The 144,179-nt window shown below is 44.1% G+C and overlaps 1 protein-coding gene across 1 annotated transcript; it reads right to left on the bottom strand.

The window, feature by feature from the left end:
* Positions 1 to 64,271: 64,271 nt before the first annotated feature.
* On the bottom strand, positions 64,272 to 101,093 carry MACC1 (MET transcriptional regulator MACC1). Its single transcript, XM_035129674.2, has 5 exons — positions 100,949 to 101,093; positions 87,163 to 87,270; positions 84,281 to 86,331; positions 76,889 to 77,077; positions 64,272 to 69,643 (listed from the first exon to the last, which is right to left on the bottom strand). Exons 2-5 carry the CDS (start codon positions 87,260 to 87,262, stop codon positions 69,431 to 69,433), a joined length of 2,553 nt encoding a protein of 850 aa, XP_034985565.2. The 5' UTR covers positions 87,263 to 87,270; positions 100,949 to 101,093; the 3' UTR covers positions 64,272 to 69,430.
* Positions 101,094 to 144,179: the final 43,086 nt, after the last annotated feature.

Here is a 144,179-nt window from a genome sequence, read left to right as displayed (position 1 = left end):
AGAATTAGTCTTTGAGCTCCTCTCAGAGGTACTGGAGGCTATCCTATCAATATAATGGTTCAAAAGTCTGCACGGTGGATGTTGCTTAAAAGTCTGTATCCTGCAGCAAGAAGTACCATGTACAGACTGAGATGGAGAGAATGAAACTGGAAGAGGGAAGGATGGTGGATCGAAGCAAAACACACCCACACCCACACACCTCTAACAGGTTCATCCATCCCTATCTGGATGTTAGAGATTCCATTTAGAAAACTGAAATATTTGCAGGGGGAAAAAAGAACATTTGGTAACAATTATAGCTCCGCCTAAAACAAGATTGACATCAGGAACTGGCCCCAAGTACCTACGTCCTAGGTCTTTGAACCAGACCCTGGGTTTTGCCCCTGAGCCCAGCGCCACATTTGTTGTGCAGCAAGCAGGAGAGGCAAACAATGGCATAGGCATGGGGCGTAGGAAGGGGTGTGTGGAAGGTGCGACACGCCCTGGGTGTCATCCCCGAGGGGGTGACAAAATGACCCCCACATGAGGATCATGGCGGCGGCCCCCGTGGGCTGGTTGCCCCGCCCCGCCGCCCCGGGTACCGGAGGAGCTAGGTACGCCCCTGGGCATAGGCTGCCGCACCATAATTTAACAACTCCAATGCTGCTCTGGCTCTAGGAAATTCCTCACTTCCGTTTCCAGGAAGTGAACATTGATTGCACAGGGGGGTGGAGGGAACGTCATCCTCAATTGGGCTTGCTTGCGTTGTACTTCAGCTTGCTGTCTGGTCTTAGCTTCCGCCTTACCTTATTTGCTGGCATCATGGCCCTATTTCAGTGTTTTAGGAGATGAATAATTAATATTTATATATTTGTCGGCCACGACCTTGAGATGTGTTGGATAAGGGAGGAGGATGTCAATGTTTTCAATAAATAAATCATTCGTTTCTCCCACCCCTTCTCGTGCTATTCTGCTCCTCTTGTGAAATCTCAATCTGTGCCCATGACTCCTTTATCTTTCCCATACTCCAGTACTATTGACTACTGCTGCCTACTTGGCTCTGAGTGATCCAGAGAAGCTACTGCTTTAGCAAAAAGCCAGTAGTTTCCTCCAAGGGCCAATGAGCAGAGAAGTGTAACGTGGATTAAACAAGGAAGGAGCCACCATGCCAGTAGGCTGGATGTTTCTATAAATGAGATCAGGAACATTTGTCCCTTTCAACACCCATGTCTGAGGTGTGCTAGGAGGGTTCTAAATCTGCCGTATTTATAGGAAGCAGAATTTAGCAGAAAGACATCTGAAGGCAGCCCTGTATCGGGAAGTTTTTTCACGTTTGACATTTTATTATGTTTTTATATTCTGCTGGAGACCACTCAGAGTGACTGGGGAAACCCGCCAGATGGGCGGGGTATAACAGGTTTTCCCCTGTTTCTCTCATTTTCTTCCAGTCTTAGGCTCAGTTTACTCCGTTTTAACATCAGTTTGCAAACCTTTTAAAAAAGTCTTCGTGAAATTTCATATGGACTATTGTGTGCGTTTCTCCTGACAGACACATTTTTCGAAAGCGATTCCCCCACAATACAATGTATTGTTTTATATCATTTTCACTAATATATGCATTTTTATGCACACTTCCCATATATATATATATATATATATATATATATATATATATAGGTGCACAGATTTTACTTGGAGGATTACTTCACAACATATGAAGAAGTATGAAAACCAAAGGCAGCTGAGTGTCCTGATTTTCTAGGGACAGTTGTGGAATTACGAAATCCATCCCGGCTTCTGATTTGATCCCGGAATGTCCCTATTTCCCCTGCCAGTGCCACCGTTGCCAGCTCAGGGAGGAAGGAGAGCCAGCACTTGTCCCAAGCGATGGCAGGGGTGGTGGCTGCTGCTGTGAGGGAGCATCTCATGGCCTCTCTGTGGCCGCTGCTGCCAGCCTCCTCCCTAGGGCAGCTCATAGCAGCTGCTGGAGAATGGGCAAGGAAGGGGAGAAGTTGAGGGCAGCAAGGCCCAGCCCTGTGTGATGTACCAGCTTCAAGGGACAGGCAGAGGGCAGGGCCACCCTGGGCAGGAAGAAAGGGGGAGCACAATAAGTGATTCTTTTAAATACAGTGGTACCTTGCAAGACGAATGCCCTGCAAGATGAATTTTTCGCAAGACAAATGCGTCTTGCGATCTGATGGTGACTCACAAGACGAATTCGTTTTGCGAAAACTTTGTCTGGCGAATCGCTGTTTCCCGTAGGAATGCATTGAAATTTAATTAATGAGTTCCTATGGGCAAAAAAAGGAATTTCAATGCATTCCTATGGGAAACCGCAATTTGCAAGACGAATTTTTCGCAAAACGAATTGACTCGCAGAACGAATTAAATTCGTCTTGCGAGGCACCACTGTATATATATTGTGTGCATCCGGGTCTAATCTTGCCAGTGGCATAGCTAGCCGCTCAGGTGCCTGGTTGGTGCGGGTGCGTGTTCTGCAGCCGGGGGTGGGGCGATCCACCCACTGGGGCGGGGCAATCCATCCGTGGGGATGGGGCGAGCTGTCTCTCTGCCGCCTCCCCCTCAGCTATAGGGCAGCTGAGGGAGAGGCAGTAGGCAGACACAAGACCCACGCTGCTGTTTCAGGCAGCGCGGAACCTGCAGGGGCCTAAGCCACCATGTCACCTCAAAAAATAATAATAGTGAGCCCAATTTTTAATTTTAAACTCAATTTGTCACCCTCTCCCCTCAGTGATGACACCGAGAAACCCCCCAGCACCCCCTCCCTCCACCACTGAATCTTGCCACTTTCTAAAATTTATTCAGTGGTGTGTGTTTTTCTTTTTTGTAATTGCCCAAAGAAATAAAATAAAATAAAATAAAATAAAATTGGGGTTTGGGGGTTACCTCAGGATGATGGAAGGTGTGTGTGCTGTGTCCCATTGGTGTAATTGTCATAGCACCCATCTTCTTTATAGGAAATGCTTTGCGGGGTGGGGGTAACAAAAAAAGGGGGGAAGTCAAGGAGGATCAGTTGGTGGGATGAGTGATAAATATCCCTATTTTCATTTGAGGGATGTTGGAGGGTTTTGCTGAAGTTTGGGTTTGCATATTGGCTTGGGAAGTGCAGTTTTGGTAAATTCACATTATAATTCAAACTGAACCGATTTCTCCCCATCGTGTGTGTGTGTTGTCATTGTCTTTGTTTCTTCCAAAGAACATGATGCATTTTTAACAGTAGCCATTAGGTACATTAGAGTTTGGAAATATGGAATACCTATTGCGTCTAAATGAGACAGAGAGGCAGAAGATTAAGAAGCGGTGAGTCTTTCATCATTCTTCTCGCTCCTATGCATGCCTGCACACATTACGCTGGTGAAGGCCTCCCAAAGAAAACCATCTGGGCCCAGATGGCACCCGATAACTATATATATTAATTTCTTATTCTTGTAAAGATGCCAAACTGAGAAAATGAGATGCAAACAACAAACAAAACAGCCAGCGAAAAGAGAAAAGCAAAGAGTGGATGGTGTTTTCATTTCTGTGTCTTTTCAGGGACATTAAATCGGGATTGTGGGTGAAATTTTAATGTGGGATAAAACTATTCTAATATAAATGCACACAGTGAAATGGAAGAAAAAATATTTTTCTTCTGCTTTATTTATATAAGTGGGGCAGTGTACTAGTTACTTGTAACAAAGGCACAAATCCCTTTGCTTCACCAAAAAAGTCAGATTTTTTTGTCCCGTGTTGATAAGAATGTTATAGTTTTCAAAACTATAACTTAAAAGGCACTGGAGCAGTTTATGCATTGTTAGATTCTGGACTTAATTGGTTTCTGGAGACCCCCTTTGTAACTTGTATTATACATGTAATATATGCATGTAATATATAGTAAGTCAGCCCCCCCCCCCGCATTTGGGGGAAGCAGGAGGGTATGTGAGGCTTCCTGATCATTTTGTTGAGGATCCCTGGACTTTAAAACCTGCCCTGACAGTGCAATAGTTTGCTTTTTAAAAACAGTTTATTCTTGAAGATATATATTTGGACATTGTTAAATCCTTCATTTCAATAGCACCTGGATTTTTGTAATTACTGAATACATTATTAGTTTTAGTTTTAAGCTCTACAGTGAACAGAGAGTCATTGTTACTGAGGGGAAATAGCATGCAAGAAGCCACTTGGTTCTGCCAAAAGCACAGTAAAAAAAAAAATCAGGTTTTTTGTGGGAGTTAACTTTCTGTTAGAGCAATTGCAGGAGGACGGTTATCTTCTCCATTCAATTTGTGACGGTCAGGAGCCTCTCTCAGAAAAACACTGTTGTTAGAGAGCATGTAAACTATATAAACCTATTGAACGCAGCTGGGCTGTAATAGACGTTTGAAATCAGGTGGTAAGTAAAATATAGGCTTGCTCCCCAGTGCATATGTTCCTTAGCAAACATCCCCATGAAATCCAAATGCGAGGTGGGGAAAACATTTGAGCTTCAACAGATTGTTTTTTTTTTAATCCTTTGCGTATGAATTAAAACAGAAAGAGAGAGAGAGAGCTGTTTTGTGTCAGGCTTCTCCCTTCCAGAGAGCCAAGCTGATATTCTAAGCTCATGCATAAATAAAATGGTTTGTCCTTTCCAGGTCTCCATTTGTGCCCCTCAAAGCCCACCAGAAAATGCAACCCCATTTTGTGGCTTCCAATCATTAGAGGCACAGGAGGGGCAAGGAAGAAGGAGCTAGCAATCTACTGCTTCCGCACCGATGCCTTCCCTCCGGGCACAGCTCCAATTCGTGGCATCCTTCACTTGCTTTTGTGAGTGCTTTAATTTGCTCACAATGCCCGGCGGCCATTTTGCAGCCCTACGTCGAAACATTTTGCCTTGAAAGCGAGGCTCTGAAGGGAGCGTGAGAAACAGCACAGGTTTCTTCTGCTCCTTCCGCAGAGATGTTCCTCTTCGCAAGCAGATGTGACCTGCAAAGATGCTGCACTGTGCATAGGAAGCCACCTATTATATGGGGGTCAGACAATTGGTCGACGCAGCTCAGTATCACTCTGACTGGCAGTGGTTCCCCAGGATTTCAGGCTGGAGTCCTTCCAAGCCTGACTCGGAGATGCGAGGGATCTTTCGGATGCAAAGCAGGGGCTCTGCCACTGAGCTACATCCCTTCCCATGACTAGGACAATCAACACGGGCTTTTAATGCTTGCCACCTATCTGTATCAACCCATTACAAAACCCTAGTGATGGCAGCAATGGCATGTATGCAGCAGAGGCTGGACTGGAGGAACCTCGGCTGCTTGGCTGCTTCTGCTAGCCAGCTAGCAACTTTGACAACGCAAAGCAGCTAAATAGTCCTTACTCCCACTGACACTTCTGTGAGGGTGGATGACTCATTGCGGATTCAAATCATTATTATTTTTTCCCCTTCCCCGGAACTCAACATTGCCCTCAGAACTCAACATTGAGTCATCCACACCACGGATATATGCATGCAGATATGTGGTGTGAGGTGGCAGAGGGGCAGGGGTGGAAGTTACCTCACGGTGGCAGAAAAGGTGATTGGATTTGGTTGTGGTGTAGCCCTTCATAAGAAGGCCCTTAGCTTTTCTAGGAAGTCCCCTAACGATGTCCATTTTAGAAAGAGCAGAAAAGCAAGATACTGACAGGACTTAATGTACGTTCAAATAGAGTAGGAACATAAGGAGCCAACTTATTCTAAGGGTACATTCAGACACCGGGGATTTTGCTATGGTTTTCCTGACTATAATGCCTGGGCTTTTATCCCATTTCTGTCACTTTTTGACCAATAGACTGGCAATGCCTCAATACCTCAAGGACCGTCTCTCCCCATATAAACTGACCTGGACCCTGCAATCATAATCTGAGGCCCTTTTTGGTGTGCCTCCTCCACAAGATGTCTGGAGGGTGGCAACACAAGAACAGGCCCGTTGGTAGAATGCAGTCCCCAGAGAGGTTTGTCTGGTGCCTTCATTACATATCTTTAGGCACCAGACGAAAATGTTCCTCTTCCACCAGGCCTTTGGCTGATTAATATTCTAAGGCCTTTTGAATGTTTTTGTGGGAGTGGGAGGTTATAGTCTTGTTTTGGTATGGCTATAGCTATTTATTTTGTGCTTCTATCCTGTATTTTTATTTTGTGAACCACCCTGAGATCTTCAGATGAAAGACAGTATATAAATTTAACAAATAATAATAAATAATGTCATCCACACCTGTGGGTGTGGTGTGACACAACAACAAAGGTCATCGGATGACACCACTGTTCTCCACCCTTTCCAAACATGCTTGCTTCTTTTCCCTCATGAAAGCTGCACAAAAGAGCTGTTTGTTGATGTGCTGTTCCCAATTCAATCACTTTACTCTTGCCACTTTCCAGGTTAAGGAGGCTGCAAACAGATTCTTTCCCGGAATCCAGTAACATGGGAATGAGCACTCAAATGCGCTATATTCCATTAGTGCCTTTTACATCATGCAGAAATTAACAGTTAGGGACATGTCAGGGAAATGGAATAAGCTGCTGTGTGAAAGCTGCCAGAGCCTGACCATTGGTTCATCTAGCTCAGTATTGTCTACACTGACTGGTAGCAAGGTTTCATGAAGGGGGACCTCTGCATGCAAAGCAGATGTTGCCCACTGGGCTACAGCCCAAGATGCAAGACAACACAAAACAAAACATACTTTCACTTTTAGAAATTTAACCTAACAGAACGGCTACGAGTATCTTCCCTTTCATTCCAGACATGTTCCACATGCAAAAAAAGGGGGGGGTTGTTATTAATATGGATGATGTTCTACAGCAAGGATGTTGAAATGCTACAACTACTTTGGGCAACTGGAATGGACTATTTACAACCCAGTAGAAATGTTATTTACTTATAAGAGGAAGAAGAGGTCTTCAGATGAACTGGTCTACCACCGATTCCACAATAATCATTTTTCATTCCCTCCTCTATTTTTAACTGAAAGATATATACTTTGCTGAAATACGTCTATAATGACCTTCTCTAATGTACTTTAAGTTCCATAATTGAAACATCCTAAAGCTTTAAAAAATCAATGAAAAGGGTCTAAAATCAATGAAAGAAAAGATTCGTAATTCCCGCAAGGAGTCTCTTTTTAAAACACTAGATTTAATTTTTCTCAGACAAGCATGCACATGTACACAGAGAGCGATGTGAAATAGTAGTCCATCTATCTGATCTGATGCTCCCTTGCACAGTGCTGAGGTAAGGGAATTATGGTCTGTTGTCCACCCCCTGCTCCCTTTGGAAAAGCAGAAGTACCACCCACCATTTCAGAAGGCATTAGCAGCTGTGACATGCAAGAGGTATTTGGGGTTTCAAGGAAGAGGGTGAAGGGAGACCACTGGTGAAGTCTACCAACTTAGGTGGTTTCAGAGGAGTTGAGATGGCTTCACAGAGGGTATGACTATCAATGACTACTAGCCATGATGCCTATGTTAAATCTCCACTGTCAGAGGCAGTGAGCTTATTTGGAGAGTGCTGTTGTGTTCATGTGCTTTTTGCGGGCTTCCCACAGGCCACCGTGAGAACAGGATGCTGGACTAGATAGGCCATTGGCCTGATCCAGCAGGCTCTTATGTTCTTATGAGAGAGGTTCAGCTCCATCCTTTGGCTAGGCTGCTGTAGTTTGGTGGTTTTGAAGCTGTATGGCTGCTAACCCCAGTCGTATCCATTACAGATTATTTGTATCTATTATTTTCAGGGGGGACAGAAAATGGCTGCTCTGGTGTGCATAGGACGAGCCATTCCACTGGATGAATCCAAAGTCTCACAGTGATGGATCATAGGTTTCTCTTGATCCTGAGGAACAGTCATTTGCAATTCAGTAGCTAAGCGCTGCAGAATATTGCGAGGGCCTCAAGTACGCAGCCTAGGTGAACATTCCCCATCTGCTCCAGAACAATAGGCTAAGGCTGAATTTGAGGTAGATAACCGGCTTACATAATTTTTCTCAAGGAGAAGAGAATCCCATGGCTGCTAACTGTCAAACCTGCTTACTTTTCAACCTATTTAAATGCAGAGTCAGCTCCTGTCATCCGACAATGAGCCCCTGTCCAGCTACTTTGGCAAGTTAGATTAGTTGCATAAAGGATCTTTGAATTGATAAAATTTACCTCTCTCTCTCTCTTTTAGCTTGTTCATAACACAAAAAAAATTCCTGGAATGTAGTTCTGTTCCAAAATTAGCATCACACAAACCTACTGGCAGCAGAGAGCAGCTGTAGAATGTCAACATGCTCTGAGCTGCTTCTTGGATCCCAGTTAACACAGAGAGCAGATGCTGAGGAATTAGGCAGTGCTGTGGGAAGAACCAAAATGGCCACCGTCCTCAGTTGCAAAATTACATTGTCTCAGGTTAGGAAGTTAGGAGCACCAGTTCCTGTGTTGTCTTTTTATTTTCCCCGGTGTGTGCTGTAAATAGCTCTGAGCAAAATGATTATAGGGACATAGTCCTTGTACTGAGCCGGACCATTGACCCATCAAGCTCAGTACTGTCTACACCAGGGTTTCCCAAACCTGGGTCTTCTGCTGTGGTTGGACTACAACTCCCATCATCCCTAGCTAGTAGAACCAGTGTTCAGGGATGATGGGAACTGTAGTCCAAAAACAGCCAGACACCCAAGTTTGGGAAAGCCTGGTCTACACTGAGGTCACATTCATACCATACATTTAAAGCACTGTGGTACCACTTTAAACAATCATGGCTTCCACCAAAGAATTCTGGGAGCTGTAGTTTAGGGGTGCTGAGAGTTACTAGGAGCCCCTGTTCCCCTCACAGAGCTACAATTATCAGTGTGGTTTAACAGTCAAGCCCTGTTCCCAAGGAACTCTGGGAACTGTGAGGGGAATAGGTGCCTCCTAACAACTCTCAGCACCCTTAACAAACCACAGCTCCCAGAATTCTATGGGGGAAACTGTGACTGTTAAAGTGGTATCATAGTACTTCAAATTTATGGTGTGAATGTGGCCTAACTAGTTAGCAGCTCTCCAGGGCTTCGGGTTGGGTTATCGTCCAGTTTTAATTGGAGATGCCAGGGATTTAATTTATGATCTTCTGCATGCAAAACGTCTACTCTACTGCAAAATTATAGCTCTTCCTGATTATGGGCCAACACTAGAAAGAAGACCACCTTACAATAGTACGACCAGGAAGAGGGCAGTCCAATGAATGACCTCATAGCCAGTCTTGATATATCACCATCTTTGTTATAGACTCTTATCCCTGGGGTTACTGGGGTAACAATGACTGCATGACCCATCCCTGCTAAAAATGCTCTGAATCAATTTTTCCTTTCAGCTATGTTTGTACAAAACACAAATCAATAGTACCTTCTAAGTTATTTTCTGTAACTTGATTCTCCCATCCCCATCCGGTGAAATACTGCTGGTGAGTCACAAGTTCAAAATGACCTGTCAGGTAGGATGCAGTTTATGGTTCTGAAAACCAAGTTAGGCTGCAATTCTGTACCTGTTTGCCTTGAAGCAAGCCTCATTGAAATCAGTGGGGCTTCTTTCTGAGCAGATATGTATAGGGTGGTGCTGTTGGTGTTCACCCTGGTTAGAGCATGGTGTTGATAATGCCAGAGTCACAGGTTTGATCCCCATAAGGGACAGCTACATATACCTGCATTGCAGGGGATTGGAATAGATGATCCTCAAGGTCCCTTCCAACTCTACAATTCTATGATTTTATGGTGCTGGAGGAGACTCTTGAGAGTCCCATGGACTGCAAGAAGATCAAACCTATCCATTCTTAAGGAAATCAGCCCTGAGTGCTCCCTGGAAGGACAGATCGTGAAGCTGAGGCTCCAATACTTTGGCCACCTCATGAGAAGAGAAGAATCCTTGGAAAAGACCCTGATGTTGGGAAAGATTGAGGGCACTAGGAGAAGGGGACGACAGAGGACAAGATGGTTGGACAGTGTTCTCGAAGCTACGAACATGAGTTTGACCAAATTGCGGGAGGCAGTGCAAGACAGGAGTGCCTGGCGTGCTATGGTCCATGGGGTCACGAAGAGTCGGACACGACTAAACGACTAAACAACAACAACAACAACAAATGTATAGATAAGACCTGAAACACCTTTTAAAATTTGGTCTTTAGGAGAAATGAGTTATTGACCCCACCAGAAAGGCACAACCAATCACTGTAGACAATACTGCTTCAGATGAACCAAAGTCAGACTCAATATAAGGCACCTTTCTAGGTTCCTAATGTTCTAGGACACCGCGACTGACTGCACCATGTTGCTTGCTTTACTTTGGGAGCCAGAGTTTTGCTGGAGGGAGAGGAACTGAGCTGAGACCTAATAGGAGGATAGAGAGAGAAAGAAAAAGAGAGTTGAGGGTGAAAAGTGAGAGTCTGCGCTCTGAAGAGCAGGCTTCTACTACCCTTTTATAATGTTCATGAGCTGTACCTTTTCAGCAGAAGCATTGCTAGGTAAAGCCATACCTCATGTTGCGTCCGCTTCAGGTTGCATCTTTTCAGCTTGCAAACACGGCAAACCCAGAAGTGTTTACTTCCGGGTTTTGCCCCGCGTACACATGCAGAAGTGCTCTATTGCGCTTTGTGCGTGTGCAGAAGCGCCGCTCTGGTTGCGGACTTTTCGGGGTGCGAACAGCACCCCGGAATGGATCGTGTCCGCAACCAGAGGTACCACTGTACAGTGGTGCCTCGCTTAATGAATGCCCTGCTTAACGAAATTTCCGCTTAACGAAAGGTTTTTTCTAGCGGAGGTTGCCTCGCTAGACGAATGCGTTTTACGAAAAATTCGTCTAGCGAATCACGGTTTCCCATAGGAATGCATTGAAATTCAATTAATGCGTTCCTATGGGCAAAAAAAAGTAAAAAAAAATTCAGTGCATTCCTATGGGATTCGCTAGACCAATTTTTCGCTATAAGAAAAGACCCGTGGAATGAATTAATTTCATCTAGCGAGGCACCACTGTACTTAAAAGGCCCAGGCCCATGACACAACTTTGCATAAAATTTGCATGTACTGATTTTTAAGTACAGTACTAGATATCTTCAGATGGCTGGGGTCTCACTACATACCCTCCAACATTTCTCTGATGAAAATAGGAACACTCTATTCCATACTAGTACTACTACTTAGTAATAAAAATATTAATATGTGGGGTATAAATAATGAAATTACTACTACTACTACTACTACTACTACTACTATTAATACCCCACCCACCTGACTGAGTTGCCCCAGCCACTCTGAATGGCTTCTAACATATATAAAAACATGATAAAATATTAAACATTCAAAAAACTTCCCTATGTAGAACTGCGTTCAGATGTGTTCTAAAGGTTCTATAGTTACATAACTCCTTGGCTCAGGGGGTGATGTAACTGACCATACCCTCCAACATTTCTCCAATGAAAATAGGGACGTCTTAAGGAAAAGCGGGACATTCCATGATCAAATCAGAAACCGGGACAACTTCTGTACACCCCTGGAAAATAGGGACACTATTTGTCGCTACACTGTGCTTTCCACATCCAGCCACCCTATAAGCACAGCATTGAAAAGTGGGGGAAAGAGACAGGAAAACTAGAGCTCACCGCCACAAAAGTCCTAGAAGGTCTACCCCCTAACAAAGATCCTACTTTTCAGTACAGTTAGCATTCATTTTGGACTCAATTTTTAGTTTAAAAGGGAACCATTTTGAACTTCCTTGCCCTTAAAAAAAGCTTCCAGACTCCCTCTCTATTAACTTCTATAATTGATGAAGCTCTGGGGCAATTTTTTTCCAACCATTTCTCTGACAATGGGGGAACATTGTGTTGATTTTCTTGATTTAAACACAAACACCCTTTTTGCTACATTAAAAAAAAATGTTAGAGAGCTGAGTCAAATGTTAATCTTGATTGAATGCCGGTGAATTGATGGTGCGTTAGCACAAATAAGACCTCATCCTTCTTTATTTGGTTGATGAATGGTCAATGATGGACCAATGATGGACCAATGATGGTCTTTATCATTTCAAGCAGAATTCACTCAAGGATGCATTACCTACGGGAACAAGTCTTTCCAGAGAAGCTTTCTTAGTTAATCTTAGTTATGGTGCAGTTGAAATTAGAATTTATTTTCATACTCAACATCTGTGAGGCCATGTTCCTGTGGGGAGTCCTCAGATCCAAGAACTCTTCCAAGCTTGTTTTTTTAAAAAATTAAAAATTTGGAAATCAAATCCTGTTACATAGCACTGTAGCTAAGATGGAAAATGAAACTGGCGATAACATTATTATGGTGTCTCACCTTTTGGTTTTTCATTAGCGAAAAAGAAATGATAAACAGGAATTTTGGAAACAATTGGTTGAGGGCCATGTTATGTATTCCAAATATTCCAGCTGATCACCAAGCCAAGGGAGATGAGATCCAGATTTAGACATGTATGGGAAGAAAATGGAGCAAAACCCTACTGCTATGTGACAAGAGCACTCTGCATTATATTTGGGGTGAATAGTATCTGTAAAATACTATTTTACTATTACTACTACTATTTTACTATCTAAGGTTACTATCACTACTACTATTTTACTATTTAAGGTCCATAAACAGTAATACCTTAGAGGTCTCGGGCCCGAAGGAAATCAGATTAGCCTCTACTAGAACCAGGGCCTTCTCAACACTGGCCCCGACCTGGTGGAACGCTCTGTCTCTTGAGACCAGGGCCCTGCGGGACCTGATTTCATTCCACAGGGCTTGTAAGACAGAGTTGTTCCGCCTGGCATTTGGCCGGGAGCCAACCTGATTCCCTCCCCCATTTTCCCTTCTTTTTCCCTTTTGTATGGGGCTGCATTTTTAATTTTTAATTTAATTTTGATGTATTTAGTCTTGTTGTTGAGTTGTATTTTAACCAGTTGTTTTATATTTGGTGTTAGCCGCTCTGAGCCTGGCTTTGGCTGGGGAGGGCGGGCTATAAATAAATTATTATTATTATTATTATTATTATTATTATTATTATTATTATTATATTAAAAACCTCTGTTCTGCCTCAAAGAAACACGGCTGCCTCCCAGCACTCGCTCACAGGCTCCCCAGCTCTTCTCCCTCTCCTGCCCGCTGCCGCTCTGGTGCCAGGCTTGGGGGGCAGAGAGTGATGCCTACAGAGGCAAATGGACTGTGCATGTGCAAAGGATCAGGGGCAGGGTTTACCTGCCTCCCCCAAAAACATTGTATTCAAGTTGGTACCTCAGTCCCCTCTTACGGCTCCTACATACCATCTCTGAACATGTATAAACCCCCTTTAACCGTTTCTAAACTAGTGATTATTAGCATTTCTTGTGGCAGTAAGTTCCACAAAATCAGTTATGTCAGAAGAGGCCAGCAGGGCAGAACTGGCTTCCTGATAGTGGCGTCACTGCAACTTCCTGCACTTCTGGTCTCTAGAACCATTTTCATTGAGCTGTCCACTGCAACCCCAAGCTCTTTTTCCTGGTTGGTCATTTCAGGTGGGGTGAATTAGACTGACAGAGATGTGCTTGTGCAAAATGAAAACTTCAGAATGAGCGGTGTTTAGTTCTTTTTTTCTTTCTTTTTTAGGTTCCTCACCCCACCCGCATAGCGGAGAAGTCATTTTGTTGTACATGACACTCTCTGAAAGATATGATATCTTGTAGGTGGCCGCTGAAGAGGGTCTTTAAATGTAATCATAAAGGCAGTTCACATTTTATCCCCCACACCATCTGCACGGGGAGATGATGACAGGCAGAGAAACCTACATGCTGCTCTGCTAAAATGTGCTTTAGAACTTTTCTAAAAAGTTCCCAAGACGCCCCTTTTTGGGGGGGGGGACCGGAACCATATCTATACAATAACTACAAAGGGAGCCCTTTATGAAAGAGAAGGCTATTTCAAACCTGAACTTCTTTATATATGTTAGTATCTTTCTTCTGAAAGACATTTCCCCCCACCAACCCCTTGACAATTGCTGAGGGTCTTGGCGGACCACTTAAGGGTTTTTCTGTCTGTTGTTGTAGCAATCGCAATGTGCTGGGCTAGATGATGCATGCTTTTCATTTTTACGTACACACCACAGACCACCTGAAGTTCACAAACAATTGGTCACCTAAGAACTCCTGCTCTAGTACAAGTTACCAGAGAACGGATGTGGTTCCTAATATTTGCCATGAACTATCTGGGAACATTGAACATATATTTCACTCCAGCATCTGAGCTATTAAGAAGACCTGCCCACCATCTGGCACCCTGAGGCCAATTCTGAGTGTCTTCTTATAGTGTTCTGAGATGATGAGACTGACATTTCATTAAGCCATGGCCTTTAGCTACAAGAGCTCAGTCTTTGGGTATCTTTCCTGAGTCACATTAATAACTCAATAGCTGCAATCCATGCTCAAGACTTCTTCTTCTTATTATTATTATTATTATTATCATCATCAATTTTTTGTCACTTACTGCGAAAATATCAGAAGGTGAATTACAATTTTAAAGCATACATCCCCCAGCTACTCAAAATATTTAATGCAAAAGTACTACTTATTCATTTCCCTCCACTACCACCTTTAAAAAAAATATGTCAAACTTTTCACATATCAATAGCCAATCAAATGCATTTCTACCATATTTTCCAAGTCCAAACTCCTCCAGTTTCCAGAGAATACCAAAATTAGTGCTAGCATGAAAAATAGAGATTATGCTTCAATAAAGCTGTGCAATGACTGTGTTAGTCATTTCTCCTCCTAAAGAGGAATCTGGCACAGCTCTAGCAAGAATTCACTCTGAGCAAATCCTGGGTGATTAATTTTTCTATCTACTAAGACTCAAAAGTGTTACTCATGACTGAGGTTTTCTAATTCTAGTGAAATCTACACCCATGAGAATTATTATGGACACAATTATATTATTGCGCACAAGATTTACTTATTTGCCTGCAAAGTTGCAAAGACGAGAACACCAGCAATTTTGAAAGCAATAAGTAGCTAAGTTATACTCAGAGCAGAACCATTAGCGGAGCTTCATGCTTCGGCACCGGGGGGGCGGAGAGCAGGCGGGGGCGGGGCTGGCACGCATCCTGGGGGTGTGGCGCACCGGCTGCAGGGTCGTGGCACCCAGCACAGAGGGGGGCAGTCGCGATGGCACCCCACCGGGATCGCGCTGCTGGGGGCAGTGTGCTCCCCCCGCACTCCTCTTCCTCCGCCAGTGAGTAGAACCACAGAAATCAATGGACAAAAGACAAATGATGTTAATTGAATGTTGTCATTAACATTAGATATTACATATGACATTGATACCATCCACATACCTGCCAAGTCTCCCGCTGAAAAATGCGGGATCAGCAGCGGCGCGGCACCGGAGGTTGATTAGAAGCAACTTCCGGAGCCGCTCAGCCCATGTGTGGGCACTGGAAATCGGACAGAGCGACACCGGAATGCGCTTGTATGCATGGATATTAAAAACTTCCCTAAACAGGGCTGCCTTCAGATGCCTTCTCAACGTCAGATAGTTTGTTTATTTCTTTGACATCTGATGGGAGGGTGTTCCACAGGGCGGGTGCCACTACCGAGAAGGCCCTCTGCCTGGTTCCCTGTAACCTCAAATCTCGTAGTGAGGGAACCGCCAGAAGGCCCTCAGCGCTGGACCTCAGTGTCTGGGCTGAAAGATGGGGGTGGAGACGCTCCTTCAGGTATACTGGGCCGGGGTCGTTTAGGGCTTTAAAGGTCAGCACCAACACTTTGAATTGTGCTCGGAAACATACTGGAAGCCAATGTAGGTCTTTCAAGACCGGTGTTATGTGGTCTTAGCGGCCGCTCCCAGTCACCAGTCTAGCTGCTGCACTCTGAAACCTAGAGCTGAAACAGATGACGAGAAACCCCTCACAATATATTTGTTACTGGACTGTACTATTTCAGGCTCCCTGTGGGGAGCCAAATGTTTGCATTCTCTCCCCATATAAAATACTTTCTACAGCTATTGAAAGAGTACGGAGGAGAGTCTAGTGTAACCTTTTTCTTGGGAGAACGTGACTGGCCCAAGATTGCCCAATGCACTTTGTGTGGAACTATGAATCTGGATCTCCCTGACCCAAGACCCTAGTGTTGAGAATCCTTGCCCCCCACCCCAGCACCAGATGTTGTTGGAGTCCAATAGGCCCACACATTCCCCACCCCCTTCTCTGTCCATTATACCACCTGCTGTCTGACACTGTGCAACTGAAAAACAGCCACAGCACATGGGGCTTCCACTTTTGACTTCCACAGAGATGAAATGACTTGCCAATTGGTTATCATTGGGAACGATAGGAAGCTGCCCCCATTGTTTCCGATAAACCCAAATTCGGATAGACATGGGGCAATTATTTGAAGCGGTGGTGGCTCCAACACATCTTTAACTTCTGGGCTGCACACAGAACAGTCAGTCATAGCTGCTGGAGAGTGTGCTGCTGGCAAGCTCGTGGTCTCTGGCTGCAAATGTTTATGAGTCCAGGCGAGCTCAAAAGGGGCTTGTGTCTCCCTCAGATTGGTGCCATTTGAGCAAGCAGAGCTTCCTATGAGGTGGTGAGATTTTCCTCAGGGAAATGGGGGATTGGAACAGGTGGGAAAGATTTGGACTGTTCAAGTGTTCAACTTGAACCCTTTAAAAAAACACCGAGGTTCTTTTTTTTAATGTTTGAAACATTCAAAAGAAAGTCAACTTAATTGTGGAGTTGGCAAAGAGAGGCTCACCCGTCCCATACCAAATTATTCATTCCAAGCACACATTTCCTTTCTATTCGAATGCCTTTTTAAAAAATCCAAGATGTTCTGGCATCTCTCTAATTATAACTTTTTCGAGATGCTGAGGGATAATTATGGGTTTTTTCTTCATTCTGTTTCGTCAATATGCTTCTGAGATGAATTATTAATATTAATAGTCCAATACTGATGGGATCCTTTCTTTTGTTTTTGTACACAAAGCTTAACATAGCTGCTCAGCTAAGCTGAACAATGCCTGGAGGCTTCTCTCAAAAGTGAAAAATAGCATTAACAAAAAGTAGCATGAAAGTTGTTGTTGCTGCTCTTCATCAATATGATGAGCTGTATTAATTCTCTCCCATTAAAATAGCAGCATTGTGTTTTCTGATCATTTGAAGACTCCATGTTGTGTCTGAAAATTCATTCTTAGACAATACATTCTCCTGTGTGCATAGGCACCCAAAATATACGCGTTTAAGATGAAATAATGCATATTACACATGCAATTATTTATTTATCTTATTTTGGACTATAGACATACAAAGCCTAATAATGTATCCCTGTGGTTAAACCACTGAGCCTAGGGCTTGCTGATCAGAAGGTCGGCGGTTCGAATCCCTGTGACGGGGTGAGCTCCAGTTGCTTGGTCCCAGCTCCTGCCAACCTAGCAGTTCGAAAGCACGTCAAAATGCAAGTAGATAAATAGGAACCGCTACAGCGGGAAGGTAAACGGCGTTTCCATGTGCTGCTCTGGTTTGCCAGAAGCGGCTTTGTCATGCTGGCCACATGACCTGGAAGCTATACGCCGGCTCCCTCGGCCAATAATGCGAGATGAGCGCGCAACCCCAGAGTCGGTCACGACTGGACCTAATGGTCAGGGGTCCCTTTACCTTTACCTTTAAGAAGGCCTAAGAATTAATTTTCAGAGTATGAAAATGGCAGGGCAATGCAATGCGACTAAAACACACACACACACACACACACACACACTTATGAATGTCCCAACATAAATTGAGATTGCAAGCCAGCCTGCCATTTTGAGAAGGGATAATAGCTCAATGGCAGAGCACATGTACATACAGGAAGTTCCTGGTCCAATCCCTGGCATTTCCAGTTAAAAGATAAATGATGGGAATCACCTCTGCCTGAGATTCTAGAGATCCATTGCCAAAGCAGACAATACTGAGCTAGTTGGACAGTCTTGCATAGTAAAAGCCAGCATTCGAATCATCACAGAACCACATAACATCAATTTCCAACCTTTGCTAAAGAGACCATATTATATCTTCTTCTTCTTCTTCTTCTTCTTCTTCTTCTTCTTCTTCTTCTTCTTCTTCTTCTTCTTCTTCTTCTTCTTCTTCTTCTTCTTCTCCCACTCTTCAAAGGTACAAATACCAGAGATAAAATAAACAGAAGGTACAATAATCCCTATATATTTCAAAAAAGTTGTTGGTTTCTCATGCATTGAGCGGATCTTAATATATTACAACCAAATTTTGCACACTGGCTCCAGAGGTCAGGAAGCACATTTTGGCTATGTCAGATGCCATTTTGAATCAAGGTGGTGGGCCAAACCTTCAAAACTGCACAAATTTTAAACACTGTTTTCAAAACTGCGGGAAAAAGATTTCTTAGGATTCCTGCTAGATACAGGGCTCCCTGTTCCCTATAAAGCAATAAAGTATATCATCAAAGCCAGGCATAGGCAAACTCGGCCCTCGAGATGTTTTGGGACTACAACTCCCATCATCCCTAGCTAACAGGAACAGCGGTCAGGGATGATGGGAGTTGTAGTTCCAAAACATCTCGAGGGCCGAGTTTGCCTATGCCTGATCAAAGCCAATAAAGGCATTTAAAGCAGCAGCAGCAATAGAACAGGTTAAACAATTGCTCACTTAAAACTCTGTCGTCACTGGTACATTCATTGGGAAGCGGGTGTCACTGTGGTCTAAACCACTGAGTCTCTTGGGCTTGCTGATTGGAGGGTCAGTGGTTCGAATCACCATGACGGGGCGAGCTCCCGTTTGCTGTGTCCCAGCTCCTGCCAAGCTACCGGTAGCAGTTCAAAAGCACGCCAGTGCAAATAGATAAATAGGTACCACTGTGGTGGGAAGGTAAACAGTGTTTCCATTCACTCTGCCACTCATCACAGTGTTCTGTTCTGTGAGAAGCAGTTAAGTCATGCTGGTCACATGACCCGGAAAGCTGTCTGTGGACAAACACCGGCTCCCTCGGCCTGAAAACAAAAGGAGCGCCATAACCCCATAGTCGCCTTTGACTGGACTTACCTTTACCTTTACCTTACATTTATTTGAGCCAAGGTAATAATCTACTGGGATACTTCCCAAGGTCTGTAGTTTTTCAGGAGCTTGTGTCCATTTCCGTGGGACTTGCACAGAAAACTTTTCAGCGGTCTCAGTCCTGCTGCTCAAGATGCGTAGAAGCAGCATTATCCTGCTGGCCAGTAAATGGGCTGATGGATGGGAGTGTGAGTAGCAGTTATTCTTAGGAGCACTCTCCAGCCCAATTATCCACACTGCAATTCACAGTCAGCCCCTTGGTTCATGCTTCAGTTTCACAAGTTTTTTTTTTATTTCTCTCCGAAATAGCATGTGCTTAGCTTTCCTATGCCAAATGCACGTCCCCCGTGCTTTCCCCATAATCATCCATTAGTGCGGTGTGTGGAGGAGATACAAATCAGGAGAAGAGGATGGTGAGAGTCACAGCAGCATGATACAAAATTGAATGAACAGGCCACCTGGGTCCTGGGGTTTCTTGTTAATTTGAATTGGTTACTTGTGCTGTAATTGGGGTGTTGTAGAATTGTAGAATTGGAAGGGAACACAAGGGTCATCTAGCCCAACCCCCTGCGATGCAGGAATCTCTAGCCCAACGTGGGGCTCGAACCCACAACCCTGCGATCCAGAGTCTCCTGCTCTACCAACTGAGCTATCCCAGCACTTTCTACAAACAGTTCTAAAGGTGGGAAGACCGTGCGTGAGAGGGAGATCTTTCATAAGGCACAGCTGTTTCCCCCTTTTATATGAAACTGCCGGCTGACAGATGCCTCATAATCTTTAAATATGGCAAACATAAAGAAAGCTGCCTTTTTCAAAGCCATTGTTTCGAAAGCTCTCATGGGCCCATTGCTGAGCCCTTTGGGGGTGACTTATTTCTTTCATGAAAAAGTATGTATCACTTTTCATTTGTGGGAAACCAAACGAGTGTGTTTTCTTTCCAAAATCTTTATTGGCACAAATAAGTCACGCCTGACATTAATTTGTTGCTGAACTGCTCTAACATTGCTTAGTAGAGTTTGTTCCTCCTCCTCCTCCTCTGCCTCCTCCTCCTCCTTCCACAACCTCTGGCATTAGGGGTGTTGAAGGCAATGCATACAATGTAGAATAAAATAACCCCAGAAGTGGGGGCGATGGAAATACTGGTGTTCTGCATGCCAGTAATAGTTAACAGCAAATGACCACACAGGCATTGAAAGAGCAGTGATTTTGGGGGGGCCATGCAATCCACATGTTGCATTGTTGTCACACTTCCCTAAGGAGCATTCCCAAAAAGTAACATCACAGAGGATGCTGTTGTTCCACGAAAGAAAACTTTGTGCTAGTCTCCCCATTTGGCTACTTAAGATTTGATGGTGGCAGAAGCAAGTTTGTTAACTCTGCTGGCCCCGCAGGAGAACAACGTCTCCCGCAGAGTTAATTTTATGACATTTTTGTTTTGCCTCGGATGTTCTCCAGCTTTATAAAAATGGAAAGTAGCTGAACAGTCATGTTCACCGGCCTGGGTAAATTGCAACGATCAATTTGCGATCGAATGCGGCCAGGAAGCCTAATACATTAGACTGCAAAGATGATAGAAATCACTCTGTGAGAGTGTTTCCGGTACACCAGAAATTAAGGATGGTTCAGAAATGTATCATCCGGAGTGTGATTGATGACAGAGATGAGGTAACCAAGTTGTGGGTGGATTTGAAAGGGCTGAGCAAGGTTGTCTTTTCAGAATCAGAGAAAAGGAAAAAAATTGGCCAGCTCAGGCTCTGGAAGGAAAGCTTGACAAGATTAGACTCAGAACAGTATCAAGAGGAGGCTGCCTCAAGGAGCTTGTGTACATAGTTGCTGATGTGGTGAGACAATGTGCAGAGCCACAATTCTGACACCAGTGTGACTTATGGATGAGGAAGGGTGGGAGCAGAGGCTGGGAGCCCACACAGTTTGAGACTGTGTGGGGGAAACCCTGGAGATTGGTGGGAAAGCAGGGACTTTCAGTCCTCACAACTGCTTCATCAGGGCAAGGCCTCCTAGGAAGAGTTACTGAGACCACTAAGCCTGAGCTTAGTTTCCTTGAATGAAGATTTAACTTCACGGGCCTTGGGTGATTTATTGCTTTTGTCGGTGACCTATTGCAGACTCAGGACCTGACACGGACACAGAAAAATTGTTCAGAAGCTGGGTTCCTACTGGAAATGTTCTGCTGTGCTATATATCTTTCTCTTGCATGGTTTGTATGAAGATGGACTATAGACTTCCTAGGCTTGAAACTCATGGCATTTCCAGAGCAAGAGTAAACATTTTCAGTCCTAAATAATGACAACATTTGTTTCAGCTCTCAGACATGAAGAGACTGAAAGTAATCTTAGTTTAATGCAGACACCCCCAACCTCGGCCCTCCGGATGTTTTGGGACTACAACTCCTATCATCCCTGACCACTGGTCCTGTTAGCTAGGGATGATGGGTGTTGTAGTCCCATCTGGAGGGCCAAGGTTGGGGGTGCCTAGTTTAATGAAATGATTTGTATTGCAGAATGCCTTTCACCAGCTGATGTGCTGCCCAAATTTGCAGGCAGACATTCAATAGGTGCAGCTGACCCCATCAGTGCATCTCCATGTTAGGAAAAAAACACTGTCTTAACATGCTGTTTTACCATGAACCCAGATTTTGTTAACCCTAGATGCTCAGCATCATGCGCCAGCAGTTCACCAATAACAAAAGTTTCAATAGCAGCAGATACGAAGACTTTGCATGCTAAACTAAACCAACATCTTATTTTCAGGGTTCTTTCTGGAATCATGGGGGATAGCCATTTAATTGTGTGCATGTTTTAAGCAAAGAATTTCAACAACCTAACTAGACCTTGAAAGCAAGGGAAGGGATGAGTTATTGCAAAAATTACATAATTGCCAATCTCTAAGGTTTAATAATAGCTGCACCTAAAGCCTTGCTAATTAAGCACGTGTTTAAATTATAGCGAACAAGAATGGGGAGGTCAATGTATAGTTCAGCTCCTTGACATTAGCTGGAGCTTTTGTGTTTCTGCTAGGAGAACACTTTGGTCCATGGAACACATATAAAACGTGCTGGTCCTGCTTTTCTCAGAATTGTTTATATAAAAAGATTAATCCGGTTGATTTACTGTTCAGTCAACTTTTATAAATCCAGTGACCATAAAATGCTAAATAAAATCCTCTCTCTTTCTCAGCAACCACAAACCTTTAAAGGCTAATGTCAGGGATTATTGCGACTACTCCTGAGTCACATGCTTGTCTTTCAAAAGTCTTTATTAGTGCACATTATTTACAGGGACCCAGGTGGCGCTGTGGTTAAACCACTGAGCCTAGGGCTTGCCGATCAGAAGGTCGGCGGTTCGAATCCCTGTGATGGGGTGAGCTCCCGTTGCTTGGTCCCAGCTCCTGCCAACCTAGCAGTTCGAAAGCACGTCAAAGTGCAAGCAGATAAATAGGAACCGCTACAGCGGGAAGGTAAACGGCGTTTCCATGTGCTGCTCTGGTTTGCCAGAAGCGGCTTTGTCATGCTGGCCACATGACCTGGAAGCTGTACGCCGGCTCCCTCGGCCAATAATGCGAGATGAGCGCGCAACCCCAGAGTCGGTCACGACTGGACCTAATGGTCAGGGGTCCCTTTACCTTTACCTATTTACAGTGTAGTGAGCGGTCGGTTTCATGTTTCCTCATTCCGAATCAGAATCCGGCACTGCCCCCTTCCGCAATTTGGACCAACATAAAAGCCTCGGGGCAGTGAATCTCCTCCCCTTTCTCCTCCTCCTCAATTCCGGTGTCGGGGGGGGGGGAAGGGTCTGCGGTCTGTCTAATTCCTCTCCCCTCTTTCCCTCTCCCTCTCTTCCTGCCTGTGGAGCAGGGGCTCCTGGATGTTGCCAGAGGTCTGGCACTCCCTTTCCGTCTCCTGACTTTCCTCATCCGTCCCTTCGCTTTCATGACTGCTTGGAGATGGGCTGCTTCGGATGAAAGGGGAGGGGTTCTCTATAAGCCCTCCCCCTTACAGCTAAGAATATATTAAGAGGAGGAAGCTGGTGTAGAAATCCTCCCCTGAACTAGTAAGAGGGGAGTATGTTCAGACCAGGTGACAAATAAATGCTGGGTTTGTTTGTTTTTAATCCAAGTATTACACTCTGCTGCATAGGTAACTAACCTGCTTGGGTCCTGGGGCAAATTAAGATATCTAAAGTTGTCATGAGCACTACAAACTACCCATTTTACACAAGAAAAACTGGCACTTCTCAGAACACCCCCCCCACACACACACACACAAAAAGACAAAATACCTAGGCCCAGATTTTAAACAGGCAGTCTCCTTACCACAAAAAAGTGATAAATAGATACATCTTATTTTGAAATATATCTAAAAATGGGAGGAGCAAAAGACCTTGGTGGGCACCAAGGGGACATGTCAAGGATTGCCTTGGTGCTCATGGTGACCTCAGCTGTACCACATAGTGTTCACCCCACATAGTCAAAGATGTGACTTCACTCACCTACCCAGCTCAACACTAACACCACAATAATATAAATGCTAGACTGTATCCAGTGTTCTTGTCTGCTAGCACAAGGGCTATTGGGCTAGCAGAGGGATGAGTTTTAATGTTTGGCAACAGAGGAATGCAACACAACTGTTGCACTATTAGAAACACGTTACACAATCCATCGCGCAACAAAGTTACCAGCAAACCTGCCAATGCATTCTCTTGCCCAACAACATTCCATTGTGGCAAAACATTTTGCTAGTGGAACAAGTACAGTCGTACCTTGGAAGTCGAACAGCTTAGTTCCTGCACGTTTTGGCTCCCAAGCGTCGCAAACCCAAAAGTGACTGTTTCGGTTTGCGAGCTCTTTTTGGAAGCCAAACATCCGACAGGGCTTCCTGGGCTTCCGATTGGCTGCAGGAGCTTCCTGCAGCCAATCAGAAGCCACGCTTTGGTTTTTGAACGTTTTGGAAGTCAAACGGACTTCCGGAACGGATTCCGTTCGACTTCCAAGGTACAACTTACTGTATACCACTGAATGACTTTATTTAGAGATAAATTGGAACACAACACACTGCAAGTAAGTCTCATTGACCTCAACAGGGCTTACTTCTGAGTGAACATGCATAGGATTGCATTATAAATATTAGGTGTCTTTTTTATTTCCACAGTAGTAATTCAACACCAGTTAATTTTAAAAACTTGACTTTTATCTTCCATTCCTGCATGCCTTATATCAGTTTTAAGTTCTCAATCTCTCTCTGTTGTGTCCCCAAAATAGCATCTTCTCAATAGCAAAGTGCCACCTGTGCTATTTAATTGGTGTAAAGCAAGGTGTTTCGTCACACAGGAATTTCATTCTAGTCCTTCCTTTTATGAGCCAAATGGTGGTAATTGAACACTAATGAACACACTGGGAAGAATTTCAATCTTTTTCTTAAAAAGAACAATCGGATTTATCAAGTACTATTCAGTAGCTATCGTCCTCATTAGGGAATAATATTAATGCTGTAGTGAGATGCAATAAGACTTCAAGATTTAGGAATTCTGATCCAGTAAACCAGATAAACCTGCCAAGCAACTGCTTTCCACATCAGGAGAATATTATCATCAGCTAACCTCTTTCCTTCACCCTCTCAACTCTGGCATTATTAAAGGAAATTCACTATCTTTCTTTGCTTTTTCTTTCTTTGTCAAATATTTCAGGTCAGGTCAGGAAAGGAACAGTGTTTATAAAGGGGACTGGGAAGATGTAAGATTGCCTATGAATTAGGCTCGCCGCAATCACTGCAACAACATAAAGCATTGAGTATCATATTGAGTATCATATTACTTGGGCTTCAGGCTTTTCTAAAAGAGGTTTGCAGCTCAAATCTTATCCAGCACTATGGATGTTACCAAGAAGATATTAACAAATATTTGATAAGGCTTCCCCAAAAAAATGTGGAGCTTAACAGATCTTGTAGTGCTGCCTATTGTGACTCTGATCATCAATATAATCTCTCCAAATTAAAGGTTGGTAATCTAGCTCAGAGGGACCCAGGTGGCGCTGTGGTTAAATCACTGAGCCTAGGGCTTGCTGATCAGAAGGTCGGCGGTTCGAATCCCTGTGACGGGGTGAGCTCCCGTTGCTTGGTCCCAGCTCCTGCCAACCTAGCAGTTCGAAAGCACGTCAAAATGCAAGTAGATAAATAGGAACCGCTACAGCGGGAAGGTAAACGGTGTTTCCATGTGCTGCTCTGGTTTGCCAGAAGCAGCTTTGTCATGCTGGCCACATGACCGGAAGCTATACGCCGGCTCCCTCGGCCAATAATGCGAGATGAGCGCGCAACCCCAGAGTCGGTCACGACTGGACCTAATGGTCAGGGGTCCCTTTACCTTTACCTTTAATCTAGCTCAGACTAACCTTAGTACATTTTATCACAAAATTATGATTCTCAGCTACATTACCAGACCTCCAGTTTTGGAAAGTGAATATTGTTGGACCACTATATTGTGTGTGTGTGTGTGTGTGTGTGTGTGTGTGTGTGTGTGTGTGTGTGTGTGTGTAATTTCCATAATTTTACAAATTACTGGTAACTTCAAATCAAATAATTACATAAAGTCTTTGTTTCACAGAGTGACTTCCTACCCACACCTCCAATGCATTTTTACTTGAATCTTTTCCTACTGCATTGTGTATAAAACTCTTTATCTATTACAAAAAATGCAATTATTTATTATTAATAGTATTTTAAACACTTGTATTTAAGGTCAATGCAACTAGTGGGCAGTAAAATATATCAGGTTTGGTGCCTCTGTTTGCACTTTAGGACAGCTGCCAAGGGTCAAGTAAAATATAATTCCCCCCTGCTCCTGTTCATGGAAGCTCAACGAAGCGCTTGTCTACAGTTCCATCTGTCATGCTTCTTTCCCCTGGGGAAACCCACTGTCTCCCGTTGAATCAGAACAGACGTCCTTTGGGTTTTCTGCAGATTGACGTTCGTTCAAATTCAGTGGTGAGCAGTGGGTTTTCCTGGGGAAAGTGGTGGAGTGAAGGAAAAACCGCTCAAACCCATGCTTAGAAAGCATAGAAGAAATGAAAAAAACCACAACTCTCTGACCCATACTTGGAAAATGTGGAACAAGCGGAAGTATAAACAAGCCATAGATCCACAGAGGCCGACACTGATGCTGAAATCCAGCATCGCCTGAGATCTGCGAGTGCAGCTTTCTCCCAATTGAAGTGCAGAGTGTTTGAGAACCGGGACATTTGCAGGGAAACCAAAATGTTTGTTTACAAAGCTATGGTACTACCAACCTTACGATATGCTTGTGAAACATGGACCACTTATGAACGCCATCTCCAACTCCTCGAAAGATTCCATCAACAGTGTCTCCGAAAAAAATTACACATCACTTGGGAAGACAGGCAAATTAATGCCAGTGTACTGGAAGAAGCAAAGTTCACCAGTGTCAAAGCAACGATTCTTCAACATCAACTTCATTGGACTGGTCATGTTGTGCGGATGCCTGATTATCGTCTTCCAAAACAATTACTCTATTCTAAACTTTAAAAAATAGAAATAGAAAAATAGGAAGCGTAATGCCAGTGGTCAACAAAAGACTCTCTCAAGGCGAATCTAAAAACATGTAGTATAAACACCGACAACTGGGAAACACTGGCCTGCGAGCGCTCCAGTTGGGGAACAGCCTTTACCAAAGGTGCCGTGGGCTTTGAAGAAGCATGAACTCAGGATGAAAGGGAGAAACGTGCTAAGAGGAAGGCATGCTTGGCAAACCCTCACCATGATCAACTCCCACCCAGAAACCTATGTCCCCACTGTGGAAGGACGTGTGGATCCAGAACTGGTCTCCATAGTCACTTACAGGCCCACTGTTAAAACTGTGTATATGGAAGACAATCTTACTCGGCTATGAGTGATTGCCAAAGAGAGAGAGAGAACTCATCAGCAGAAGGAAGGAAAGACAGGAAACCTTCTGTTTGCAGAGGCCTCTACTGGTTCCAAGCCAATAATATATAATAATAATAATAACAATAGGGGGCTTCCGGCGAGCTGCGGACATCAAAGGAAGTGCGAGATAGCCTCTCGGGGAATCTCGAGCTTAACGGAGCGCTTTGAAGTCACGCAAAGGCTCTGCGGACTTCTAAAACCTCAGGGGGGGTTACCCTGAGGGTCGTGGCACCCAGCTGTGCCCAGCGTGCCCTCCTACGCCTGGTTTTTCTAGGTTTTTATAGCCTGGGAACCGGGCGTGGGATTGAGCTGCGGGCGCGAAAGGGGAGAGACCACTGGCTCCGTTAAGCGCAGTCTCTGGCTTCCGATGGTAAGCAGCAAGTTCTCTTAAATTATAAACAATCCGTGTCAAAAGACGGAGGAGATAATTGGTTACTGATTAGAGATCGGATTTGTGAAGCTGTGGGGCGCAAAAACGGGGCCCGTCCCAGCAGCGGGAGAAAATGGCGCAGTAAGAAAATCGGAGGAGCTGAGCTATGGAAAGTGAAACTGTCTGCCTGCGGAGTGAGTTTTGCAGAAGTCCTTGTTTATTTTGTAACAAGGCAAGTTTTGAGGGGTGAAAAGAATTACCTAAAGACTCTATATTGATACTTTGTCTCTATCTTGGTGGTGGATCTGCAAGTGATCTAGATACTTTGTATTATCTGCGCTCTAGCCCAGAAAATACGATCGGCTTTGATCTGCCTGAAAGCTGTTTTAATATTGCTACAGCACTGAAGCAGGGGGAAGAGAAGGCTGACTTTTAAAACAATTACGAGTAGAGTATTTCCACACTAACTTCGAGCTTTGAAGGGGGGCCGATTTTGGATTGAGCCATCAAGAGGCTGAAGAGAGGGATTTACAGCTTTAGAAATGCAGATCTTGGGTCTTTACTCTTCCTAATTAGATACTGTGTATCATCTGTGCTTTAGCCCAGAAAATACGATCGGCTGTTTTAACACCGCTGTAGCATTGAAGGAGGGGGAGGAGAAGGCTGACTTCTAAAACAATTACGACTAGAGTATCTTCACACTAACTTTGAGCTCTGAAGGGGGGGCCAATCTTGGATTGAGCCATCAAGAGGCTGAAGAGGGGGATTTACAACTTTAGAAGTGTTGACCTGGGGTCTCTACTCTCCCTAATTAGATACTGTGTATTATCTGTGCTCTAGCCCAGAAAATACGATCGGCTTTGAGTTGTTTGAAAGCTGTTTAAATATTGCTGCAGCATTGAAGAAGGGGGAGGAGAAGGCTGACCTCTAAAACAATTATAAGTAGAGCATTCCTACACTAACTTTGAGCTCTGAAGGGGGGGCCGATCTTGGATTGAGCCATCAAGAGGCTGAAGAGGGGGATTTACAGCTTTAGAAATGCAGATCTGGGGTCTTTACTATCCCTAATTGGATTAAGCCTGCAAGTGGCTGAAGCTTTTAACTTGTTTTGGGTCTCATTGGATTCTATATGTGGATTAAGCCTGCAAGTGGCTGAAGAGTTGCGGGACTTGGCTTCTTTGTTTTAGGTCTTTGAAATTAAAGGTGAACTCAATTGAGTAAGAAGCGGAAAGGAGCTTATTAAGGAGGGACTGAGTTAAGGGGAATTGCAATCTGCAATCCTTCTATGTACTGAGAGTGGAAAAGTACTGAAAGAGGACTGAGAATTGATAGTATACCACCCAGTGGTGGAGAAGGGAATATACATACTCAGGAGTTGGGACAAAGTATAGCGCCATCTGGGGGTAAATTGGGTATTGCAGGAACTTGGGATTTTGAGCAGTACCCTCTAGTGGTGAGAAGGGGGATTTTCTTTGCTTTTTTTTTTGTTTGTTTGTTTTTGTTTCCCTCCTGAATAAAAATGGCAGGTAAAGAGGAAAAGAAGCCGGCAAGCACACCGAAAGACAGAAGAGGCTCTAAACAAGAAGAAGTTAAAGATCTAGAAGCTTTATGGCAAAAAATCAAAGATGAATTTAAACATAGTGAACAGCGAATGGATAAGAAATTGGGAGAGATTGACAAGAAGATTGAAGGAGCGGTGGGAGAGCTTTCGACTCAGATAAAAGATCTGTCAGTGAGATCCAAAACAATGGAAGATTCAATTAAGAAGACACAAAAAGAAGTAAAAGAGGTTAAAAAGGAAACGGATAAAGTGAAAGACAAAGTGAAAAAACTGGATAAGGCACATGAACAAATGCTTGACAATTTGGCATTGATAGAAATGAAACAAAGACAGTTGAATCTGAAATTGAGGGGTATTCCTGAAGAAACGGGAGAAGATATCAAATCGAGAATAATTGCTGAATTGGCAAAATGGATGGGAAAAACAGATGAAGAAGTGAGTCAGACAATTGTAAATGTATTTAGAATTAAGGTGAAATCTGCAAAGGCCAAAGCAAGGAAAGCACCTGGTGATTGTGTGGTGATATTCAATACAATGGAGATGAAAAATGAGATTTTAAGACTGAGTTTCACCAACAAGCTAATCATCAGTGGTAAGCCTATAATTGTGTTTAAAGAGATACCAGGAAGATTTTTGAAAAAACGCGACAATTATAAAGCAATGGTGGCCTTGCTTAAGAGAAATGGAATTCAACATAGATGGGAATACCCCGAAGGAATGATGTTTCATTATAAGGAGAAGAGACATGTGCTGACAAGTATACAGGATATCGGAAAATTCTTGAGGAAGTACGAAAATTTTTTGGGAGAGTTGGACCCAGAACTAGCTGTTCTGGCAGAAGTAACAGCGGAAGAGGAAGAAGACCCAAGACCACAAAGAAGGAGGAGAAAGAGAAGAGAGGAAGAAGAAGAAAAGGCAGAGGAAGAAGACCAAGATCAAGAGTCAGAGAGAGAGGAAGAAGAAGAAGAAGATAAGGATTTAAATAAAGAACCCGACCAAGTTTAGTAAAATAATTTTCTGCTCTTCCTGATAGTAGGAAGTAAAATGGCATTGAAGTTACATTCCTGGAACGTGAATGGCTTGAATAATAAGACTAAAAGGAATAAAATTGATCATGTTTTGAAGAAGAAGAATTTGGATATAATTTGTCTTCAGGAAACACATGTGGCAAAAAAACATAGTTATATTCTTAAAAATAAAAGGTTGGGTAAAGAGTTTATAAGTTCGATGGAAAAGAAAAAGAGAGGAGTGGTCTTGTATATAAAGGAGAAATTAGATCCGAAATTGATTTTTAAAGATGAAGAAGGAAGAATAATCGCGGCTCAAATATCGATTGAGGGAGAAAAAATGTTAGTGGTGGGAATCTATGCACCGAATGAAAATAAGGCTGAATTCTACAAGAATCTGGAGGAAAGGTTGACTGAATATATGGATCAAAAGATAATGCTTATGGGCGATTTCAATGGAGTGACAGTGCCAGAATTGGATAGGACCAAGAAAAGGAAGAATGAAGGTAAATTACCAAAATCCTTCTTTGAACTAGTAGAAAACCTGGGTCTAGTGGATATTTGGAGACTGAGGCACCCTACAACTAAACAATTTACATTCTTCTCAGAACCAAATCAGAGTTCGGGAAGGATAGATAACATGTGGATCTCCAAGGAACTAGTGCCCAGGGTGAGTAAAACAGAGATAATACCACGTACACTGTCAGACCATAACTCTATATTCATGGAATTGAAAAACAAAGACCAAAAGTCCTTCAGGTGGAGAATGAACGAAGATTTATTTGATGATAAAGAGGTGGTCTCGAAAGCTAAGAAGACCCTGAAAGACTATTTTCATTGGAATTTATACAAGGATACCGGACTGGATATGGTATGGGATGCAAGTAAAGCAGTGATGAGAGGCTTTCTAATACAGCAAAACAGTTTTCTGAAACGAAAGAAAGAAAGGAAGAAAGAAGAAATTTTGAAATGTCTCATGGAAAATGAGAAGAACCTGATTGATAAACCCGAGAATCAGCAAATAAAGAATAATATAAAGATGTTACAGACACAATTCTCCATGTTGATCAATCAGGAGATTGAGTGGAAAATAAAACAAATGAGACAAAGAAATTTCGAATCGGCGAATAAAACAGGAAAACTGTTGGCTTGGCAGTTAAGGAAACGTCAAAATCAGAACATAATAACTAAGATTAAAACAGAGGGAGGAACGACGGAAGATTCAAAGGAGATTAAGAAAACCTTTCAAAAATTCTATAAGGATTTGTATTGCAAAAAGAAAGAAGATGAGAAGAAGATCAGTGAGTATCTAGGAAAATATGGATTGAAACCAATTCCAGAAGAAGAGAGGAAAAAGCTAAATAACAGGATAACGACACAAGAATTACAACAAGCAATAGGGAGAATGAAACAAGGTAAAGCACCAGGACCAGATGGTTTAACGGCGAAATATTATAAAGTACTGAATGAACTGTTGGTTCCAGTTTTAGAGGAAATGATGAATGATATTCTGTTGGGGGGAAAGATCCCAAATACATGGAAAGAGGCATACATAACATTGATCCCAAAGCCGGATACGGATGGCTTAGAAGTCAAAAATTATAGACCAATCTCATTATTGAATAATGATTACAAACTCTTTGCAGATATAATGTCCAAGAGATTGAAAGAAGTTTTAAATCAAATAATACATAAGGATCAGGCTGGTTTTCTTCCTGGTAGACAGCTAAAGGATAATGTAAGACACATAATAGATGTAATAGAATATCTGGAGACCAAGATAGATAAACCAGCTGTCTTGATGTTTGTAGATGCTGAGAAAGCTTTTGACAATATATCTTGGCAATTCATGAAGAGGAATTTGGAATCAATGGTTGGGAAGAATACATTCGTGAATGGGATCGAGGCGATCTATTCAGAGCAAAAGGCAAGATTGATAATTAATAACACCCTAACAGAATATTTTGAAATCACAAAAGGAACTAGACAGGGTTGCCCTTTATCACCGTTATTGTTCATCATGGTCCTGGAAATATTATTGATCAGATTAAGAGACCTATCTACAATTAGAGGTATTAAGGTAGGTGCAAAGCAATTTAAAGTGAAAGCCTTCGCAGATGATTTAGTTTTAACATTGGAAAATCCAAAGGAAAGTGTTGCAGAAGCTATAGAAGTAATGGAGAAATTTGGTCAATTGGCAGGATTCAAATTAAATAGACAAAAAACCAAGGTTATGGCAATGAATATGTCGAAAGAAGAAAAACAGGAATTACAGTTAAAACATGGACTCGACGTGGCTAAAAAGGTAAAATATTTGGGAATATGGATGACAGCAAAGAATATTAATCTTTACAGTGATAATTACGAACAAGTATGGAAGGAAATAAAGAAAGACCTGGAAAGATGGACTAATATGAAAATGTCATTCTTAGGAAGAATTGCAACAATAAAAATGAATGTATTACCTAAGATGTTATTCCTATTTCAAACTATACCTGTGGTTAAAGGTACGAGGCAATTCCAAGAGTGGCAAAAGATTTTATCAAGATTTGTCTGGCAGGGGAGAAAACCTAGAATAAAACATAAGATTTTGGTAGATAAGAAAGAAAGAGGTGGATTCGCCCTGCCAGACTTGAGACTTTATTACGAAGCGTCCTGTATCTGTTGGATAAAAGAATGGATAACTCTAGAGAATACGGACTTGTTAGATTTGGAAGGTTTTAACAATAGATTTGGATGGCATGCATATTTATGTTATGACAAAAAGAAATCACATACCGGGTTTACGAATCATGTGATAAGAAGATCTCTGTACGAGGTGTGGGAAAGAAATAAAAGGCTGTTAGAGACTAAAACACCCTGGTGGGTCTCACCAGCAGAGGTATTAACAGTTAAGAAAGTAAATATGGAAAAGAGGCGGGCCACGTATGAGGAAATCTTGACGAAAACTGAAAAAGGATGGAGTTTAAAACCTTTTGAGGACATTAAAGGAGTGTTAACAGGATGGATAGAATACCATCAAATAAATGATGTGCTTAAAGAAGATAGAAAAATAGGTTTTGAGGATAAAAGATCCAAATTTCAAATAGAAGTGCTAGAAGGCAAAACAAAGCTTTTGACAAAGGTGTATGATCTGTTGTTGGAGTGGTATACAAAAGATGAGTTGACAAAAGAAGTGATGATTAAATGGGCAAAAGATTTGGGGCATAATATTGAATATGATGCGTGGTTGAAACTATGGAATCAAACTTTAAGATTTACAGCATGTACTGCCTTGAAAGAAAATGTATATAAGATGATGTACAGATGGTATTTAACTCCAGTTAAGTTAGCTAAAATGTATAGAATGAGTGATAAAAGTTGCTGGAAATGTAAAGAGAAAGATGGTGAATTTTATCATATGTGGTGGACATGCGAAAAAGTTAAAAGATTTTGGGAAAGTTTATATAATGAATTGAAAAAGATGTTTAGATATACCTTCCCAAAAAAACCAGAAGCATTTTTGTTAGGAATAATAGGAGGAGAGATTAGAAAAGAAGATCAAACACTGTTTATGTATGCAACAACCGCGGCTAGGACTTTGTTAGCCCAAAAATGGAAACTACAGGAATTACCTACAATTGTGGAGTGGCAGATAAAAATGATGGACTATGCTGAACTTGCTAGATTGACATGCAAGATTCGTGACCAGGGGGAGACAAGGTTTCAAAAGGACTGGAGTAAATATGTGGACTATATGGAGAAAAACTGTAGATCATTAAAAACTCTCGCAGGATTAAAATAAACCTTACGAATTGACCAATATGTTAAAAAAGGAACTGCAAAAAAGGGAATTAACAAGAAAACCGCATGAAGGGAGGGGGGGAAGTCATAGCTCGGCGGAGCAAGGTAAAAAATGTGAATATAAGATTTTGTATAAAAGATTGGTTTTGTTAATTTGTTGAATTTGGAAAATCGGAATAAAATGTATTTTTTAAAAAAAAAAAAAAGCAGAAGGAAGGAAAGACAGGAAACCTTCTGTTTGCAGAGGCCTCTACTGGTTCCAAGCCAATAATATATAATAATAATAATAACAATACCTAAAATTAAGTTCTGAACAAAAGCATACAGCCAAAGCCTCCTCAGCCAAAAGCATCTATTCCAAAACACTCTGTTCCAATCGTCTCAGCTGTCCTGAACACTCTGTTCCAATCGTCTCAGCTGTCCTGACAGAGCAAGGTTGACATGCACTCAACACTGAGATGGTGGATAAATTCCTGTGCAACCCACTTGTTTTGCACTTCCCAAAACAATAGGGCAAACCAAAATCCAGGGATCTTTTGAAATTCAGTTCTCTGACCAAATATTTAAGATGTTGTTAGGGGGAACTGTACATAAAAAATGCATATATTGGTGAAATTAACATGCTAAATACCTAAAATGGAAAGAAAATGCTTGCAAAATGTGTACATTGGGCAGAATTGCACACAAGAATGCTGCTGACAAAATATTGCGAGGACTTTTAAAAGAAATTGCTCACTAATCTGGCAGATTGAGGGGAAAAAAATGAGAAGCCAAAATGGACAGATTCATCTACCCTTAAGTATCCCAAACCTGTTGGATTGGAAACCGAGCATGCGAAAGGAACAGTTATCAGCATGAGGTATCTGTATTCAGCAGTCTGGATCAATCTCATAGAACCCAGCACTGGATTAGGAACCAGACAGGCAGGAATGGTAGGATGAGACAGCATCAGTTGCCTGCTAGACTGGAAATTAATTCAGCAACTTCTCCTTCTCCCCCATTAGGAAAAAAACAAAAAACAGGAAGCTGGGCTTTGTTTCAGGCTTTCCATCAGGTGCTTGGCGTGGTCAAAATTGAGAGTGCCAAGTGTATTTAGGCAGACTAGTGCTGACCACTGACTCATACAGCTGTCGCTTCTGTTATCTTTTTTCCCCTGGCTCCGTACAAATCCCAGGTCTTTTCATGAGCTACTCAATGCTACTGTTTATCTCCACTGGATCCCCCCCCCCCCCTAAACAAAGGATTACATGTTTGCACTTCAAAATAACACTATTACTTCTGTGGACGGCAGGGCTTTAGTCCAGCTTGCAGAAAGTTTTTGGCGATCAGTAACAAGGACTCTGCTTCCACTCAAGCCTAACCGCTTGGGAGTTGGACGGCTTGCATGTCAGAGTTGGAAAACCCTGACAAATACCTTGCTGCAGAGAGTGGCTCTGCAGGTGAGTTGTTCCGGCTTCCTGCACATTAATTTTACAAGCTCCAGCTCATTCCATAAACAGTCCAGCTGTCTCCCTTTCATTGTCCTGACAATCTCAAGGGCAAAATAAGCATATGGAAATGAGAAAGAGGGTCTGTGACCCTTAGGTTGTGGCAAATGAGCCATAAAATGTAGGCACTGGAAAATGCCCATTTCCTAAGCACAATATGGCACCGCATTCCTATCCCAGGCAATTCTAAACCCATTAATCTTAATTCAGAGGAGAGTTAGGTAAATTGAACCCTTCTTGATTTCTGCAGGTCGGAAGTATGCATGTGGCTGAGGTAATCCAGAGCAAGAACATAGAAACATGTCTGTGCATCCTTTCTGATGTTTTGGCCTACAACTCCCATGATCCCTAGCTAAGAGGACCAGTGGTCAGGGATGATGGGAATTGTAGTCCAAAACATCTGGAAGGCCGAAGTTTGGGGATGCCTGGTTTAGATTATATTTTCGGCAGGAATCTTTTACGTCTGTGTACATGGAGATTGCCTTACAGTTACATTCATTGTTAATTTTATTGCATGAATGCTTTTTTGTATAGTTTATTCTTATTGATTTTAAATGGATTTCGAAAATATATTCTATCAATTGCCTTGCGAATACGCTGAAAGGCATTTTTTAAACACCGTTAACAACAACAGACACTTAATTCACTTAATCTGAGATCATCATGAGTGGCTTTGATCAAAATGCATCTTCCACAGAGATCTGAGGTCAAACTAGACGTTATGCATAATGTGTAGTGTGCAATTAGATATCTAGCTTTCTTTACCTTAATTGCAGTAACGGGGGAGATTTATTCATGGCCTCTGCAGCTACAACCAGGGCTGGATTTAGGTTTGATGAGGCCCTAAGGTACTGAAGGTAACGGGGCCCTTTATATGTCCAGATGTCTTTTGTCATCAACAAATTGTTGCTGTTTTTTGTGTTGAATATTTGCTATATGGTAATTTATGGACCAATAATGCTTTAGGTATCTAAAGCCATTTGCACATGCAGAATGTAGGCACCCTATATATAGAAATGAGCAAACCAGTGATATTTTAGGGTGCAGGCTAGCAGGCGGGGCCCATTACTTACATCATCAGAGCCTACACAACACAAATCACTGTTGCTGTATGTAGGTTTTATTTTATTTGTTTTTTGTCTTATATTTTGGAAATGTACATCCAGTTTTTTTTCTTTTAGTTTTTTTTGGGGGGCCCCAAGAGAGTGGAGCCCTAAGCTGTAGCTTGTTTAGCTTATATGTAAATCCGGCACTGACTACAACTTATAGATTCCCCCCTGTACAGCTATGGGGCTTAGCTTAAAAGTTCCTATTGGGACATAGCTTCACTCTATCCGTCAAGTATAACAAGTAGTTTGAAGCTCAATCTAAAGGTGTTTGGAGCAGAACGTTCTCAGTTATGACACAACCACTCTACCTTTGGAACTCTCTCCCTCCCTCCAGGGAGATCTGCTGGACTCTGTTCTTTTTTCCATGTTCGGAGAAAGCAGATCTTCTTTTGACAAGCATCACAATGTCCCTCTTGTTATCTCTTTTATAAGCACCTGAGTTAGTGCTCAGCTATACACCAAGTTTCTTGCCCAGCACTAGTCCTCCTTGTCTAAGTCTCATCCCTTCAGCTTTCTCCTACTTCCTCTCTGTTCCTTTGCCATCTCAGTTCTCTCCTCCTTCCCCTGTACCTGTGGTCCTTTTGCCTATACATAGATCTTCAATCCTGCAGCCCTCTGAACCAGCTACTTCCTCTGGTGTTCCCAACAGCTGCCTTGTATGTAGCCACAATGCAAGCCAGAGCATCCCCTTGGTTCACCATCCTTCTGCCATTTCGCTTCTGGCCAGTCCATGTTGACATGCAGTCCATGTTGACATACAAAGGAGTTGCAAGAGGAGCACTGAAGTGACTCAGGACCACAATATCTGAAGGACCACCTCTCCCCACACGCACCTATCTGGGCCTTTTCTGCAGTGGCTCCCCATTTGTGGAATGCACTCCCCAGGGAGGTGTAGCTGGTGCCGTCATAATCAGGGCTGGCTCTAAGGTAAGCCCGAGTGGCGCAGGGTGCCAGGGTGCAGGGCCACCAGGGGGGCAGTGCTGCACGCTGTGCCCACCCACCCGCCGTGGTGAGAAACGGGGCGGGGGGGAGCGATCATTGCACCACGGCGCCAGGGCACCCGACATGCTTAAGACGGACCTGTTCATAATACACCTTTAGACACCAGGCAAAACATTCCTCTTAACCCAGGCCTTTGGCTGATTGGCACCCAATGCCCTTTTCAATGTTTATTTTGGGGGGGGGCTATTAGTTTGTTGTTGTTATTTCTATTTTATTTTATTCTTATTTTTACTATGTATTTTGTGGTTTTTATATTGCAATTTTATGTTGTGAACCTGAGATCTGCAGATGAAGGACAGTATAAATAATAATAATAATAATAATAATAATAATAATAATAATAATAATAATAATAATAATGCAATCAGCTGATAACTGATTTCACTTCCATCTTGTACTCACAACAGTCATTCAAAGAAGAAAGTGGAACATAACTTGCCCAAGTGAGTTTAGAGTTATTAATCACAATTTAGTAGTGGTGGGGATAAAATTCTAGGCGTGTTACAGGCTGCAAGCAAACACAATATACCTTTAGAATCATATAATCATAGAGTTGGAAGAGACCACATGGGCCATCCAGTCCAACCCCTGCCAAGCAGGAAACATATTCTCTCCCTCAAATAATTCTGGACACTGTAGTTTACCCTTTGTTTAACAAACTACAGTGCCCAGAATTCTGTGAGGGAAAGAATGTACTTCAAATGTGCTTTAAAGCTATACTGTGTGCGTCACCATAGCATGGCCTGAGCCCCAGCATACTGATTCAGGCATGTTAATCTGTTGAAGGCTAAATGTTTGTGGTCAACTTCCTCAGTAAAATCTGGCAACTGATCATATGGCTTTGGCACACTGGATTTCACGTGCATAGGGCTGTCCTTAGATGTTTTGTTCCCCGTAAGGACATCAAAGCCAAGGGAGACTGGCGCACTCTCAACACCCACAATGTTATGACCCTCGTTGGGGAAGACGTATCATCTGATTCATCCCTCAGCGCTTGAAAGTTTTCTTCAGAAAAATCCTCATGAACATGTAAGTTTTAGATCAGAAGAAATCAACCCACAAGCGTTCAAAGGGCTGACACTTTGTGCACAAGTAAAGGTGGTTCCTTTGCTTTCCACCAACCCCTTTCCCCTCTAGTCTTTGCTGCAGAACTGCTTTCGGAGACAATGCAATCAGGAAGGAGGACAGCCATTCTATTTCTGCTCTCCCAAGTGACAGGAAAAGCAACATTCCTATACAGTAGAGAGAGATCATTATATATATTTTGGGGGAAAGCTCAAGGCAAAATAGGGCACAGGTTTCGTTAAAATTAACATGGCATCCATTTTCAGCATATCAGTATGAGGGCGTTTCTGAAGCAGGGCAGAAATTCCATCAGACCATTTTCTTTATAAACCTGAAGTTTGGATGGAACCTTGAAATCAAAATGATATTCCACAACTGTTTCCATTTTAATTTGTATTCCACACAAGGCTCAGCTGCTGCTGCTCAGCGATTGTCCCAGTGAAGCTTCTCTCTCTCTCTCTTCTCTCTCTCTCTCTCTCTCTCTCTCTCTCTCTCTCTCCTTTTTTAAAAGTCTCATTTTTTATCAATATATTTGAGATGTGGCATAGATCAGATGAGAAAGAAACAGGGGACATGAACATGATTACACCTTTCTTCTCTAATACCATTGCATTTAAGAACCATGTTTTTTTTTAAAGAAATTAAGCCTCTAGGGTTGCCAGACTCAATAGAGGACAGGACCTCTGTGGCTTTAATTGCCCTGCTCTCTTTTGAGTTTGGAAACCTTAAAGAGAAACCAGCAGACCCTTTGTTTAATTTCCAAGCAAAGGGTTTGCTGGTTTCTCTTTAAGGTTTCCAGACTCAAAAGAGAGCAGGGCAATTAAAGGCACAGAAGTCCTGTCCTCTATTGAGTCTGGCAACCCTAAAAGCCTCTGATGAATCAGGTAGCAGAATGGGGAGTGCAATGGATGAGGAGAGAGAGTTTAACATCCCTCCACCCCATCATGGCCCTGATGAAAATCCCCTCAAGCGCTGCTACCGGTATTTGTATTGAAAGGAGAGCTCCCATTGGACAGAATCATCACCTGCCTTACAATGCAGCCTGCACACCAGATTTCAGCAATGTGAATCTAGGCAACCCCATTTGAAGCTGTCAAGATGGGAAGGATGCATGTGTTTGCCTCACCAGTAAGTTCCCTGCAGGGAACGATTTGGGAAAGTAGACCCCAGCTGCTGAGCATAGGATTCACAACCAGCTGCCATTCACACATTTATTGTGAGTGTGGCTCAAAGGCAATTTAAATATCTGGGGTGGGGAGAAACCCACTTAAGGCTTGCTGAAAGAATTAATTTTCTCAGGTTGATTTGCTCCCTTGGGCACCAGCATTTCTGATCCCTTTGCAAGATTCTCAGAGATAACCAACGAGTCTCCTAACCTCTGTGGGGGAGAGCAATGCTCTTGTTTTCATCTTCCCTTCCAATCAATGCAAATAAACTCAATCTGCATGTCATTAGCCTCCCCAGACTGCCAGAATTCTCTCCGCCAGCCTTCTGCCATTAGCATGGCTCTTGACAGAACCCAGAACTACTTTATGGCATCTGCAACTGAATTAAACCTTGTTCCTTTCCAGCTGAAGCAACAGAATACATTGAACACCTGGCTGCTTCAAGTTGCTACATTCATCCTGTTCTATTCTCCTGAGTTACTTTGAGGGCTGAAGCTCCGAAATGGTCTACGTTTGCCCTGGAATTGACTGATTAGAGCCTATGGTTGGACAAGCAGGTTGAGATAAGTGGTGCCAAACACAAAGATTGTACACTCCAGCTTTCCCTGTCTGCAATGGACAGTCCCAGGTACCAATCATAGGTACCAGTCATAGCCCCCATGTTTCCTTTTGTATGTGCCATTTTCACATCTTGTTGGCACGAGTAGCTAGAATTGCTCTGCCCGCTTGATTTCAGCTCCCTTCGCTGGTATCTATCTATCAGCCATTGGTGGGGAAACTGTGGAGATGTTGTGGCTGATGGTTAGGGATGATGGGAGTTGCAGTCAAACAACATCAGGAAGGCCACAGGTTTCCCCATCCCTGCTAAAAGATAAATCTCTGTGCTGGGGATCAGATGCACTATATTTTAGTGCAGTTGCCTAAGAATGCAAAAAAAGGCCAGTGCATCAGATCCTTATCCTCCATTACTTATTAGCCAGATAGCAAATGTTGCTGAATGGGTCACCTGGGGTCTATATCCTTAAAGAATGATGGTCAAAAAATATGCCACATAAATAGAAATGAAGAAAAACCAATAGGGGTGTGTTGGGGTTTACTGGTGTAGCTAAAGTAGCACAAGAGTGTTGTAAATGTATGACTCCGATGTGGCCATCGTCTTGCCGGGCTTTCAAAGGCAGGGCTTGAAAATGCAAAATCAATTTGAGTTGAGACTAGCCTGCTGTGTGGCTCCTGCACCCTGCCACTCAGTTGTACTTATTTGTAAATAAAGTGTATTGTACTATCTACTCAGATGTTTACTGTTTACTATTAGATTCAGTGCTTTTTTCTGGGGGGGGGGACACGCAGGGGTGCACACACCCCTGAACATTTTGTGAATCTTTGTATTTCTGTCCATTTACTGTATTTATTTTCCCCGATTTGAACTATAAAATTGTGATTTTCTTGAGTCAAAATGAGAGTACCCCTAAACATTTTTAGGGGGGGGGAGCACTGATGGATTATTGAATATTGCTTTATTTGATAATTGGTTGTTTATTTTAAAGTTATTGTGACTTTTTATATAGGATCAGATTGTTGCTATCAATATTTGATGTTTTATTATGTTTTTACATATGTTGGAAGTTGTCCAGGGTGTCTGGGGCAACTGAGCCAGATGGGTGGGGTATAAATTTAAAAAATATTATTATTATTTATTACACCTGCAAATAAGCAAACTCTATAACAGTGTAGTGAGTCAACAGTGCTCCCTCTCACCCATAAAGACACTGACCGTGAAAGCTTGCCCTAAACGTACCACTACTCAGGGGAAAGCATAAAATGTTGTCTTGTGCGATGGCCCAGAACAATTATCACCAGGAGCGAGAATGGTGGTGGGAGGGGGGGTGTTCTTTGGCTTTACCCAAATGATATTTTTATGATATTTCTTCCTGCTTCATTTCAGAATCTATTTTTGACCTGGTACGGTAGCAATGTTTATTTATAGCTGCAATTTACTTACTGTGCTTCTCTTTCTGACTTCCTGGGGCTTTACGAGCCATCAAAAATGCATTGTCTGTCTGTTCTGCTCAACGATACCTCTCTTTAAGCGAGGAGTTACACAGCACAAAGCGTACGGGAGGCAGGCGGGGCACATATGCTGCATTATTGTTAGCATGTATTCTGAAAGTAGCCTCGTGTAAAGCCAAGAGCAAGGTTAACCTTTGTTTATAACAGCATCATAAAATTGAAAGGGAAAGAAAAGAGAGAAATGTTATGTATCTTGCAGGTGATGCGTCAGGGTCATAGCTGCCAAGTTTTCCCTTTTCTCACGAGGAAGCCTATTCAGCATAAGGGAATTTCCCTTTTAAAAAGGGAGAACTTGGCAGCTATGGTCAGGGTGCTGTCAGCAGCTCCCGGCTAGTTGCCCAGGAAAGTATAAAGACAAGGAAAAGTTTCTTACAGTCCTTCTTTATTTTATACTTTACAGAGAGAAGCTATGGAACCCAGCCTCTTGGATAATGGTGTTCTCCTGAGTGAATCTTCAACCCCCTTCTCTCCCACTTCCTCATTTGCAACTTCTATGGGTGCTGCTACGTGCCCTCTGTCTTTGAGCTCTTTGCTCTCCTACTTTTAAGGCTCACCGGATTCTGGGAGAAGGAGAGTCTGGAATGCTTTCTAGTGACAATGTGTCAGCCAGCTGCTGCTCCGGCTCTGCCTGCTCTTCCTCTCCCATGATTTCCCAACTTTTCCCCTCATCTGCTTCTGAGCCGCAAACCCCTGTGATAAATCTATACTGTCTTCCTCTTCCTCCTCCCTGGAACGGTCAGGATGGGGAGGCAGTCTCCACCACCACTCCTCCTCCTCTGCCCAGCCCCTGATATGATGAGGCAGTGGGAAGAATCAGATCATTCTGAATTCTAAAGAAGGTTTGAAGGTTTCATTCCCTCCCTCCCCACCCCAGTTCCTAGCTGTTGCATTTTTTATTTTATTAACATCCTCCATTCAGTAAACGTCAGGGTCAAATTGTGCAAAGCAGAAATGGTAACTCTCTGAGGCAATGGAATTCAAAGGTTATTCTATGGGTGAGTTACTTCTACATTAATAATACAAAACCTTAGAAGGACTGATTTGCAAGTGTAGACTCCCCAGGAATTTATATATATATTCTCTCTTGCTCTCGCTCTCTCTGCCAGATGCAAATGTCTGGTTTTAACCAAACTATACAATAGATCTGAGAACTACAGTGATGAGTTCTGGATGGAAGGCTCCTCCTGCTTATAAAAGGGTCTTAAGAGTTAGGGAGAAATATGACCTATGACATGTACATATATACCTAGGTTAGGTTAGGCTGAATACTGGGTTGCATATATCCTTCCTGATTTTGCCCCGAGGATCCCACTGCATTGGACACAATCACCTGTGCCAATCCTTATCCCTTAGCCCTGCTCCTAGTTCAATATGTTAGTCTGCCCTCTGAGGGCTGTTCCAGGCAGGCCCATATCCTCAGAACTTGTTAGAAACCTCTGTGTGATAGGTGTGCCCAGGGGCATCTTGGAAGATTTTATCATTCCAAAAAGTAGCAGATATTTGGATACAATTTGTCACCCTTAAATTAAGCAGGCTATCTTTAGCCTGCTTTGTGATTGGGATGGTCTTGGCTCACATACCAGTCCTTTTGTTTTGTTTTTTGTGAACTTCAGACATAGTCCTGACTCTCCAGATCTGTATTAAGTAATAACGTTTGGCTAGACCTGATGGCTGCAGTCCAGCATACAATTCCATGCACATAAATTGCTTAAATCAATAGGATGGAGAACTATGTTCAAGTTTGCTCTTTGTGCCTTCAAAGCATGGATCATTTCATTGCCAGGAGCTTGTCTTGACCTGTGTTCTTGAGCTAGAGCTTCCCCACCTCTCAGTCAGGTTACGATGGAAGACTTTCCTATATACGTGCACAGCCAAAATCTGCACTCACACATCCCAGGAGCCTCGCCCAGGGGTCTTCTGTCTACTACCCCAAATACACAAATCAGGCAGTCCTAGGCACCAGTAGTGGTTGGTGAGCAGGAGATGCACTGCGCACCTGGCCTCCCAGAAGCGGAGTCTCTGCCACTACTGGGAGGAAGAGGAGGAGGAAGCAAGGAGATCTATGCTGTGCAAATCCACCCAGTGGGAGCACCGGATTGGCTCTGCTGGGTGGACACAGCACCATTTTGTATCAGGAACCAGTTTACTATTGCACACCTGCAAGCTTCTAGGTTCCACCCAGAATGCACTGCAAGGTTCACTGCCTATAGCCAAGCCCTACAATATAACCACATCTGTTCTAACTTATCCCAACAAAGTGAAGAAAAGCATATCAATAATGCAAGACTGGTATCTATGAACGTTCTGTTGGAGGACAGAAAGTGACAGAAGATTGCTTGTGGTCACCTTTAACTCCCTGCTAAAATTCCAACAATGTTCTGCAATCCATCCTGGATGAGGATACTTTGCTCTCACAGATCTAGGGTGGTAGGGAAAAAGATCTCATAGATCTAAGGTAGCATTTACTTACAGTCCATTGAATTCAAAGAATTTACTTCTGAATAGGGATGAGTGAACCTAACGAATTTCCTAACAAATTCAGTTCTCTCAGTTTCTCATTTCTTCATTATTAAATTCAGTTCCCCACATTTCTACATCTGGTTGCTTCTTTTAATAAAGTCCTGCTGAAAATTTATTAGCCTTTTAATGCCAATACCACCTAATATACACATTTTATGTACTCTTTTGTATAATATGAACAATTTTACAAAGCAATCTCGCTGAATATAATGCATTAGTGCTATTTTGACTATCGTGCATTTCTAAGCACATGTCACCCTAGTCCGTATGCACATTCCTTGGCTTGAGAACTGCATTGCAAAAATCAGAGAACTGCAAATTTCAACATACAATTTTGTTTAGGTTCGTTTTGGAACAGACAGATTAGGTCAATTCACCTTAAAATGTGAACTGAATTGAATTTTCTCCCATCCTTACTTCTGAGTAAACACATTTAGGAGTTGAACTGCATTCTACTGGCCCATGCCACTTGTGCATATAAGGGGTCTTTAACGGAACTGAAGCAAGGTTGGGGGGGGAAATGCAACAGGAACACTTCCAATTTCCTTGCAAGTATATAGGATAAGAACATAAGAAAGACCTGCAGGATCCAGCCAAAGGCCCACTAAGTCCAGCATCCTGTTCTCACAGTGGCCAACCCGAGGCCTGCAGGAAGCCCATGAGCAGAACATGAGTGCAACTGAGTGCAATCAATTCCACAAGCTCAAACTTTTGGATTGGGAGCGGGACGGAGCCCTGTGGAAAGAACGACCTTGAAGCACACACTCTTCAGAAACTCTTGTTATTATTTAAGGCAACTGGAGTAGCGTGGGAAGTGTGGAACTAGATAATTATTGACTGGGCCACAGCTATGCACTTCTGGAGGCCAAGCTGAAGCCTGGCATTGCCTCAGGCAATCTTCTCTCTGAAAGAAAGGCAGGCAAATGCGGCAAGGTGCCCTAGGAGATTCAGAAGGCAAAATACTACTCTGTGAGCTGAAATCTTTTCTATTTTCTTCAAAAAAAAAAAAGGAAAGAAAATGCTTGATACTCTGCAGAGCTGTAACTCGCCTCCTTCCTGGGGTTTGGTTTGATTTACTGAGAAAATAACAGTGCACAAACAAAAAATGCTATCAGATCTTCTCCCAGGCTTGGCTCATTATAACTCAAGCCGAGCATACTCAGACCACACTATTTTTCTCAAAAGATCCAATATCACTTTCTCTGTGGCTGGATAAAGGGGACTGTATAAGGGACAACTCTTATTACGGTATGTTCTGATCAGTGTGTCTTTTTCTGGGGGTACGCGGGGGTGCGAATATCCCTAAACATTTTGTGAATCGAAGCTTGAGCTCATTGAGGGGCAGTGTTTCAATATGAGTAGGAAAATGAGAGGACCCCTAAACATTTTTTAAAGAAAAAAAGAGCACTGCATAAATCATTTACGCAAGGCCTTGCATTGATGTAGATGCTAAACTGGACCGTGTTTCGGGTTAAACATATTTTTTAAAGAAAAAAAGCACTGGTTCTGATCCCACACTCCCACACCGCGGACCACATTACCATGTTTAATGTGAAATTAGGGTGCATGTTTTGTTTCTCCCCCTAACCCAGTTTAGTAGTAGATACTGGCTTCAGTTCCATAAAGCAATGAAATGAACATCTAGAAACAACCCTGCTTTTGGGATAAAGTTACTAGCCTGATAGATCAAAGGAACGCTCTGGATGAAGTATAACTTCATTTCTGCAAGGCTGATATGATATTCTCAGTGACGGTCTGATAAAAAAAATGTTAGAAAATGTTACTGTTATTAGACAATGCCATTGTTGGTAGATTTGCAAAATTCAGAGAAGAGTGAATTTCGAAGAATGGTGGCGCTCCAGTTTCAGGAGCTGTGAATGAACTTTACAGGTGAACTGAACCAGATTTCTCCCCCACCTCAAATTCCCTCCAGGGCTCTCAACCTCTTTCTTGCGGCTGATGCTGTGCCTTTAAATGCCTCGCATGCAGAAATTATGAAACAAATTAAACTCTTCCTGACCTGGCAGTGCAATGGTGGGAAAGAAGCTTTAACCACCTACACTGTTTGTGTGCATTTGAGCCTGCAAAACTGTCAGCATCTAAAATTCCTCAGCAGAACCTTGCAGGGAGAGGGGAGTCGAAAGTCAATGCTGTTATCCTATAGGTGAATTGTGCTTGAAAATCTTGTCAACTGGCTTAAACCAAAGTGAGAAATGGTTACTTGAGCTGTCGCGTTCCTCTGCTCTGTACCCGCAAAGGTAAGCCATGCGAATAACAAAATAAAAAACTAATGGCAGGTGGGGGGAGTTCAAACGTAAAGCTTTCTGCTGAGTCAGCCCGGATGGCCACAGCAAATTTTATATTTAGATATGTTCAGCACTTTTTCTGCAACTCATTCTATTTTCCTGGCTCATCTAAATCATCACCGGCTCAGTCTTGTTGCCGCCAACTGCCAGCTAGCGATGAATGCCGCTTGAAAATAATTTGGTAGGCTTAGCATAGAAGGCCTGACCGATGCTTAAGGCGTGTGTTTGTGAACAAATATATTTCTTTATTACAATAACACACTTTTATGTATTTCAGAAGCCCTCCACCCTCAATAGGTAAAAGGTAAAGGGGCCCCTGACCATCAGGTCCAGTCGTGTCCGACTCTGGGGTTGCGGTGCTCATCTTGCTCTATAGGCCAAGGGAGCCAGCGTTTGTCCGCAGACAGCTTCCGGGTCATGTGGCCACCATGACAAAGCTGCTTCTGGTGAACCAGAGCAGTGCACAGAAACGTCATTTACCTTCCCGCCAGAGCGGTCCCTATTTATCTACTTGCACTTTGATGTGCTTTCGAACTGCTAGGTACGCAGGAGCTGGGACCGAGCAACGGGAGCTCACCCCGTTGCAGGGATTCGAACCGCCAACCTTCTGATCAGCAAGCCCTAGACTCCGTGGTTTAGCCCACAGCGCCACCTGGGTCCCACCCTCAATGGTGAACTGCAAAGAGCTTTCTAAAATGAGAAAGATAATGGAATCAGCAAAAAAAAAAATGCCAGACTTAACAGAACCTTAAATTGTGGTATAGTTTGTTCAGCCTTTCTGAATAAGGCGTGATCTGTAATAAATGATGAATAATGATGTGTCTTGTTCTCTAGGAGAGAACTGAGTAGCCAGGCTTTTTACATTTTTGCATTTTCATTAGATTAATGTAAAATTTTTGCATTTTCATTAGATTAATGCATTTTCATTAGATTGGGGCATAATGCTGTGATTTCCGAAAGCACACTGGGCAGAGATAGGATGCGGTGGAAATGCTACTCTGCTAGTGGAGAATGAGACCTTCTAGCAAGTTGGCACATTCACCACTGGAGCCACCCACCCACCCGTTGCAACATCAGAGAGTAGCACAACTGTGGTAGAAATCTCCAATGCTATTGCTGTCTGGCCAGTGATGGACTGCCAGCAGGGTGGGCTAAAATAGTCTGTTCCAGAGATGTGTTGTGTGTGCGTGTTGAGAAGGAGTGTTTTGGGGGAGTTGGGAATCCATGGGCTCCTAAGTCCCTTCTATTCCCTGGCATGTCCCCAAACAGGTCCCAAAATTCTTCTTCTTCTTCTTTGGCGACCACTCGTATCCGAGTAAGATTGTCTTCCATAAACATGGTTTTAACAATGGGTACGTAAGTGACTGTGGAGGCCAATTCTGGATCCACATGTCCTTCCACAGTGGCGACATTGGTTTCCGGGCGGGAGTTGATCACGGTGTGGATTTGCCAAGCGTTCCTTCCTCTTAGCATGTTTCTCCCTTGCATCCTGAGATCAAGTGTCTTCAAAGCCCATGACACCTTTGGTAAAAGCTGTTCTCCAACTGGAGCTCTCGCAGGCCAGTGTTTCCCAGTTGTTAGTGTTTATACTACATTTTTTTTAGATTTGCCTTGAGACAGTCTTTAAACCTCTTTTGTTGACCACCAGCATTACACTTTCCATTTTTAAGTTCGGAATAGAGTAGTTGCTTTGGAAGACGATCATCAGGCATCCGCACAACATGACCAGTCCAACGAAGTTGATGTTGAAGAATCATTGCTTCAACACTGGTGATCTTTGCTTCTTCCAGTACACTGGCATTAGTTCGCCTGTCTTCCCAAGTGATGTGTAAGATTTTTCGGAGACATCATTGATGGAATCTTTCGAGGAGTTGGAGATGGCGTTTATAAGTGGTCCATGTTTCACAAGCATATAGTAAGGTTGGTAGTACCATAGCTTTGTAAACAAGCATTTTGGTTTCCCTGCAAATGCCCTGGTTCTCAAACACTCTGCACTTCAATCGGGGGAAAGCCACACTCGCAGAGCTCAGACGATGCTGGATAAAGGTCTATCTGAACAAGAACATCAAAAACATGGGGTACGCTTCGCTATCAAAAATGACCTTGTGAAGCTCCTGTCAGAAGTCCCTACCAGCATTAATGAGCGACTCTCAACCCTTCGAATAAAGATCTCAAGAAACCAACAGGCTACTATTATAAGCGCTTATGCACCAACACTGGTGCATTTGCAAATTTTACTCTCAGCTGGATACAGTCCTAACAGAGACACCTAAGGAAGATAAAATTATCCTCCTGGGTGATTTTAATGCAAGAGTTGGGCGAGAATTCGATCTGTGGCCTGGGACTTTTGGGAAAGAAGGTCCCAAAATTATACCAGTCTCAGCACTGCAGTAAGCTATTCTCTCCGACTGTGGTCAGTTGGAGGCAGAAGCAGGATGGGGGAGAGAATGAAAAGGCTGGAGGAATTCCCCCCCCCATCTGTCTGACTGGATGCTGTGCTTGTTCTGCCATGGAATGCCCCTCAACCCCGCTTCCTACTGGATTGCTCTGCCCACTTCCATAGCACATATCTAGTTAGCGGTCATTAATATTTGTCACTTGAATTTGGTACTTCTTCATTATCATGTATAATCCTGTGATCAAATGAATAAATGATCGACTTGATCGTTCCGTACTCCTTAGTACAAAATGTACATGTAACCTTAAGCGCAACCAACAAGAAATTTGATGGTATGGAATTGTTGCTGCTACAGAAAATGCTGATGAGGCATCTGGCTGTTGAATTTCTGATTCCTGTTTTGGATACCTTCTGGTGCCTCCGCCCCCCCCCCCGCCCCCAAATGCTCAGTGCTTATCAGGACAGTACTTCAGAGTCTGTGTAATTCTGTGTAGATTGTCAGTAATCTAGGGTCTGTTGAGCAGCCAGAGCCCCCTCTCCGGCAGCAGAGCTAGCTGCTCGGGCACCTGGAGTGGCACACATGCCATGCATCCGGGGGTGGGGCAATCCGTCCATGGGGACTCGGTGTGATCCACCCACGGGGCGATTGGCGTGGTGGCACAATCCACCCGGGGGACTGATTGCGGTGCAGCGACTGTGATCCGCCCAGAGGGGATTTTGTCACACACACACCCCGGGATGACACCCGGGGTGGGCTGTCCCCACCACACCTGCTTCCTACGCCCCTGCCCCTTCCTTCAAAAGAAAAATCCAGCAGGGCTGCCTTACCGCATTTCAAAGTAAGCGTGGTGATACACATTGCAATATTAAAAGTCCACTGTATGACCGTTAAGGCAGGAGTATAAAATTACCCAACTGCCCTGTTACGATTTATGCTTGTATATAATATTATTCGGTTATCTGTAAATTTTATTTAGTTTCCCTTTTGTTTGCATAACGTTAGGGATAACATTTTTAAAGGAGAGCGCTATGCCTTGCCAGACTGTTGTTTATGTTTTTAATATACTTTTATTGGGGTTTGTGGACCTTTTGTGGATTGCTTTTAACAACATAAGAAGAGCGCTGCTGGATCAGGCCAATGTGCCCATCTATCTGGTCCAGCATTCTGTTCTTACAGTGGACGTGGGTGGCGCTGTGGTCTAAACCACTGAGCCTCTTGGGCTTGCCGATCAGAAGGTTGGCGGTTCGAATCCCCGCAACGGAGTGAGCTCCCATTGCTTCTGTCCCAGCTCCTGCCAACCTACCGGTAGCAGTTCAAAAGCACACCAGTGCAAGTAGATAAATAGGTACTGCTGTGGCAGGAAGGTAAACGGCGTTTCCATGCACTCTGGTTTCCATCACAGTGTTCCATTGTGCCAGAAGTGGTTTAGTCATGCTGGCCACATGACCCGGAAAGCTGTCTAGGGACAAACACCAGCTCCCTTAGCCTGAAAGCGTGATGAGCGCCGCAACCCCAGAGTCACCTTTGACTGGACTTAACCGTCCAGGGGTCCTTTACTTACTTTCTTTTTACCTCTTACCAGGTGACGAGGGAAAGCTTTCAAGCAGGACCTGAAAGTACAATCCTCCCCATTTGTGATTCCCATCCTGAAACATACGGCTTCTGACAATGGAGATAGTTTTATGACCAGAAAGGGCACTTAAATTACCATCAAGTTGCTGCCCTTTCATGACTGCCAAAACCAGCTGCCTGAGGGGGGGGGCACGTCACTCTAACACATGATAGGGTCAGCACTGTCCTTATCAGTCCCTGGTGCAGGCCAGCTCTCAAAACTGTGTGAAGGGTGTATGGAAATCAGTGCTTTATTCTTTGTTTATTCCACACACAAACACACACATAGTTTTCCTCACACGCCTCCTCTGTGGGACAAAGCTGCTACTTTAATGACTTGGTACAAATACATATAAAACCAAAAGGGGGGAACTTAACAAAGACCGTAATGAGTACAATTTAACAGCTCCGTAATAAAAGCAGAAAATGTTAGCTTCAACAAAGAACTGTAGGAGCAAATTAGTTCATTAGTTGGGAAATGCTTCCAAGTACTGTGTGACTCATCGCCTCAATCTGTTTCAGATACGTGAGCATGTGTGTGTGGTCACATACAAGCAGCTAATCTATGCAGTGTGATTCGTGCTATCTGACTTTATCAAAGTGATACCATGAGGAACATGCAACTGGCGAGGGAGTTTCCTTGCTTCCAGAGAAAACACAGACTCATTCTCTATGAGCTGTGCATGGCCTCGAAATTAGACTCTTGTTGTAATAGGCACTACATGGAGTTGCTGCAGGTAGACAGTTTGGAAATGACAACAGACTCAGGACAGCATGTTGACATGTTTTCAGGCCCATTTTTATAGTTCTCCAAAGTCCTAAGAAGTGTGGGTTTTGGATATCTCAAGGGCAAGAGGAAGTTACCTGCCCTTCTTTCTTGCACATTCACAAAGGTAGCTACTGAGTTGCCAGTGAACAAAGGGCATGTCAGGGCAAGATCTGACCAAACTAGTTCCTTTACGCTTTACAATCATGAAAGAGGTCCTATATGCTCCTTAATTATGGATCTCTTTTAGACAGAAGCACCATAGTGGGGGATTCTTGAAAGATCATGGAGACCCATAACATTTCAGCTTGTTTGTTTATTTATTTCACCCTCTCCTTTCATCCACAGGTTAGCTTGAGAGATAATGACTGGCCAAGGATCACACAGTAAGCTTGCTAGTTGCAGGAGGCTTTAAACACAGCTCTCCCCATGCCTAGACCAAAACTCTAACCATCCTGCCACACTTACTTTCTACAGTCCATGGAGTCAAGGGAGGTTACATGGTCCAATTCCTTTGGGCTTACTAGAGTTGAATCACATTTTCTGAATAATGTGGTGTAGTTGAGCAAGCAAAGCACACTTCCACTACCAGAGGAATCCTACCCATGCTTATTCAGAAATAAGGCCTACTGGGTAGGTGAGTATAGAACCGCAGCCTAAATTGCACAGGAACCTAGGAAGCTGCCTTAGACCAACAGACCATTGCTCCATCTAGCTCACCATTTTCTGTATTGGAAGCAACTTCACAGGGTTTCTGAGAAAGGACAATCCCAGCCCTACCAGGAGATGTCAAGGATTGAACTTGAGACCCTCTGCATGCAAAGCAGACCCTCTACCACCGAGCTGCTGCTCTAGAGCCACTGGTCCTGAACTCCACCCAACACTGAGGACGCTCGTCATGTATGTGTGGCACCACACATGCAGTACACACATGTGTGATGTCACACGCATCAGGGGGAGGCTGCGCGGCCCAGTGAGGTCTGCCACCACTGCAGGGAGGCTTGATGAGGCCCAGTCTCTCAAGATTAGGGGGCTCAGCCCACATACTTGGGGAGGGGCTGAGATGTCTTCAGGCCCATCGAGTTGGCCCCTATGCCTAGAGCAGTGTCTCCATACAGCACACAACAAAAATAGCCATATTTTTATCATCTAATACATAGCACAAATAAAGAATACTGACCCAAAAGCCTAAAGATGTAGCCTCAGTACTAAATAAGTGACTGTTTGCTCATAATCTGTGCCAAGCAGCTTTAGGATAGTAGTAAACTTAATTGTACACAATACGGTGATAAAAATTGACTCACACAGCCAACGTAAATATTCCAGTGAGTAAATATTTATCAGCCACGCTACATGTGCAACTGCTAAACCTATTAAAAAGTGCCATTTATTTTACAAACTTAATTGTTGACAGCCCTAACTCCATCTGGTAGCATTTTTTGAATATTCTAAAGGAGGGGGATGTTTGGAGCCTATCTGCTTTCCCATTTGCCCATGTCCCTAGGTGCTTAGTTCCAGGGGCAGAGGGCCACAGAGTCGGGGGTCAAGATCTGGAAGAGTACAAGCAGAATACTGTTATTCACACCACAAAGCAGGAATGGAGGACCTCAAGCCCAGGGGCCAAATCTGGCCCTGCAAACCTCTCCATATAGCTTCCAGGACCATCTCCATACCACACCCCCTTCACAGGGCCACACCCTCTCTCAGAAGCTGCTTCACATGTTCCTTGAGTGTTTGAGCCTAGCTGGAATGTGTTTCGCAATTCTGACAATGCCTTTTGCTTCCCTGAATGGGGGCTAGAGAAGGTTATGCAAGTGTGTGAAGAAACTAGTCTACTGCAGAAATGGAAACATAAAATTGGCGTGTATTTTCCTACCCACTTTTGTCTCTGGCTCTGGCCCCCAGAAGGGAATGTGGCCTTTGGACTAAAAATAAAAAATCAAAATCACAAAGTAGCCGCCACTTTTCTCTTACTTTTTCTGACACCCACTGAGTGGGCTGCTGGGAAAAGGACAGTTCTCTCTTCCCAAAGGTCTGCACTTATCAATTTGTAGAAGGCTTTTGAAATGAGGCTAAGGGACATGTGCAAGTTGACTGGGAACCTCAAGCTGCCCATTCCTGAAAAAGATGGACATTGGGCTGGGACATTGGGATAGGGAACAAACGAAAACGAAAACTAATTAAATTAACTATGATACTTTGCAGTGTTTCTTCTTCTTCTTTGGTGATCACTCGTAGCCAAGTAAGATTGTCTTCCATGAACATGGTCTTAACAGAGTCCATGACTGTGGAGGAGGCCAATTCTGGATCCATATGTTCTTCCACAGTAGGGACAGAGGTTTCTGGGGGGGGGGAGTTGATCACCGTGAGGGTTTGCCAAATGTGCCTTCTTCTTAGCTCATTTCTCCTTTTCACCCTGAGTTCATGCTTCTTCAAAGTCCATTACACCTTCGGTAAAGGCGATTCTCCAATTGGAGCATTCACAGGCCAGTGTTTACCAGTTATCAGTGGTTATGTTATGCTTTTTAGGGGCCTTGTGACAATGGATCAAATATTGATTTGGTCTTAAAAGAAAAGTACAATCAAGCTTTCTTAGTTCAATGTTATCCCACTTGAGCACACACACACACATACACACACACAAGATTTCAACTGTCTACGAGCTTCCAAAGGGTTTAATTTGGCCCTGGTACTTTGTCAGGATGAGAACAGGCCCGGCTCTAGGGGTAGGCGCGGTGGCGCGGTGGCGCTGGGCCGGCAGTAGGCGCTGGGCCGGCAGAAGCTGTGGTGCACTAGGGCGGGGGCGTCAGAGCGATCTCCGCACCACGGCGCCAGGGCACCCGACCAGCTTGAGACTGCCCTGGATGAGAAGGCAAGTGGTGTATTCTGAAACCAGGGCTGGATTTAGGTTTGTTGAGGCCCTAAGCTACTGAAGGTAATGGGGCCCTTTATATGTCCAGCTGTCCTTTGTCAACAACAAATTGTTGCTGTTTTTTGTGTTGCATATATGCTATATGGTAATTTATGGACCTAATAGGTATCTAAAGCCATTTGCACATGTTGCCATGCAACCTGTCCATGCAGAATGTAGGCACCCTATATATAGAAATGAGCAAACCAGTGATATTTTAGGGAACAGGCTAGCAGGAGGGGCCTATTCCTTACATCACAGGAGCCTACACAACACAAAACACTGTTGCTGTATGTAGGTTTTATTTTATTTGCTTTTTATCTTATATTTTGGAACTGTACATCCAGGTTTCTTTTCCTTTAGATTTTTTGGGGGGCCCCAAGAGAGTGGGGCCCTAAGCTATAGCTTGTTTAGCTTATACGTAAGTCTGGCACTGTCTGAAACAGACACCTGTTGTGGAAAAAATCCTATTCCGTATAGTAAGCACTATGGATTTTGCACAGCTGTGCAACAAATCCTTCAGTAGACAACACTTTATTATCAGTTTGGATCCTGAATCTGCTCTAGGGTTTAGTACAGGCATCCCCAAACTGCGGCCCTCCAGATGTTTTGGCCTACAACTCCCATGATCCCTAGCTAACAGACCAGTGGTCAGGGATGATGGGAATTGTAGTCCAAAACATCTGGAGGGCCTTTTGGGGATGCCTTTTTGCTGGGATTTCATGGGAGTCTCACTATCAAATCACTGCCTTTTCAGTTCTCCTGTTTATTTATTTTATACTCGCTGCCATGACCTATGCTTTGAACTTCCAGTAAAATTATACTGCTGGGTATTATTAGATACCTTGATGAAGCTAAGCATTACACTGATGAGAAAGATGCTTACTCGCTATTCAGGAAAAGGAATCAAGCGGGAATCAGAAGGGGCCACCTGGGACTAGAGAATAATTAAATTGCTAATTGATGTGATGAGCAGTAATAACATTTGCTCAAACGGCACCCAGACACTTTTAAAAAGAAGAAGAAAAAGAATGGTACAATGCATTACAAACCATGCTTCAGTTTTCTCCCCCCAGACACAAAAGAATTTTTTTAAGAAAAGAAAAGAAAAAGGAAGCAAACAAAATGAAATTAACATGCAGTGTATCAAGACTCAGCAGACTTGGAGCAGGAAGTATTTTTAAATTAGAAACTTCATTTGATGCAGTATTTAATTCCTGTACAGCTCTATGTACAGAATAATTTGTGTCTCGTTCGCATATCAGTGACATAGCTGCCAAGTACCCCGTTTTCTCTGGGAAAACCCCGATTTTACTTACCTTTTCCCGGTGGTCCCCCGTATCACTTCGTCTCCCGTTTTTCTCCGTTATTTTCTCCTGCCCGCGGCCATTTCCCCCCCCCCCCGATTTGCCCTTCTATGGGCACCAAAAATGACCGCCGCCGGCTTCAAAAGTCACATCTACGCATGTCCAGAAGTGCATAGACGTCACTTCCGGTGTCAGCGGTGGCCATTTTTGGTCCCCATAGATGGGCGGAGTGACACCGGAAGTTGCGTCGCCACACTTCCTGACATGCGTACAAGTGGCTTTCGAAGCTGGCGGCGGCCATTTTTGGTGCCCATAGAAGGGCAAAGCGACACCGGAAGTTACGTCGACGCAACTTCCGGTGTCACACGGCTGCCGGTCCCGGATTCTGCAGTCCAGGACTTGGAAGGTAAGATCAGTGACAGGCTGAACAAAGAACTTATTCTCTTTGAAAGATATCTGCTTCCACCTTACCTTTCAGAGTCAGCAGTGTCGCCACAGGAACTGGGATGGCATTTCCTACAACTGCTTGTTCTACAGGTGTAAATCTGAGACAAGACAGGGAACTATGCAGCAACCATCTAGCAAGTCTATGGCTGAGGTGACCTGATTTCAGCCATAGCCCCCGAGTTCAAATGCAGAATCCACCTACCTTTCAAGTGGGGAGAGGTTCCAAGGGTGCAGGGTTTACACTGGTTTTGTTTCCTTTCAAAGGGTTCTTGGCGTTTCATAGTATTTCTATTTAGTTTCAAACAGACAGGTTCTTTTATTACTTTTATGGGCTTTTGCAATCCAAATTATTCTACCCCCATTGCAAATCAGGTTCTTTATCAAAATTCACAGACTTTCAGCTGTTTGCAATGAGCAAATCAAACAAAAGCAATTGAAATACCTCCATGCAATGGATGCTTCAAGCGGTTTCCTCACATTCAGCTGAAATAGGTTCTGCGTGTGCTCTCCAAATACCTGAAACAACCCACCAACTCTTACAGAGCACTGCTGGTGACTTACCACTCTACCATTTTAGTTTATCCTCCTCTCCTTGCTGTCTTCTCCCTTTGGCATTTCTTTTCCAGTCAATTTCATAGTTGGCTTTGTGCCTTCTGTTTTCTCCTCAGGACTCTCTCAACACCTCATAAACTACATTTACAAACTGATGGAGACACCATCTGGTGAGCTGCCAACTTAGCAGAGATGAGAAACAAAATGGATGAAGCATTGGAGTAGCACTCGGAGCAGTTTCCCACACGACTGTAGAAGAAGTGAAAGAAGTGTATACTCCTTTAAAAAAAATTTTTTAAAATATGGTTGAAGATTTTGTATCTGAAGATCTGTCAGTATTGCATTATGATGGGAGCTGTTGCGATAACCTGTGGAGGGAACCAGATCGTGGAAAGCTGATATATATAGTTCTAATTGCATTTTGCTTTTTAGATGCAATTGTATCTCTTAACTTGAATGGTGAAACATTTTAGGAATTTCATATCTAAGTTAAGCAGTCATATGCATGTCTCCTCAGAAGTAAATTCCATTAAGTTCAATGGGATTCACTCCCAAGTAAGTGGATATAAGGATTGTGGTAACATTTGTCACAAAAACAGAAAAACAGCAACAAGCCCAGGAAATGGCCTCTGGCAAAATTTGTTTCTGCCAGTAGAGTTGTTTTTAGACTTCACCAACAGAGACTGCTTTGGCACTCTAAACCTTAGTACTAGACCAAGAAAGGAAAAGAAATAAAAATGAGCTTTTTTTGGAAGAATGGGTCTCTGGCATCTCAACATGACTTGATCCGTTTCAGGGGGAAATGTCCCAGTCCCTCCCATTTGCAAACCAGGTTTATGGGTATAACAGTCCCACAAGACTGGGGAAGTTTGCATTTTTGTATTAGGGTCAAGTTACAAAAAGTATCGCAGAAGGCTCCCCTTTTAAAGTTGAAGCCGATTTAGGCATTGCAGTCTAGATGCCAATTTCTCAGGTGGGTCACCAACCTTTCGGGGCCAGTGGGCACTTAGCATGAACAAGAAAATGTTGGGTTTCCTAGAACAGGCATCCCCAAACTTTGGCCCTCCAGATGTTTTGGACTACAATTCCCATCATCCCTGACTACTGGTCCTGTTAGCTAGGGATCATGGGAGTTGTAGGCCAAAACATCTGGAGGGCTGCAGTTTGGGGATGCCTGGTTTGGCTTAGAGCTATTTCAAAACCCAGGTTCATTGTTTGTCTCACTCTAGACAAACCCTAAGCTGTAACCAAGGCATGGACTTGGTTTACCATTCATACATAGTTTGCCTGATGCAAGGCAAACCACAATGCCAGGATTTGGGCATAATGCTAAGCCATACCACGGCCTAACGTCTGGTAGGGTGGTGACAGAAGAACCTGTGGAGGCGCACAGCTGCCATAATCCTTTTTATGGGAACCCACCACATTTGCTCATTTAAATTGACCCATAGCTTGGCTTAGCATTACGAGCAAACTGGGCTACTATGAGATATACTGCTTGCTTCATGCAAAGACTACATGCCGCCATTCAACATGGCCAGCTGGGGTTTCAATGTGCAGAAAAGCTTGCCGTGTGTTGCGAACCCAGTTATTTTCTCTATGTTGATGACACCAGTTCGTGCACACGCCATTTTGCAAAGACAGGTGTTAGAAAAGATACAAGTAGCCAGTGTATCCAAAATTTCTGGTAGCTAAAGCCTATTATTTAGGATCCCTTCCTCCTATATAAACCTGTCTGAAAACTTACTTCATGGCGGAGATCTTCTTCGTGTCCATTGCCGTCTCTGGTGTGGTGGATGGGCCTTCTCAGTGATGCTCAGGCTATGAAACAGCTACCTAGGAAGGTGCATCAGGCCCCTTCACTACCTCCTTTTATCCCAGCATGCTTTTATTCATCTAGATGCTTATATATATATATATATATATCTCCTCTCTGCGTATTGTTGCATTTGCTTACAAAATGGTGGAATATAGCTTCCAGTTGATTGTTTGGGGCTCCTTCTGCATTGCTGAGTAAAGCCATAAATTTGCTGAAGGAGGTATGGAAGTGGACATTCCATATTTAGACTGGATTCAAATTATTAGTAGCCCCAAAGCTGAAATTCGGGAAAATTTGTCGGTGAATCAGGTGGTCAAAATGTCAAAGTGCACCATGTTTCCTTGGACAGGAACAGCCTAGACTGATCAGGCTCCCCAGGCTACTCCAGAAAACATCGCTCTACTCCACAGATAGTATCCAGAATCATAGACATAGCTCAAGATGTAATGGTGCTGAGATACGTTTCAAGTGGAAGTGTGCACTCACTGGAATTGGCTGCATCCCTGACATTGTATGCAGAGATCTTTCCACTGTGGTGTGGAACAGTTTGAAAGGACGGGCTTTCCATTATCAACTTTGGTGCATATTGGAAGTGATAGAAAGGGCATGTGCTTGCCCAAAGAAGTGGCACAGATGACTCCTGTCCTACGTGCTCATCACAAAACAGCAGGAGTTGAGATATATGATCTTTGCTGTGTCAGATGTGCCTGTTGAGCAGTCAATAACTTAACAGTAATTTCCACCACATGCCATCAATGAGTCAGTAAGACAGATGACAAATCAGGAAACAGGAGCATCCATGGAACAGAAATGCATATGCCAAGTGCCATCTTCATAGTCCTATGATTTATGATGTTCTCTGTGTCACCAAGTAACACAATACAAATAGAGGGAAAGCCGAAGAACACTAGAAAAACCACTATGAGATAATCGTGGCTTCAAGGTTGCTGTTATTATGTCATAACAACAATAGCAATGGGCAATATAATACCTGCAGATTGCTTATCGTTAAAACTCTTCACCAATGCCACTGAATGTTCAGATATCTCCAGATCCGTGACCCAAATGTCTGGGAGCCACTGTGGGGCTAGAGCTCCCAGCTGGGGGGAAATCAGCAGAGCCCCATCCATCAGCCAGAGAAGGAGTAGCTATGGGGAACCTGCTTTGCTGGTTCATCCCACACCAGAAAATTTTGTGGAAATCTGCCAGTTGTCCTAGAGCTGTAGAACTGAAGGAAAGCACACTTGACATTATCTGTCTGCAAGTGGCCTAAGGAAACCCTGTGTGTATGGGTGCGTGCAACTTAGGGGTGGGTGAATCTATCATTTTTGGTTTCTCTCTGAATATAAGATTGGAAAAAAGAGAAACAAACAAGCAGGAGGAAAATCATGAACATAAAACTCCTTACTCTCCCCATATACAATTAAGTTCAGTGCCACCTAGTGACTAAACTATAAAATGACACTATCCACATAACGATGCTGCCAACTTTACCTAGTTCCTTGTTTCAGTTTTAAGGTGGGCTTCTGCTTCACATGTATTGAACAGTGTCTCAAAGTCTGAGCATATGATTTAGTTCACTACACTGAGAAACAATAGAAAAACCTCCCCCCCTCTCTCCAGATATGTCCATTGTTTTAACAGAAGATTGTTTGGGGAATACTCCTTAGGGCCCTTTATTCTGGCTGCCTGGTGCTATGAAGCACAGCCTATTCTCAGTTTTACGATTAAGGCAAGTCTAGTGAGAAGCTTCTGGCACTTTGCGGAAAATGTCAGCAATCATTCTGAAAAGCTGACATGTGCAGTAATCCTGACAGTATATTATTTACATAATGCTTCACTGTCATCAATATTAAACCAATTACTTGGAAGCTGAGAAACAACACTCTATCATCCTGGTAATCTCACTTTCCTCCGTCGTGTAGACATTAAGCACACTTGGATTCCAGAGGTACTGAACATTCAGGAAAGGTGGTAAATCAAAATACCCACAAATTTATATCCAGTTGCTGTGAAAAGCTCCTAATGCCATTAAAACATTGTTTTGAGAACTGTTCTGACCTTCCCTCACACGTACTAGCTTTGATATCTGCAGGGAGGGCCAATTCATGCCATCATTCACTTGCATTCTGAAATGGACTGTAACACTTTCCCTCAAAATGTGTAGACTGAATATTAGCTGTGAATCAGAGGGATGGAAGGATCAGCCTTTTCTGCTCTATGTCACATTTTCAGTTGTAAGCGGCATTACCTGTGGATTTGGTCTGGGGGGTTTTACATGTAAAAACCTTACCGTTATATTGTATGCATATTGTCCCTAATATATGTGTTTTGGGGAACTTTCTCCTAAAATATGCATTTTGCAATGCTTCCTCTCTAAATTATGTGTGCCTATGTACCCTTCTAGACATTCCCTCCTAAGTGATTAATTTTTATGTGTATTTTCTTTATAAAATATTGTTTTTTGCATGCATTTGAACCGAAATAGCATCACTAAATGTGGCAAAGGGAGCAATCAGATTGATAGCTGCGTTCTTACACATGCATAAGTCTGGGAAGCACATATTAGGCCATCTTGCTAGAAAATGCAGTCAAACCTTCTCATTTTAGATCTGGCTCCTGAACCCTCCTGTATATTTTGGCAGTTTGTGTTGTTGCTTCTTATTAGCGAGAGCAGTGGGATGGAGCTCCAGCACTAGTCTTCTGGCTGTGGAGGTGTGGTACTTACCCGAGAGGAGCCCTGGATGCTGATGCTGCCTCCGGACAGTAGCGCTGTGTTGGCTCTGCCATTGTGTCAGCACAGCCCCAGCTTTCTTACTGCCTTGCCACGGCCACCTCCTGGCCAACAGCAATGATTCTGCCAGCAAGAGACTGTTCTTGCAACTCCATGCCACCAGGCACAGGCGCCAAGTTGCGCCCAACATTGGGGGGCCCATTGAGCATGTGTGATATCACACGCACACACACACACACACACACACACACACACACACACACACACACGTAGTACCTGTGCAGTCGGCTCCTCAAAGGGTCGTGCAGGAGTGCTGGACATTTGGCAATTGTGGCATGACCCTGCTGACAAGCCCAGCGCACCTTCCTTAATTGTATCTGCAGGGAGCACTGAATCATGTGACACCCCCACGAGTCAATTCCAGAAGTGCAGGGTCCTTTCATGATGGTCACAGCCACAGTCCCTCTAAGATCATGCAACCTTCTAAGTTTATTGCGCAATCTTATGATACAATAATTATAAGATCAACGCAGATCTCGGTGTTGCCTTTCAGCTAGATCTCCTATTTTCCATGCATTTTGGGAAGTGATTTGGCATGCTCTAATGTATTCTTTTGGGGTGACTGAAGTTGTGTTTTCTGAAAAGTTCCTTGGCACGTAACAGAGCTTGCACACCATTCTCATGAAACTGAAGCTCCTTACGTTCTCAGTGTTCCTAAATGCTTAGATTTGGGGCACACATTGGCTAAAATGCTTCCCTTTCATGCTGATTGGGTGACTCGAGAATGCTGGAGACAAGGAGCCTCCTGCAGAAATAGTAATGGGTCTTTGACCCCCACTACCTACAACTGTGGACCACTCTACCAATTCACCCCCACTCCCCACATTCTGAATTAGCCTGCCACTGCTAACTAGGCCTGGAAGGAAACCTGCAAATTACCACCACAAAGTCCCTTGCACTTCAGGATCTCTCATTTTCTCCTTAGTGTTAAAACTTTCTCATCATCTTCCTTGGACGTTAAATACCATCCAGGGAAGAGATACAGAGTGTAGCGATGGAAACTGGAGTACTGAACGAGCCCCACTGTGAGCCCCACTCCCTCAGCAGTGAGCGAGACACTACTTAATGGCTCTTCTCGATATTGAAAACTGTCTTCTAATAATAACGCTGGCACCTCGAGAGGAAGAGTGCCTGGCACAGAGAGAAATGGGGAATGATTTGCAAAGGCAATCATCTTGGCGACGCAGGAAAGCTGAACAGCAATGCCTCGGAGAATAGTATCTGAACACAAGGTTGGTGAAGTTTTTCTGCTCTTTGCGCCCACTGGTGTATTGTGCCAAATTGGCACTCGGCTGCTGACTTGAAACGATATATATTTTGCAGCCTGGCCTGTGTCAAAGCTGTCTGCGTTCCAAAGCTGTCTAACCACGCAAAAATTAAGTTAGCAAAACCAACAAGCCATATATAATGGGGCAATGAATACCTGCTGGCTTCTGTAATCAAGGCCCCTGTCCCAGGCTGCAAGGCGTCAGATTGGGCTGATATTTATGAAAAACGGAATAATTATGCTTCTTTCAATGAAAGCATGAAAACAAAAAAAGATAGCAGTACGTGGTACAGTCTTCTAAATTATATACTAGAAACATCTATCTGGTAAATCATAAGCCCTACCTCCTTTTTAAACTGTAACCCAGGCACTCTCATTTCCAGATGTTGAGACACTTAAGGCCATTTGCAACTGCTCAAGATTTCACCTGATATAGCACAGTGATAAAAAAAAAAAATTCCAGCTTAGTTCTGGCCTCTCACTTACTTGGCAAGTGCAGAGTTCTCATAGGCAAAATAGCTTCCTCACATAGCACTGAATGAAGAATTCCTGTACAAGTCACCACCAAGGAGTTATGGTTCTGAGTTTCTGGAAATATTGACACTGCAATGGTCCCCCGTTTGTGATCTGTGTTCTCCTTATGGAAGATACAGGCAGCGGTTTCACAATAAAAAACCTGACATTGCAACACCATGCTCACTCCCCCCCCCCAACTCATTTCAGCCCACTCTATTACGGTCAGAGACCAGACAACAGAAATAACGATAACACCACGTGGAACTACCGTACTTCAGCACCAAAGGGGTAGAAGCAATGCAGAAGATCTTTCTCACTGGATTTTGGAGATCGTGATGGAATAGAGGTCAATAACTATATGGGCAAGTTGTGGGAATGTTGAGGAAAGTAGGAGAGGCTATTTTGATTAAATATTATCCCTCCTCACTCATGCTAGTGAGCTTGTAGCAGAGCACATGCCCCATGTACATTGCTGGAAGCAAGTTGATGGATTCATTATAATCATTTAAGTTGAGCAATCCAGTCTGGCTTGTCTAGATTGGATAGTTCCTGTAAATTTCCCTTTATTTCCCTCTTAAAAATAATAATAACATGGCAGTCTTCTTTCAAAGTAATGGTAAAGTTTACTTACATTCAGTTCACAGTAGTATCCTGATGGCAGGCTTTATCTTGTGGTTACAGTTAAATTTGCAGAGAAAAGAAGTCTGAGCTAGGTCTCAGACTTTCTACCTTGTGGCCTCCATCCACGTGTTGCTGGCTAAGAGCCAGAAGAGAGGAAAAGAGGAAAAGAGAGGGAAAGATTCAAAGAGAAAGATGGCTGCATGACTCGCCCTTTTATACGGTCTGCTAGGGTCATGCCCATCTACCTGGTCACACACAGGGAGAGGATGCTCCAGAGCAGGTATGACAGGAAGTCATCCCTGTCTGGAGCAACATTCCCCTGTCTGTCCACTCTAGGAAACAGGAAGTGTTGTATTTGACTGCTTCAGTGGTGATACATCCCACACAAGTTGTATTGTCAATAATTTAAATAAGGGGGGGAACAGGGGTAGGAAGCCAACATGGCCCTCCAAAGCTCTGTCTGGTCCTCATGACTCTCCCTAGGCCACACCCTAGTGTACGAAAGCTAACATTGTTATTCATTTCTGCACCCACGTTTGCCTCTGACCTCCACCCATGACTAACATTCTGCCCCAAGAGTGTCCGAAAGGCAATGTGCCCTTCAGGTTGAATTTTGTCCCCCGCTTCTGAGATACAAAGTGCCATTCTAGAGTCATGGGCCTTTTACATCTTTTACATTGCAGCGTAAACGCAAGCAGCAAGAACTAAGACTAAACCCATAGTAGAATGGCTTTGGTCGGTCTTGGTTGCAATTCTGGCGAAATCTAATTTTTTTTAGAAGACAACTAGAATTACTCTAACAAATGAAAATAAATATGACAAACCCAGAAAGAAATCTCCTGTGCCTTTCGCAGATGGACTAAGGTTAGAATGGCAGAAATGCAGTGAACTCCCTTTCCAACTGTTTCTTTTTTAAATCAGCAAAAATAAATCAAGCCACACTGATACTTAAAAATTGTGCTTGAGTCAGCCCAGAGCATTTAGATGGATTGCTTCACACTGCCCCTACGGTCACATATTATCTGGAAGTTCACGTGGACTGGCAAAAATGTTTAAAATGAGGACCGAGGTTCTGTAGTGTGGCAAAGCATGAATTCTCCGTATATGGAGCTCTGAACAAACCTATCCTCCTGTGTCAAGAAGAGATTAGCAAATTCAGGGGGAGATAATCCGTTTGTGGTGAGAGCAGCCTGGTTCTGTGACACTGGAGTTTTCCAGAGGGAGAGGAATTCACCAGACTGTCAGTCAACTGGAGTAGCATGAGGCTTTGTTCCAGAAACCACAATTCCACAGACTCGGGGATCAGGTAGCTGTTTCATGGTGCAGACGCCAACTGACAGGTCTCGTAGACATGACCAAATATTCGTGGGTTATTCTGAAGACAACGGCTGGCCTGCATTTATTTATTTTTTTCTTTTTGTATTCCACTGAAAAGTAAGCCCATGTTAGGCATGGAACAGCGTCTCAGTACAAAAAAAAAATGTGAATTTCTCAACTAGGGAGGGAGGGGGAAATATACCAAGAAGCCAGCTAAGGTGAACCCCCATAATAGCTTGTACAGAAATGCTGTGTATGTCATCACACACAAACTGCATATTTCTGCTCGCTTCGAGAGTTATTATAAGCTTGGGGTGGGGGTGGGGAGGCAGAGAAAGAACCTGTACGCCACTTATCTCAGCACTTGTTCAAATTAAAAATACATCCTTTTAAAGGAGAAGCTAAACTACAAGTTATTTCGAGAGTTATTTGCTAGTTACGCACCCAGGAGCTTCAAGGAAGCCTTAATTAGATCTTGAGACTAAACACATCGATTTCAGTGGTACTTGCTTCCATTTGATGTTCAGGATGAAAAATGGCGTATTTATAGCTTCGCTGCCTCATTTAGATTCACATAAGTGAGCCAAAGCACAGGCTGTCAGGGAACGCACACACTGAAAATTCTGAAAAATCTAAAGCCTTCTTGCATATTTGTAGTCCGTGCTATTCAAAACCTCCCAATGCCATCAACCACAGCTATTTCTTAAAATGCCCTGACCTATATTCCTTGCTTGCTAGCTTTAAGATCTTGCAGTGTTCTGATCCTCCACCGGCATTCTCAAATAGATAGCAGTTACCTCTAATTAGACCTAGAGGGAAATCTGATTTACCAGTCACAGACACCCTCCTTTCCCTTCATTTTTGGCACCATCCTAATTTAGGTTGTCGCGAGACACTGGGAGGTTGAGAAGGAAACTCAACACAATTTCTAGATCTATGGGGAGCTCATTTCACGACCCAGGACAGATACACCCCCACTTCCCTTCCGCAAGGAAGCATGGAATTGGAAGGGACCTCAAAGATCCAACCCACTGGTATAGAATTGGTTAAGTGGCCACCCAACCACTATTTAAAATACACATACACAACTTTGAAAATCTAAATCCTCTCTGCTTAGAATAATGCTATTTATCTAATACAAGGTTGGACGTTTTCCCTCTTGCTTGTTTTGTTTTGTTTTGTATTTTGTATTCTCCTTTTGTATTTTTCTATCATGAACCACCCTGTTTCATCTTCGGATGAAGGGAGGTAAACAAATTTAATAAATAAAAACAATAATACAATGGCAGGTCCAGTGGTGAAGATTTTGCACTTGTGACATATGTGGTATGTCCCAAATCAGAATTAAAAGAGTCAGTTTAATCAAAATACACAAAACATATATATTTTAATAAAGTATTAAACCAATATATCAGAAAATAACATTACAACATCAGTTCCAAAAACTGCACTTTGAAAATGAACACAATATGAGCTGCCTTTGTAGAGGATTGCTCAGCTCCTCGTTTCCTTGCATAAGGTGCCCTTGTCGTCAAAACCTACCAAGAACCTGGAATCCCTTCCATAAAAGCAAAATGTTGGCAATTTTCCTCATCTGTTATACAGAGACTATTAGAATTCTTCACATCAGGCCTTTATATTTTTGGTCAAGCAAAATAAAATTGAGCAATGCTCATATAAAAAACCAGGAAGACCAATTTAGTGAAAATGAAACCCAGTCCCTTTAAGAATGATGGTTACTCCCCAACCCCTACCCAAAGGAAGGCTACAGTCTTGGGCAGGCATCCCCAAACTTCGGCCCTCCAGATGTTTTGGACTACAATTCCTATCATCCCTGACCACTGATTCTGTTAGCTAGGGATCATGGGAGTTGTAGGCCAAAACATCTGGAGGGCCGCAGTTTGGGGGTCCCTGGTCTTGGGCATTCCTACCACTGGGAACAGCAGGATTCACTTCTGAGTACACATACATGGAAATGCATAGTAAATGCAGACAGGAGGTGAGAATACCTTTCATCCTATTTTGCTTCCTTAGGTACCAAACTCCTCCTTCTGCTCCTCAACATGCTTGCTGAAGTAGGTCCTGGAACAGTAACCTCTGTTAAGTTTCCGTCAAGACATACTGTAGTCTTTTCTTCGGGCATTGCCAGGACCATTTCCAATATCATATAAGAAAGTCTCACTTGCAGCCACTTCACAGAGTACCATGTTCCTATGTTGGCTGCTTATGCCTGCATCCTAAATGGAAGTGGAGCCCTCCACAAAGGAATCTGTTAATGTGTGAGGGAGTCCAAACACAATGCCCCAATACAAACCTACATCTGTTTTACTGTCAAGGAATCCAGCTCCCTAGATTCAGGAAACTTCATGAACACAAGACACTGGGTTTCAGTAACTGAGCATATAATCATATCCTATAACCTTACCCTAGAGTAACAGTCTTAGTGGCGGAATGGTTCACTTCTATGGGCAAGCTTCAACTAACAATCTTGGTCCCACAAACCATGGCTCACCAGTCTGAGAATGAGCCATTAACCTGTACGCTCCCTCCCTATCCTTCCCTTCATGCTTGGCTGATTAAAACCACAGTTTCCAGATACATCCGCACCAGGAAACTGTGATTTAATAACCATGATAAGCAGAGATTAAATCAGCAATTACGAGATCAGATGTAATAGGAAACTGTGGTTCAAAGAAGCCGTGATCTCAAGCAACAAAGCCAGGAACATGAGAGGAGCGGAGATTCAAAGAGCAACCACACAGGCGCAGGCTTTTCATTGGCTGATAAACCACGGTGTAATGGTCTGAGATTGTTGTGTCTGAATTGGGCCTATGCAGAGCGCACACCGCACTAAAAAAATGAACACTTAGCTTTCTCTCTCTGCAGTTTTGGGTGTAACGTATTAGAACTATTAGGTGTGGTTAACTGCCACATTTCTTGCAACATTAATTCATACTGCTAATATTTTTTGCTGAGATCATGGTAAGATTGTCAAGGCACAAGGCACAAATGGCACTGAGGTTTAGAGCCTATTTATTTTTCCCAAGTCTCCCTGTGGCCTTCTTATCCACACATTATCTTAATGCATATTCCCCCCCCCATGCTCTTACTACAATGAAACAAAAAGTGGAACAGATTTTTTTTTAAAGAGCACACAAACCAATAATAATGGCAAATACATTTGGTCCCTAATGCCGTGCTGTGTACCTCTTGAATTAAAACAAACAAACAAACAAACAGAAGAGGTAATGGCTAACGGGACAGTCAGTGATTCAACAGCTGCCATTGACCCTTGTAAGCTAGGACTACCCAACTTAAGAGCCCACACAAATAAAACACAGCAGGTAAAAAACGTGAATAAATTGCATCTGTACATTAAACCTTTGACACATGCAATGGTGCAAAAATAATATCTATCTTTGGACGTACCTGGGTGGATGCAGACTTTTTTTAAAATCATTAAAAACGGTTTCATTTGTCATCATGATGTAAGGGGTATCAAGCAGAGCCTGATAGTCGGAAGTGGACGTTGAAACCACCATGTTATGGATACAAGTTTGGAAACTATGACAGCAGCAGAGCAGATTGCTTTGTCGCTCCTATGCCAGTGGGCAGTTTCCATAACAATCATGCACCGACCATGCGTTTCATTTGCCCTGAGGAGTGGAGAACTGAGCAGAGAACTGACCCTAAGAATATGTCGCCACCGTCACAGAATGTCAATTCTGGATCTGCTTTAGAGCCGAATAAGAAGGCAAGATGGAGGTGGGGCTCCCATTACCTGGGGATGAGAGATGGGGCTCGTTTGCTGGGGGAAATGAATATCACAAGACATTCAGAAAGGGGACAGACCACTTTTTCATGAAGAAACATGGGTCAATAATACAGATACCTGGCAGAGAGGCCTTCAGACAGTCCGTTTCCACTGGAATCTATACACCCAATGAATACAGTGGTACCTCCGGTTGCAGACGGGATCCGTTCCGGAGCTCCAGTCGGATCCCGAGGTTTCCACAACCGGAGGGACCGCTTCTGCGCATGCACGCAGCGCGGTAGAGTGCGTCTGCGCATGCACGTGTGGCGAAATACTTCTGTGTTTGCCACTTTCGCAACCCGAAGTTTACGTAACTCAAGGGTAACGTAAGCCGGGGTGCTACTGCAGTAAAGTAATGAAGGATATATTTATGGTACCTTCTACATGTGATGAAACAGCTTTTCCAATTACCTCAGAGCAATAATGTATTCACAAGAGTGCGCAAAGTTTCCCTAACTGGTTCTCTCAGGAATGACAATAGCAGGCAGATGGAACAATTTCTAGGTAAAATGCTCTGAATAAGTAATGTAACTATGCTGCCCAGCTCAAATTCTTCCCGTGCTAAACTTCCCCCCAAAATGTGCAGCCCATTGCAAGGCTGTTCAGATTCCGACTGCTGTACACAAACACCTTTCGAGACATGTTGTTGTAGGGACATGAGTAAGAAGGAAAGCAAGGGAAAACTGGTCCTGCTTGAAAAATAAATGACTTGATCTTTTCATTTAAAAAAGCTTAAGCCCATAAAAGCCAGAAGCAATAGGCATAATTTTCACAGGCAGAGGAGCTAAACGGTTCTTGATGCAAATGCTCTCATTTAACTGCTTTGTGTTTCAGGAAGATAATTTCCACGGCGCCTTTCTAAATTAGATGACTTCTAGTCTTCATCCATCTTAGAGAAGGCGCTTGCCTGGAGAACCTCCATGCAGTTGACTAGAATCAGAGCTCCGGTTAATTCTCGCCACTGTTTGGTCACAGGATTCTTCATTTTGTCCAGTGCAGATTGCAAGTCTTGCAACATATCTCTGTAACTGTCTCCATAGTGAGCTCCCCAGGTGTACAGGAAATCATACGCCGGTTTCCACATCATCTGCAGTTGAAAACATACCGGGAATCAATTATTATCATTTACATTTTGTTGCCTGGCACTTAAAAATATATCATGAAGGCACCCAACAAACCTCCCTGGGGAGAGCGTTCCACAAAAAGCAAAGTGGCTTACTATCTTTTTCAATACAGATTCATGGTAAAATACGTAACCCTTTAAAATCCATAGGCAGCAACAATAGCATTAAAGTCACCAGCTTAAAACAGTAATAACTTAGCCATACCCCAGTTGACTATTCTCACCCATACCCCATACTTATTATCATATTAAAGGTAAAGGTAAAGGGACCCCTGACCATTAGGTCCAGTCGTGACCGACTCTGGGGTTGTGGCGCTCATCTCGCATTATTGGCCGAGGGAGCTGGCATACAGCTTCTGGGTCATGTGGCCAGCATGACAAAGCCGCTTTTGGCGAACCAGAGCAGCACACGGAAACACCGTTTACCTTCCCGCTGTAGCGGTACCTATTTATCTACTTGCACTTTTGACATGCTTTTGAGCTGCTAGGTTGGCAGGAGCTGGGGCCGAGCAACGGGAGCTCACCCCACCGCAGGGATTTGAACCGCCGACCTTCTGATCAGCAAGCCCTAGGCTCAGTGGTTTAACCCACAGCGTCACCTGCGCCCCATGTTACTATTATATTATATATCATATTATAGTTATCATATTACTATAACTCTAAACATACAGTCAAATATGTCCTCATATCATTCAAGTAGGTAACTTTTTTTAAAAAAAAAGTCCACAGCATGTTGGAAGGAATTTATGGCTTCATTTTTACCAGTCATTAAATCACTAATGAAATTGTCAGCCCCAAGACAATTCTTCCTTCCTCTTTTTATAAGTACCGATTCGGTCTGAGGGGCATTCTGAAAGCAGCTGGTCGGTCTGTCTGTCTGTTTGTTTTTTAGGCTCCTCTTTTATAATTTAGGCTGCTTGCCATTGTATTTTAAGTTGATTAATGTAAAGACAGTGTTATAAATTCAGATATATAAGCTAGGCACCAAATGGCTCCTTAAACCAGGGTGAAATCACCAAAACAGAATTACTAGTTGTAACCCTGGTTTAAGGAGTCATTTGCTGCCTGGCTTATATATCCGAATTTATAACACTGCCTTTACATTAGGAACCATTTGGGGGCTAGACATAGACAGCTCAAAAGTTGTATTTTGCAATTCAACTTTCCGGTTCCTGAAATTTGTTCAGAACATACAGATAAAATATCATGGATGGAATTCTACAGGATGTGCTGTTAATGTGTGAAAACAGTCAAAGATTCAAGGATCCCCAGGCATGCACCTCCAGGTGGTGGAGACATTAGGCACCCAGGCATCTTCACTTGGTCGCAAGTCGCTGATAGCCAGGTGCAGAATACGTCTGGCACCAGACAAATTTTGAAGGCTGGGAAAAGCGTTTATATTTTATCTGATGTGTGTGTGTTTTTGCGGGTCTCGTTAACTGTTCTGCTATTTTTTAACTTTTGTAAGCTGTCTTGAACATTTTAATGGAAAAAGAGGGATAAAAATGCTTTAAATTAAATTGTACTCAATAATGAAATTAATGAAATGGAATCAATCATGAAATCCCCCTGAGCTGGACCTGGATCGCCGAGCAGCTAATTTTTTTAACTCCAAATATGGCCATTGATCAATGAATGTTAACATTTTACTCGAGCAGCTCAAATTCTAGTGCAGTTTCCCAAAGTAGGTCATCACTTCTCCTGGAAAATTTAAAAGAAGCTTAACTGGAAAGGAGAGCGATAATAAGGTCCCAAGTTCAACCACAAGTATCTCTAGATAAGATCTCATCAAGGAAGAACTTGGGAGGCAAAGTGACATTACTGGGCTAAAAAGATCAACATTCTGACTCATTCAAAGGAGTACTTTAAATTTCTCGACATATATCTCACGTAAAGTACAGGAACCAGTTGAGGGGGCCTGCAACTACTTTTTAGCAACACTAAAAACACATGGACATCACAAGCTCTGGCAACCCAGAAATCATCTTTGATAATAGGTGTCAGAGGTGGTTGCGGCTACTCCTGAGTAAAGACGCTCCACTCCGTCTTGTCTTTCAGAGATTTATTGTGCATACTATTTACAGTGCAAGAACATCAGCATACATGACTGCTCAGTCCGTGTCAGAACCCCGCAATGGCTTCCTGCGGGTTTTCGCCCAGCATAAAAGCCTGGGCACACCAAAGCGCCACCCCCTGGCCCTACGGGTGGGTGCACACCTCAATTTGGGCGTCAGAGGGAAGGGCTGCCCTGCGTCTGAAAGCCCTCTGTGCTCCTCCTCCCCTATCCCTCTCTCCAAGCGGTGCTGGGGCTCTGATACATGAGATAGCCCTCTCTCCACTACACTAACTTCCTCATTCCTTTCTCCTGACTCGCTGGGCTGGGCGAGGAGCTGGTGAGGATGATTGGTGGGGGCTCTCTGTAGAGAGACCCCCTGACAATAGGGAAGAACAATTTTAGGAATTAGCAGTTATTCCTAACGAGCACTGGGTCACTGCAGCCCTGCACAGACAAAACCTTTAGGAATTCCTAGTGGAAATTAATTTTATTCCCATTTTGTAGATTTCAACTGGAAGGTGCAACAGCAAAGTAAAAAAAAAACCACACATAATCAGCACAGAAGATAGCAAAAAGGCAAACAGAAAGCTGTACTGTTCTTGGGGGGGGGGTCATTTAAAAATAAGGGGGATCGTTTCAAACATAAACACTGGCAAATCAGAACAGCAGAAAATAATGGATAATTATGGAAGCCATTTTTTAAAATGATGCTCCATCAGAAATTTCTATTTTAAAAACATACCACCTTTGAAGTAAATCTGAAAACCACAGATGGGGAGCAAGTTTAGCCAGTCTCACTGTCAAGCTCTCAAAATGCAGACAGATACTGTAAAAATAACCTTGAACCTGCAGCTTTTGGATCAAATGTTCTCAATTGAGCTCGATTTGCAAATTAAAGAGAGACAAAGGGGGCTTCCTAGATGTCAGTTCTGCAAACTCAGCCTGGTCCGTGAAAGTCAGGAATCTGAGACAGGGTAGAGTGCAATTCATTCTTACCACTGTTTTACTTAACGACAATTAGGAGATGCAGAATGGCAAGAAGTCATGTAATAGGAGTGTCTGCTCATATAGATTGACTGAATAAGCAAGTGCTATTTTTAAAGTCTGAGAGTGCTTGTGAGCTAGTGATCACAGCTAGTGATGTTTGGAAAACCTGAATGAATTTGTAGTCTCTGTTTACTACATGACGTTGCTCAAGACCAGATTTGCTTGCAGGAGAGACCTGTCCAAAAGATACTCCTGCTGTCTCAATGCTGCCTGCCAAGTTTATGGAGCTTACCAGGGCAGAGGGGCAATTTGCCCAGCTATGTCGCAAACCTGGCCAGTGTTATGTACTGCTGTGCAGCACAGTAGTAGCCAGCACTGTGCCCTCAGGTGGACTACAGGTCCCATCAGCACTAACCATTATACCTGCTATCTGGGGATGATGGGAGATGGAGTCCAACAGCAACAGGAGGGAACCAGGTTGGCTACTCCAGGTATAACTGGCAAGCGTGAACCGTAAAGACACTGGGGTGTTGGAAAAAACAGATGTGGCACACTCCCTCAATAAAGATAGGGAACATGACCAGGTTTGGGGTGCTTTAAAACAACCTGTTGAGGTCTGAGATTCTCTGTATGTGGTAGCAACTGCTAATATCCAGGAGCAAGGACTCTTAATAATGTGAAAAGAAAACCTGTGACCACTTCTCCCTCACCCAGAGGATCAAAGTAAGGATGAGCCATGTTGGAAACAAAACTGGAATTTAATTTAAACACACATAATGAGGGTTAAAAGCTTGATGGTTAAGCGGATAGGGCATGCCACTTCATTTCAGCCAAAAACCTTTTTACAGAAGTAATTACCATCAGAACTTTATTTAAAATTGGACTTTAAACTGGTTTCTAATTAAACTGGGTTCCATGATCACTGCAGATGGTGATCACTGCAGATGGTGACAGCAGTCACGAAATTAAAAGACGCCTGCTTCTTGGGAGAAAAGCAATGACAAACCTAGATAGCATCTTAAAAAGCAGAGACGTCACCTTGCCGACAAAGGTCCGTATAGTTAAAGCTATGGTTTTCCCAGTAGTGATGTATGGAAGTGAGAGCTGGACCATAAAGAAGGCCCATCACCGAAGAATGGATGCTTTTGAATTATGGTGCTGGAGGAGACTCTTGAGAGTCCCATGGACTGCAAGAAGATCCAACCTATCCATTCTGAAGGAAATCAGCCCTGAGTGCTCACTGGAAGGACAGATCCTGAAGCTGAGGCTCCAATACTTTGGCCACCTCATGAGAAGAGAAGACTCCCTGGAAAAGACCCTGATGTTGGGAAAGATTGAGGGCACTAGGAGAAGGGGACGACAGAGGACGAGATGGTTGGACAGTGTTCTCTAAGCCACCAACATGAGTCTGACCAAACTGCGGGAGACAGTGGAAGACAGGAGCGCCTGGCGTGCTCTGGTCCATGGGTTCACGAAGAGTCGGACACGACTAAACAACAACAAAATTAAACTGATTCCTCCCAGAATGGGTTTTCGTTCTCCTACCTAAACCAAGAAAACACTTTCAGGCCCATTTTAGAATTTTATCCTTCTCCTCGGGGAAGTAATCGAGGCTGCCCTGCCTAGCAAACCGCCCCAATGCCCAGCTAATCCCTAGCCATGACCAAGCCAAACTCAACTTGACCATTTAACTGTCCACTCCCTCCTGATTGGTGGACACTCCACCCAGCCCTGATTGGCTGCAGAAGAAGCCCCAGCTGGATGGAATCATCATCTGCTATGGAGCCGATTTATGTTGTGAACTGCCCTGAGATCTACAGATGAAGGGGGGTTATACAAATTTAATTCATTAATTACAGGTAATAGTAATATCAAAATGAATTATTTAGGAACAAATTAATAGTGTTGCTAGATCAGGTCAACGTTCTGTCTAGTTCAGCATCTCATTCTCACAGTGGCTATGCCTCTGGGAAGCCTGCAAGGAGGACCCAAGAGAAACAGCACTCTGTTCACTTGTGATTCCCTGCAACTGGTATTCAGGGCTATATGGCCTCCATATAGTATAGTAGAATATAGTATTCATGGAGGATCAGACTCTTTTAAAGCACTGTGTGCTGGATTATCATACTATGTATATTTTGGAATCAATGCACATTAGACTATTATTGTAACAATGTGCATTTTATTTTATTTATTTTTGCAGCACTGTGAGCCACTTTGGGCACATTTATGTGGGAAAGCAGCCTACAGGTGAAACTAATACAAAAATAAAAAACGTCAGAGTGAGTATCTCATCTGCAAAGTGGGATCTGCCACACAAGGCTGCTGTAAGAATTGAGTAAGGCAAGAAGTGCTATTACAGAACCTGACCCTCCTTTGGGAAAGACCAGGCTATAAATAAACACAGGAAAAATGAAAACACTGCGCACAGAGTTATCAAATTCCTGCACGTTGCATGCTGACGGAGAAAGAGGCAGCTATTTGTTGTTGTGAATATTTCATTTAACTTCTAGCTTGACAGCTTAATATCACTGTGGCAGCTGATATGAGATTTCTAAGGCTGCTCGTGATGAATGATTCCAAATAAAAACATAAACATAAGAAAAAGAGAGAGGAGGACCACTGCAAAATCAAGTACCCCCCCCCCTTTTTTGACAAACAGTACTTTATGCAAGATTTCACCTAGGTGATCTTTGCCTATCTTTGTCTTATTTAAGTGCAAGTCCAAGTCACATATCAGAGAACTACATGAAAAATCTGGTAACTCAAAGAACAAGCCAAGGTGGCTGACAATCAAAATTAAATACAAGCCAAAAGAATTAGATTCAAAAAACGAGGTGAATAATATTCTGACCTCTTTTCTATTATGGGAACTATTGGGTTGTAGTGGGCAACATACAGACAAAAAATTGAAAGCCAAATTATACTGAAATGCTCAAAGTTTTGCATTTCTTCCTGTTTGGATTATTCACTGCATTATACATTCATGTGACTTGCTAGTTTAGCTGCCATTGTCCTCCAACATTATCTACACATTTTCAGATTTGGTTGGGATACCAAGCCAAAATCATCTGCTGATAAAGGCCAATGTTAATGGAAATTTTTCTATAGCTTCATTGACAGATGCGGAACAATCCAAAACACGTTTACTCAGAACTCACCAGAGTTCAGTGTACCTTATCCTAAATAAAATATGCACAGGACTGCAGGCTTAGGTCCTTTGCATTGCAGAATTAATCTTTACACTTACACCCTCAGGATGACTCCATTTAAATTCTCTAGAGAAGCAATTTATATGTTTAATTCAATATTTGGTCTCCATCAACTTGTCTCTTTGGGTGGGCTTTGAGAAATGGCTTTGAGCAATCTTGTGTCATGTTATTATAACGCAGACAAGAATTATTAGAGTTGAAATTTTGGACACATAACAGTAAGACGGGGGTGTGGGGGGGAGACCGAGAGAGAGGGGGAGAGAGGAGGAGGAGGAGGAAGAGGAGAGAGAGAGAAGAGAGAGAGAGATGTTTAGGACTGAAGAGAGGCAGTTTCACGAGTGTATAGATCAATTCTGTTTTCACCACGTTTGATGGGTATTATATCATTTAAGAAACAACAACAACAATAACAACAACAATTTATTATTCCCCAGCCACTCTGGGCGGCTCCCAACATAATATTAAAAACACAATAAAACATCAAACTTCCCTGAGCAGGGCTGCCTTCAGATGTCTTCTAAAGGTTGTACGGTTGCTAATCTCCGTTACATCTGTTGGAAGAGCGTTCCACAGGGTGGGCACCACCACTGAGAAGGCCCTCTGCCTGGTTCCCTGTAACTTCGCTTCTCGCAGTGAGGGAACCACCAGAAGGCCCTCGGCGCTGGACCTCAGTGTCTGGGCAGAACGATGGGAGTAGAGACACTCCCTCAGGTATACTGGACTGAGGCCGTTTAGAGCTTTAAAGGTCAGCACCAACACTTTGAATTGTGCTCGGAAAACCTATGCAACCCTGTTTGACCAGAGACAATGGTGGGACAAAAGGAATGTGTACACGTACATCCCATGGCAAGCAATTCCACTTTAAAAGTCAGTTATAAAAACAATGGTCTATATTCAGCCTAAAAAGCTCTGGTGGCAAAAGAGCACAGTGAAAGAAAGTGAGAGATGTCTCACCTCTGGAGGGACATCTCCATTTGTGCCCCGGTGGGGAGTTTCATAAGCTTCGATTTGTTGCTTTGTGAGTCGTGCTAATTTTTCTGCCAGCTCTCTCCAGCCTTTCCCAAGCTTCACAGCAGACGTAAAAATGACTGTGTCTTGCGTGATGCGTGCAAGTAATCCTTGGCAATCCAGCTTCAGCAGGGCCTGCAACCACAAGTTGGATGATTATGTTCTCAAGCAACCATGAATAACAATTAATTGTAGCCGGCTTGTGCAACTATTTGAAGCAATACGGAAACGAGCACTTAAACTTCTGCTAAATATTCCACTAGTGTTCCAGAAGCGGCTTTTTCACATGTGGAGAAAGATCACATAAAATGTGGAAATGATTAGGTAAGGAATAATCATGAAAACTGAATGAAATGCTATTTGAATGGAGTCTTCAGTCCACTGATTTCAACAGGTCCTCCTTTATGTGTTACTTAGTCAGATACGGCACCATACATATATTTATTTAAATATTTATAAGCCACACTCCTGTAGAAATTATAACAAGGCAAGGTGTAAGATTAAAAACACAATACGCCAAAATAGCCACAGCAAAAAGAACATATCATTAAAAATTAGTTGGTTTTTATTTTTATTTTTTTTAAACAGATTCCGAAGACCTGATTGAACAGTTTTTAAAATACGTTTGAAAGAAAGCAGGGATGACTCCTGTCGAACAAAGATCATGGGGCAAGTAGTTCCACAGAGCAGGGTCTGCCCACACAGAAGTCTTGGTCCCTGGTAAAGGCCCGTTAAATCTAAGGGGCAGGGGCACAAAATGTGTCCCATCTGAAGGCTTCGGTGATCAAAGCAGAGTATAAGAAATCTGCTTGGCTCCAACTTGAGTAGGGCTTTGTGAATCTTGCGTCTGGCAGCAAAACAATAGATACACTGGAATAATTATTACCAATTTTACTAACCCCTGGTGAATCTGTATCAATTCTCTTTCACTAGAACAATTAGCCTAGGAGCCAGATTTAAAAGGAAATCTGAACTAATTAGTTTTTCCCAGATTTATCCCTATACAGTACTGCCAAAAATAGTATACTGTTCCCAGAAAGAAGAGTATGGTTTTATATAAATGTCAGTCTTAGGACTGCATAATCAATAATAGAGTTTACTCATTATTCCTGATTACAGATATTTCGGACAGTCCTGCCTATGGTCATTAACCAGGGAAAAGACCGGCTGAAATTACTGAAAGTTCTGTCCTGAGAAATTACTTTAGAACTAGACTGCAGCAGGATAAAATCTGCTTAGGAAAAGAAAAGAAATATATGTGGGCATTGTGGCCCATTTGTATAATCATTTTTTATTTTTATTTTTACAAAAAACGACTTCTCGCTCTCAGCCCTTTTTACTTGAGCGTCCTTTTAAAATGCTCAGGTTTGTGTAAATGCAATCGCTTTGCTCTGCTGGCCCAAAACTGAACAAAACAATTTGCATTCCGTCTGAGACAAGAAAATATCTCTTCCATTTTGCCCTTAAAATGTTGTTTTAAATATTTATATACAGTCTTACTTTGGAAGTCAAATGGAATCCGTTCCGGAAGTCTGTTCAACTTCCAAAACGTTGGAAAACCAAAGCGTGGCTTCTGATTGGCTGCAGGAAGCTCCTGCAGCTAATCGGAAGCTGCGGAAGCCCTGTTGGACGTTCGGCTTCCAAAAATAGTTCGCAAACCGGGAACACTCACTTCCTGCTTTGCAGCGTTCGGAAGCGAAAACGTTTGAGAACTAAGCTGTTCGAAAACCAAGGTACGACTGTACTACCATTAGAAAATAAATAAATCACAGCAGCTTACAACTAACCAATTATGCAAGGTTTAAGTAGGAGTCTCTGGCTCTTCAGAAGTTGTTGAACTCCCATTTCCTCAGTTGGTTAGAGCGTGCTGCTGATAATGCCAAGGTTACAGGTTCGATCCCAGAATGGGACCGCTGCATATCCCACACCAAGATGGAAACTTGATCCTCTAATGTGGTTATTTCAGGAAGAAACACAGAAACACTGGATTCATAGAAGATCTTTGGAAGAAGTATAGACTGCTCCATTTTAACACTGCTTTTCTCACAAGGAGGCCGCCCAAAAGTGTTTCTGCACAGGTCGAAGGTGGGCACTGCACATCCTGGCCACTACAGATCATATGCTGGTCTGATCCTACGTAGCATCTCCACACCATCTCCATCCTATATGCATCAATTATATTCTCAGTCATTTAAGACGCTGTGGCTCTTTGGCAGAAAGCTGCCATTGTAAAATAAAAAAAACCAAATGAAAAGGTACTTTAAGTTTCAACGAGAACGACATCTGTATAATGACCCTGAAAATATAGCCTCAGGGAAGAAGCTGGAAGCAAGAGACATAACTTTTACCTGCAAGTCCATGTTTAAAATTGCAGTGGCAGAAAACTAGTGAGAAGTCCTTAAGCGGTGGTATATTTATCTTGACAATGACAAAACCCATGACTTCCAGCCCTTGCTATTTTTGAAGCTAAAGGACTTCTGTTATTTTGAGCAACGTCTCATCACAGAAATAGGACTAAGATTCGAAAGGCTTATGTTCAAAACCAGCATTTCCCAACCTGGTGCCTTCTAGATGCCTATTATTATTATTATTATTATTATTATTATTATTATTATTATCATCATCATCATCATCATCACATCTCCTTTTTCCTTGACAGGGACTTTAGGTGGCTTACAGATAAAATAAGACACACAACCATTAAATTAACACTGACCATGCTGGAGCTATGCTTCTTTTCTGAACCATGTAACACTGGTTCAGCATTGACCGACAGTACAGTACTGGGCCCCTTTCAATGTTATGTTGATAACTTACAGTGCTCTGAATGACTTGCGCCCCTGTAGGAGCACCTGTCCCATTATCCACTAGCCTGTACTACCGAGAAGGCCCTCCTTGTGATATATTGCAGTGATCTAAGGAAAGGGCCTTCTCAGTTGTGGCACTCCATCTGTAGAACTCCCTCCTGCTAAAGTTAGGTTTGGATCCCTATTTGTTGAATTTTCGTCGGGTGCGAAGGCTGCAGACCTGTGTCACAGTGTCCCTGTCTGGCTTGCTGTGGTTTTTGTTTTCAAGCTTTTTTTAAGGGTGTGTGTTGACAGTGTTGTGCTTTGTTATGACTTCGATAGTGAGCCACCGTGAAAGGACCTTAGTGTGTTAGGCTCATGCTGGGGAGAGTGTATACAATGGTGCCTCGCTAGACGAAATTAATTCGTTCCAGGACTCAATTCGTCCTACAAAAATTTCGTGTAGCGAGGCACTGTTTCCCATAGGAACGCATTAAAAGTCAATTAATGCGTTCCTATGGGCTCCGGGGGCCTGGCGGCGGCAGCGGTACTTGCTCTCTTGGCTTGGGGAAGGCAGGCAGGCGCTTGTTCTCTCGCCCGACAGAGCCAGCATTTGACAGGGCTTCCGAACCCCCGTCAGATGCGGGCTCTGTTGGGCGGGGGGGGGGGAGAGGAACGAAGGAAGAGAAAGCAGCCCTTTCTCTTCCTTCCTTCCTCTCCCCCTGCCGCCAGCTTTCCCCCCACCCCGTCCGACACAGCAGGATCGGAGGAGAAGCCTCCTCCGATCTGCGCTGTGTCGGACGGGCTGAGGGGAAAGCGGGGCTTTCGGCAGCCGGCAAAAAGTCCCCACACCAGCGCACTTCGGCTCCGGGTGACGGGGCCGAAGTGCACCGGTGCTTCGCTGGCTGCCTTCCCCTTGAATTGGGGAAGGCAGCCAGTGAAAACATCCCCGCACCGGCACGCTTTGGCTCCGGGTGATGGGGCCAAAGCGCGCCGGTGCTGGGGTGTTTCGCCGCCCCCCGCTAAAGCAGGCTTGCTAGCCGCCATTCCAACGGTGTCTAGCAAGCCCACCCAGGTGAGGGGGTGGGCGGCGGGAGCAGCGCCCGAGAGGGCTCCTTTTGGGCTCTGATCCCGCCCCCCCTTGCAACAGCAGGCTTGCTAGCCGCCGTTCCAATGGCGCCTAGCAAGCCCGTGTCAGGCGGTGGGGGTGGGAAGCGCAGGATCCTCCGCGCTTTCCCCCACCACACACTGCCCGGGATCGGACAAGGCTGGAGAAGCCTCATCCCATCCCCGCAGCGTCGGATCCTCCGCTTTTTGGATCCTCCGCTTTCCCCCACCACACACTGCCCGGGATCGGGCGAGGCTGGAGAAGCCTCGTCCCATCCCCGCCTTGTCAGGCAGTGGGGGGGAAGCGGAGGATCCGAAAAGCCCCCGCCGTGGACTGGCTTGGCGGCGGGGGGAAGAATCCACTTCTCCCCCCCTTCTTCCCGCGCTACAGCCTTTGTGTTCCCCTGGTCTCTGCCGGTTGCCCCTCACCGGCAGAGACCAGCGGAACACAAAGGGGAGCGAGCTGCAGCACAGGAAGAAGGCAAGGGAAGATCAGCTGAGAGGCGGTGACAGCTGTCAGTGCCTTTCAGCTGATCTTCCTTTGCCTTCTTCCTGTGCTGTAGCTCGTTCCCCTTTCGCTAGAGGAATGCCCTGTAGGTTTTGTGATTGGAGGTTTTTATGGCCACGCTTCGCAAAAAAAAAACCTCGTCTTGCAAGGCAACCTCCGATCGCAAAACCTATTCGTATAGCGGGAAATTCGTCTAACAGGGCATTCATCTAGCGAGGCACCACTGTATTTAAATGAGGACATGTCTCACTCATCCTGTCTCTGCTGGGGCCCAGCCCAAAATATCTTTACCCAGCCTAGCGCCTAAGGAAGGGGCATTCTGGGAGTGGGACCAGAGCTGGATCCTAAGCCTATTAGCTTGGTCACATGATCTGATAACCCAGTATAGGTTGCACTGTGGTCTAAACCACTGAGCCTCTTGGGCTTGCCGATCAGAAGGTAGGCGGTTCGAATCCCTGCAACAGAGTGTGCTCCCGTTGCTCTGTCCCTGCTCCTGCCAACCTAGCAGTTTGAAAGCACGCCAGTGCAAGTAGATAAATAGGTACTGCTGCGGCGGGAAGGTAAACAACATTTCCTTGCACTCTGGCTTCTATCACAGTGTCCCATTGCACCAGAAGTGGTTTAGTCATGCTGGCCACATGACCCAGAAAGCTGTCTGTGGACAAACACTGGCTCCCTCGGCCTGAAAGTGAGATGAGCACCACAACCCCATAGTCGCCTTTGACTGGATTTAACTGTCCAGGGGTCCTTTACCTAAAGGCTTCCTTTCCCTCTGTCAGGCTCAGCCAACAGTAGCCTTGTTCAAGTTTTTGGTTTGCTTTAAGCCAGCTTCTTGCGTATTGTGTATACAAATTTAATAAGCAAACAAATAAACAAAATAGGATTGCTCCCTTAGTCAATGGAGAAAGAGTAATCCCTCTAGCTATTACATTTTTCAAGTACAAGAAAGTACCATAAAGTCATTGCAACGCTGCCAGGCAAACCTTTTAACTACACTTCCTTGCAAACCAAAGTGCTACAGTAACGATTCTTGTTTCTCTACCAATAAATACATTAACTGAATGCAATTATCAGGCTAATACTAGAACTTTAAGGAGAAATCTTCATTATGAAGGAAGACCGCTTGCAGTTACAACCGTTCAATAAGAAAAGTCAGGGGGAAACCCAGATAAGGGGGAGACACCCTCAAAACAACTTTCAGGGGCAACAGCACTCCGCATTCAGCCTTCCTGGTGCAGCTGGACTACCGGCTATGCTGGTTGGGGTGAAGAGGAGCTTCAGCCCAACAATGTCTGGGAAATGCTGCTCTACATTGAGCAAAGTGCTGAAATGCAGGAAGAACTTCAGTTCCAGCTAGAAAGCATTCACAATGCCAGTGCTGCTGAGAGTAGAGATCAAAGGATGAAGGGCTCTGGCTCATTACAAAGGGGCAAAGTGTCTCACCCATCAGCTGATCATCAGGACGCACAGCTATCTTTAAGGTCCCCCCCAATAATTCCACCTAGGATTCTGAAGTGTTATGGCAGGAATTCTACCATAGGGATAAAGGAAGAGTTGTCTGGCATTTATGTTTTCCAGAGATGGGAGGTGGACCGCACCAGAGGTAGACAACACCATGTTCTCCAGATACTTATTTATTATTGCATTTACAGGGTGAGTTTTTTAAAAGAGGCCCCGTGGAACATGTGTACTCTGTATCCACGGGGCCTCTTTTAAAGGACTCACCCTGTACAGTGGTACCTCTGGTTACGAACGGGATCCATTCCCGCGGCCCGTTCGCAACATGAAAAGGCCACACCCTGAAGCGCCGCATCTGCGCACATGCATGACGCAATTTGGTGCTTCTGCGCATGTGCAAAGCATGATCTAGCACTTCTGTGCATGCGCACTCACTGAACCCGGAAGTAACCCGTTCCGGGACTTCCAGGTTCGGCATGTCCGTAAACTGAAAAGATGTAACCCGCAGCGGACGTAACATGAGGTATGACTGTATATCAAGGAGTTTAAGGTACCATATATGGCTCCATGTTATACTCACAACAACCCTGTGAGACAGGCTGAAAGTTGGTGACTGGCCCATGGTCACCCAGTGAGCTTAATGGTTGAGTGGAGATCTGAACCCTGGTTTCCTAGAGCCTATTCCAACACCCTAACTGCTACACTACGCTGGGTTCCCCAGTGTACTGGACTCAAACTCTCATCAGTCCCAGCCGGACAGCATGGCCAATGGTCAGGGATGATAGGAGTTACAGTCTAACAACAACTGTAACTGGCTCCCACACTTCCAAGCTTTCATAAGGAACTAGGCAGGCTCTTATAAGTTAATCAAAAACTAGAGATCAACAGTGTGTTTTTGCCCCACAGCTTCTACATAATTTCAACATTAAGTGAACATTTTCACAACCAGCTTTGTTCAGACATCTTGGTCAGGATCCAACAAGCCTATAAAGGAGCATGTGAGAGAACTACGTACAGAGCCAAGAACTTCTTTAAACGTTTCCATTGCAGCTGCAGCTCACACGGCTAACAAAGCCATTTTTCCTACTAAAATAGCTTTGCTGCATCTTTTCACCTGCCTACAGGCCTTGAGGTGGAGAAGGATAACCATAATCCCAACAAATTAGCTAAACCAATTATTGCTCATCTGGGCCTCACATAAACAAAGGCCACATTCCCACCATGCATTTAAAGCACTATGGTACCACTTTAAACAGTCATGGCTTCCCCCAAAGAATTCTGGGAATTATCGTTTGTTAAGGGTGGTGAGAGTTGCTAGGAGACCCCCATTTTCCTCACAGAACTACACTTTCCAGAATGATTTAACTGTCAATCCTCCCTCCCGGGGAACTCTGGGGAATGTACAGTAGCTCTGTGAGAATAGGGGTCAAATGTTTGGTGTGAATGTGGCCTAACAGGACACATCTAAGCAGTACTTACAACAGACAGCTCGTACAGGAAACGCCTTGTATTTTTGTTAGCATGGCAGACCTCCTTGAGCTTCTTCACAACGTAGGCTACTTTTTCTGATTCTTTCTCAGCTTGTACGTCACTGAAAGCATCCAAAGACAAGTGCGAAAATCCAAGGGCATCAGCTAAAGCTTTCCAATCGTTCATTTTCTCTGATACCGTGGATAAGATTGCTGCATAGATGTAAGTCAGCTTTCTAAAAGGCAATGCAATTTGCTCAAGGAGGCTTTGGGTTGTGATTGTGCTATCATCAATATCCATAGCTTGGTCTTTGGCTATCACTTTGACATTTTTGCAGTGTACGAGGCCAACTTTCCTTCTAAGAACGCCCACGTACCATTCTTTTATTTTAGCCTGCCCGATGGCTTTCACCTTATCTTCGCCAAGAAGTGCTATTGTGTCGCCTTTAAAATATTCCAGCAAGTAGTCGATTTTATTTTGACGCAACACTGTCTTCAAAGCTACGCCATAGCAGGCAACGTGTAACGCTTTGTCCTGAAAAATTGGATATTTAATTGTTGGCGTTGATAGCAGTGGCGCAGAGTTGACCGCCTTGCGTCTTTCTAATCGGTTTGGCTTGTTGAGCACCCCAGTCAATGGCTTTGGAGCTGGCTCAGGGGTTGTGATGTAAAACTGGCACACCAGGTTGTTGTTTGGGGCTTTCACCTGGACGCGGAAGACAAAGAGATGTATTTTCCTTCTGTTGATTATAGAAAATGGGAAGTGTTGGTGAATCACTTCGCCGCCCCCTTTCAGTATCCCTTCTTTGATTTCTTTCCCCTGATCCTCTTCCTTCACTTCAAAATCAGGGTCACAAGAGGCCACAAAAATATTGAGATCTTGTGGCTTCTCGAGTGCAAATGTATGCTTTCCCCAGAGCTGGAAAACCACCGGGGGCATGCTCTTTCCACCCTTTTTAATGTCACATACTGTAAGTTTCTCTGGGACATAGTTGTGGCCAAACAGGGCAAATACAACTGTGAAAGAAGGGTGGATATGTTTGGGTCCATAAATCCCAACCGAGAGCTTTCTGTGTATATACTCCCAGGCACTTGCAGGAGAATTAACTGTATTGGTTTGGGCTACAGCCACAATGTACATCAAGTGACTCAGGTCCGTCAGCTTGACTTGGATAGTATCTTTATAGATGTAACAGTTGTCTATTCTTTCAAACGGACCCTCTTTAGTGAAACCACATAGACATACAATTTCAGTCATAACCTGACTGAAAGGGTCCTTCTTCACCTCGGCTGCAATTTTCATTTCTAGCAAAATGGCTTCGGTGGTATTGAGGTTACTTAATGTAAGTTCAACCAGTGGGCTCACAGTGGTCGAAAACTCATGGTTAAGCGACGGTGGGGAGTCAAGGATTGCCTGTAAGCCAACCTCTTGGAATTCTCCAAAGGCTACGTGGCCTTCGGGGAAATGAACCGCAATCTCCGAGTCAGGAAGCTGCACGGAGCCGCCTTCATGACTCACTTTGCAAGCTATATGCGTTTCTACAGATTGGGTTTGGGCCCATCCCGGGCTCTGATTTATCGCATTCAAATCCAGGCAAGATCGGGCCAGCTGCCTTTGATTCAACCACGCTGTCTTATAGGCTTCACGGTCATTCTGAAGAGGTTCACTGTTTGGAGGCAGGATATGGTTGGACGGTGCAGTGCAAGGGAGTTCAAATGTCTTGGTCCCTACAATATCCAAGAGATCTGAAACACTCCGAGATTTTGCCGATCTCCGGGAAGATTTGCGAAGAAAAAGATAATCAAGATTCAATTCGTCTCCAGACGAAGCAGCAGAGTCTCTGTTATTTAGATCTCTAGAAAATAAATAGGGGTCTTCTTTTAAGATAGATATGCCCTTGTCACTTTTTTCTCTGTTGTTTGACTGAGCTACATCATCTAAAAAAGGATTGGATGCTGACAGTACATTCCAAAAAGGATTGGTCTTAAATGCTCCAGGGACACGTTGCTTAAATTCTTCAGACCAATGGGACTTCAGCTCCAGTTCATTTTCTCTGTTATCTGTTAAAAAGAAGAAAACGAAGTTAAGTATGGCAACTTTATATTTATTGTCTTCCACCTAATATTCTGCATTTGTCAAGATACTGTATTTTTCTGTGTATAAGACTGGGGGGGTTAGCAAAAAATAGGTTTAAAATTGGGGCTCATCTTATATACGGGTAGTGCTGAGAGGTGTTTTCTTAATTTGGAGTCCCCAAAAATAGGGGGCGTCTTATACACGGAAAGATATGGTACTTCAGTTTCCCTTACATTAACTAAAAATACCAGGTGCAATATGTTGTTTTCATTTTGATTATACAGGTGAAACTCGGAAAATTAGAATATCGTCGAAAAGTGCATTCATTTCAGTAATGCAACTTACTATTTTTAAATTATTCTTTTAATTTTTACAAATGCTTTCTTTTGGAAATTCCACAGTAATAAAACAAATAGTTACAAAAATACAAAAATAAACATCGCTATTACATTTCATTAATTAGATTCCATTTATAATTGACCCGCCTAACGACAAATAATTACAATTACAACAAATAAAGGCTTGACATATCTTGCTTTGCATGTCATGCATCTATCTCATATATTGGTTTCACCTTTTAAGTTGTGTTACTGAAATAAATGCACTTTTCGACAATATTCTAATTTTCTGAGTTTCACCTGTATATTTTGTGGTTTTATATTTTGATTTTGTTCTCTGAAGCACCCTGAGACCTCACTATATGAATTCAATAAATAAAATATAATAATAAATGATGATATAAGCCAAGCATTTATCAAGCAAACGTAGATTCCGATCAGAACTCTGCTTAAGAAGGTAGGATGCTAGAAACATACCTGTCCAATCATTTCTTGCAGGGCTGCCGTCATCTAAGTCAACCAGACATCCCTCTGACTTACTCCATGAAATCTCCTTTATATGACAGGATGCAGACATCTTCCTTCCTAAAAGATTTAAGACAAGTTGCTTTACTAACCAATAAATGTTTTAGAACCACAAGGCATACCATAAATTGTAATCAAAGTCCAGAAAGAAATGGCTAAGGAATTCCTCGCATTAACTTCGCAATGGGGAGGCATGGATAGTCACCTATTTGAGTTTAGCCTCACTTACCTGGGAGGAAGCCCCATTGAAATCAACAGGACTTACACCTGAGCAGACATGGTTAAGACTGCAAGGGCTGTTTATCCCTGCGCAATCTTTCAAAGTAATTTCTTCTCCATGCATAGAGGGAGGAATTACAATAACAGAATCAAATTTCGCTCCCCTTCCCAGTGTCAGATTGCCCACTTGCTGAATGTCTGTACAGGGTGTGTGTTTATAAAGTCCCATAAATACGTGCAGGGCCGTCTTTAGCATATGCACCGCTGGGGTGCAAAGATCCGCCCAGCACCCCCCAATTTAGTTAATTTCACGTGCATGTTGCCGTTGAGAATGACAAGCGCCACCACTGGCGCGGTGCGTCTTTGGTAAATGAGCACAAAAAGTCAAAAGTCCTTTAGTGAAACAGTAGGTATACATTTCAGTAATACCTAGGTATATATGTATTTTGTTTTTCTAGCTTGATCAAAATTATTTATTATTTCATAACAGGTAGATAGTTAAGAGCTTAGGCGGCTTCCGTGCACCCCCCCCCCCGGATTCTATGCCTGGGTGCCTCGCACCCCTTGCACCCCCGTGTAAAGACGGCCCTGGGTACGTGTTCTTGTTCCCACATAGAAAGAAGAAGGGATCTGATTTGCCAATTCAGTTTTAGCATCCAAAGTAAAGATTGGGTGTAGAGAGAGTATAATGTCAGCCCAGTTATAATGATTCTCTCGGTTACTCCCTGCTTGCAAAATTTACGGAAGCAAACACAGAATGCTATTCCCCCCAAAAATGCTTTTTGAATTTTCAATACATTATTGTCTGGAAATGTAAACACTAGATTAGGCAATTAATTCCAGCCTCTTAAGAGTGATACTCTTATAAAGGAGCACTCAAAGATTCCAAAACACTGAGACAGCCTTATCATTTAAGTTCTCCAAACACAGAACTTAATACCCATGCCAGAAAAGGTGTGTATTTCATAACACCGACTAGAAGGGTGGCACAAGGGTGTTTTGTTTAATCCGAATCCAGGTCGGTAAGCAGGGGGAGAAATGTACCCTTTGTTTTATCTGACAAATTTTGCAACATACACTGTACAATGTAATCTTTCATAGGTTTGTGTTTAAAACGTAGAATCAGAGTTTAAACAGAAAGTAGTTCCACATACAGTGGTACCTCGGTTTATGAACACAATTGGTTCCGGAAGTCTGTTCATAAACTGAAGCGTTCATAAACTGAAGCGAACTTTCCCATTGAAAGTAATGGAAAGTGGATTAATCCGTTCCAGACGGTCCGCGGAGTAACCGTTCATAAACTGAAGCGAACTTTTCCATTGAAAGTAATGGAAAGTGGATTAATCCGTTCCAGATGGGTCCGCGAAGTACTTAAACTGAAGCGTTCATAAACTGAAACATGGGTGTAATTGGTTCCGGAGGTCTGTTCATAAACTGAAGCGTTCATAAACTGAAGCGAACTTTCCCATTAAAAGTAATGGAAAGTGAATTAATCCGTTCCAGATGGGTCCACGGCGTTCATAAACCGAAAATTCATAAACCGAGGTGTTCATAAACCGAGGTTCCACTGTACTGGTGTTTCAGTATGTTTTTATTATTATTATTTCAGGGATTTATATACTAACTGCCCTGCATAATATGTATACCAGGATAGTTTATAATAAAACACAGCAAAACAATTAGAAATGCACTAAAAGTGCCCCAAAACACTACCAGTGTTTTAGATATATGTAAAAAGTAGCATAAAAGCCAGGGAGTATTTTAAAAAAGATATTACAGATTAAACTATATAGGCAGCAGGAATAAGCTTTTTGGGTTGCTACAACTGAGAAGGGACTCTGCCTACCTGTACAACTGTGATAGATATGTTACCAACTACAGCATCCCAATATATTGAAGCATGTCTTATGACTTGGAAACACCAGCTTCCATTTGAACTGGGAGTATGCCCCAACTACCAGCAGCGTAGCGAGCCGCCGCGACACCCGGGGCGGCAAATTGCCATGCACCGGGGGGGGGGGGTGTCGCTACGTAATGATGCATGCGTACAACGTAGAGGGGGGTCGCAAACCCCTCCCCCCACGACTTCTAAACGGAGCCTAAATGGAGCGTGCAGGCTCCAGGTAGATAGCCCACTGGTGCAGCGTGCCGCACAGTGCCGAGCGGTCTTTTTACCGGGAGGCTGGAGGGGCTCACCTTGGGAGTCGCTGGGTGGGGCGCCGACTGTCACCCCCCCCCATAGTGGAACCCGGGCGGTACGCCCCCTAGCTCCACCCCTGCCAACTATATTATTCACTTCAGAATTTGATTAAGTGCTTTGGAAAAACAGATCAATTCACCTCGGATCCATTGGAGGCTGCCTGATTCAGTTCAGGTTCAAAACCCAGTTTGGCAGAACAAGAAATTTATGCCCCCCCCCCATTTCCTATTATGGAGAAATAAAAAATGGCTAGATTCCCCCTCCCTTTTTGATAGAATTTGATGAAAATGGCTGAAAATGTTTGATTGTTTGTTATATTGCATAACACCTAAGAAATTCCAGAAGAACAGTGCAATGGCTTGTTGCTGTTGTTGCTGGGCCCCTTTAAAATGTAATTGTTGTCTTTTAGATAATAATCAATAACTCTCTTCTTTTTTGGCTGAATTGGACAAAACTTTCATGAACGGTAGCCCTCTCTGAGGGAAGGAAGAAAGCCAAATTTCTGAAGGACACTAGCAGTAGTTTCTTCTGCAAGGACAGCCTTTGCCAGTTTGGGATTTATTTATTTTAATCACTTAATACCCCTCTATTGTTTTGTGAAGCAATTTAGATGAAAATTGCATACATTAGAGAGATACCACTAGGTATCATGTATTTCAGGTATGGAAAAGTGATTCCCCAGATGCTATATGGGGTAGAACTCTGGGGATGGAATCAGAAGCTGCTAGAACGGCTTGAAATCTTCCAAAAAATTTATCTCAGAAGAATTCTAGGCCTCCCTCAGGGTACTCCGGCAGCCTTCTTAAGAGTGGAAGTAGGATTACCCTCTGTGTCTGCCAGGGCCCACTTAAGATTTCTGTGTTTTTTCATCAACCTCGCAGATGCCTCGAATACTTTATTGGCTAAACAAGCCTTTGTATCTTTACAACATAATACTACTTGGCGTCAAAACCTATTAGATATTCTATCCAGATACAATCTACCCGAGTTTAATACTCTCAAACTGTGGAGCCTTGATAAAGTTAGGGAATGGATCTTTGAAAAACCACGCAGATAAAAAATTATGGGTTTTCCTACTGGTTTCCCTGAGTAAAAGCAGTCAAAATCTGTGCCAACTACCTGGTGGATATCACTGATCCCACCCTTCGGAGAGCTTTCACTATGGCCCGGTTTCAAACATTGCCAACTGCATACCTGACCGGTAGATTTACAAAAATCCCAGCAGAACACCATTTATGCCCTTGCTTCATGAAAATTAAAGAGGATCTTATACATTACCTCCTCTATTGCCCCATTTACTCGGGCTTTAGAGACGCGATGCTGCAAATTATATCCAACTCTATAATCAATCCTGAAGACAGAGTAAGAAATTTGTTAGTTGATGCTAACCCACGAATTACCCATGTGGTAGCGGTCTTTGTGATGAAGGCCATGAAAGCCAGGGAAAGATTTATGGGTGATAAAGTAAAGACCCCTTCATCATCTGTTTAACTCGTTGCTTGTTTTCCTTCTCTTCCTGTTTTGTGGGATGAAGGTTTTGTTGGGATAGTATGTAATGAATTTTAACATTTTTAATTATTGTTGTGTTAATATTTGTGTACAGGCATGGTCCTCACAATAAACGGTGTTGTTGTTGTTGTTGTTGCATTACAGGTAGTGGGCTAGATTACCCTCAGGGTCCCTTCCAACTCCACAATTCTATGATTCTAGGTAAGAAACCTGCAAAATTTCCGAAGTACATAGATGCAGGGATTTTTTGTGTGCTAGACATTTTTAAAGTTGACCCGGGTTGAGAATTAAAAGGGACTGGCTTCCTTCCCTGTGGTTTTGTAGGCGATGACTTTAGTATGAAAATGGCATATGTCATAGAAGTGCCTCTAAGAAAAGAACCTGCAGAATTTCTGTAAAATTAAAAAAGGAGCAGGGAGTCATTGTGAATGTGGGAGGGGAGAAAAAAGAGCTTCAGGTCAACTGGCACCCCAACTCACAGCAACTCAGGCAGGGCACACATTATGGGCTTAAAACACAATCGGGCTTATAACACAACATGGTTTTCCCCATTTTTTTCTGTGCCTTGGTTTTCCTTACTCAGCTGTTTACTTCTATAAAATGGCATTTGAAGGAAGTAGTGTTGGGGGCAAGGGGCAAGAAAGCCAAGAGCTTGAAATGGGGGGGGGGTGCCCTGTATTTCTCTGTGACACAACTGTTTTCTCCTCATTTGTTTTAGTGTGAGAAAGCAGCCAGTTATTAGCTAGTCTCTTTACAGGAGACTGAACTGCATGCTCTATAAAAGTAATAAATGCCACTTTAAACTGCTTGTGGCTGACCAAAAAAAGAGAGAGCTTTTTACACTATTCAAGTACAGTACTTGAGAGCATCCTTAGGGCATTTCTTGGGAGACTAGCAAGCATGACATTTAAAGAGTTTACCTCAGAAAGCTGGGCACACTGCTTGGCTTGTTTTCTGGTTCCTTGGTGAACTTTAAAAATACACAGCAATTTTAAATGCTCTATTTCAGTATCTTCGTTTTAAAAAATATATCTTTGAATCACCTTTATGTTTTACTCATAAGTTTCAAATATTATACTGCTTGACATTCAATAAACATATGGGCCTAATAAACAAAACTCCTGAAAGGATTGACAGGGGGGAAATGGGCATCAGTAGTTTCAGGGATGCATTACCCAAAGAGAGGATTTAAGCATTGAATTTTTCGGTTTGATGGTACTACTGGGTTGACAAGCTTGCTATAAAAAAAAAAAACCCAAGGGAAAGGAAAACATTGTCTCTTAGTGAAATATATTTCAGATCTAACCAGTGAAGCCAGGTTTTGCCACCACAGCAGCAAAATCATCCAGTGCATTACAAAATAATATTTGTTTTCCTCAGCAACAGAAGATAATGCAGCGTGAGGTATTCCTACAGATTGTTCTAACTACCGGTAAGGTGTCCACACCAGGCATCCCCAAACTTTGGCCCTCCAGATGTTTTGGACTACAATTCCCATCTTCGCCGACCACTGGTCCTGTTAGCTAGGGATGGTGGGAGTTGTAGGCCAAAACATCTGGAGGGCCGCAGTTTGGGGGTGCCTGGTCTAGACCATGGAAGGCAGATACATGCATCTGTTTTTCAACATTAAATTTATTTGGTGATTGGCTTTTCCAGCTGTCGGAGCCTAGACAGCCGTTAGGCTTGTTCTAATTTCTCCAGGTAGCAAATTCCCTTTGAGTTCCTGTATCAGGATTTCTGATTTTGCCCAAAGCAGAAATGGATGGATGTTGATTGGACAGGACTAGAGCAAGCAAGTATTGACCACAAAGTGCATAAAACTACAGGATACGAAGAAACAAAACTCAGCCCACCCCAATAATTCCTGATGACATGGCAAGAGAAGCCAACATCACTTTTAAAAACAATCATAAGATCTAAACTGGTACCTCGAGTTACAAACGCCTCAGGTTACAAACACTTCAGGTTACAAACTCCGCTAACCTGGAAGAGTTACCTCGAGTTGATAACTTTGCCCCAGGATGAGAATGGAAATCGTGTGCCGGCGGCGCAGCGACAGCAAGAGGCCCCATTAGCAAAAGCACGCCTCTAGTTAAGAACAGTTTCAGGTTAAGAACGGACCTCTGGAACGAATAGAGTTGGTAACTAGAGGTACCACTGTACTAGAATTGCACAGGATTGCGTAGAACACTGCCAGTGTTGCACTTGGTAGTTAATGATATTATTTTGCGTCTCTGCCAATATGTTCCGAATAAAGACATTGCTTAAGTAAGCATTTACAACTGACAAGTTAGCATTTACGCTGACGGATTCAAAGCTGGCACGCTAAATGCAGCCTTAAAATATAGGAGCCTTGCAGCAAGGAGACAGCCCAGCCCTGACTTCCAAAGAGGCTCCTGGTCTAGACATATGGCACGCTGAGGTGTCAAGTTGCATGCAGGTGGAGGTGTGCAGTGTTAAAACCCTAAAATACTGCAAATAAAATAAAAAGGCACAGTGGGGAGAAAAGTTCTACTCCAGTTGCACTCTCTACCATGCTAGCACTGGATTTGCATGGATTTCTTTCTGTGTGCTTTGCCCATCCTTGGGTCCCCCAAACGTCATTGGACTACATCTGGGGACTGGAGGTTGGGAAAGGCTGATAATGCAATTCCACACCTCCAGCTTACCTGTTCTATCATCTCGGGATTTTTCTTCCTCATTCTGCCGCATGTGTTGAGGCCAGCTGACCTCCTCCCTACTCTCTATTTATTAAGAGTTTAGAATGTGGAAGTAAGATCTGGAGGAGAAGAGGATTTGGTCCTTACTCCTCATCTTTGCCTCATCTTCCTTCTTGTGTCCCCAAGTCAGAGATCTGAACACTGGGCCCTTACAGCATAGCTGCCAAGTTCTCCCTTTTTTAAAGGGAAATTCCCTTATGCTGAATAGGCTTCCTCACGAGAAAAGGGGAAAATTGGCAGCTATGCCTTACAGATGTTGCTGGGACACCCATCATCCCTGACTGTTGGCCATGCTTGTGAAGACTAATCAGAGTTGAGACTCCAGCAACACCTGGAGGGTCACAGGTTCCCTATCCCTGCCCTAAGCAGATCCATAAATGTAAGCCACTTTGTTCCATTTGGGGAACTGGGAGTGACTGGAGAGGGGGGGGAGCATATGGCGAGTTCCTCCTCCACCATCTTCTAGGGATGTCAACTATATCAGCTGGCAGGACTCCTTTCAATAAAAAATACAAACATTTCCTGGGATGAAGATACAATGAAAAGCTATACCTTGTTTAATTTTCACCTGCTACAAACAAACATACCACAAAAAGATATATGGCAACCCCACTTACTGAATATTCCCACCTCACTCTCCACCCATCTTCTTGACTCTCTTCCTCCCCAGTGGCGTGGATCTTCTTGAAAATTTTGTGACTGGAAAATTTCCTAGGCCAATTGGGCTAATTTGCATTGGAATTTTTCTTGAGGGAGGGATCTACCGTATTTTTCGCTCCATAAGATGCACTTTTTCCCTCCTAAAAACATAGCTGCCAAGTCTCCCGTTTTTCACGGGAAACCCCCGAATTTTAATCCGTTTCCCGCTGTTATCCCGAATAGGGGAAAAATCCCGGAAATCCCCCGGATTTCCTAGCTGCCAGGGAGGCTCCATTTCGGGTGCCGCTCTGCCCATATCTGGGCACCGGAAATCGGGCAGCACCGGCTCCGGACGTTGCTTCTATGCATGTCCAGACATGCGTAGAAGCGACTTCTGGTGCCACGCCGCTGCTGATCCCGCATTTTTTAGTGGGAGACTTGGCAGCTGTGCCTAAAAAGGAAGGAGAACTGTCTGTGTGTCTTATGGAGCAAAGGCCTGCTTGCAACAGCAGGCTTGGTAGCTGCCATTGGGAGAGGCGCAACGCAGCGCCTCCCCCAACAGTGGCTAGCAAGCCTGCCCATGTGAGAGGCAGCGGCGGGATGAGCAGGCAGAGGAGCCGCCGTTGGCAGAGGCACAGCGCCTCTCCCAACCGAGGCTAGCAAGCCTGCCCCGCTTGCTTTACAGCAAGCCCGGAAGAGGGATGGTTGGTAGCCCCTTCCGCCCTTCCTCCCAACTTGCTTGCTTGCTTGCTTCCCCCCACCTCTCTCTCTCACTCTCTCACTCTCTCACTCTCTCACCTTCCTTCCTTCCTTCCTTCCTTCCTTCCTTCCTTCCTTCCTTCCTTCCTTCCTTCCTTCCTTCCTTCCTTCCTTCCTTCCTTCCTTCCTTCTCCCTCTTTCTCTCACTCTCTTCACCCCTTCCCTTCTTCCTTTCCTTCCTTCTCTCTCTTCCCTCCCTCCCTCCTTCCCTCTCTCTTCCTCTCTCTCACCCCTTCCTGCCTTCTCTCTCTTCCCTCCCTCCCTCCCACCTTCCTTCCCTCCCTCCCTCCCTCCCTCTCTCTCTCTCTCTCTCCCCTTCCTTCCTTCCTTCTTTCTCCCTCTTTCTCTCACTCTCTTCACCCCTTCCCTTCTTTCCTTCCTTCCTTCTCTCTCTTCCCTCCCTCCCTCCTTCCCTCTCTCTTTCCCTCTCTCACCCCTTCCTTCCTGCTCTCTCTCTTCCCTCCCTCCTACCTTCCTTCCCTCCCTCTCTCTTCCTCTCTCTCTCTCTCTCACCCCTTCCTTCCTTTTTTCTTCTGAGCCTTTGAAGGCTCGCTAGAAAAGAATATTTCTTTTCTTGTTTTCCTCCTCTAAAAACTAGGTGCATCTTATGGTCAGATGTGTCTTATTGGGCGAAAAATATGGTCACAGCATGCCTATTTTCCTTGCCTTTAATAAACAAAGCTAACAACTCTGAAACTGCCAAACTTGCCTAACATTGTATTTGCAATTGGCACCCATTTGTTGTTAATGACGAACTTATGAAACCAAAAAGTACCAGTGGAAAAAATACAGCACTGGCAAAATTTCTGAGGAAAATTCTGTCCCATATCACTGTTCCTCCCCCAGCCACTTCAGGAAGTTCAGGCAACACAACCCACCAGTTCTTTCATTGCTTTTAAACCTTTATTGCTTTTCATTAGAACTGAAAATCATTGCCTCTTAAATATAAATTGAGCAGGAGTGCTACAGCTCAGTAGCTTTAAAGCCAGTCACTGACAATCCCACAGTCCCCTGCACTGTATCAAGGCTTTTTGTAGAGGAAATTTATCTTCACAAAAAATGGACAGTTGAGCGTGATTTGGATCTGCTTTTACAGTCTATTTCCCGTTAGTGCTTCACATTTCAGAAATATATAGAATCTTTTGAAAAAGTCCGAGGATGCTGGGTGGTCACCCTGGGTGTTCTGAACTCACGGGAACCTAACAAGCCTTCCACTTTGAACAAAGGACACCAGCTGATATTTTGTCACAATGGTGAAAACTAAGAGAAACGTTCCCTGGCTGAGAACCAAGCTTCCTTGCCGATAGCAATGAATATCATAAGAGTGCAAGTTCAGTACATGCCTGCTCAATCAGTCATACAGAAAGAGTAAAACACAGTCTGCCATTCAATATGCTGTACCGTGCTGAAATTTGGAGGAACAGGGTTGTGTAATGAAACTAAGACAGTGCCACTCAAGTCTGAGATGAGGAAAGACCTGGCTGTATTGAACAATTCGAAATATGCATACAATGGGTGGGTTGCCTTAAGGCAGCGATGGGGACCTTGTGGCTCGCCAAATGTTGAACTCCAACTCCCATCAGCCCTGATGATTGGCCATGATGGCAGGGGGCTGATGGGAGTTGGAGTCTGGCATCTGAGGGGGTGAGGCACTGGATCCCCATCTCTGTCGACTTACGAATTATTCCGTTTTCAATGCATTCCTAAGGGAAATCACGTTTCCAGTGGCGTTTTTCGACTTACAATTTTTTTTACTTACGAAGGTGCCTTTGGAATGGATTAAATTCGTAAGTCGAGGCATCACTGTACCTTGGTTTATGAACTTAATCCGTTCCAGAAGTCCGTTCTTAAACCGAGGAGTGCTTTCCCTAATGAGGCCTCCCGCCGCCGGTGTCCTTTCACCGTTCGGCTTCTGTTCTTAGACCGAGGTAAAGTTTGCAAACCAGGACACTACTTCCGGAGTTCATAAACCGAATAATTTGTAAACAGGGCTGTTCTTAAACCAAGGTACCACTGTATACACTATCCTTTTGAAAGGCCACTCAGTTACCTAATCCAGGTTCCTTTCAGTCGGCAATATTTTTCTTAAGAAAATGTAGTGATAGATACTATTGGTAAATCTCACTTGTTGCCACACATGACAAACATTCACAATTTCATCACATGCATTAATTTCATCACATAAAAATCAAGGTATGAATTGGTAATTATTTTCTTAGGGGTAAGGTGCTTGGAACTGAAGAGAAACTATCAACAACTTTCTCAGTAGTGAAGAATAACTTCATTAGGTAATTAGAATATCAAGAGGCTTCCCACTAACTCCCATAACTATGAAGAACTGCCAGAGATTCAAATGATCCACCTCAGGGTTGTATTAATATTTATTATTATTATTATTATTATTATTATTATTATTACTTTTTACCCTGCCTTTTCCCTGACAGGAACACAAGGCAGCTTACAGATAAAAATAAGAACAGCTAGAAAAATAAGGGGGGGGGGGACAATAGTTTAAAAACCATCAAACATTGTTAGAATTAAGGCACACCACACACACAAATCTGTTAAAAACATACATATACCTATGTGAAAGAGATGAATCACACATCTACTTTACCAAACAGATATCCTTAGAAAATACTCAAACTGCACTAATAGAGGCTGTGCAGGTGTCCATAGCATATATATACCACGATCAACACCAGTCAATTTTTTTACCTAACACCATGACCAGATCAATTTTTTTCTGGAGCAAGCACTGTGCCAAGAGGGTTGTGCGACTTAACCCAAAGAAGGTATGTGTCAAAACCAAGACTGAAAAAACACCATGAATAAATCTAAGTTTGATAGGATTATGAGAAAAGTCCAACAAGCCTGAAATGTAACACAGAAGCCAATTAAAATTGCTATAACTAAAATGCAGAATAAAGCACTTAGGGAAGAAATAACTCAAATGCGAGGCAGACACTGAACAGCTGGGAATTAACCAAAGCCTCTCTGAAAACTCAAGCACCGTAATGGGCAATTTAATGAGGGTGTCTATTGAATGCAAAGCTCAGGCAGAGAAGCGATTAAAGGAGGGGATGGCTTTTAAATATGAACGTTTTGCGTCTATTACAGTTTATAAATTGATAATGTAATCCCATTTTGACCTGTTAATGTATTTCTTACAAAATAATATTTTACAAGTAATTGGCAGAAGGAAAGGGAATACAGGAAGCGTAGAAAGCAGTAAGGTATCTAAATTGCCAAGCAGAAAAACCTGCAACTGTGAGTGAGGAAAGGGCCATTTATATTAGAAGACAAAAACCTGTCAAGAAAGAACTATGCTAGTTTAACTGTATTTCCCCCTCATCTCTTCCCTCACCAGCTTTTCTTACAGTGAATTAATAGCCTCTCCATCATTATAAAGAAGAGAAAGCTATGTTCAATAAGACGACTAACACAGCAGCTAGCGGTAATTAGTATTTTGAGCAAACTGCTACAGGATACTGTCAAGTTAGCTGAGCAAATGCAGCGGTGTCCATCCAATTTTAAATAGCTACGAGGTAAATTTCAAGGCCAGTCATCATTTAGCCTCAGGGTAAACTGTGGTTCGACATAATTTTGTGCACAAGCTCTAATGCAGTTTGTATACCACAGTGAGAAAGGCTGTGTACAGTTGTTTATCGTAACCAACCTGCTGCATCTGGCCCAGAGGCTTCCAAATTTAGCTAGATAATCCCAATCTGGCACATATTACAGCTGCTGAAGAAGATTGGGAGCCCAGACCCAACAGCAGTTCAAGCCACCAACATTTCGGTGACTGAAACAGTTGCAGTGATGGGTAACACAAAAGACCATACGTATCCTACCACTGGCAAGATCCCAGCCAGTGGTAACTCAAATAAAGCTCTCAAAGGCAGTTTGCAGGACTGAGCCAGCCCAGAATTCTCTGAATGTACTGCCCTCCACCCCAGGCAGTGTGAACCATAAAACAGCATAAGCAATGGTGACTGCCCAGCTAGAGTTTGGATTGCAAATTGCAAGCTACCGGTATCCTATATAGACAATGTTGAACTCCATTATATTCCAGTGGGTTGGTTCCAAAGTGGCCCAAGCAGAAGAGGAAGGCACTTCAGCCTGGGCAGGGAACATAATAAACTGCCTTATGCCAACTGGTTCATCTAGCTCAGTCTATGCTAGCTGGCAGCAGCTCTCCGGGGTTTTAAACAAGGGACGTTCCCAGCCCTACCAGATGCCATGAATGTTCTGCATGCAAAGCAGATAGTCTACCATTGATCTATGGCCATCGCCAAGGGGAAGCTCTCAGTTTCTGCTGCCTCCTCCAGTGACATCCTTCTATACCCCACACTGCTCTCATAGGTTTCCCAGCCCATAAATGTGGTTTTTCACAGGACACAAGCGGTGGTTCCAAAAAAAGGCAAAAAAAAGAACCATCCCACAAATGGAACTCAACTCACATTGAATTAGATGTAAATAATTGTATCTCCAGTTTCAAGTGATTCATCCTTTTAAAGCTTTGGGCCAAAAAGTACAACTGCTACAAACACATACTGTATCCTCATACTTCAGATTCTGGCCTGTCAATCAGTTCACATTCTGGCCCATCAATCAACCAGTTCAAATTCTCTCATCAGTCAAAAGTCTTACTTTACATCATTAAAACCTTTCAGCAAAGAATCCAACACACACTTTCTGTTCTTTATGCTACAGTATATGTAATCCACTACCATGACTTTTGGATTGAGTCACATCCTGTAAAAGATATGACTAGGATTAGGAATAAGATGTATAATTGGATGTTTCCTTCTTTTGTGATGTGAGGCAAAGGATAGTAGTGCTAGACTCCTCATAAAAGCAGTTATCGGGGCACTGTTTCGACCAGCTTTTAACCTAACGCTTCCACAGAATCGATGTTTAACATGCCAGGGGGCTCTTAACCACATTCGTAGGTTATCACCCGATGTCTTATGCTGGAAGCCAGCAGGGACTACTTTATCTCTGAAACGGCTCCACCGCTTACATGGGCCAAGAGCCCTGTAACGAGAAAAGATTCAAGCTGAGAAGCTAAGGGACTAAAAAGCAAAAGTGTCCCGGGAGTGTATGAAACCTTGTAAATTGCTCTGGGTTTAAAAAGTAGTTCTCCTATTGATGCAAACATCAGAAATGGTTTTATAAAATGGGGAGTGATGCCCACAGGCAGGGGAGCCAACTTGAATAAAATATTGGGATATTCCCTAACCCGCATTGTTGATCACAGCATTGGGTAATCGATCACATGATGCGGTGCAAGCACACCATTTAAATGGCAGTGCCCATCAGCTTTGGGGAGGGTGGTCCCATCATATATTTTATGAGTGGGTGGGTGGGACCTCGGCACCTAGGAGTCGGCTCCAATGCCCACTGGTGCTTTCTACATAGAAACAGCAGGGTAAACTTGCCCCAGACTTAGGGGCGCGATGGCAGCGAAGGCTCCTTCTTAGTTTAAAGTAAAATGCGGCTCGGATGCTGAGGTTGTACAGGCGTTGTGCCCACTTTAAAAGAAAGGAAAAAAGATGGTCGCAGAGCGCGATCGGGAAGCGGATCCACCCCGCATGCAAATCTGCCCACATATCCCTGTTGTCTCCCCAACAACATTTCCCCTTTCACCTGAACTTTGAAACTTTAAGGTGAAACAAAACCCACGTACCTTTGGTCCTTTCTTCCTTCAAATCCGCAGCAGCTGCTTATCCTAAGGGCATTGCTTTGGAGACAACGTGTGCTAAAGCGCTATTGGGGATCCCATGCTGGCTTGAAATTTAAAAAAAGAAAAAGTGAACAGGTTAGGAATCCTAATTAGAAGACACACCTTCTGTTTGTGGGCTGGAGACCGCAAGGCTTTCTGGGACTCTGAGTCCCAATGCCGCCTCGTAACTCCTACTGGAAGAAAAAACGAACTACATTACCCATAAGTCCATTCGACTCACCTGGGCCTCCACCTGAAACTAGGAAAGCTGGTCCGGCCTCTGCCGTTTCACCTGAGGGCGGGAGAGAGAGAAAGAGGGGGAGTGCCGTCGGGCTCTGGATTTTGTTTTCTTCGGAGTTTGCTCGGCTTGGCCCTGCTGTGGCCGAATGGGAATTAAAGAGTAGAGAGGAAATAACAGAGCTGAGGAATGCTGGAGCGAATTCTTTTCCTTTTTAAGCTACTAGATTTCAAAGCTGTGAGAGCTTTAAAAATAGAATTCGAAACCTGAAAGACCGGATTCTGGATAGGAGAAACTCTGAGCTGTCGGCAGGCAGATAAGCTGGGGTGGCACGAATGTTTTAGTTGTTGGGTATAGAAGAAATAGGAAAATGCCACTAAAGGAAAACAAAAGAACCGGTGACGTCTTAAGAGGTGGTGTGGGAGAGGTTGGAGACATGGCTGGTGCTGGTGGTTGCAAAAAAACAAATAAATCATTATTTCATTCATTCATTCTAATATTTATATCCCACTTTTTCTCCAAGGTGCTCAGTGTAGTACTCATGGTTTTCCACCTTTCTATTTTATCTGCACAATAACCCTGTGATGTAGCTTCAGGCTAAAAGACTGTGACCAGCCCAAGGACACACAGTATGGCTGAGTGGGGATTTGAACTCTGAACTCCCAGGTCCTAGTCTGACCCCCTTAGCCACAACTTTGCACTACCCCATACTGTCCCAGCTTTTGGAGACCGAAAACCAGGGCATGTCTCTTCTGAGGCCTGCTCCTGGGTAACTCATGTGACTCACGCCTCACTGTCGCCCCGAAAAGGACCTTTTTCCAGGACAAGAGTGCAGCATGAGAGAGTGCCACCCAAAATGGCAGGTATGCTACCCACACAATGCACTTTTCATTAAGGTGTGAGTGCTATGTGTCTCCCAATCAGTTTTTATCCTGGCTGGGTTCTCAAGAGAAGATAACAATTCCAATCTTGATTGAAGTAGCCTATCCTGGTTTTAGACCTTTGTTTTTATTTGCATTGTGCCTTCTGCAATTACTTGACTTAGTGCCCTAGTGGCAAAATTTATTCTGTGTAGTAGATGCTCCCCCCAAATTTCCTGCTATCCCATTCACTCCCCCAGCTGCAATATATTCATGTTTTTAATAGGCTGCATCAGCAGTATGACAAACCTAGACAGCACTTTTTAAAAAGCAGAGACATCACCTTGCCGACAAAGGTCCATATAGTTAAACCTATGGTTTTCCCAGTAGTGATGTATGGAAGTGAGAGCTGGACCATAAAGAAAGAAGGGTGATCGCCGAAGAATTGATGCTTTTGAATTATGGTGCTGAATGAGACTCTTGAAAGTCCCATGGACTGCAAGAAGATCAAACCTATCCATTCTTAAGGAAATCAGCCCTGAGTTCTCACTGGAAGGATAGATCCTGAAGCTGAGGCTCCAGTACTTTGGCCACCTCATGAGAAGAGAAGACTCCCTGGAAAAGACCCTGATGTTGGGAAAGATGGAGGGCACAAGGAGAAGGGGATGACAGAGGATGAGGTGGTTGGACAGTGTTCTCGAAGCTACCAACATGAGTCTGCCCAAACTGCGGGAGGCAGTGGAAGATAGGACTGCCTAGCGTGCTCTGGTCCATGGAGTCACAAAGAGTCGGACACGACTAAACAACAACAACAACAACAACAACAACAACAACAAATGCAACAACAAATCAGTAGTATAGTGTTCCAATCCAAGGAAGTAATAGTCCCTCACTCTCCATTCTGCCTTGGTCAGACCACACCTGGAGTACTGGGTCCAGTTCTGGGCACCACAGTTTAAGAAGGATATGTACAGAGGAGAGTGACCAAGTTGATCAAGGGTCTGGAAACCAAGCCTTATGAGGAATGGTTGAAGGAGCTGGATATGTTTAGCCTGGTAAAACAGAAACTGAGAGGAGATATGATAGCCATCTTCAAATATCTGAAGGGCTATCACATGGAGCTTGTTTCTCCTGCTTCAGAGCCTAGGACCCAAACCAATAAATTCAAGTTGCAAGAAAGGAGATTCTGACTAAACATCAAGAAGTACTTTATAACAGTAAGAGCTTTCAGACTCCCACATGTGGTGGTAGACTCTCCTTCCTTGGAGGTTTTTAAGCAGAGGTTGAATGGCCATCTGTCATGGATGCTTTAGTTGAGATTCCTGCATTGCAAAAAGTTGGACTAGATGACCCTTGGGATCCCTTCCAACTCTAAAATTCTATGATTCTATGTAATCCTTGGGCCCATAATAATGTAACTAGTTTTTCTGGAGCTGTCCCTGCCTGGTGCTCTCTTGAGTCCAGGAGTGGACTCCAGCCTGCCCAGTTGTTACTACCTTGGGGGTCTTGTCATTTGATGGTTCAATTGTATTTAGTTAACAGAAAACAAAACAAAAATGTACAGAACTCTTAACTTCAATTCCCCATCCCACCCCTTTATTTTAATCAATGCATATGTATTGAATAGCAGCGCTCGGGAGACATCAGTTTGCATTAGCTCTTGGCCTGGGTGCTTAATACTGAATCATCAGGCGAGGAGCCACAATTTGACACAGGGACTCTCCTGAACTGTAGCACTTTACACTGATCAAACTGTAGCACTTCTCCAAAGGATCAAATTTAAAAAGTGACAGAGAAATGCATTGGAAAGTGTCAGCTGCTTTCACACAATGTCAACTATCTAACCTTCCCGTAAATAAATCGGAATGAATGGCAACATCATCTAATCTCCCTGCAAACAAATCAGGATGAATGCTCTATATAAAGGGTGTCTGGAAGTGACTATTTTACCTTAGACATGATGCAGCAAGGACCGGCTTTCCAAATGCTGCTCATAAATGTGCTGGCAGTCTAAAGCAGTGGTTCCCAACAGGTGGTCCGGGGACCCCCAGGGGTCCGCGAGCTATGCCAGAGGGGTCCGCAAGATGCTATTAGAATAAAAAATATATTAAATATATTTCGTATGATAACAGATTTTTTGTTTTGGCCGCTTCCTGCATGAGCAGAGTCTAGCGCAAAACTAGAATTAGATAGAGGCAGTAGTTCTGCTGTATGCCGTTAGGTGGCGCTTTACAAACACTACTGTTTTGCAAAGAGGCAGCGCGTGCATTCTACTAACGCTCACCTCCCCAAGATGCTTTGCGCGCGTCGGCTTCATTTGTGCGCTACTGCGCAGGTACCCTGTCTTCTCCATTCCCCTCCCTCCTCCCTGGCGCGCGCTGCCTCTTTGCAAAACAGTAGTGTTTGTAAACAAAGCGTTGTTTTTCGCGGAAGCTACAGTTCACGTAGTTAAAAATGGACCGTTGGTTAAAAAGTGGTTCGTTAAAACGACAAAGGCCTACAGATGAAGAGGAAGATAATGCATTTGATGTTCAAGCAACTGTAAAAAAATGTATAAATATAAAATATAAAAAGACTCTTAATTTGGCTCTCACTTTTTAATTTTAGGATTAGGAATTAATGGGGGTCCTTGTCACAATAGCGGCTCGATGAGGGGTCCTCGAGAAAATTTTGTTGGGAACCCCTGGTCTAAAGAGATGACAGCTAAAATGGTTTTTCCTAAAGTGCCAAGCTGACTACTGGCAGCTCCAGATGTTAGATATGGACCAACTTATTGTATTACCTTTTAATTAATCTCTGGCATTGATTCATTGTGCTAGGGCTTTTCTATAATGGAAGCTTAAATTAGGATGCACATTTCAATAATTTCAGGCCTCTGATATTTCTGAAAGGAGAGCTATTGTACATACAAAATGTTGGGAAATGGTTTTCCAAATCACATTTTTTAAAAATTCTAGTTGATGAGATGTTTCCACAATGACCAAAAGCCTTGTCCCTAAGTGTGAGGCATTCACATTTAGATGAGTCCATCATTAGCTGCTTTGAATGTTCGACATAGCGGTGTTGCTAAGAAGTAATTTTGCCTCCAGTCAACCAGTTTATTGAGTGCTCATGCTGATTTGTTTGCAAAAAGCTTGCACAGAGGTTATATGCACAGAGGCAATGTTTGTTTAGCAATAAATATGATTTGTTTGTGTGGAGGTTTTATGGCAGCAGCTGTGTGTTTTTGAGAATTCAGCCTGACATCATTGTGCAGAATTTGTGGAATTTGTATTTTCCTTCTTCTTCTTTTGCTCCATCTTTGTTAGGATATGTAAACCACTTAGAGATTTCTGCTGAAATATGAAGTGGTATACAGTGGAACCTCGGTTTATGAACACCTCGGTTTATGAATTTTCGGTTTATGAACGCCGCGGACCCATCTGGAACGGATTAATTCATTTTCCATTACTTTCAATGGGAAAGTTCGCTTCAGTTTATGAACGCTTCAGTTTATGAACAGACTTCCGGAACCAATTACACCCATGCTTCAGTTTATGAACATTTCAGTTTAAGTACTCCGCGGACCCGTCTGGAACGGATTAATCCACTTTCCATTACTTTCAATGGGAAAGTTTGCTTCAGTTTATGAACGCTTCAGTTTAAGTACTCTGCGGACTGTCTGGAACGGATTAATCCACTTTCCATTACTTTCAATGGGAAAGTTCGCTTCAGTTTATGAACGCTTCAGTTTATGAACAGACTTCCGGAACCAATTGTGTTCATAAACCGAGGTACCACTGTATAAATGAACTAAACAGAAGTTATGCAACTTCCCATCAATCTGTTGTTATCCTGCCCTTTCTAGTGCATTTTCCGGTCACTTTCCTTACCATATAGTGTTCTTTTTTTCTTCTTTTTTGCTTCAAGTGGGTTTTTGTTGTGGAAGAGCTCTTTAGTTGTGGCACATCTGAATTTCCTGGTGTGCAGTTGAATCCCTCTTGCAAAACAGTGACAGTCTTGAGGAGACCTTTTAATCAGAGTATTTGTGGACAGAGGAACCCACGTGCCATACAGGGAAAGAAAAACAGCTGCCTTCTGATTCACGTGGCAAGAATTGTTCCACCTTTTCATTGGTTGGACAATCAGGCGAGTTTTGGCTACTGTGTCACTGTTATTGCACAGCTTGTGGTTAGGACTTAATAATTAGAAAGGAGCAGTCACCTTGACTAACAAGGTGAGGCCTGAACTGCAAACAAAACATAACAGGGGTTTGCCCAGCACCTGAGATGCACAGCAGCGATACACGGCACATATCTGAACATATGACACTGCCAAATACTGAGTTGTGCTATCAGTCTGGCCCTGACTGGCAGCCTTGCCACCAGAGAACTTTGAAATGCCAGGGACTGAACCTGGCAAGCTATGTGGATTTACAGTCACTTTGATGAGATGGAGTGGCATGCGGACCAACTACATAGTACTGCTTTTAACTTTTAAAGGCTTAATTGGCTTGGGGCTGAGTTACCCAAAGGACTGCCTTCCCTCATATTTAATATTAATATTGTCATCATCGTCATTTATTTATTTATCACCTCCTAACCCACCATCTCGGGGATAATTAAAAACAAAAAGCACTTTTTTCTTTAGGTCAAAATTATTGTGTTGACATTCAGCAACCAGTTTGGGATCTTCTGTGCCTATGTACAGAAGATTCTCCCTGGAGAAGATCACCTGGTGCCTACATTATGGAACTTTAAGCACAAATGGAAGACTTTTTTTTATTCTCCCAAAATTGTTAACCTTTAATTTGCAGCAGGCATATAGAATTGTAGAGTTGGAAAGGGCCACAGGGGCGTAGCAAGGGGGGAGCGGAGGGGGCGGCCCTCTCCCAGCTCCATTTGGGAGGGCAGCGCTAGCGGTGGCAGCGGCACCCCACTATGTAGCACACATGCGCAGCGGCGCTACGTAGCAATGCATGCTTCGTACGTAGCAATGCATACGTCGTGCGTAGCAACGCATGCGCACTACGTAGCGACGTATACATCTTACGTAGCAACGCTGTGCATGTGCGCTACGTAGCGACACCCCGCCCCCGGGTGCGCGTCATGTTTGCTGCTCCTGGTGCCCGAGCTGCTTCCTACACCACTGTACAAGGGGCATCTAGTCCAACCCCCTACAATGCAGGAATCTTTTGCCCAATGTGGGGCTCAAACTCACAACCCGGAGATTAAGCGTCTCATGCTGTACTGACTGAGCTATCCCAGCTCCTCAATAATACAGCTTGGGTGCTTTTTAAATTCTTGAACCAATTTCTTTCCCCTTTGTGTTGTTGTTGTTGATTTTATGCTACCTGGGTTTATGTGTTCAGGTGGTGGTAGTTGAGTTTTTGCACTGATTTGTATTGCACGTAAGCGCTTTGTGCTGTTTTTAAAGGTTCAGCTTGTATACACTCTTCAGGTTCAAAGGCTCCATGCCCCTGAATACCAGTCCCTGGGGAACAGTAGCAGGAGAGTGCTTTGGGGCTCATGTCCTGCTCGTGGCCTTCCTACTGGCTGGCCACTGTGTGCAAAAGGATGCTGAACTAGATAGCTGTTTGTTCCGATCCAGCCACTCTCTTCCTATGTACTAAACGGCATCCATAAATGCTAACTTGGTCAAACCTAATCAATTCTGTAGTTTCAAGGCAAGTCCACAAGTTGGAGCTGTTGTAGTGAGGAAGCTCTTCTTTGACAATTATTTATGTCTGACTATGTGTACACATTGCCATTTTAAAGTTCTTTTTCTCCATTCAGATTGAGGATGGTTTGGGGGAGAGCTCATCAAAACGCAGTATTTCTTAAGAAACGGCATGATAGATCCCTGTTTGATATGGATTGTGACTGAAGTGTGTTCCAATCCAGCGGTGGAGGTAGACTGGATACAGAGTGAACAGGAGTGTGCGCACAGCCTGAGAACGTGATCTTAAGAGTCAATTAGTCGGGGAAATCTTACTGATTTCAATGTGATGTACTTCGAAAAGTGTGGATTGGCAGCCTTTCTTCCCTATTAAATAAGGAGCGGTGACTTTGTAATGTAACGTGATTCTCTTGCAAAGGCTCCTGTGAGTGACAGTGAAAAGAATTTAGCTTACAAGGCTGTCATGTAAAATGATTCTTTATATAGTACTCCATTGTGCATTTGGAATCTAATCAAAGTGAAGTGGCACCAGAATTAGTCCAGTGTGCAAAGTTTAAAGTATCTGATCTACATTCTTTTAAAGCAGCTATCATATTATATACGTGAAGCAGTTGTCTATTAATAGCCTAACTATGCCACAGACATGTATATGCAAGCATGCAAACTCTCTGAGCACCCATGCAAGACTAGGAACAAAACGAGGCCATGGAGAAACTGAAGGCTCAGCATCCTCATGGGAGCTCTGTGGTTTGCAGACGTACCAATGGGGGGGGGGACTAAAAACAAAGGAGATAAGCCCCTCAAGCAGTCCATTTAAGATGGAGGGTGCTTCTGGATTATCTGTTTATTGAGCATCCATGCCCATTTCTTTGCAGGGAGATTGAACAATGCTGTTTAATAAGCATCCACTCTGGTTAGTTGTGGGGGGGGGGATAGACGATGTAGCAACAAAGGAAGCATTATCCCACACTTTCCACAGCATCTTCCCGTCACTCACAAAAAGTCACGTCTTTGGAGGAAGCAGGCCCATTGTGCAAGAGCCCCAAATTGGCTTTCGGGGCATGACATCCATTTGCCAATGTGTCACTGAATCCCACCTGAAAATAGTGATGATCTGAAAGAGCCCCTGAATATGGTCGGTGGTCATTGGTTATCCACTGGATCAGAAAACCTGTGAGATGTGGGGTGAACTGTCCTGCTTGAACCTCTCTACATAGGGAGTAAGGGGAGGGGAACAAATGAACAAAGCGGAACAAATGAACAAATGAACTCTTCATTGTAGCTCAACACATTTCCAAATAAAAAAGACCCATCTTCAGGAGTTCTAAACAATAGACAACATTAATGCAGGGGCTCTTAAAAAAACTTACAAAAAAGAAATTGGAAAATCTCCGAAGCCTCAATTGTTCTAAATAATACACCACTATTGATCCTAAATGTGAATGAGCTTCTGACAACTATACTAGCATATCAAGGAAAAAGCCATGGTAGTTTTTCTGATATCCTGAACAGCAGTGCACTTGTTAGGAGTTGAAGATATACTGCGACATTTTGTTGGAGGTCCTACTTGTTGTTACCCTCACTGCCAACCTTTTTGTAGTTCCCAAACTTGACACACTTTTTTTAAAAGCTGAACTAAATGTAGAGAGCTGTTTGATATTAAGATGATGTGATTCAATAACTGAAATAACTGCACATCTGCATGTAGGTCATGAAGTTAGTGGAGCATCACTGATTTATATTAGCCAGTGGGCTGGCAACAAGCCCGGGGTGCATATTCAAAACTGTTACAAAATAATTGCTTTATCTGTGTGAAACAGGGTCTTATTAACTATGGAGAGAGATTCTCACTCCCCCCCCCCCGCCCCGCACTCCTCCTTCCAAGGCTCTGACTCTATACATATTACTATGTACTCTGGCTCCAGTGCACTGGCCACAATCCATATCTATCCCGTAGCTCAGGGGTCAGCAAACTTTTTCAGCAGGGGGCTGGTCCACTGTCCCTCAGACCTTGTGGGGGGCCAGACTATATTTGGAGGGGGGGGGGACAAATTCCTATGCCCCAGAGATGCATTTTAAATAAAAGCACACATTCTACTCGTGTAAAAACAGCAGGCAGGCCCCACAAATAACCCAGAGATGCATTTTAAATAAAAACACACATTCTACTCGTGTAAAAACACTGGTGGCATTAATCATATCTTTGAAACAAAGGTTGAGGGGAAAAAACTAATTGGATCCACTGAATTTTCTGTAAAAGGCACGAATAGTTTTAGGGAATCGTTTCAGGGAATTTCATACCAGACAGAGAAAAATTATCACTGGCATTTTAAAAAATGATTGTCGAAGAAGGAAGTGTAAACCCTGCAAGGGGCGGGTGGGAAGAAGTATGAGTGAGGAAGATGTATTCATTTTGACAGAAATCCTAGAGGCTAAGTGGAGCTGTGACGTCACTGAGTAGAAATCAATTTTCACACCAGGCTTGCTAGCATTACTTAAGATCCTTCAGGGTCTGACTGAAAATATAATTGTTGGAAGTTTGAAATGAAATAAATCAGCCATTCAATAAAGCAAAATTTTTAAAAAGTTAAAGCCACAGTTCTTTTTTTAAAAAAAGAGATTATGTTACTAAAATGCTTGTGTTACACTAGTTCCCGCCCCCTTATAAAACTTGTGTATTTTGTTGTGAGAGAGTAAAAAAAAAAAAAGAAGAATATTGGCCCCATTGTGCCTCCCAAAAGATTTCTGAATGGGATCCTTCTCTGGAAAGCTGTTCGCAGTTCAGAGACAGAAAGCTCCCTTGATGATGCCAATCTGTCCTTAGTGTTCTGGGGGGTCATGAGGTCAAAAATATGGCAGAAGCAGAACGTGGGAGGCTGGGTCCACCAAATCCACAGAACGTGAACCCTAGGTAAGTGCTGAGATCCCTGGTCGGATCAGTTGCACGGCATGACAGAGCCCTTTAATCCACTTTTTACGTGCAAACCTAAAGTTTTGTTATGTGGTTGAATCTGTTCTGCAAAATACTGGCAGTCTGGAGACAGTGCCTGTAGATAAAGATAGGGTGACCATTTAACAGTATCAACAGGGGGAAAGAATGTTAACACAGATAAACGAAAGATGGGATTGACTTCCAGGGGCCTCCGTTTGGGCAGTACAAACTTCACTGCATTAACCAGACTTCCCTCCACTCACATTTAATACTGGATGGTGGAATCCAAGTAACCACTTTGAGCCTTTGCTCTGACAGAAGCCAAGAAGAGTTGTTCCGCATAGGTGCTGCTGGTTAGATAGGTCAGAACTTTTGCAGGACTACTAGCCTGCCAAAATCCAGGAAAAGTCTGCTCTTCCCAACTTTCCAACACACACACACACACCCTTCATTAGATGCATGGAAGGTGATTTACATTGTGCCAAGGGAGCCTGCAACTGTTCAGCTTCAACTCTCCCTGGAACTATAACTGTGCCAGAATTATTTGTACCTTGAGCAATACACCTGCTTCATCTGCCTCAATTGTACAGGCCTTATGATAGATGTTTAACAGATGGTCAAAGCTGCAATTTAGAGGAAAATCAGTACCTTGCTTTGTGGAATGCACACACACATAAAAAAAAAATTATGGCATGGTTAATGCAAGGAGTAACTTCAGAAGACAATCTGGGTCCAAACATTAAGGCAATGGTCCTCTTGGGACTGCTGGCTACGAATACCACTGAGGTTGGATCTATCATCACAGTAATAATAAATGCATTCTTCTCATGTGGAATGGGTTGTCGTATCGTTAAGTTACGGATCATCCTGGGCTAATCCTTTTCAAAGTACAGCAGAGAGACTGAAGCTGATTTTTCAATTTGTGGGTGCCACTGGGAATATTAAAATGCTTGATTTAGGAGGCCGTTTAGGAACACTCGAGTCACCTGACCTCCTCTGTCATTGCATTTCTACAACCAGATTCTCTCGCATGCTTCATTTTTCCTCACACGTTATCAGTCCATGTTTTGCGGTTTTCACAATCTTGGAGCAGCATGATGTTCTTGATCTCTGTTACTGGCCTAAATCCCAACACACACACACACACACACACACACACACACACACACACACACACACTGAAACAGCTTCTCTGTTGCTGGCAAACTGCGGCTTCAATACAATAATTACTTACCCAGGAGTAATCCTCATCAAAATCAGTGGGATTACTTCTGAGTAGACATGTATAAGATTTCAGTGATCAGTCAGCTCAATCTGCACTAGCTGCCTTTTATACCTAGATAATTTTTTATTTACGTGGTTCAAACCACATAAAAATTAAGCTCAATAAAATTATATCTGAAATAATGGGAGATAGGAATAAAACATATGCATACAGAGTAAAAGGGAACATAATTATACTACTGTATATTCAACAGCCTGGATAGCTCGATTGGTTAGATTGTAGTACTAACAATGGCAAGGTTGCAGGTTTGATCCTTGCATTGGGATCCTGCTTTGCTGGGGGCTGGACTAGATGACCCTCGGGATACCTTCTAACTCTACAATTCTATGATTCTATGATTAATGATCAAGGCTGACTCCAGAGGGTGGCAAGGCAGAGCATTTGCTAGTGCCCCCAGAGCAGCAGAAGACCCATTGTCTTAACAGGGCTACCCTCCCACTTTGCAGAAGGTGTTCAAGGTGGAAAATGGACAGTTTGCATGTCTCCCCTCTTTCAGGTTTATTGAGGGTGTCGTGTCCATGGTCCCTAAACACTGATCAGCACTTGTTATGAAATGCTTGAATCAGTGCATCGTCTCAGTAATCCAGGGATGGGGATCCTGCGGCTATGCAGATTTTCTTGCACTACAACAACTCCCATAATCTTTGACCATTAACCATGCTGGTTGAGGGCTTATGATAGCTGGAATCCAACAACATGTAGAGGGCCATAAATTCCCATTCCCTGCAGTGATCCTTACAACAATCCTGCAATTAAGTTAATTAACAGTAATGTATATATTATTAAAGGGACCCAGGTGGCGCTGTGGGCTAAACCACTGAGCCTAGGGCTTGCTGATCAGAAGGTCGGCAGTTCAAATCCCTGTGACGGGGTGAGCTCCCGTTGCTTGGTCCCAGCTCCTGCCAACCTAGCAGTTCGAAAGCACATCAAAATGCAAGTAGATAAATAGGAACCGCTACAGCGGGAAGGTAAACGGCGTTCCCATGTGCTGCTCTGGTTTGCTGGCCACATGACCTGGAAGCTATACGCTTGCTCCCTTGGCCAATAATGCGAGATGAGCGCACAACCCCAGAGTCGGTCACGACTGGACCTAATGGTCAGGGGTCCCTTTACCTTTACCTTTATATATTATTAAGGCCAGAGCTTTTTTTCTTAAAAAAAATAATAATGTTTAGGGGGACTCACATTTTCCTACACATATTGAAATGCTTCCCCTCAATTGAGGCCAAACTTAAATTCACAAAATGTTTAGGGGTATGCGTACCCCTGCATCCCCTCAGGAAAAAAGCACTGATTAAGGCAGACCAGTATGAGTATCCCCATTTTATAGATGGAAGTTCAGCCTCAAAGTTTGTGATTTCCTAAGGACTTCTAGTCAGATCATGGCTGAAGTGACATTTGAATCAGGGAATAGTTTCACAGTTCTTCTTTCTTTTTTTGAACCATTGCTCTATGCTAGATATTTTTAAAAAACTCAGTTATGGTGAAATTATATAGAGCTGTCAAGAGCTGCTGCATATCCACAAGGCTCTATTTCTGGAACCACTGGGTTTACTGAGTGCTGAACATGAAATCTAGAATGGAAAAGTATGGTTTCGGGACTTTTGTTTTTAAGCGCTGCCTGACTGCGCTTAGAAACAAAAGTGCTGAACCCATACTTGACCTTAATTTTTAGTCGTTGGCTGACAACTTTGTAAAGGGAATTTCCACGTGCAAAACGTAGATCACCCTGAGAACTCTTTATCGCCATCTAAAATAGACTGAAAAGTGAGCTTTTGTTGTTTTTCCAAGCTGATGATAGAACCATACGTCATCCTTTCCATTTGGCAGGTTAACAAGCACAGACATATTCCCCAGTTATATTTCAAGCTGACTAGTAAAAAAAAAAATCACATCAAAATTAATAGATGGAAGATCTTATCCTCAGGGCTAAAGATGATGTAGAATTCATAGCTGTCAAGTTTTCCCTTTTCTCGCGAGGAATCCTATTCAGCATAAGGGAATTTCTCTTTCAAAAAAAGGATAACTTGACAGCTATGGTTATACACACAGTGTCCCAAATACACATTTGAATGCCAATTGCTGGGTAACACAAGAGGGATTTCCCTTAGGTTCTGCTTCTGGGCTTCCAAAGACATCTCATTGGTCACTGTGTGCAACAGGATGCCAGACTAGATAGCTATTTGATCTGAGCCAGTGGGTTTTCTTATGTTGACATGTTCACAACCATATTCTTACACCAGCACCTTCTCCTAATTGTTTCACAATGCTGAATGCTTAGAGCTTAGCAAAGGTAAAAGGTAAAGAACCCCAGCTCGGTCCCAGCTCCTGCCAACCTAGCAGTTCGAAAGCACATCAAAGTGCAAGTAGATAAATAGGTACCACTACAGCAGGAAGGTAAACAGCATTTCCGTGTGGTTCTGGTTCACCAGAAGCGGCTTTGTCATGCTGGCCACATGACCTGGAAGCTGTACGCCAGCTCCCTAGGCCAATAAAGTGAGATGAGCGCCACAACCCCAGAGTCGGTCACGACTGGACCTTTAAAGAACACCTGAACAGTTAAGTCCAGTCAAAGGCAACTATGGGGTTGCGGCACTCATCTCCGCTTTCAGGCCAAGGGAGCTGGCATTTGTCCACAGACAGCTTTCCAGGGTCATGTGCCCAGCATGACTAAATCACGTCTGGTGCAATGGGACGCCGTTTACCTTCCCTCTGCAGCGGTACCTATTTACCTACTTGCATTGGCTTGCTTTCAAACTGCTAGGTTGGCAGGAGCTAGGACAGAGCAACGGGAGCTCACCCCATCGTGGGTGTGTGGGTGGGTGTAGGTAGGTAGGCAGGCAGGCAGGCAGGCAGATGATAGATAGATATAATAGTTAAGGACAATGGCAGAAGTGTGAAATTGCAAATAAGGAGTTGCTCATTCCCAAAAAACAACCATGCATTCTTTACTTGAAAAATCATTTCTGACATCTTAAAATTTATCTCTTTTTTAAAAAAAGAAAGAAAGAAAGAAATGCCAAAGATACCAACTTAATAACAGATATAATTAGTTTCCATATTCCCTAACTCAAATAATAAACCCATGGACAATAAAACTAATTGAGGAAGCTTTAAAATGTAACAAGATTCGCTTCATTTCTAGTGCAAGGTCTAGTTATATACATATAAAGCAGCCAGCTAATTTATTGTGGTGAAATACAGGTATCTGAAAGAAGCCATAAATGGACAATATAGGTGTTGCACAGATGATTTATGTGTACTTTTTTGATGTACATTTCTTGATGTGTTTAGAAACTAGAATAGGCATGTTTTGATGAGGTCCAGATGCGGACTGCCCAGTTGTTCAATCTTTGATCTCCATTTCCCTTCCTTTCCACCTCAAATTAAAGTCAAATGCCTTGATTTAGAAATGGAGTTCAATGCACACAGCTAATCCAGATGGACATTGAAATCCCAAGTAAATGTGGTGGCTGTGCCTGTTGCCAAGAGGGATCCATATCTAGGGCCACTACCAACACACAGGCAAAGCAGGTGTATTCTCTGTCATTTAGAATGAGAAAGGATTGCATGGGTCATGTAGGCCAATCTCTTCTCTTGAGGAAGCAAGCTCTGCATTGAAATCATCTTTGCTTCTGCTTAGGTAATCTCTTTTCTCTAATTCAATTTCCAGCGATACAAATTCCACAACTTTCCTAGATAACTTGTTCCATTGCCAGACTTTTATTACAATTAACAAGCTTGTGTCCAACCTGATGTTCATCCTCAATTTTGGCTACCACAAACTAAACTCGTTTGCCACAGCTGAGTGAGTTCTTATTTAAATAGTAACTTTGGCACACACCTTTCTGTCAACAGAAGTAACAGATGAGTACATGCATTACTCCCTCCCTCTTTCCCTCCCTCCCTCTGTGTGTGTGTGTGTGTGTGATGGATGTTATCTCCATTGAGATGAATGGGCAGTCACTCTCTGTGTACATCACAGTGCTCAGAAGCTCTGGATCGTGGCTACAAATTTTGGTCAGCATTTTAAATGCTTGAAATTTGGAAAGAAATAAGTATAGCTAAGTAAGTGTTTCATCTTATTTTCTCCAGACTGGACACATCCAGGCCCAGGATCTTTATGTCTCCAAATAATATCTGCTTTGTAGAAAGAAAGAAAGAAAGAAAGAAAAAAAGAAAGAAAGAAAGAAAGAGAAAAGGGGGGGAACCTTTTTGTGATGTGGTACCCAAAACTGGACACACTGTCCAGATGAATTATCACCACTGATTATTATAATTTCCACAACTTTAGAAAAGATATCCTGGTGGCTCATTAGAAACCTTTTAGAGTTTAATTACTATACTAGAACCCTTCCATCAGAGTTCTTTGCACAGGACTGTGGGTTGCAGCCAACTATGTTCTACTTACAGTAGACCCATTGAAATGAATAAACCTAAGTTAGCTGTGTGTCCATTAATTTCAATAGGTATAACTAAGATTGGATACAACCCATGAGCTCTCTGTCCTAATCATGTTCCCACTGTTATCAGTCCCCAAAGACCATCTCCTTCCTTCTTTCCCATAGCTGAGATTCTCCCTCCTCCTTCTCTGCCTATTAAATAGCCTTTCTACTTCCCACCATCACAACCAAAGGCCTAGCTGAAAAGAAGCAATGTATACCTGACAACCTGCCCCCTCAGATCTGGAGTTGCCCTAAGCCCTCTGGGCCAGCTAGTTTTGAGCCGCCATTTTAACCTCCTGCAATGCCACCAAGTTAGCATTGCTCCAAAGGATTGTGGGAATTGCAACGGTGGCTTCATGCCTTCTAGGCTGATTGTCTCTCTGCAGCTGGGGCAAAGTCCGCTTGCCAGGGCCTACCAATGTGAAGAATAGCCACGAGATGACACTCAAGGTTCCCCTCAAATCTGGAACCAGCCTTGAAGTAAACTCCTCACCATTTTGGCACCACTGGCTCCTTAAGCAAACAGACATGTCTTGCCAAATAAGTGCCTTACACCAGGGCTGGAGAGCTGGATCTGACCAGTAGGCTGGATCCTGATCCCCGCCAACCCAAGTGCACCATTTTGACAGGCGAAAGGGTCCAGGATGTCAGGTGAAGCATTTTTCACTGCTCGTGCTTTTTGAAAGTAAACCACGCAGGCCAAGGAACTGGCCTTTGCAAGCACCAAATATCAGCTGGCTACCTGAAGGCCCAGGTCTTTGCAAGTTCAGAGGATCAGTGATGCCTGCAAAAGGGGCTTTGCAATCACTAACAGCCAACTCATCAATGACACCTGCAAACCCTGCTTCTTTGCCTGAATGGTTTGAAATTAAATCAGTGCAGGCAATGTAATACCTGCAAACCCTGCATTTGGCAAAGACCTGTCTCACACCTGACATCATATATGACAGCAGGTGTCATAGCTGCCAAGTTATCCCTTTTTTACAGGGATTTTCCCTTATGCTGAATAGGCTTCCTCGCCTCGCGAGAAAAGGGAAAACTTGGCAGCTATGGCAGGTGTAGGGGTTGTGGGTATGGCTTGGGGGGGACAGCTTTACAAATTAAATTAGAAAACTGTCCAGGCCCAATTAAGTTGTGGGCTAGAGAGAGTCCCCACTGCTACCTTACCCAATCAGCCCACTTGTTCAATGGTTTGGCCAGCTGTCCCCTAATCTGGAAATGGAGAACATGTGTCCTTCTAGATGTTGTTGGACTCAAACTCCCATCAGTCGCAGTCAGCGTGGCTAATGGTCAGAGATGATGGGATCTGTAGTCCAACAAAATCTGGAGGGCCACATGTTCTCCATCCAAACTGGCATGATTTAAGAACTATCAGGTGCCATTATCATGGCAGTCATTAGTCATTCCGGTAGTCTTTAACAGGCATCAATATAACCTTTAAAAATTACTGGTTTCACATCACCTCCTGCTGCCTTTATATGCTAATATATTACTGTAATGTTTCTTGCAATGATTCAGCATCAGCGGCTGTAATTTTTCATGTCAGAAAAGTTCAAAGCATGCAAATTTGTGGTTAGACCTTTTGTGGTTTTATATTTCTAGGGGGCATCACTGGAATTCTAGTCCAGGATGTGCATTTATCTTTACTGTTTATAGTGCTTTCCCATTCCTTACTCGTCCTCACATCTCATACTATCACTGCAGTATTCTTACTCATTCACATGCCAAGCTAGTTTTTATGAACCGCTTGAAAAAAGTTCAGTAGAAAAAATGCATCAACCAAGAAGAACTACAGAGAGGTAAATTATTAGGCCATCTTTGAATCTCATAGCAATCAGTAACATACTCTCCCAAGATTACTTCATTCCATGGATTACCGGAAACTCTTTATTTTTATGATTTTATGGATCTTTCAACAGGAATGGAAGAAAATATCAGCTCAGTTCACATTTTAAAGCAAACCTTCCTAACTCACTCTTTCCAAAACTATATGTGCAGCAGAAGCGCAGCCATCCTTTGAAAGTCTCATAATTTTACAGTGTAGTTCTCCAAGGAAGTAATGGGTAGAAAAATGTGTATATACTGGAATAATGTGTGCCAAAATGCATTATATTTGGGGGAATTGCTCTGCAAAAATGAGTATACATGGCAAAATTGCATACAAATGTGTACGTTAAGAGAAACTCATCCTAAAATGCTGGTGAATTTTCATGAAGATAAAAAATATATATATTCACAAACAGTTGTGAGAATATGGAAAACTGAATGTAAGTTTGGGGAAAAAATAGCCCACCCCAATGAACCATAACCCCCAGATTCCCAGCTTTCATTTTTAAGAAAGTTTCTAAGATTTGTGGAACCTGAGTGTGTGTGAGAGGGGGGGGGCTCACCTGCTCTCCGCTTTCTGCATTTTACTTCCCCTGCCAGTGCCCTTCTGCCCTGAAAAAATTCCTGTGGATTCCCACCATACCACCATTGAGAAGGAATCAGTTCTGCATTATCACTGCTGCATCAACTCCTGGTAAATACAGAAGGATTACTACCGGTACCTGTTGTGTAATAATAAATAACTATTCTTCAAATGTTGACAAAGCCATCAGCAAAAGATATGAAACTTGGGTTCTTAGCATGCCACCAATGGGACTTAAAAGATACCAGGCCTTATTCTTATAATAGATGTCTATAAACTATACTCTTTTATATCTTGGAGACAAGAATTATCTAAAAGGAGGCATTTATGATTAGTTCCTCTTCAGTGTGAATAGTTGACGTATGCCATGTGCTCATTTCATTGCTCTGGGGAGATTCTATCTGTCTATATTTTGCCTCTGCGCCAGTCAGTCTCCATAGCAACCTGTTTGCTCCCATGGAGAAAGAAGGTGGGGTTTTTTCCCCACACACAAAAAAACCTTATAGTTTGAAAACAGCTCCTTCTGGATTTTTTGCTTTTCTGAAGGGGGGCGACCAATCTTTGACTTTTCTTCTCCTCGACATTCACATATGGTGCTTCCTTTTGTTCGCCCAGATCACCGTAGCAGCAGGGATAAAATCTGACATTATTTCATCCTCTGAATGAAAGGTTCATTTATTAACATGCTTACATGTTAAGTGTGGAAGTAGACCCAGTGTGGTGAGGTGGTTAGAGTGACCTTGGAGACCTGGGTTCAAATCCCCACTTGGCAATGAAACTCACTGCTTCTCAGCCTAACCTTCCCATAGGGTTGTTGTGGGGAATTAAATGAGGAGGAGGGGCCATGTACACCATCCTCGGAGGAAAAGGCGGGATATAAATGGAATAAACAAATACAGGTTTTTCCCCCTCCTAATGCTACTTTTCATGAGGCTGAACCAGCCCCATGCACTGTGGTTCCACTGAAAATTTTCCCCACCCACCCACTATGCATTTATAAGCAATGTCATTTCAAAGTTTCAGTATCATCCCGGCATGTTACATGAAGGTTAGTGATGTAATGCAACCTAGGAACAGGGAATAAATTTGTTTTGTTTCCTATACTAAGGCAAACGTGCCTGATTTGCATTTTCCAAAAATGGACCAAAACACAGCCATTCTTCAAAATTCGCACTTATTTGAATTTTGCAATGTACTTCTCCAGCCAAGTAATGTGCACAAAAATGCATATATTAAGGTAAAATGTGCCTATAAAGGCACATATTAGTGAAATTAATATATGAACATGCAAAAAATATATGGCGGAATTATTTTGCAAAAACATGTATATTAGGCAAACTTGTGTGTGAAAATCTTATGAGGAATTTGAACTAAAATGTGGGTGAATTTTCATGAGGACATTTTTTTTTATAAAAACTAAACTAAACTGATGTGGAGAACTGAATTTAAGATTGGAAATATGAAAAACCAAGATAATCCAAAATGAACATGTTTGCCCATCCCTAATTGAACCTTTGCCAGTGGATAAGCTATGGTTTTCCCAGTAGTGATGTATGGAAGTGAGAGCTGGACCATAAAGAAGGCTGATCGCTGAAGAATTGATGCTTTTGAATTATGGTGCTGGAGGAGACTCTTGAGAGTCGCATGGACTGCAAGAAGATCAAACCTATCCATTCTGAAGGAAATCAGCCCCGAGTGCTCACTGGAAGGACAGATCCTGAAGCTGAGGCTCCAATACTTTGACCACCTCATGAGAAAAAGACCCTGATGTTGGGAAAGACTGAGGGCACAAGGAGACAGAGGACGAGATGGTTGGACAGTGTTCTCGAAGCTACGAACATGAGTTTGACCAAACTGCGGGAGGCAGTGGAAGACAGGAGTGCCTGGCGTGCTCTGGTCCATGGGTCACGAAGAGTCGGACACGACTAAATGACTAAACAACAAACAAAGCTCTTGGAACTAACCTATTCTCCATTTTTCATGGCTGGGGAAGGAAGGATTAATTCTCTCCTCCCTGTGCATCATGGTCCCAATGAAAATGACCCCTCACTCCTGTACGCATTTAAGATTAAACTGAAAAAAATTCACAGGCTACACATTTAAACCATAGCCTTTCGCTGCATCATTGTCCTCCAGGCACACTGGGGTTTGGGAGGCAGAGCTGTGATCCCTGATGATCTTTTAGAAGCTTTGTATATAAACGAGCCACTTCACTATTCACTGAACAATTCCCAGAACCTTAAAGTCGCTGGATCACAGTCATCCTTCCTGTGTTGTGCAATCTACCTTTTAACAGTCTTGTTTGTAAACTTGAAAGCACAATGAGGGCTTTTCTCAGAGGTTTTATAAAGCCTTATCAAAGCAGCTCGGATGACGGCACCTCAGCACTTTACTTCCACTCTCAATGTATTATTGCTTCAGAGCCCAAACACTCTCGTAATCGTCTAAGAAAAGGCTCAGCATCTGCTTCATCTGGAGGTAATGAAGCTTTTGTTTTCTGTGCCAGCTCTTCAAGTCCAACATCTGACCATGTTGGTTGTTGGGGGGGAGGGAGTTTTCCAGATGGGCTATCAGAACCTGCACTATTTCTGTGCTGAGTTGCCTCTTCTCTACCCAACCCCCCTTTCCCCTTTTGCATTCTTCAAGATCTTTAAACTGAATATTCTTGTGAACAGGAGGAATGCTGTCTGCAAATTCTTTCACAAGGAAGATACCCTCCACATTTCTGCTGGCTTGCCCATTCTTTGACAAGAGAGGCGCAGAAAGCAAGGACCCGCGTTACATAGCTGCAAGATACACCCGTGCGTTTTCCAGAGCAGAGAAAGGAAAAGGGAGAAGATGAGTATCAGGGATGGAACTGGCAAATCGTGACAAAAGGCTTCTGACAAGATGCTGTTTTGTCTCTGAAGCTCAGGCAGAGGATGATAATTCATATGCTAGGTAATAGATCATGAGCCAATGAGGAATGTTTTTAAAATCTGCTTGATACTAGAATACTGAACATGAGGTAAAGGGGCTGGGGGGATTATTTCCAGATGTAAGGTGGCACAGCTATGAGATAGTTCACAATGGAAGTCATGGCAAGAAAAGAGAATGTTGGTAAAGGAGACTGAAACAGGACACAAAGGGTTGTAGACCCACTGAAATTAATGGACCTATGTTAGCCAGGCCCATTAATTTCAATGGGTTTACTCAGTGCTATTCTTTCTAGAACGGCAATGGTGCCCACCTAAGGGGTGCCACAGAGCTGAGCTCTGACCTGTCTTCAGTGTCTCACCCGCACTCCCCAGGCTCTTAGGCTTCCCTAGGGGGTTCACCAGCTACCGGTAGTTACTCTCGCCACTCCTTGCCATCCCAGCCAGTCTCTGACAACAGGATGCTTCCTTGCTGTAGACAGTCTGCCTCCAACCCATGGACATCAGCTGGGACAGTGTTTAGGGTAGAGCCCATATATGTTCATTTAAGCCAGGGGTCAGCAACCTTTTTCATCCGTGGGCCAGTCCACTGTCCCTCAGATCATGTGGTGGACTGGACTATATTTTGAAATAAATATATGAACGCATTCCTATGCCCCACAAATAACCCAGAGTTGCATTTTAAATAAAAGCACACATTCTACTCATGTAAAAACACCAGGCAGGCCTCACAAATAACCCAGAGATGCATTTTAAATAAAAGGACACATTCTACTCATGTAAAAACATGCTGATTCCTGGACCTTCCACAGGCCGGATTGAGAAGGCGATTGGGCCGCATCTGGCCCACGGGCCTTAGGTTGCCTACCCCTGATTTAAGCCATATCTGAGTCTCTGAATAGTGTTTATTAATGCCCCTGGTGCCCCTTTCCATGTTCATTCATGAACACCTGAAGAGAGCTAAAGCTGGCCTACGAACATTACATTTTTATGGTTTTTTGTAGGGGATGTTAGCATCCAAAATGCTTATTGCTAGAGCAGTAGAACTCCGTGATGTCATACGCCTGAGGCAATTATGGCAGTTAATTCCGTTGGTTCAGTTAGTAGCACAGTCTTAGCTGTTAGAGCAGCAGGTCTGTTATGTTGTGGTGCTGCCTGCCTCAAAGTTAGTCTGTAACAGTATAATCTATGTAAAATGCTTTTAACAACTTAAGAAACACCGACCTGCATTGTATATTTAATCTGCAACTGTAAGTACACTAATGAAAAGTTATTCATCATTCTAAACTTAGTTTTTGTTGGGGGGGGGGACCTAATTAAAGGGTCAAACGCATATTTCCGCATATATCTGCAAATGGGAACTAGAGTCTGATTCCCACATGCTGATCCCATGAAGCCCTCTGTATACGCTTTTATATTCTCTGCTTATGGAGGTGGCAAGATATGTCATTGCTGATCGCAAAATTGTAAGTTACATGATCTGAGAGAAATGAAGATATGGGCATGAAATGATTTTTTTTTAAAAAAAAAAAAACACGTGGACTGATCTCCCCCCCTAAGACGGAGTGCTGTTGCATAATAGCGTAATAAGTGCCTTCCTGGATCAGATGAAAGGCTCTTCCAGTCCTCTTGTTCTCTGTTATAGATACCACCACCACCACCACCCAAAGAGCTGGTGCTAGTTTAGTGCTCGTTTTGTGCCGCAAACCATGTTTTGTGCTGGCGCCCAAACTGAGTAATTGTCACTCAAAACAGGGTCACAAGTAAATGGCCCAAAACTCAACCTTGTCCAATTAGCTCCAAACCAGTACCAAAATGGTGTGCCAGTTTGGTGCCATTTTGTGCCACAAGCCCCACTTTCTGTGCTGTTCCCCAAACTGAGCAATTAACACTCCACCCAGGGGGCATAAGTGGGCACTTAAATGGGCTAAGTGGGGACTTAAGTGGGCTACATGGGCACTTTAGTTAGCTAAGGTTGGCTAAATGGGGACTTAAGTTGGCTAAGCAGGGACTTAAGCTAAGGGGACTTAGCCAACTTTAGCCACAGAAAGCAGGGTTTGAGGCACAAAATAACACCAAACCAGCATACCACTTTGGCACCTGTTTGGAGTCAATCAGACAAGGTTGGATTTTTGGCATTTACTGGCGACCCTGAATTGCTTTGTCAGTTACTTGGTTTGGGGGTGTGTGGCACAAAACATGGAGTTCATGGCACAAAACAGCACTAAACTAGCACTAAACTTGGACATCACTTGGGGCGGGGGGAGAGAAGCAGAATTTTGGGGTCTCATGTTAATGAAGTTCAACCAGATGCCTCTGGGAAGCCTGTAAGAACCTGGGCACAAGAGCGCTTTCCTAATTCAGCCCCCTGCTGCCTCCAACTGTGCAGCTAGAACATGGCCATTGTGGCTGGTAGCCACCAACAGGCATAACCTCTTTGGTCTTTTCCTTTCCCTCTTTGAAAGCCATCCAAGTTTATGGCCATGGCTGCATCTTGCCGTAACCACATTTCACAGTTTAAACTGTGGGCCATGTGAAGTAGTATTTTGTACTTCCTGTCACTTCAAATTAGGTGCTTTGGCTATTGGCTGTCTCTGTGTTCCTCCCAGCCCACTGAGATTGGGGGAAGGCCAAGTTTTGACAAAGGAAGTGCTTTCATCAGTCTTCCACCCATTCTCTTAATTTCTGGCAAGTTGTTGTTGTTTTCTTTTCTTTTTTCAAATGTTTATTTTATGAATTGGGATGTTGGAATGAGGGGAGGGAGGGGAGCAACAAGGAGAGGGTGTTTTCTTTTTCTTTTTTTACATCATAGAAGGAAACCATTGCGAGCTCAGCCCATATAGCCCATATACAGTGGTACCTCTAGCTACGAACTTTTTTTAAAAAAAATTGCTTTGTCAATTACTCGGTTGGGGGGGAGTGATCTTCGTTCCGGAGGTCCGTTCTTAACCTGAAACCGTTCTTCATCTGAGGTACTATTTTAGCTAATGGGGCCTCCCGCTCCCGCCGCTGCTCCATTTCTGTTCTTATCCTGAGATAAAGTTCTTAACCCAAGGTACTACTTCCGGGTTAGCAGAGTCTGTAACCCGAAGTGTTTGTAACCTGAGGTACCACTGTAGTGGGAACAACGGCAAGTCCGTGACAAGCCTGTTAATTGTTGCTACTGTTTCAGCCAATCAGAAGTTGCTACATAATAGCTGGGCCGTGTGGTTTCCAAAAGCCGTGTCTGGGGTTTGATAGGGCTTTGCTTTCTACACTGTTTTATATAGAGAGGGACAGGACAAGGCAACTTCAGCCCAGCAAAAAATGATTACGGATTGCACCTTCCTTCTTAACTATCTTGCTATCTTGAGTATCTTTCTTGGATAACACAAACAACACGGCATCATGAATGAGGGCATGCTGCAGAGGTGATTGCATTTGGCTGGCGATCAAGTAATCAATTTTACAAGTATATCGTTAGTTGCTGGCTCTTTGGAATGCAGGTCCATTTTGAAAACATGAGCCATGCATTAAAGTGCATGTGGAAGTTAAAACGATAGCCCTTGGCTGCCACCTAAAGGTTTTAAGTGTCACTATGTAAGGATACCTTCCTGTTGAAAAATAGATATCACATTTTGTTCAAGATCATTTCACCTCCTGTCTTTACAAGAAACATCCAGCCTCTTTACTGCAAGTGAGAGGTGGTCATATGCCTGAGAGGTACATATGCCTGAGCCTTCCCATCTGCAGATGTTCTGGCCTTGTAGCAACAGATTCAAAATTAGATGAAAACATAAAGAGCAACACACTGGGAGTTAACACATATAATAGCGGTGCCCTATGTAGATACAAGGGACACAGGTGGCGCTGTGGGTTAAACCACAGAGCCTAGGGCTTGCTGATTGAAGGTTGGCGGTTCGAATCCCTGCAACGGGGAGAGCTCCCATTGCTCGGTCCCTGCTCCGGCCAACCTAGCAGTTTGAAAGCACGTCAAAGTGCAAGTAGATAAATAGGTACCGCTCCAAGCGGGAAGGTAAACAGTGTTCCTCTGTGCTGCTCTGGTTCACCAGAAGCGGCTTTGTCATGCTGGCCACATGACCTGGAAGCTGTACGCCAGCTCCCTCGGCCAATAACGCGAGATGAGCGCCGCAACCCCAGAGGTGGTCACGACTGGACCTAATGGTCAGGGGTCCCTTTACCTTTATGTAGACAGGGCCGTCTTAAGGGGATCCAACGCCATGGTGCAAAAATCCTTCCGGCGGGGCCCCCCCCCATATTAAATTGGATTAGCAATCCCCTGTGCTCAGAAATAAAATGGTGCACAAGCTTCAGTTCCATTCATGAATTCGTCTTCTAGTGCCTCAAGGAGAAAAGTGAATCTCCTATGGGGGGGGGGGGGGAATGCAGGAACCCTTAGCTTTCTCACCTTCAGGCATCCAGATTCTCTGCGGCGCTGCTGCCACCCATGTTCACATCACCCAGGAGCTTCACGTCCCGTCGGCGTGGAGCCGCCAAGGGAAACTTCGCCAGGCAAATGGGACAGGAGTGGCGCGGAAGAGGAAGGGCGGCGACAGGGCGGGCGCTCAGCAGGTGCTTCACAGGCCACCCCATGCCGCCAGGGCCCAGGCGCTCCTCTTCGGGCAGCTGCGCGGAGCATCGGCGCACCCCGTACTTTTGCCCGGACGCGGCTTCAGGCTCTTCTCCCACCGCTTCGCCCAGCCAAAGCTCCGGCGGCAGAGTCGGGGGCTCCAGGCGGCGCTGCGCTCGCTCGGCTTCAGGCGCCCCTAAGCATAGCTGCCAAGTCTCCCATTTTCCCCGGGAAAACCCCTTTTTTACTTACCTTTTCCCGGTGGTCCCCCGTATCACTTAGTCTCCCGTTTTTCTCCATTATTTTCTCCTGCCGGCGGCCATTTTTTTCTTTCCGATTTGCCCTTCTATGGGCACCAAAAATGGCCGCCGCCAGCTTCAAAAGTCGCATCTACGCATATCCGGAAGTGCATAGACGTGTTGGCGGCGGCCATTTTGGTGCCCATAGATGGGCGAAGCGACACCGGAAGTTGCGTCGGCACACTTCCTGACATGCGTACAAGCGACTTTTGAAGCCGGCAGTGGCCATTTTGGGTGCCCATAGAAGGGCAAAGGAACACCGGAAGTTACATTGACGCAACTTCCGGTGTAAAATGGCTGCCGGTCCCGGATTCTGCAGTCCGGAACTTGGAAGGTAAGCCCCTGAGAGGCCAGGCACCCTGGTGCCATGCGCCAGTAAGCCCAAAGGGAAAGACACCTCTGTGTAGATACAATCCTTGCATCATCATGCCATGCAGACTATATCACACACACAAATGTCTTTCGTAAATATTAAAGGTAAAGGTAAAGGGACCCCTGACCATTAGGTCCAGTCGTGACCGACTCTGGGGTTGCACACTCATCTCGCATTATTGGCCGAGGGAGCCGGCGTATAGCTTCCAGGTCATGTGGCCAGCATGACAAAGCCGCTTCTGGCAAACCAGAGCAGCACATGGAAACACCGTTTACCTTCCCGCTGGAGCGGTTCCTATTTATCTACTTGCATTTTGACGTGCTTTCGAACTGCTAGGTTGGCAGGAGCTGGGACCAAGCAACGGGAGCTCACCCCGTCGCAGGGATTCGAACCGCCGACCTTCTGATCAGCAAGCCCTAGGCTCAGTGGTTTAACCACAGCGCCACCTGGGTCCCTCAATAAATATTACTTTGCTGTAAAAAAAAAAAGCGCGCATGTACCCTACAAATAATCTGATACCTTGGTTCTGATACCTTGCATCAGAATATAGGAAGAGCCATGCTGAATGAATCCAAATACTTTGTCCAGAATCCTTTTCCTCACAGTGACCGATCAGGTACCTATCAGAAGCCCAAAGAATAGCATTCTCCCATTTCTGTTTCCCAGCAATTGTATTCAGATGATTATTGCCTCTGATGCTGGACGTGATATAGTGTTACACACACCCCTATCTCAGAGTGGTGTGAGATTCCACGTATTCCAGGTGCTTACCTGTGCTTTTGTCACTGCTAGATTCAGCGTCTGGCAGCTTTCCTTAATACTCCAAACATTTATTCCCCCCCCCTACCATTTATTAAATCTAAGGATTGGGGGTGGGGATCTCCAACCTACGAACTCATAACACATTTAGGGGGATCTAGCCCTCTCCAAACACTCATAACACCAGTGATCATGATTAGTAGCCCGATAACTTTTGCCCTTCGTGAATTTGTCTACTCTCCGTATAAACCAATCTTACATCTTGTATAGTTTAACTATGTGCTGTGTGAAGAAATACTTTTTCCTCTCCTGATTATCCCACCATTCAGCTTCAATGGATGACCCCAATGTTCTAGTATTATGAAATGCCGGAGGGATGAATCTTCCTATCCAATTTCTCCACACGTGAATATTTTTACAAACCTCTATTATGTCTGCCATCACTCACCCTTTTTTCCAAGCTATAAAAAGCCTCAGTCATTATAGTTTTTCCATATAGGAGAGTTGCTCCAGCCTCTCTTCTACCTCTGAAATAAACTTTTTTGAGATGTGGCGATCGAAACTGTAAAGTACGCCAAATGTTGTAACCTTTGCACTTTTGTGGCTCAGAGGTAAAGCACATTCTTTTGTATGTTTGATTTCTGGCATCTCCAGTTAGGGTTAGGGAAAGACAGCTGGCATGCTGCTGCCAGTCAGTGCAGACAATGCTCTAGATTGATCAATGGTCCGACTCAGTACACAGCAGCATCCTATGTGTGGCAAAAGCATAGATTGGTAGAAAGGTGTTATGGTATTGGCAGTTTTATTTCTGCTTCTCTTCCTAACGATTCCCCAGTGTGGAATTCATTGTTTTCACAACAGCTGCACAGTATTTCCATCAAGCTGTGTTTCATGACCCCAAGATCCTCTTCCTGGATGATGATGATGATGATGATGATGATGATGATGATTGCCCCAGTGGTGCATCACATTACCTTTGCTTACATTCAATTGCATTTTAATTTGCACTCCCCCAGTTGGGAAAGATCCCTTTAAAGCATTTCACTATCTCTTTTTATTTTTACCACCCTAAAACATGCGCAGATGCATATGCATTCGCCACACACGACTGAGTCCATGATCCACATGCAACTTTCCCATACTGAAGCCAACTGCAAACTAGTGGCCTTAAGAGATTTCTTTATCCTCTTTTGTAGCGTGAGAGATCTCAAAGGGCTGTTGATGCAGAGGAGTCAGCAAAGGATTCCTTATCTCTCTTCCACTACCCATCAGAACATTTTGTACTTTCCCTTGATCAAAATTGTTTCAGAATCAGTTGTATTAAAAGTGGTGGACGTAAATTAGCTCAGCCAGACATCAACTACCAAGGGATGAAGGACGTTTCGATTCTCCCCACCCCCGTAAATACCGCACTGCCTTCCTGTTGTCCCAATTTGGGAAAATGTCGCGTTTGACTCAGGGATGGAATTCCCCGTGGACATACTTGGATGAAGCAAAAGTGGCCCCACTAAAAAGGATGAGCCATATTAAGATCCATATAAAACACCATTATTTCCAACAACGGGAGCAATCCAGGCCACCAACTTCAGTTTGAGCCATATGCCAATGAGGATCTTACCATGTCCTCCTATTAAAATTGCTCAGAAACCTGAAGAACTGGGTACAACGATGTCATGCTACCTGTAGATGAGTGCCACACCCCATAGTCACCTTTGACTGGACTTAACTGCCCAGGGGTCCTTTACCTTTACCTTTTACATCATGAGAGCACCTCACAGGCACCAAGTATGCAAACGACAACGGGATGGAAATGATGGCGTGGAAGTAGCAACAGTACCTTCCCATATCTAAACAAAGTAACACTTGTGTGGTACTACCCTTACTTACAACCCCTCCTCCAAATTCACCTTTTTGGCGGCACCTATGACCAGTGCTTTTTTCCACTGTGGGTTAAACCACAGAGTCTAGGGCTTGCTGATCAGAAGGTTGGCGGTTCGAATCCCTGCAACGGGGTGAGCTCCCATTGCTCGGTCCCAGCTCCTGCCCACCTAGCAGTTCGAAAGCACATCAAAGTGCAAGTAGATAAATAGGGACCGCTCTGGCGGGAAGGTAAACGGCGTTTCCGTGTGTTGCTCTGGTTCGCCAGAAGCAGCTTTGTCATGCTGGCCACATGACCTGGAAGCTGTCTGCGGACAAACGCTGGCTCCCTCGGACTATAGAGCGAGATGAGCGCCGCAACCCCAGAGTCGGACACGACTGGACCTGATGGTCAGGGGCCCCTTTACCTTTACCTATGACGAGAGCTTTTTTTTCTTTAAAAAAATGTTTAGGGGTACTCTCATTTTGACTCGGGAAAATCACCATTTTATAGTTCAAATCGGGAGAAATAAATACAGTAAATGGACAAAAATACAAAGATTCACAAAATGTTTAGGGGTATTCATACCCCTGCCTGTCCCCCCCCCCCGAAAAAAGCACTGCCTATGACACAACACCCTTGAGTCTCCTTTTCCTCTGTTTTTCTTCTGTGCTGAATGTTAGAGACAGTAAGCTCTTCCAGGCAGGAACTAGTCCATTGTGCTCCGTAAAGTACTGTGCACAATGATGAAGCTATATCTAAATCATGCTATGAAATACCTAGATAACTGGAGAAGTGTCATTCTCTGCTCTCTCCCTCTTATCCTTCCCCTAGGTTTGTTCCTAGCTCCACTAATCCTAGGCTTTCTATTCCTTTCTTCTCCCGTATACTTTTTCCTCCACTGTCCCTTGTTTTAAAAGTAGGTTATCTCTGCCCGTGCTGCTTTCAATCTGATTGTAAAGCTCAGAGACAATTTTAACAAGGCAGCACTAATGCCCTCGAACTTGCTGCCCTGCCGGAGGTCTCTTGGGAGCTGCACTGCCTGGTACAGCCATGTACCCTCTTGTAGACTGTGTGGGGCTGATTTTTTTTTGGGGGGGGGGGAAAGTTACTTAGGAAGGGACACAGATCACTCTCTCTTCCTTTTGCCTGGCTCAGCACCTCAATAGGAAATCAAATGACAAAGACTGGTAAGAGGAACGGAATTAAAGGAATGGAGGGCAAATCTGAAAAGTATGGGTGGGGAAGAGATGCATGAGACTCTTAATCTCAGGGTCCTGGGTTCGAGACCCAAAATGGGCAAAAGATTTTTTGCATTGCAGGGAGTTGGGCTAGATGACCCCTCTAAGTCCTTTCCGACTGTACAATTCTATGCTTCTCTGATAAGGTGTGCCAATATGCATCTGTCAAAGGTATAAATATATCCATAGACTATACCACATGTAAATCTAACAGGATGATATATAAGGTTTGCTGGTTATCTAATCCAGCCTCGTATTAGGCAAGGGGGGCTTAAGACATCGCTGTGGCCTGTTCCTTCTCCTACCTACCATACTGTCAGAGGGCCTGGTATGGCTACTCTAGAGTAACGACTCCAGCATGGTCTTTTAAGGTTTTTATTAAGTGCTGATTATTTACAGTGTTCAGAGCAGTAAAAATGCATCCTTAAGGTGAGGTGTCTGAACTCCCGAATGGCGATTGGCGCGTTTTCTTCCAGCACCACAGCTTTGGCAGACCCAACCTCTTCCCCCTACGTTTGCGTCGCAATTCGGGAGTTGGGGGAATTGGCCTCCCCCCTGTGCGTCCAACTTCCTGTCCCACCTGCGGCCTGGGCTCCACAACCTTGCCTGAGCCTCGGACACCACTTCCTGACTCTCCGCTGGAGGCAGAGCTCTCCTTACTCTCTCCCGCGCTTGGGGATGGGCTGGAACTTAAGATGGGAGGGACTTCCCTGTATCCCTCGTCCCTCACATCCATCCCCCTCCCAGGCTCCTCTCCCCCCCTTCCTAGTGGCTCTCCGCTTGCTGGGGACGAGTGAAACCCCAAGAAGTCTGTGGCATCCGAGCCTGTGGGTGTAAAAATTTCCCCCCAATCCTGCGATCTTTCTCCTTCCCCCTGAGAAGACGGGAATCCCAAGAAGTCAGTGGCGTCAGAGCTGGTGGGAGTAAAAATGTTCTGCCAGTCCTCTCCTGCCTCTGACGTCGTTGACCTCGGTGAAACCCACACCTCTTCTTCCGTGTCCTCAAATTCCGCTTCCCATCTCCATGGAGAGCTGCTGCCTGCTATCCCTTCCTCCTGCCCCTCCCCCTCTCCCTCCCTTTCCATGTGCCAGGGCTTGGGCCTGTGGGGGAACAGGGCGTGGAACTCTTCCACTAAAAATTCCTCAGGTACTTCTGTGGCCGGTATCCACTCATTGTGGGACGGCGGAGTGTCCTCCCATGCTATCAGGTACTCCAGTCCTCTCACCCCTCTCCTTGAGTCTAAAATCTCAGTTGCCTCATTGAGCTGTCGGGCGTCTCCCGTCTCCCCCCCTCCCTCTGGAGGCTGATCGCTGTCCCTGAACCTGGTACTTTCCCTGTACGGCGACAGCAGCGATCTATGAAACACTGGGTGCACTCTCATGTCCTCCGGCAGTGCTAGCCTGAAGGCTACCGGGTTGACCTGTTGCGTGACCGTGAAGGGGCCCAGCCTCCTGGGTGCTAACTTCTTGCATCGCCCCCTGGTGGGAAGACCTTCCGAGGATAACCAAACCTTGTCCCCCACCCTGATGACCTCTCCCGGTCGCCTGTGGCGATCTGCCCCCTTCTTGTACGCTTCCTTGGCCCTCTCCAAGTGTTCTCTGAGCTGCTGGTGCACCGTCTCCAGGTCCTCTGCCCAATCCTCTGCCTGTGGGCCCTCTTCCTCCTCCTCCCCCTCCCTCTCCGGGAAAGATCTGAGGTCGCGCCCGTAGTTGGCCTTAAAGGGCGACACCCCTGTGGAGACGTGCACCGCATTGTTGTAGGCAAATTCTGCCAGTGGCAGGCGATCCACCCAGTCCGTTTGCCTCTGGCTGACGTAACATCTCAGGTACTGCTGCAGAATGGCGTTGACCCGCTCCGCCTGTCCATTGGTTTGCGGGTGCCTAGCCGTCGACAAGCTGACCTCCACCTGCAGGAGGTTCATGAGCCGCCGCCAGAACCTGGAAACAAATTGGCGGCCATGATCCGAAATAACCCTTAAAGGCAATCCATGCAGTCTGAATACGTGGTCAACAAACAGTTTGGCCGTCTCTTCTGCCGAGACCGCCCTGGCACACGGTATAAAATGGCACATTTTGGACATGAGGTCCACCACCACCAACACTGCGGTCTTGCCCCTGGACGACGGCAGGTCTGTGATGAAGTCCATGGACACTACTTCCCACGGCCTGTGCGGTGTGGCTAAGGGCTCCAGCAAACCTGCTGGTGGCGCTCTGACCACCTTTGCTCGCTGGCAGGTGTCACATCCCCTTACATAATCCCGAACATCCTCCCGCACCCCTGGCCACCAGAAGTGTCTCATGACTAGGTGAGTGGTTTTGTCCCTTCCAAAATGACCCGCCGTTGGGTTGTCGTGCATCTGCTTGAGGGCCTTACCTCTCAGCTGTTTGGTTGGCAGGTACAGGGCTCCCTTGTAAAAAAGCAAACCCCTCCTTTCCTCAAAGTCTTTGGCCTGCTCCCCCCCCCTCTCAGTTCTCTGAAGATGCGGGTGGCAAATTCATCAGCTGCTGTCAGTGCTGTGAGTTCTGCCTCGCTCACCACTGCTGCTCCGCAGGACCATGCTGATGGGGGGAAAATATGCCTGGGTGCTGGTGGCAACTCCTCCTCCATGTACTCTGGCTTGCGGGAGAGGGCATCCGCCCTGACATTCTGCTCTCCCGGGATGTAGTGGATGGAGAAGTTGAAGTTCGAGAAGAACTCTGCCCACCGTATCTGCCGCTGGTTGAGCACCCTGGCAGTTCTCCAGAACTCCAGGTTCTTGTGGTCTGTGCACACCTGGATGGGGTGCTTGGCGCCCACCAGGAAGTGTCGCCAGTGCTGGAACGCAGCGTGGATCGCGAGAAGTTCCCTGTCAAACACTGTGTAGTTGCGTTCCGGCTGGGTCAGCTTCCTGGAGAAGAAGGCACAGGGTCTCCACTCTCTGTTGGCGTCCAGTTGCAACAGAATCGCTCCCAGAGCCTTGTCCGAAGCATCTGTCTCCAGGCGTAGGGGCGCATCCTGCACCACGTGGAACAGGTGCTGGTCTGAAGCGAATACCCTCTTGAGGCTTTCGAACGCTGCTTGCGCCTCTGGTGTCCACCGGAACTTCTGCTTGCCTCTCAGGCAGTCGGTGATAGGAGCCGTGACACGAGAGAAGTTCTTGATGAACTTCCTGTAGAAGTTCGCGAAGCCTAGTAGGCGTTGGGCATCTTTGCGCGTCCTGGGGCTGTGCCAGTCCAGGATGGCCTGCACCTTGTCCTTGTCCATCGCCAGCCCCTTGTCTGACAGCTTGTAGCCCAGGAAGTCCACTTCTTTGGTGTGAAACTTGCACTTCTCCAGCTTCACATACAGGTGGTTGTCCTTCAGGCGCTGCAACACCTCCCTGACATCCTTCACATGCTGCACTGGGTCATTGGAGTAGATAAGGATGTCATCCAGAAAGACCAAGCAGTTCTTGAAGAGGAGGGACCCCAGGACGTGGTGCATGAAGGCCTGGAAGCATGCTGAGCCCCCTTGCAACCCGAAGGGCATCACCAGATATTCAAAAGAGCCCAGAGGCGTGAACATCGTGGTTTTCCATTCATCACCCTCCCGGATCCTAATCAAGTTGTACGCCCCTCTTAGGTCGAGCTTGGTGAAGATCTTGCCCCTGCGTGCCGCTGTCAGGAGATCATCCACTCTGGGCATGGGGAAAGCCACTGGCTCTGTCACCGAATTCAGCCGTCTAAAATCCACCACAAGACGGCGCTGTTGCGTGTCTTTCTTGTCCACCCAGAAGACCGGGCTGCCCCCTGCTGCCTTACTTTCTCTGATGAACCCCCGCTTGAGGTTCTTGTCGATGAAAGCGCGCAGATCCTCCAGTTCCTGATCTGACATGGCGTACAGCTTGGCTGGGGGTATAGTTGCCCCTGGCACCAGGTTGATCTGGCAGTCAAAAGGCCTGTGTGGGGGTAGGTGGTCGGACTCTGCTTCGCTGAAGACCTCCTGCAGGTCCCAGTACGGCTTGGGTATTGCCTCACCCCCCTTGACGTGCATGGTGGCCACCGTGGCTATCGGAGGCCCCTCCCCTGGTTGGTGCTGCATGCAATGTTCCAGACAAAAGTCCGATCCAAAAGTGATGCATCTCTGGTGCCAACTTATGGAGGGGTCGTGGCGCGTCAGCCAGCTCATGCCCAAGACGATGGGGGGGTCTGAGATGGTTGTGACGTTGAAAGCCAGTGTCTCTGAGTGCCTTCCCACCGTCATTCTCATGGGGGGGGGTTTGATGCGTGATGGCCCCTCCCAGCAGCTCTCTGCCGTCAATGGTGGCCACGTGCAGGGGAAAATCCAGCTGCAGAAGTTGGATCTGGTGCTCTTCCGCAAAGTTTCTCGAGAAGAAGTTGGCGGAGGCACCACTGTCAATCAAGGCGAGGACTGTCAGGGGATAGCCATTTGGGAGCGTGAGCGTGACTTCTAGAACCACTCCTGCTCTGGGAGGGGTGGGCTGGCTGTGCTCCTCTCTGTGCGGGTGGGCGGGCGGGGGCTGTTGTCTGCTGACTGTGCCTGGCCGCTCCCCCTTGTCTCCTGCAGCCAGGCTGTCTCGTTTCCCTGCTGTGGTGCTGCGTCAGCTGGGGAAGGTACAACCGTTCCCGCCTTTCCTTGCCACTCTCTGCGATGAGGGCAGTCTCTGACGCGATGCCGGGGGGAGTTGCAGAGAAAGCAATTCCCGCCTCTTCCCTCCTTGCGTCTTGGCGCCGCCGGGGTTTGAAAAGCCCCCGCGCGCGCTCCTCCGATCTCCATCGGTTCCGGCTCTGGGCTTGGCCTGGGCGGGTGTGGGGGCGGGCCCTGGGGTGGGGTTTGGTGATGTGGTCTGTCCTGGGAGCGTGGGAACCAAGGTTTTGCTGCGCGCGTCGCTTGTTTGTCATTCCATCTGGATTCCTGTCTCACCCCCACCGCTAGCGCCGCTTTGCTTAACTCATCCATAGTTCGCGGTTTGGGACCTCTTGCCAGCTCATCCTTAACGTCTGCGTGCAAACCCATGTAGAAGGCTGATTTCACTGGCTCACTTTGCAGATCCCACCCCAGTTTGTGCACCAGCATGGTGAATCTCGCCCAGTAGTCCCTAACTGTCGATTTTCCTTGTGTTAAGTTATGAAGCTCCTCTTTAGTGGCCTCCATTTCACTGTCACTAGCGTACATTATTTTTAAAGCTTCTAGAAATAATTTTGCGTTCTTCATGCAAGGATTTTTTTGCGCGATGAGCGGTCTTACCCATTCTCGGGCGGCCCCCGTCAAATGCTCTATGATAAAGGAGACTCTGTGCGCGTCATCTGGGAATTCTGCTGCATGCAATTCCAGCGCATAATTTATTTCTGTCTCGAATCCTAGGTACTCCCTAGGGTCGCCGCTAAACTTGGTGACTAGGCTCTGTCCCCTTCTCACTTGGACTAGCTGCGGCTGGGGCACCCCCCCACCTCTAGCGGCTTTCTCCTCTTCCAACTTTTTCTGTAGGTCCAAAACCATCACCCTTAGCTGTTTCTCAGTCTCCTCTTTTGTCCTCACCTGGTCCACCAGCTTGTTCAGCTCCTCCTGCGCTCCTCGCGCTTCCTCCTGAGCGGCATGCAATTGCTGCTGTGCGTGCGCTGTGAGGTTCTGCAGCTCCTGCTTCGCTGCTTCGGCCTCCAGCCTCCAATGCTCAGCCTCTTGAGCGCTCATCGCTGCACTCCAAAGTAGCCAAAAAAAAGATTCGGGAGTTGCTGTCAGAGGGCCTGGTATGGCTACTCTAGAGTAACGACTCCAGCATGGTCTTTTAAGGTTTTTATTAAGTGCTGATTATTTACAGTGTTCAGAGCAGTAAAAATGCATCCTTAAGGTGAGGTGTCTGAACTCCCGAATGGCGATTGGTGCGTTTTCTTCCAGCACCACAGCTTTGGCAGACCCAACCTCTTCCCCCTACGTTTGCGTCGCAATTCGGGAGTTGGGGGAATTGGCCTCCCCCCTGTGCGTCCAACTTCCTGTCCCACCTGCGGCCTGGGCTCCACAACCTTGCCTGAGCCTCGGACACCACTTCCTGACTCTCCGCTGGAGGCAGAGCTCTCCTTACTCTCTCCCGCGCTTGGGGATGGGCTGGAACTTAAGATGGGAGGGACTTCCCTGTATCCCTCGTCCCTCACACATACTATCGGCAATAATAATATCATATGCAGCTACTACACATATGTGTAACTTACAAAGGCCTGCTCTGAATTTTGAGTTGAAAAGGTGCTAAAACCATGAGGAGGAAATGCAGTACTTTTACCGTACGTAGAGATATTCTTTATAGTTCAAAAATCCACCTGCTGCCATGGCCCAGTGATGATAAACATGTGTGGGCAGAATATTGTGCAATATGTAGAACAGAACAATTTTCAGTGATGAACTATTTCAGATAGTAACATGGCGATAAATACAATCATTGCATCTTGCAATCGTAATGTAATCATGTTGATTACATTCTTACATGATATACCTGTGTAGTTTTTTTAAAAAAAAATACTGGGATTGATGGTCTTCAGTTATGAGAATATTTGCCAGAAGTGTGCATTACGTTTGGATGAATTTCAGCTCCCGAGGAGAAGTGGAATCCTGCATCACAGGGGGATTTTCAGCTTATTGGAGGCGAAGCAGGATCTGTACAATGAAGCGAGTCCAAGCAGGGACCCCTGAAGCACTTTGTGGCACCTTGACAATCCAAAGCAAGCTTCCGCTGAAGGCATATTAAATGTCTTTAAACTTACCTTAATGCCAGGGTGGGATGATGGAAGAATAGAGAGCAAACACCAGAGTTGGAAAAAGCGGGTGGGGAGCTTTGTTGAGAGTGATGGGATTCAAGTTTGCTGCAAATATCTTCTCCCAGTGGTTTCAATGGGATTTAAGCATGACTAACTTTCTTTGGATAGGGGCCAGAGTGTATTTTTAAAGGCAGGCCAGATGGCAGCTCTTCCACTTGAAATTAAAGAGAGAGGGAGAGGGGGGGGGGAATTCTCTCTACGCATGTATGTGCGGAAAAAAGAGCAGGTTTCTATCCTGAAACAAAAATTATGTGGTTTTTGTTTATTTTGTAGAGTTCTATCCCACCTTTCCAAAAGGCCCTCAGGCAGTTTACAATAAAAATAAGCAGCACCAGCAATGGTATAGTTTGAAACAGGTCACAGAAGGCCCTTGCTGCTAAAACAAATAATAGAAATTATCTATGGTTATTGCAGGGGCCGGTAGCTCCTTTTGAGCTAGTTTTCCAAAGACATCATAGGTTTCCACTGTTGAGGCACTCAGAGAGAAATGCATCTAAATTAAGATGTAATAAATGAGCCAGTAGTAGATTATATTTATTAATTTAACTAGCAATGGGGACTCAATGTAGCCCCTAGGACTTAATTAGGCCACACCCCTATCCTTAGGCCCCACCCTCACCTGTCCTGACTGCACCCCCCTCATACATGTTGGTTTGGCTGGAATGTTTCCTTTTTTGTGGAATGTATGGTACTGTACAAAAGCAGGAAGAGCGGCATCCATTGCTCTGCTTGGCGCCTCTGGCACCAATCAAAACTGGCATGTCACACACCCCCCCCCCAAAAAAGTGACCCATGAACAGCCCCAGCCCTGGTTTATCTTGTCAAAATAACTCACATCTCCCTTCTCAATTCTGACTCACCCTTTTCATTTTCATGTTTTGGCTGCTGGTTACTTTAATTGAATTGTTCAAAAGCAATAATAATAATAATAATAATAATAATAATAATAATAATAATAAATCTTCAGTTAAAACTATAAAAGGTTTTTTTATAAAAATCAATTAGAAATAATGCATCCTTAACACACACACCCCTCACACAAATGATGGAGAAATTGTGGTGGAATTGGTACATTTTACAATTGGTCATGCAAGGAAACATTCAAATGCTGGTCAGAGGTTTGTTTGTTTTTTAAAAAAATTTTATTGAGTTACACAATTTAAACTTCTCATAATCTACATAATTTATAGAAAAATCAAAAACCTGCACACCCATTCTCTCCCCCCCCCCCAACCTACCCTTTATGGGATTTTTTTAAATTATTTTTTTGTATATAGTCCTTCTGCTTACATTGTTATATTTAACTTCATATTCTTTTATCTAAAAACATTCCCATTCTGATCATTTTAAACCATCTCTTTAAAAGTACTTCTTATACTTAATTATATGCAAAACATTGTTCCTTATCTTTTACATTCATTTTTGTGGTTGTACGTGTTTACTCAAACCCTGCTAGCGAGTCTATTTCTTTAAAGTATTTCTGCAGATGCAACATATATAATCATAGCTGCCAAGTTATCCCTTTTTAAAGGGATTTTCCCTTATGCTGAATACGCTTCCTCGCGAGAAAAGGGAAAACTTGGCAGCTATATATATAATTCCAAGTCTTTTTTTAAAGTCTCTATTGTCTTTATCTCTTAATCTTCCTGTAAGTCTTGCCATTTCTGCGTATCCCATCATCTTGGTTTGCCAGTCCTCTTTGGTCGGCGTTTTGTCATCTTTCCATTTTTGAGCAAGCAGAGTCCTGGCCGTAAATGCTGGTCAGAGGTTTTTAATGAAATAAACCAAACAATTGGCCAAAATATACAAGTGAGCCCTCAACTGGCATTGTTGTCTATTTTTGATCATTTTCAAAATATTTGTAGAATCATAGAATGGTAGAGTTGGAAGAGACCGCAAGGGTCATCTACTCCAACCCCCTTTGCAATGCAGGTTTATTATCTTTTACCAATGTGGGGTTCAAACCCACAACCCTGAGATTAAGAATCTCATGTTCTACTAACTGAGACTGGCGCACGAAGGTGGGAGCGGGGGGAGGAGTCCGCACCAGGTGCCATTCGGGGAAAGGGTGCCATCGTGGCCGCCCCCCCCCCAGGACACGCGTCCCGGGGACGCACACCCCACCACCGTGCTGCATGCCACGCCCCTGCAGATGGCTCACCATGCCCCCGGGGGCACGTGGCATGCCCCTACGGGCGGCGCACCACACCCCCAGGGTACACACCATGCCCCCAGGGTACACACCATGCCCCCCCCCGGACGTGTGCCGGCCACGCCCCTGCCTGTTCTCCACTCTGGGGGATGCAACAGGTAGCTCCACCACTGCCGACTGAGATATCTTTTTAAAGAGTTAATACAGTGGTACCTCGGTTTACAAACACAATTGGTTCCGGAAGTCTGTACTTAACCTGAAGCGTACTTAACCTGAAGCGAACTTTCCCATTGAAAGTAATGGAAAGTGGATTAATCTGTTCCAGACGGGTCCGCGGAGTACTTAAACTGAAAGTACTCAAACCAAGGCGTACTTAAACCGAGGTATGGCTGTACTTTTCTTTATCGTGGCAGCTAGATTAATAATCGCCAGTTTCTAAAAGCAGTCACACTCCAACCTGCTGAGTCTGTGGTATAAGGAAATGTGGCAAATTGCTCTGATGGGAAATCTTTCCTTTTCTTCTTCTTCTTAAAGAACGGCAAACTGGCACATGCAGCGCCTTACTTGGGTGTGCCTGGAGTCTTGGAAGCTTGACTACCCTATGTTCTCCTACAAATGGACCTTGAGCTGGTCCGGAGGTCCTAGCAGCGGAGCGGAGCTATCGTATACCCTTGACTGGTACACTCCCTCAGTCTGGGATTATCGTCCACCGAGCACGCAGCTTCGGGAGGGACACACAAGGAGCAGGGAGGGAGGGAGGGGACACCCGCCTAGCCAGCCAGATCAGCCTAATCAACCCTGGTGATCAATGGGGTGACAGATGTCGCAGCCAGATCGCCCTCACATCTTACCTTTAAAGTAAAAGGCTCAAATAAATGGTCCGGAAGCAGATGAATATTATGCCCTATCTACGGTATAAATTTATTGAACATGTAACTAAATCTGAGGGCATTCTTCACACACACACACACACACACACACCTGGAAAATTATGGACTACATTTGACATAGATACAGAACCTGCTTGTCATTGATTTAAAAACACTTGTTTGTTATGTTGTTATTGTTCTGTTTTACTTTTATGTACCTTAAATGTGATGTAAAAACGTAATAAAAAGGTGTTTAAATATTATTATTACTTTTTATATACCACTTTTTATCTTCCAAGGATCTCAAAGTTGGTGTACACAGCTCTCCTCCCCATTTCATCCTCACAACCACTCTGTGAGGTAGGTTAGGCTAAGAATGTCACCCAGTGAGATTCATGGCTGAGTGGGGATTCGAACCCTGCTCTCTCAGGTTCTAGTCCAACACTCTAACTATTACACCACACTGGCCCTAATGGCCTACAGCTGCTAAGTTTTTGTTTGTTTCAGCTTCATTATTCTGCCCTTTCAAAATGTTGTGCAATTCAGTAAATCAAAATGGCACATAGGGTGAATAGTCTATAGCAGCCTTAGCCAACCTGGTGCTCTCCCAATGTTTTGGACTACAACACCCATCAGCCTCTGCCATCTGATGGGCTATGTAGTCCAAACATTGGGAGGGCACCAAGTTGGCCAAGGCTGGCCAAGCATCATCCTTACATTTCGAGGTTATGCAAAATGTGGACAGTTTTGGGATTGGATGTGTTGCCACCGGATTTCTGTCATCAAGAAACTAAACAGAATAGCATTGTCCTTGAATAAAATGTGATGCCCTTAGTAAAGGGTGATGTCAGTGAATGATTAGTCAGACAACATACCTGAAAAGAAACAGGGAGGGGGGAGTTTCCTAACCTTGCCTTGGCTTGAAATGAAGGTACTTTCCACTTACTCAGCTGCAACAAGTAACCTTTGAGTCCTTCTGTGTATTCACTGGTCACCAAAATAACAGAAAAACTGAAACTCAAAAGAGCAGCTGGCTGGCAGCTCCGTGGGTTTTATACTTTCTTTCTTTTTTTTTCATTCTTAATCTGAGACAGTCCAAATCAAACACTTACTGAAATATTAAATAATGATATACAGGAGGTGGATTACTCACCGAGGGTGCTGAGAAGGCATCCTTGGGTAAAAAAAAAAATATCACTAGAAGAAAAGAACCATACTCTGGAAAATGAAAGGGAGAGCGAAGGGATAAGATTTATTATGCACTCGGAGTGGGTGGGAAAGAGTTCATGGCCATTTACCAACTTTTATGAAAAGGCTGCCTTCATGTGTAAGAGGGTAGGGAGGACCTGGCAACACTGTGCATAAGGATCTATCTTTCAGCTATTGTTCTTACATCATCTTGTGGCCATTTTATAAATTGGAGCAGGGAACCTCAAATCCTGGACTCTTCACAGGCCAACTTCACCACCCCATCCCCAGTCCTTAAGTGATTTTGCCTGGCTAGATGGTGTCCTTGAATTCTGATATGAGCACAGAGAAGGGCATGTAAGTGTGTGCAGAACAATGGCATAGCATGGCTTGCCAGCGCCCGGGGCTACTTGGAGTGGAAACTGACGGAGTGTGCATGTGCATTCAGTTGCCTAATGGTGTCTTCATCACAGGAGATTGTGGCCATAGAGATAAGAAGAGTTGTTCTGTCGTCTGGAGAAGTCACTTCCTGGTTCACATGGAGAAGCCATGTTCAACAGAGTCTAGTAACAGAGGTACTCAATTGTACTGAGGCAGCACCGGCTGTTGAAATTTTGTGCCCCCAAACAATTTTGCGCCCAGGGCAATCTCCCGTGCCCCCCATGCTACACCACTGGTACAGAAACTGACTTGCTGACAAAGGTAGCATGTATACCTGAAGGAGCGTCTCTACCCCCATCATTCTGCCCGGACACTGAGGTCCAGTGCCGAGGGCCTTCTGGCAGTTCCATTACTGTGAGAAGTGAGGTTACAGGGAACCAGGCAGAGGGCCTTCTCGGTAGTGGCACCCGCCCTGTGGAACGCCCTCCCACCAGATGTCAAAGAGAAAAACAACTACAGTACCAGACTTTTAGAGGACATCTGAAGGCAGCCCTGTTTAGGGAAGCTTTTAATGTTTAATAAATTATTGTATTTTAATATTTCTGTTGGAAGCCGCCCAGAGTGGCTGGGGAAACCCAGCCAGATGGGCGGGGTAGAAATAATAAATTATTACTATTAATTATTATTAATAATGTTATTATTGTTATTGTTATTAATGAGTGGGGGAACCCAACCAGATGGGCGGGGTATAAATAATAAGTTGTTATTGTTGTTATCCATTGCTCTGCCCACAATTTATTTTGGTGCCTCCCACCACTGGCACAGTGGTCCTGAAAGGTTTGCCCAATAGGGAATGGGCTAAAAAAGCTTCCCCATCCATGATGATGTATGTGCTAACCCCAGGTGCTAACCCTGCCAGACGGGCTTCATGGAGTCTTATAAACCACCTGGAGTTACGTTCAGCCTGTGAACCAAACACTTCCACCAACAAGAACTGTACATGCATACAACCTCAGGAAATTCTTGCATACAATTCTCTGAAATCATATGAGAAGCGGGCCACTGCTTGGAGGAACAGCATCTGCTTTCTATGCAAAAGATGCTATGCTCAATCTTTGGCACCTCCAGTTTTTAAAAAGACCACTGCCTGAGAGCTGGTGCCAATCAATAACGGATTAGATTGAGAAATAGTCTGCGGCAGCTTCATTTGTTAGACGATAGACAGCCTGTGAATGACGTAATATACTGGATAAGGGGGCATGACTTCTAAGCGAGCTTGACCATCAACAGATGTGCTTTTGGAAATTACCTTGATCTAATCTTAATTTGTTTATCTACAAATTATAATATTTAACAGCATGGCTACAAGGACACTGGAAACAAGGACTGCAAATTGCTTCCAGATGAGCTGCTTATTGAGCATTTGTTTGCACAAAGTTTGCAGGGAGGTTGTGCAACATCCACTGCTGTCAAACAACCGTCGTCCCATAGCTTTTCATTGCCTTTCCCTATCACTCTACTCACTGCACAAAATCCGACTGGTGTGGGGCGAGAGCAAGGGATTTTGCACAAGAATGCAAAATCCGCTTTAATTTTCAACTGGAATTTACTAGTATACAACTGAATCTCATCCAAAAAATAGCAACAGTCCATACCACAATCCCTGACTTAAAACACTTTATATAAAGGCCCCATTGAGCTCAGTGGGATTTACTTCAGTACCCTGTGTTTAGAATAAAGAGTACAATCCGATACCCACCTGGCAATGAGCTTGGCTGGTGTATCCAATCTCACCTGCTTGATGGGGCAGAAAGCCAGATCTGCTTCCCCCTCTTTGACATCTGGAGTCCCAAAGAGAGGACCTCCTCCTCCATCCCTTGGTGCCTGTTTACCAGCCCACTACCTCCTCCTTCCTTTCTTCTTGTACTTGGTGCTGCCAAACCATGCCAGATCCTGACAGAGCCAAGAGGTCCATGG

Source organism: Zootoca vivipara, chromosome 12 (genome assembly GCF_963506605.1).
Source record: "Zootoca vivipara chromosome 12, rZooViv1.1, whole genome shotgun sequence".
In the NCBI taxonomy this organism is placed as follows: domain Eukaryota; kingdom Metazoa; phylum Chordata; class Lepidosauria; order Squamata; family Lacertidae; genus Zootoca; species Zootoca vivipara.
Note: the sequence above shows the minus strand (reverse complement) of the source record. Positions and strands in the feature narration are given on the sequence as shown.

Excerpts from the sequence above, each read along its gene's own strand:
- MACC1 (XM_035129674.2), bottom strand. The coding sequence starts at position 87,262 with ATGTCTGCATCCTGTCATATAAAGGAGATTTCATGGAGTAAGTCAGAG. Across the intron at positions 77,078-84,280 it reads TCCTGTACGAGCTGTCTGTT|GCCCTGCTGAAGCTGGATTG; the intron begins GTAAGTACTGCT and ends TTGTGGTTGCAG. Across the intron at positions 69,644-76,888 it reads ATGGAGATGTCCCTCCAGAG|ATGATGTGGAAACCGGCGTA; the intron begins GTGAGACATCTC and ends TTTCAACTGCAG.